General features: G+C 46.7%; 5 protein-coding genes across 14 annotated transcripts in view; 1 reads left to right on the top strand and 4 right to left on the bottom strand.

Moving 5' to 3' along the window:
- Positions 1–6,818: 6,818 nt before the first annotated feature.
- NGB (neuroglobin) lies at positions 6,819–21,129 on the bottom strand. 4 transcript variants are annotated; one of them, XM_030559044.1, is made up of 7 exons: positions 20,822–21,129; positions 19,892–19,986; positions 14,445–14,648; positions 13,472–13,579; positions 11,818–11,929; positions 10,345–10,464; positions 6,819–8,882 (listed from the first exon to the last, which is right to left on the bottom strand). In XM_030559044.1, the coding sequence occupies exons 4-7, from the start codon at positions 13,573–13,575 to the stop codon at positions 8,736–8,738; spliced, it is 483 nt and encodes a 160-aa protein (XP_030414904.1). In that variant the 5' UTR covers positions 13,576–13,579; positions 14,445–14,648; positions 19,892–19,986; positions 20,822–21,129; the 3' UTR covers positions 6,819–8,735. The 4 variants fall into 4 exon arrangements, with proteins under 4 accessions (XP_030414904.1, XP_030414906.1, XP_030414907.1 ...); XM_030559046.1 differs by lacking the exon at positions 19,892–19,986; XM_030559047.1 differs by lacking the exons at positions 14,445–14,648; positions 19,892–19,986; positions 20,822–21,129 and adding an exon at positions 14,013–14,437.
- A 13,986-nt stretch (positions 21,130–35,115) lies between these two features.
- Positions 35,116–77,670, bottom strand: POMT2 (protein O-mannosyltransferase 2). The gene is given in 23 exon segments (XM_030559721.1): positions 35,116–37,702; positions 38,342–38,453; positions 39,461–39,601; positions 42,481–42,586; positions 42,791–42,850; positions 43,133–43,204; positions 46,458–46,534; positions 47,663–47,754; positions 49,097–49,248; positions 50,056–50,134; positions 52,192–52,264; positions 52,818–52,884; positions 56,681–56,790; positions 59,126–59,208; positions 61,531–61,637; positions 65,078–65,237; positions 70,423–70,531; positions 71,431–71,539; positions 72,244–72,348; positions 73,186–73,270; positions 76,002–76,258; positions 76,260–76,395; positions 77,645–77,670. Coding segments are annotated over 23 exon segments (2,424 nt in total). The 3' UTR covers positions 35,116–37,596.
- Positions 77,671–78,282: 612 nt separating this feature from the next.
- Positions 78,283–94,954, top strand: GSTZ1 (glutathione S-transferase zeta 1). 4 transcript variants are annotated; one of them, XM_030559040.1, is made up of 9 exons: positions 78,283–78,388; positions 86,071–86,122; positions 87,136–87,203; positions 88,323–88,403; positions 88,936–89,061; positions 89,918–89,990; positions 90,938–90,990; positions 93,659–93,708; positions 94,525–94,954. In XM_030559040.1, the coding sequence occupies exons 1-9, from the start codon at positions 78,368–78,370 to the stop codon at positions 94,649–94,651; spliced, it is 651 nt and encodes a 216-aa protein (XP_030414900.1). In that variant the 5' UTR covers positions 78,283–78,367; the 3' UTR covers positions 94,652–94,954. The 4 variants fall into 4 exon arrangements, with proteins under 4 accessions (XP_030414900.1, XP_030414902.1, XP_030414903.1 ...); XM_030559042.1 differs by having other exon boundaries at positions 94,360–94,605; XM_030559041.1 differs by lacking the exon at positions 78,283–78,388 and adding an exon at positions 84,980–85,360.
- A 97-nt stretch (positions 94,955–95,051) lies between these two features.
- Positions 95,052–111,082, bottom strand: LOC115649906. 2 transcript variants are annotated; one of them, XM_030559038.1, is made up of 13 exons: positions 110,296–111,082; positions 107,961–108,137; positions 106,477–106,582; positions 104,059–104,181; positions 103,275–103,506; positions 101,918–101,941; positions 100,849–100,971; positions 99,496–99,683; positions 98,345–98,544; positions 97,861–97,952; positions 97,374–97,428; positions 96,745–96,842; positions 95,052–96,563 (listed from the first exon to the last, which is right to left on the bottom strand). In XM_030559038.1, exons 1-13 carry the CDS (start codon positions 110,490–110,492, stop codon positions 96,307–96,309), a joined length of 1,872 nt encoding a protein of 623 aa, XP_030414898.1. In that variant the 5' UTR covers positions 110,493–111,082; the 3' UTR covers positions 95,052–96,306. The 2 variants fall into 2 exon arrangements, with proteins under 2 accessions (XP_030414898.1, XP_030414899.1); XM_030559039.1 differs by lacking the exon at positions 100,849–100,971.
- An 11,271-nt stretch (positions 111,083–122,353) lies between these two features.
- Positions 122,354–127,367, bottom strand: part of TMED8 (transmembrane p24 trafficking protein family member 8) — a 12,773-nt gene continuing 7,759 nt past the window's right edge. For all 3 annotated transcript variants that reach the window (XM_030559033.1, XM_030559034.1, XM_030559035.1), the window contains 3 exons: positions 126,402–126,543; positions 123,883–124,182; positions 122,354–122,957 (listed from right to left, as the gene is read on the bottom strand). In XM_030559033.1, the coding sequence (XP_030414893.1) occupies positions 122,740–122,957; positions 123,883–124,182; positions 126,402–126,543 (660 nt within the window). In that variant the 3' untranslated portion in view covers positions 122,354–122,739. The remainder of the gene's footprint in view (positions 122,958–123,882; positions 124,183–126,401; positions 126,544–127,367) is intronic.

Genomic DNA, 127,367 nt, shown 5'->3' with positions numbered 1-127,367 from the left:
GTGTGTACATGCACCCAATGACTTGTGGCTTACCTTTGCTTCCCCATCAAAAAGTCATTTTTTTCTGCAGGGAAGCAAAAAAAAAAAATTGGCTGGGGACATGAATTCTGTGCGCACACACGCCCGCACACATGCCCGCATGCACGCACAGAATTCCCCCAGGCGTATGTGATCGCCAAGCCTGGTAGCTACATAGCTGAACATTCACTGAGCTGTGCAGCTGCAGGCTGAATTCAGCCCTGCCAGCTACTTGCTCCAAGTTGCTGGGGGCAGGTGGGAGGGAGGCAGGCATGTGAGCTGCCATCTGACCACATTACAGAGTTCCCTCCGTCACTGCAGGCAACAAATAAAACCGTGACTTAAAAACAAAGGGTGAAGGAATTAAAAAAATATGTTGGCTCCCCTGCTGCCCTCAAAGCAGCCATGATGCCACAACCCTCTTGCAAGAACTGGGCTCTGGGCCCATGGGCAGGACAGTTACCACTCCCCATTCCCAGAGCTGGGCTGACGGGATGATGCTGGTGCACAAATGAGGATCCAAGCAAAAGTGAGTGGGCCTGGTTAGTGTGGTTAGAAAGGCAGGAGTGGGGAGGTAAAAGGGGCACAGCTCTGTCCCCAGGGGACAGGACACAGTCAAGAGGGGGAGTGTTTAGTACTCAGCATCTAAGAAATGTTCTCCAGCAAGCGCAAGGTGGCTATGGTAAGCCAGGCAGCCTGTCTGCACCCTTGAGAGTGGTGGGTGGTTGAAAGGAGGGGGGAGATGCTCAGGTCCTCAGGGCCAGGCTCTAGCCTCCCAGCACCACTACTGTGTCACACTAGCCTTCAGTCATGCCCACAGCTGCCAGAGGGAGCTTGCTGATGGGTAGCATGGGACAATGGCAGTGAAAAGTCATAATAGCACTGAGGCCAGGGAAAGCAGCTCCGAAGAATGGGATTTGGGATGGCAAAAAAAATCAGAGATGCTAGTGCGATGGGTGACCCCTCTATTGTCTGTGTGCACATAGCCACATCACAAACCCCTTCTGGGCTCAGTGCCTGGCGCACTGTTGGCATCTCATAGCCCATGATAAAACCCCCATCTCCAGCAGCTATGCAGCCAAACACTCATTTGTCCCTTTGCACATACACCCCCATCCATTCCCCACCTCATACATCACCATGTACACTGTGGTGTCTACACAGCTCCACCCCTGTCACCCCAGCCAGCTACTCCCTGGCCACTACCACCCTCGTCCAGCTGTGCCCCTGTCTAACCTCACCCTGTGCTGTCTCCACCCACTGGTTGGTCTGGCCCAGTTCTGGGGGGAGGTGGATTGTTCCTTATGCTGCCTCTCCTGTTGGAGCCAGTTTGATGCTATCAGCACCTGATCAACTAACCTCAACGCCTCTCTCTCTTTTGCTGTTTCTCTGGTATGGAAGCAAAGTGCCTGTGAGTGGCATGGTGTCCTTGAGGAGCTCTGGCTCCTTGTCTGACTTTCCCTTGGCTGTCACACTATAGGAATGTGCCAGAGTTCTGTACCTTTCTTGTTATTTATTGCTATGACCGTGCCTTGAATAAAATGACTTCGCCCAGTCCTTGCCTGCAGTAAATGGCACCTGTTTACACTGCGCTACGCTCACCTAAGCAGCAGGAAAGGCAGGGAGGTGTGATGTGAAGGACATTGGCTCTAGGGGAGCCCCCATAGGGTTGCTGTTACAATGCATAAACATAGGCCAGCCAGTTTTTAAAGCCAGAGCTTGCATTTGCTCTCCAGCCTCTCACAGCAGTGAGTGCTCTAGGATACTCATTGCAAGAAGACGTAGCTCCTCCTCCTTGGTCTAATTTACTGCCCTTTAATAGAGATGAGGTGCTCAGGAAAACTGCTCCCTTTCCTGGCAGCTTGTCTGGCCCAGCACTGAGTGACGCATTCACTCGTCATGTCAAATAAACTGATCCTGCTCGTGGACTCCCAGCTGCGCTGCAGCCTGAACTGACCCAGCACCTGTTCCCACAGACTCAGGCTGCAAGGGGTTGGAATGTGATTGCCATAGGAAAGACCTCAACTGGATTACTTGGGTCCTTCCTGTAATATACTGAACTTCCCAGAATGTGGGACAGGGCCGGGTAAAGAGCCAATGGGCGTAGAGACTCGTCTTGGCAAGCCACCAGAAGAGGCTGCTCACAGTCAATTGTGCAGATGTTTAAAATGAGACCATGTTGCCATTCAGCTCCATGGGGCTGCTGAGGCTTGTGCTAAGCGCCAGGAGTCCCATGGAACTGAATGCTCCACCCCTCATTTTCAGGGGGGTCAGTGCACACAAGGGGAGTATTACTATCTCCCAACTACCACAGACTAATGACACCAAAAAGAACCATCCCTCAAAGCAAATTGTGCCAATCTGTGACCCTCTCTTCTCTTTTGTTACACAAGGAAGGACAGTGGTGAATTAAATTGTGACATTTAAATTATCAACACGGGGCAACTAGCTCCTAGATGAGTGGAGCAGTTCCCACCTCTCAAAGCTATTGTTCCAAATTATCTGCAGACTCACCTCCACTTTGGGGCCCCTCCAGTCACATTTTTGAAGCTTTCATCACAATCAAAGCAGCTAGAGACCTTTTCTTTTCATGAGAGCTGAGGGTCTGGAGACCAATACAACAGCTTCAGAGAGGTACCAGCGCAGTATATGGACTCATCCCAGCTGGTTCCAAACCCTGGGGTGGAAGTACCCTGCTACGGGCTCCATAGATCCACTGTGCTGCTCCAGCCAGAGGGGAGGAAAGTTCCCCTCTTTGCCTGATCTTCTACCACTATGTCAAACTGGAAGCGCTCTCTGTGCACATCCTTCCCACGTGCTTCAGGAGAGGAGGTCTGGGCATTCTGGGAGAAAGAGGAACCAGGTTGGAGTAAAAACATTTTTAATGAGGGAGCCGATGGGTGAGAGAGGCCATGATGAAAAAGACATGCCTGGGGAGTGGGGTGGGGAAATGGACAGACTAGGGGAGAAGGAGAGACAGAACAAGGCGTATAGAATAGTGCCAAGTCCGACAGCTGGGCACATTCACGTTTCCCTTCAGAGCAGGACTGCAGGGAAGATCTGCTGCTCAATCTGCCACCCATACAGATTCAGCCTGGGTCTGACCTGGAACCCAGTGCAGCCGCAGCTGCAGTTAGCAAAAGGCTGAAGGCAGCAGCCTAACTGGATGCAAAGGAAAACCTTAGGTAATGCAGCCTGCAGTGGGCTCCATGTAAATACTGGGTCATGTAAGCAGGCTTGAGAGCCAACCTCTGCCCTCTGCTGGCTGGAACCAGCCTTGTTCCCATACCCGTGTGGGTACACTTGTGTGTGCTCCCTTCCCCACCCTATGTTGCTTCTCAGCCTGCACCTCCTTCTCTGCCAGAGCCACCTCCTCCACTCACCAGCTGCTCATCTGCCTGCGATCGAGCAGAGGGGAGCAGCAACAGCTGGCAGAGCAGGCACCACAGCATCCCCGCTGGGAGGGCAGTTTTTCCGCAGGGCTGCAGGAGATGAGGGGGCTGCGTGAGTGTCACACCAGGGGCCTGATGTTAGGTGTACAGGCCCCTGGACTACTGCTTTTGAAATGACAGTAGAGGAGTGAAAATTAATCTCCCCTCCCCAAGCACATAGAGGAGCCAAAATAGCCTTTAATACATTTATCTCCCCTCAGGCTCTCCTGGCCAGGCAGCCTTTCCCCTTTAATGGCTCTCCCATTCAGAGACAGCTTGGAGCAGAGTATTGAATGTGGCAGGCAAAAGGTTTTCTTGCTTCTCGCCTTTCCACCCCATCTTATCTAGTAAGAGTCCTTCTGTGCCCCAAAGCACTGAGGGTGCACAAGGCACAGCGCACAGGGGCCTCTGGCTGCTGCTGCAGCACTATTCATGCTAATGTTCATCCAGCGCCGCTGTCCTTGGGACTCCTCACTGCGCTCCGGGCAGTCACACTCACTCACTCATGCCCGTCAAGGGGTTACCCAGTAAGCTGTGTGCTGCTGCAGGCAGCCATCTGCCCTGGCAGGCTCACAGTACTGTTACCATGGAAATCAGAGCTCCTGCTTCTCCTGTCATCCTGATTTTAACAAAAAGCAGGCAGGATAGAGACGAATTACCCTGAGCCTCCAGCAATGGAGACTGGTGAGCAGCCTTGACTAGAGAACCAGGCTATACAGACCGCGGAGGGGAGAAAGCAGGGGTTGGACACGTGGTGATGTGTGTGGGTGTGTGGGTGTGTGTGTGTGTGTGTGTGTGTGTGGAACTCCAGTTCCTTTAGACACAGTGGCTGTGCATCTAGCCCACGAAGTTGTTAGTGCCCCACTCTGCCCATTGCATGGGCATTCTTGGGAGCAAAGCTCGTGGAGGAGGGAGACTGGTGGAGCTCACAACCATTAGGATACAGGCAGATATGCCAAACCCATGGGAAAAAATGCAGACATGGGGCTTAGTTTTGGCTTAATTGGCTTGTTGGATAGTTTTTGGCTTATAGCTTGTTGATTCTTTTTTTTAAATTGGCTCCCGGCAAGCGGGGACAAGCAGGGGCAAGGGGGGAGAGAGTCAGCGGTGCACAGCGGGCCCACTAGTTCCAGACTGCACGCTGGGGGGAATCTAGTCAAATAGAGTGTTGGGGTTCTTCGGGATTGGCTTGTTTTGAAATAGGATTAGCTTGATTTTTGGCTTATTGTGGAAGTCGGAGTGCTTATTTATCACATGAAAGTTGGCAACTGTGGATACAGGTAGAGTGCATGGCCAGCCCTGAAGTGGGTGTAGGGAAAGAGGTCTGGTGCACTAGACAGATCTGGCCTGGGGGCGGGGAAGTTTGGGGGCAAGAGGGTAACTATGGTACAGAAGGTCATTTTAGACGGTGCATATAGGGCAAGGAAAGCCTGGTGGTAGTGCGAGGATCTAATGCAAGTGACTCCATCCCCATGAGAAAGTAGATGTGGCTTTGGGGAAGGTTTTCAGGGATGGCAGATAGGACACGAGTGACAGGTGGGGACAGGTAGAATCAGGAATTGTTTGGGCAGGTGGGGTAGTGGATATTATGAGAATGAAGCTCTTGGGGTTCCCCTGCCAAAAGAAAAACAGATGTAGGAAGGAAAGGTCACCAAGCTGAACTGTTTGCAAACCACAAGTGGGGAGCATGGAAGTTGGTGACAATCCCTGACTGCCTCATCCCTCCCCAGGGATCGTGGGGAGAGGAAATAAGAAATTAACACAGCTTTTGGGGTTGCTGTGGAGTCACTCATTACAAGTTAGTTAACACTGGCTCCCTCTGCTGATTTCACAGCCCAGTCCCGTTCCTCTCCCTCTCCCACCCCCACCCCGTGAACTGTAGGTCCTACTTAAATAACAGCAATTATTTTGTTTAAGTGTTTCATCGCAGAATGGATGATTTCTGGAGGGAGAGAGACAGACCCCAGAGAAATGTCTTTCCCCCTAGTCTCCTCCCACTTAAAGTTTAGCATTAAAGATTTAGTGTAGGTCTTAAGGCCTAGAGCGGGAGCAAGAGACCTCTCTGCACAGTCTTTGTAATCACAACCTCTTGGCTGATAGCTCTCACTTCCCTCTGGCTCTAAGCAGAACAGGCAGCTCAGCAAGGGTCATCCAACACTAACACGATTGTTTAGGGCACTGATTGTTTAGGGCACTGTTATTCTGCACTTCAGAGCACTCAGAGAAACCACTCCACTGATTACAGTCATTTGCGTGTGAAACTCTCTCACAGCTGGGGCTGAAAAATTACATAATGCAGCCTGATGCAAAATGACATGGCCAAGGGAGGCATAGCGCAATAGGGTGTGACTGATGGGCTGGAAAATGCGGCTGTGAGAAAGGGTTAACCCGACAGGAAAGCCATAAAACACCCTCAAGACTGCTAGTGTGTGCTACGGAGATGACCTTTCTCTGGTCTAGGATGCACTCTCCAATCCTAACACTCCTTTAGCCTTTCTTCAAAGTGCATAGAGAGTGGTCAAAGCACGAGGTTAGAAGCCTGCAGGCCTGGGTTTGCTTCAAGACATCCATTCCTCGGTTTCCCCCACAATCAAGTGGGTATAATACCTGTAGAATCTACCTAGATGTCAGGCATGATGCAAGCTCTAGGAAGTGACTTGTAAAGGAAAAAAGAATCTTTTTAGCGTTTATCTTAGGGACAGTATAGAAGGGAGATGGGGAAAACCACAGTATTCCTTAACCCGAAGCAACATAGCTAGCATGAATATTTTGCATAGTAGGTGCTTCCAGCAGGGCTATCCCACTGCTTCAGTTAGCAGTGGTTCTGTTCCCCAGCGCAGACACAGCTGACAGCAACTGGAGAATTAGCGCAATGGCATGATCACAGAAGTGAGAGAAGATGAACAATTGAGAGGGGAAGAGATTACTGGTCTGCTGCTCAGAACATTTTAATCCCATTAGGGGCTATTTAACATTACCGGTTAACGAGCCATTAGTAGAAAGGATGTTTTTGTTAAAGATTCAACAGCCTGCCCCTTCCAATAAGAGACATGCGGAAAAGTTGCCAATAGACATGTGAGGCCACCGAGCAGTCCTTCAGCAAAGCCAGGCAAGGCTAGATTTGACATTTGCACTATCTCCAAGAATCACACAGAAATAAAATAAAACCCTCCCACTCCTCTTTTTCAACCTTTCAGGTCTTTTATGCTGAAATCATAAATAAGCCAAAAAGGCAGAGACTCATTTAAAAAAAAATCCTTTGTAGGTCACCTTGCATCAGTCCCTGGCAGGTGTGATTTAATACTAGCATTGTTGCTATACAACTGCCTATGAAACACAGTCCAGACAGGGCTAGGAGGCATACACAGACAGCTGCTTTATTTCTCTTAGGAATTACACAAAACATGGCAGAGAGCAGGTGAGCTTAAGGAGCTATGAAAGCTGGACAAGGGGTCGTTCATACCCATATACATCTATTCAGCGCATGCAGCTGCCCACCCAGCCACAGCATGCACAAACAAGTCTTTGACCTCATAGGTTTATAGCAGCAGAGAAGGTATTGGATATGTACTGATCACCTTTCAAAATTCCACAGGGGAGCACCTAACTCCCCCTTCCTGGGATATACAGGCACAGCCAGCGCTGTTCTCCTGGATCCAGGCCCAGCTTCCCCTGCCCTAACTAGCCAGGAGTTGCAGGTTAGAGGAAAGCTACCACATCCACCCAGCTTGGCTTCCTTAGAGAGAGAGTAGTAAGAGGGGAGATCTGGTGCCATAGTCACAGTCTGCAGAAGAAGGAAAGAAGAGTGGAGCCCAAAAACCTATAAGGAGAGAAGACAAGGATCCCTTTGGCTAAAAGGAAGCTGCAGCCATCAGAGATGCAGTGAACTCAGTGAGCATTTCATATCCAGGACACCTATACTACCCTCCCTAGAATATGCAACTGAGGATTCTCTAACTGGCCAACTGGCACAGAGCTGCTCCAAAACCACAGACGTGAGCTCTTGTTACAAGGTGCGGGTCACGAGGGCACTGGGTAGCAGTTACATTAACAGAACAGTGAGTCGTAGCTAGTCTGTGCTCGGATGGGAGATCTGCATGGAAAATCCAGGTCCTGTAGGAAGCAGTGCTGGACGTTCAGTAGGATATGCTCTTCCCTCAGGCAGTACCAATGCCCCAAACAGGGTGCGCTGTACTTCTGGAGGAGGAATGTCTCAGATAAGACATAAAACCGAGTTCCTAGCCACGTGGGGCCATTTAAAATCCCATGTGACACTTTTCACAGGAGTCAGGAACTTATTCCCGGGGTTCAGGTCAAATTCTAATTAAAGTAATCACATTCTACCTCCTGAACATTCCTCCCGTATTTTCAATTGGATATTGGATTCTTACTTAATTCCTGTCCTAAAGCGGAGCACGGCATTGTTGTATGCTGTTAATCAGGCATCTTATTCAACCCCAGGAGTGGCTGCATTTCAGTGATGGGTAGGAGTTATCCCGAAGGGCCCAGGAAGCTCTAAATATGTAAATGATAAGTAAATGGGAAGAATTCCAGCTATATTCTCTTTGGCCAAGAATCAGGATGATTTTTGGAAGCTGCTCCCAGGAGAAAGCTGCATCTGTCGCTTTAATTCTAATACAAAAAGTCTGTATTTGTACTTTATGTAATTTACTTTAGGGGGAAGACATTTTGAAAAGCACTGGTAGCTGCTGCATTTCAGCTGGCTTTCAGGTTAAATCAGCCAGCCAAGTCACTCCAAATCCAGCCAGCTAGCAGCTCAGACCTGGTAAGAGCCGCCTGACACTAGGATTAACCCAGTTCCACGTTCAAAAAGCTACACTGCTCAGCCTCTCCCTAGGAAATACACACAGCTGTGGTTAACCTTACATGAGGATGGGCCGGGGATCTATTCTAGGGCAAATGCAGAGGGAAAAAAGAGCAAGAATTAGCCAACCTGCAGTGACTCCAGGAGAATATTTAGGTGGAGAGACAAACTTATTGGAATTTGAGGGAAGGCAGCTTCAGTTTGTGACAAGCTCATTCCATCTCTGCATGCTGAGCCCAGCTCTACCCTGCCCCCTGGAAGAGGATGCAAGGGCTCATTGTAATTAAGGGGGGATCACACTGATCATCGTCAGAGGCAGAGATGTGGGTAATATCAAAGCAAGACAGAGAGGGCTACTGAGATGGCCCTGGAATGGGCGTGGTTGGAAGGGAGAGTCAACGCTCTCCTCGGAGCTGCTGCTGGGTTCAGAACAGGAAAGCCAGAGCCTAAACTTGCTAGGTCTATTCCCCCTCTTTACGTGCATCCCAGCCACGGCTCATGGCTTTCACCACGGCACCATACAGCCTGGTCCAAGCCTCTCGTATGTCCGGGCTGAAGGCAGTACCGAGGCATTTCTCCAGCATGAACAGCAAGGACTCTCCCACTGCCTGCAAACCAAACAGAGGCACCAGGATCAGAGGTCAGATGCCTCAGGACAGCCATGATGTCAGTTTTTCTCTTGCTGAATTTATTCTTCATCTCCTTTGTGAGCCTTCCCTGTTGCACTGCCCAGAACAGGACAACACAGCTTCTCTGGCTCCCACCCACCAGGTGCCCTGTCCCCACTCCTTCTTCCTCCCCATCTCTCTAATCCTCCTACAATTTTCCAGAATGTCTCCAAGCTGCCCGCCCACCTCTTCTTATGGGCTGATTCACTCCCCACCGACTTCCCTTGCTCCACGCTGCTTTGTACCCCTCCCCTCGCGCTCTCAATTGATCTCCCTCATCGCTCCCTTTCTGAAGGGAGCACAATCCAGTGTTGAACGAAGCTTTTCGGCAGAAAGGAGTGGGGGTGAAACTCTAGGCAAGATTATTAATCTACTTTAGCTCCCAGCTGCAGGAAGTCTGCACTCTCCCCTAGGTTAGCACCAGGGGAGGCTGGTGATGACATCTGAAAGTAGGTAGGCAAAACTGAGGCATACTCAGAAGCTATTTACAGCAGTAGGTAAAGATCACAGTGTATCAGACTAAACTGGATAGTCAGAGCCCATCCAACCCTGGGAAGTCTCCACTACATGGCACACCATCCCAAACCCAACCCTCTTTACTGACATGGCAGTCCAGGTGACACCGTATAAATAGCTGATCTGATATGGAACAAACCTCCCTCATCCAGGCTGCTAGAAACAAACCCCAGAGAGAGAGAATTATCCACCAAGTAATGGAAATTCTAGCTCAGTCTGCCATGGGCTATGGCTAGTGGCACAAGACATCACACTTGGAGAGGTAAAGGAACGAAGCCAATGTATCTTCAAGTTAACATGCCTGATGCTTTCCATAATCGCAAGTCATTTATCTAGTGTTTCTGCTCCTGCTCATTGGTAGGATGGGGGGAAGCTGGGGTCTGAAATAAGGGATGGGGTAGCCTCACTACCTGGGAGAGGAAGGGAAGGTGAGAGCTGGGACAACTGATCACATATCTGACAATGTCCTGGGCTGAGGTTCAATAACCCTGTGCCAGGCAAATGCAGCCTGAGATGTAGCTGTATTCTCTTGCAAATGGCACCCTAAGAATCTGCCCATCGAGCTTACGATGCGGGGCAGAAAGAGTGGGGAATACAACTCAAGCTAGTGCAAATCCTCCTAAAGAGTAGGCATGTGGGATTGCTCCCCCTTAGCACGCCAACGGTCACCTTGTAGGTGCTTCAGATTCTGGGTCTGGGTTGGGCTGCCGGTTTTCTTGCCCAGCAACAGAGTTAAATAACCCAGCAACATATGTGCAGAAGTCCTAGAACCCAGCTTCATGGCACAATGAGGAAATCATGCACTGCCATTCATGGTGGATCAGGATGGCACCTTTGCTGGGAGACTGTTGTGGCAGAAGTAGCATGAAGAGAGAAGATGCCTCACCGAGAAAGAATCCACCTTCACACCAACTGCCTGGTGTTTCTTGCCCAAGTTGGTGAGATATTCTTCCAGAGAGGACAAGTTCTCCAGGTGGGTCACAGCAGCATCTATCACTAGCATCACCTGCAGGGAAAATCCAGAGAGGACAGAATTAGCAGAGAACATCTGCTGGGAACAAAATTTCCAAACAGCCTTCTCATCATCAGCCATGGAGCCATTCTTAGCCTGCTGTACAGTGAAGGCCTGTTCTGCTCCATTATACTGAAGAGCTTGGTCAGAACTTCATAGATCCTGATGGAAACCTGTATTCTATTGAAAAACAGTGTTTTCCACAGCTGTCCCCACCTGTGTACATCATCTCCTCCTTCTGGCAAAGGCAAACTCAAGGGCCACATCATTTCACTTTATGAGGCTGTTATCCTACCAGATCTCACAAGCTAAGCAGGCCAGCAGGTGGTATGGCAAGTGGTGTTGGTGATTCAATAGGGGGCCCTCTTCTCTCTGTGACACTGTGATGCTGGAAATGTAGCTTGTTGGATGAGACCTGAAGCTGAGGATGTGATCACAAGTGACCATTATAGCTCCCAAGACCCTTTTGGCAAGCGTTGGTCAAATTCCAGCCTGGATAATTACATTCTGCCTCCCTAATTTTAACTTTCAGTTTCAGTAGAATATGGAATTTTTCTTCATTTCCTGTCACAAACCATCGTGTAGCACTGTAGTGTGTCACTAAATAGCTGCAGCGTTCTACCCCTGAGGTGACTGTATTTCAGCGCTGAATGAAGGGATTCTGCTATGCTGCATTAAACACACCAGGATCCTCCAAGATGATATATAGATATTTTATTTCCCCATCTCTATCCTCCATGTCTGAGGATGAGGTGAATGTGTATAACACTGTCCCGCATGATGGGTCCCATGATAGGTAACTTAAGGGGTTGTGGGCTCTCAGGCTCTGCTGCTGCAGCAAGAGAACCTTCAGGAGGAGATTGCTGGTGACGCCTGCTCTTTAGTTACAGCAGGAACTTTGCCCATGGCCTCTCTCTCTAGCTAGGGTTTTGTATCATGCCATCACTGTGATATCTAAGTGCTTGTACTGTCCCTGTTCTGTGTGTAGGTAACTAGAGAACCTTCAGTCTCCACTGTGGTCAGTCCATCATCTAAGCAGCACAAAATTCTCATGCACATTTCAGAATAAGAACCCAGTCCTTTGATTTTCATTGAATCAATAACTGCAGTGAGAGAGTAAAGACTCATGGCACCCAGCCCTCATTGCTGTACACATGGGGATTTGCCCCTGGCAGAACTTCACTAATGTCTGTATTTCAGGGAGTGAGTTGCCTGACATTTCATGGCAAATGGACGTAAGAGAGACCTAGCCCCCCAGTGCAGAGTTTGCTACTCAGGACTTGTCCCGTTCAGGGAATTTGCTCTATACTGTGCATCACTGACCGCATCGGCCTCTTCATCCCTTACCTTCCTAATGTGATCCAGGAACTCAGGTGATGAGAGGCACTCCTGAGGGCTGGAGAACTGTTTGCAATTGTACTGGAAAAGGGGCAACAGGTCAGGGTCCAGATCAAACAACCTGCAACAGAAAGAGAAACGCTGAGACTTTTCACACTCCTCATAAAGTGACTCCACCTTCACCAAGAGGATGACCCCTCCCTACCAATCCATACATCAGCCTCCACCAGCACCACCCAAAGGGTGACTTGACTTCACCATCAATCATGTGAAAAGCATAGAGTTCTGAAAGGAAGATTAATAATTTGGGACAGTTCAGATCATCTCTGGCTACAAAAAAGCCTATTACTCTAGTCCAAATTCCCATTCCTAACTGGTAGGTTTATGGCTCCCTAGCATTAGCTCCAAGCCATTGCTGGAATTCATCCTTAGCCTGACCCTGTCTTGGCTGAAATACTTATTTGTGCCTGTTTGCCATCTCAACTCTTGCAATTCCCCATTTTATAAATTTCCTGAATCCCAACTCGACCAACTTCAGGAAGGCCCAGAATGCTGCAGCCAGATACTCTAGTGAGCAGGGTCATATAAACCCCTAGCTCACAGACCATCACTGGCTTACTATTTAGGCTCCTTCCACCAACTTATACAGGGATTCTAAGCTGAAAAACTCACACACTGGTGAAATGTGCAAGAGGTCAGGAAGATGCAATGGATTAATGCCATTCCTGGGACACTGTTCTTTGGCAATTCACACAGACATACACACAATGGCCAATTTGCTTTCTCCCTAATCTCCTACGATCAACCTCATCTTTACATTCAGCTGCAACATCCATCCCCCTTTCACAAAACTTTTAAACATCCCCTTAGATAGCTTCTCTCTTCTGTTCTGTTGGGCCCTGTTTTTTTCCCAGATGCAACACTCCATTCTGCACAGGCTGTGAAGAAGCTGGGAGCTCGTCACAAACTTAGATCCACGATTTTAAAGGAATTTTCAGGTATTTTTCTATCTCCCTCCATTCCTCTAGCTGCTAATTTAGGGGCTCATTTACTTGGAAGAGGCAGCGAATTGGATTTTCAGCTGTTCTCTCCCAGCACCTTTTCCTCTGTGCTGGGATTGAACCTGGAATTAGTTGATCCTCTCCCCAGTGGCCAAGTCTCTATCTGTGTCTGAAGACTGCAGTGTCACAAACAATTAGGAAGCCACTTAGATACACTCCATAGAGTTGAGCATATACACTGGGAGCTAGCAGCTCTTTACAACAGAAATATCTTTTCTGCTAACAAATGAGGATTATCATTGCAAAGGCACAAAAAATACACAGTCTTCTACCCCATACACTCTCCTTGTTCTCCTTTTAACAAACTTCTAGATTTAAATGCAAACAAGCTTCTTCATAATCCTGTTCTCTCCAGGGTGCAAATCACAACAAATGGACAGAAGGAGCAATGAGATGAAGCCAGAAAAAATAAATCATTCCCAAGGAGAAGAAAGTGTTTCTGATCAGGGATTGGAAAACTCCCACTGTTTAATTCAGGGATGGTGGCCAGGGAGAGAGATGGGTAAGAAACAGGCTAGCGAGTGCCCCAGGTGCTTACTCCATATCTGGATGAGTTACCCTGCTATAGATGCCTCCTGTTGCTAGAACAGCCTGTTACTCACCTGGTAAACAAGACGATGCCATGCTGCAGGAGGTTGCTACTCACTTTCTGCCAGCTCTCCCGGATCAGCGCCTGTTCTGTGCTGGATAATCTTCCACTCTCCATTTTACTGTAGAAAGAGGGAGGTTAAGAACAGAGCCAGGCAAACCTTACGCTTCTTCTGAAAGTAACTGCACTACTTACTCTGCCCTCTGAGTTACAGGTGGCACTGATCTCCTAGTAATCCAAGTATCTAAGGCTACCAGTGCCTCGAGCAGAGATGCACACACACCATTCACTCCCTAAGGGCCAAGGATGCTCTTCCCTGCAGAGTGCACAAGACTTTGTGATCACATCTCTGGGATTTACAAATAGAGCAAGAACTCTTCTCCTATCTGCCCTGTCACCTGCAACCTGGAAGCAGCACAGATGGGTTTAGAAAGAGCCTCCCTCTGAGCAATTAGATGAAACCTGAGTGCCTTGGGGAAGATCCATATTGTTCCCTGGTGTCTACGAGAATGAAGGACTCGTTGCTTTCTAATTGCCCCCTGCTGTTTGGTTACCATATGTTTCTGTGTGTCTCCCTCTCCCAGTCTTTGTGCTGGGTGATATCTGTGCTCCTGACTCAGTCCCTGTCTCTGCGCCTGTCACACACTATCAGGCACAAGGATCTGGAGCTGTAGCTAGCTCCTTTCCCTTTATCAGCAGCACTTTCCCAGCTGGCTGTCTCGCAGAGCAGCTCCCAGTACCAACACTTTCCCCGATGCTCTTAAAGAGACAGTGTCACCTTTCTTTCCCTCTCTTCCATCAATCTTTTTAAAGCTACACAAATAAATAAATATTGTGCACTTTGTTGTATTTTCCCCACACACAAAGAACAACCATAGACTTTCAGCCTCAGTACATAAGAGATGATTTAACCCATTTTGGTTGAAATTTTCCAATCAGCTCTATTATCCAGATGAAGTAAGAGACACAGAAGGGAAGAAACTTACCCAAGGTCACATAGCAAATCAATGACAGCTCCAAGACTGGAATCCAGCTCTTGCAACACCCAGCTCTGTTCTAACCATTAGACATTGCTGACTCTTTCTGCTAGTTTCAGAGACGCTCTTAAGGTTACAGTAGCCCCTTGCTTCCTGTCACTTTCATTGACATCCAGAACCCTTGGAGGCTCCTGATATATCCATTAGTAGGTGCTTCTCGAGATTTGAAATGTAGAAAGGGAACATAATCACATGTTTAATTTAATGGAAAGAAAGCCAGTTATACAGGGCAAAGCATTTAATAATGGACCATAGACTTTTCAGCTGTGTCAGATGCCTTCAAAGTACTCTTAAGTAAAAGCTCTTCTCTTAAAATGGCCTAGTGACTCAGACGGCAGTGAGGTAAGTGCAGAGAAAGGAAACCATCTGGCAGACCTGGGTTAAGGAGCCCCTCAACAGAAAGACACAGTAGATAGACAGCAGAATAATCATTTCAGGTTGGGTTTTCAAAAGTGCCTGAGTGACATAGGAGCATGTGTCTCATTGAAAATCATTGCAGTCTGCCCTGAAATTACAAACACACAGTTATTAATGAGATTTATCTTGAGAAGACGACATTCCGAAGGCCAGGAACCTTCAGTATGGGCTGCAAGTGTTCATAGCCAATGATGATACATCATTCCTCAAGAGCATTAACGTTTGTTCCTAGAAGGGGGATATGTTAAACAGCACAATATTGCATCCTCACTTCCATCCCACCACTCTTGTCTTCTCACTGTCTCTTCTGAAGGGCCAGTTCTCTGCTGCTGTAACACCTTTGACTTCAGTGGAGTTAGAATTTGGCCCTAAGGTTGTAAGATCTTCTGCGGGTGTCACGATTATCTTTATGTTTCATAAACCTGAGCACATTTTCAGAGCTCAACAATGCCCGCCCTGCCAGCCTGCACTACCCCTGCGCTGCTCCGGGAAGCGGATGCGGATGGGACGTGGGGTACAAGAGACACGGGGGGTGGTGTTGATGTTGCTTCAGGCACCGCCCCCAGCATCTCCCATTGGCCACGGTTCCTCAATCCCAGCCAATGGGAGATGCTGGGGGCGGTGCCTGAAGCAACAGCAGCAGGCACACTCCTGTGCCCCTGCTCCTGCATGTTCCAGCCACTTCCCGGAGCAGCCTGGGGGCAGGGCGGGCAGGCAGGGAGCCTGCCCTGCCCCCGGTGCATGTCTGGCCAGAGCCCGCCCCCCAAACTCCTCCTGCAGTCGAACCTCCTGCCCTGAGCCCCTTGCCGCACCCTGCACCCCGACCCCCTGCCACACCCCTCCTGCACCTCAATCCACCGCCCTGAGCTCCCTGCTGCACCCTTCACCCTAACCCCCTTCCCTGAGCTGCCTGCTGCACCCAACCCCCTGCTGCACCCTGCACCCCAACCCCCTGCCCTGAGCTCATCACACCCCTCCTGCACCCTGATCCCCTGCTGCACCCTTCATCCCTCCTGCATTCCACACCCCAACTCACTGCCCTGAGTCCCTGCCACACCCCACACGCTTCCTGCACCCCCTGGGGGCAGGGAGGGGACGGAGTTGGGGTGGGGATTTCAGGAATGGGGGCAGGGAAGGGGTGGGGCAGGGGCAGAGGCAGGGCTTCATGGAAGGGGTAAGTGGGACCAGGGTCGAAGGTGGCAGAGGGGTGGTGTCAGTAATGTGGCCCTTGGGCCAATATACTAGTCCTCATGTGGCCCTCGCGGTCATTTAAGTTTGAGACCCCTGGCCTAGCTGCTAAGATTTAAGGGTCCCAGTTGGACTCCCAGATCTTTAGCCACTGAGATTTGTGAGGGTAAAACAGATTCCATGCCATCAACGTGCACAGCTCTGCCTGGGCCAAGGGGAACCTTAGTCTTGTCCGGGCAAGGACCTGACAATCTAATCCGACAAACTAATTCAAGCAAACAATGCACTTTGGGGAGCTGAAGGAAGAAGCAGCACTGGTTGGTGCAGAGGGTCTTTTACATTGATACAAACACCACTTGGCGTTAACCAAAAATGGGAAGTTTGATACAAGTGTTGTAGAGAGAGGAGGATGCAAGATGCACTGGGGCAGGGATGAGGTTGCTGACATAAAGATGCACTTTGCAGGCATTCTGATGATAGTAGTGGGTGTGAGGATAGGGCAGAGCAACAAGCATGCGTCAGTCGGAGCCGGTTCATGGGTGCTTGATGAGCCGGTATTTTATGTTGCCAACTTTTTACTGCTGTTATCACAACACTTGTAATATTTGGCATTTTCTCAAAAGTCCCACTGTAGGCAAGTGAATGTGAGAATCCCAGATCTCATCTGGGAGCGAGTGGGAGGAGGAGTAAATATCTAACCCTCATGGTGGCAAAGAAAAGCCTGATAATGTGACCCAAGTGGACTGTAAATGTTCAGAAGGTGAATAAAAAGAACCAAACTTAAAATCATGAAGGAGCTGGAGGAGGGAGGGTTAAAGTCAATTTTATGGACTTTGGGGGCCTGACTCAGGATCTCTGAAAACTTTACTCCTGAGGGAATTCTGCACCAAAAATATAAAAATTCTGCAGGCAAATTTTATTTGTCAAATAAATGTGGAGGTTCTAGCATAGCATTGGGGAGCACAGGTCACTGGCTGCACAGAGGTAGGAGATCATTCTGCAGCTCTCTCCCTATGACATGGACTCAGCAGTGAGGCTGCACCCAACTCTGACACAGTGCAAGGACCAAGCCTGCCTCAGAAACACCCCAGGGCCTTGTCCCTCTATGCCAGATGTGCCATGTGTGGGCAGGCAGGCTCAGCTCAGCAGGATCCAAGTGTGGAGGGGCTTAGTGTGGGGGCATCCAGGTGTGGGTTGAAAGGGTTCTGTGTGGGGCAATCTGGGTGCAGGTTGGGACTCGGCGGAATGGGGTGGCTCGTTGGGATGGTCCAGGTGCAGGGGAAGTGGGGCTCGGCGGGGTGGTTCTGGATGTGTGGGTGTAGGGGGTGAAGCTTGGCAGGAGGGTCTAGGTATGAGGAGGTATGGATGCATGGGGGTTGGGTGGATGGGGGAGCAACTCCCCATAAAATGATCACTCCCACTACAGCTGAGGAGCAATGGGTGAGGAGTTTGCAGAGCTTCCTGCAGCCTGAGGAGAAATCGGGGGGTGAGTCTGTCCGGCCCCCAGGTGCCATGCAGAGGAAAAGGAAGTCCTATCTTCCCCAGCCTAGCTGGGACTAGCAGCTGAACCCAGCACAGGGTAGGAGCCACCAGCTGGGTCTTCCCTAGTCCCACTCCCTGCCCCACAGTGATTTACCTCTCTACCAGCTGCCCTGGGCACCCAAAACATACTGCTGGGAAGGGTCGCATGACTGCTCCTGTGGCTACCCTTTGCTTCGCTGTCAGAATGCCATTTTTCTGAAAGGAAGCAAAGATATCTGCAGGGGACACAAATTCTGTGTATGCGCAGTGGTACAGAACTCCGCCAGGAATAACACTTGTGGTGGACAATACTGAGTACTTTCCCCTGAGGGCTGCTATGTTGTGGGGCAGAATGAGCTCTCATTTTTTAAAAAGAATTAAATTCTCCAGCCCTTATGATTGCCAAGGAAACCTTCAAAATGTGAAATGAATGTAAACCAATGCAGTAATCACTGCCCAAATCTGAAGGGAGCCTGAAGCAACAGATCTGAGAGAGGCATGATATGCTATGTTATTGCAATTGATGTTAACACTGAAGCCTAATGACAACTAGGTATATGTTAACAGTCTTAACTATTCCCTGGTTGATCAAAGCACACAGGAAAGAAGCAGGGCTCCCTATATTATGAAAATCTGCACAATGTACTATGAATGACATTTCATTTTGATGTCATGAGTATATAGAGCTTGCATTGTCGGCAAAGGTTGGGAAAGTATCACTTTTCCCCCACCTCCATCTGACCCCTGCTAACAACAGATAACAGAATTGTAAGCAAGAGCTATGTTGGGAGAATCTTGCAGAGAGCAAGAAGTTGATGTTGCTGTAGAAGGAGAAATGAAGCCAGTGGAGGGATTTGAAACGGGGAAGAGGTAATTAGAGCATCTAACTAAGTAGATTATTTTCTCAGCACTATTTTGGATAGACTGAAAGGTGGGTGGGGGGAGGAGAGAGAGAAAGAGAAGCAAAAGAAAAGGAGGTTACAAGTGTCAATGCAAGAGATGATCAGGTCCTCGATATGATCTGGAGCAGGGAGAATGAAATGGGGCTGGAATTTGGAGATGATGTAGGAGAAAGACAGGAGAGACACGGGAACACTGCTGATAGCTTTGCTGAAGCTTCTTTAAGATCTGGGGCACAATCCCCAGGACCATAGGAAGGGGTCATTTCAGGGAGGCTCCTTTCTGAAGATGTGGCCATTTCCTTCCTGGGCTGATAAACAAATACAGATTCATCAGATGCTCTTTGTGGAAGAAGCATCCTAAGCAATAGAAACAAGGCCCTGATTGTAACAGGAAGCCAGGTGACTTGCCCATAATCTCACCTTAGCCACACAGAGCAGTTTTATGGGCATAACTTGCCCACAAATAAATTGAGGCTGGAAATTAGAAGGAGATTTCGAACTATCAGAGGAGTGAGGTTCTGGAATAACCTCCCAATCAGAGTCGTGGGGGCAAACAGAGTAGTTTTTAGATGGGTCTTGATAAATTTGCGAGCAGGATCGTGAGAAAGTTTGCCTGCAAACGCAGAGGTCTGGACTTGATGACCTAGGAGGCCACTTCTTCCATGTGCACAGACAAAATTAAAAACAGCCAAGTTACTGATATCTCTGAACAAGCCACGGAGCTCAATCAGCACTGTCTCTTACATGTTTGCCAACTGACATGAAGGGCAGGGCTAGGACAGTCCTAGTGGAAAACCACCATGACAGTTGACACTAATTAGCCCCCTCGGTGGAAAGCTCAGCACAGAGACCACTGCCTGAATGGGGTCTGGAGAATTAACTCCCATCCCTCCCCTAGCGGTGGCCCCTCCAGGCCAGGACAGAGGCTCAAAGGGGCAGTTTCCCTTGCCACAGAGGAGCTGGAACTAACGGTGCTGCCGTACCCCCTGAGTTGAAGTGGTTTCCCATCATATACTGGATTTACAGTTTGGTTCAATGGCTCTCAGCACCCCTACTATAGAAATTGTTCCAGTGCCCTGCCACTGCTCATGCTATAGCAGAAACACCAGCCTCCAGCACTGTTACTTTGGCACCTTTAACCAGCACTACTACTTCCAGTTTTAATTCAAAAGCAAACACTTTTTCTTTGGCAACTGCTTATTTCTACCAAGCCCCCAGCTCAGAAAGATATGAATTTTCAGGGGGGTTGGAGGTGGGAGATGGGGAGAGCTTAAGGGTAGAGAACATTTGAAACTCGTAGATGACACATGCTCATGCAATTGCCAGCAGTGAGGTCTCAGGAGGAGTTTCACATGGCACTGGTCTCACCTGCATACAAAGCAGCCTCTCCCTTGCAGCTATTCTACTGTCAGAGGAGTTCCTTGCTACCACAGCACTGGAGGTGCTGTCACCACACGGAGGATCTGCAGGGGAGTTTATAATCAAAAAACAAAAACATATTGCTTGTTCAAATCTTTAGAGAGCCTTCAAGCACGCCAAACCACCAAGGGAACCACCAAAGAGGTCAGGTGCACTCCACAGGCTTCCACGGCCTTTGCGCCTACTGTGATGTCACCCAAACCCCTTGGCTTCATTTCTACTGTCTCAGAGCTCAGTCCTGCTGTAAAATCCTCTCAGGTTTCTGCAATGTATCAACTGGGGTAGGGCAGAGGTTGTGGCAGAGAACAGATCCATCACAGACACCAGTTTATACCGTAATTAGACAAGGGGAATTTCTAGCCAGTCTCACTGACCTCCATCAGGCAGGCAGATGGACACTGTGCTCTGCAGGCCTGTTTTGTGCTTCAGACAAAAGCAATCTAACAGTAATCCATTCCTTTAGACTAATCATCATCTTTTCAGCCCCTTCAACCCAAGCATCTCAAATTGCTTTATAAACACTAACAACCCCTCTTGTGAAGATTCATCTATGTTTACCAGAAGGGGAAACTGAGGCACAAAAGTGACCTGCTCACAGTCACACAGTAAAGACTATGGAAGAACTAGGAATAACTCCAGTAAATCCTGATTTCCAGTCCTGTGCTCAGATCACCAAACCATCCTTTCTCCCCATCAAGGGCCTGGATCTGACTCCACTTTGCCCATTATGCTGTGACACTTAGTTTTCATCTTTGTTGCAGCAATTTTCAAGTAATTTAAACAATTCCCCTCCAGACTATTTCTCGTTTCAAATTCAACATCTGCCAGTCCTCATGAATAATGCAGTTCTGATCACACTTTTCCAGGCTCTCAGCTCACCTTAGTGCCTGACTCCTGGGCTAGGTTCACCCCCTTTCTTCCCCCCGGTCTCTCTGTTATAGCTGAGCACTATGACAGCTGCCCTCCCTTTTCTCCACATCCTCAGGTGGCAAGAGAGCTTATGAAATGTTCCTACGACTCATCCCTGCTCCCCCCTCAGGCACGGCTCAGTAGGCAAGGCCAATCACAAAGCCAGTTGCATAACAAGAAGGCAAAGACGTAGCAGGGAATAATCTTGCACGTGAATGGTAAGGGCAACAGCTGCAGTGTTCTTGGCCTGCCATCGTGCCTGTGGGGAGACACAGGGCAGTGATGATGACATTGAAGAGTTGAGCCACAGCAGGAGATTAAAATCAGAGCAAAAAATAAAAAAAGTGTCCATAGACTCTTTTGCTGCTAAATAGCCAGGGATTCTTCTCACAGAGCTCCGATGAGAAGAGAAGTTTATATAAACAAACAGCTGAGAACAATCCAAGGATGACAGCACATGACCCAGCCAGAGAATCCAAAGGGGAATGTGTGTAAAGCTGTTAGTTTCTTCAGGCACTGGGAAGGCAGCTGTCTGACCAGTTCAGCATTATCTCTAGACTCCAGATACACAAGCCTTAACAACATCATTATTCACCTCATGCCTCAGTTCTATGCTCTATCGCAGTCATAATCAATGATCTCTGCACCTGCTATCAGAGCATGGCCTTTGAGAAAGTAACTACAACCACAGCTTTTTAAGCCTCCCTACCTCGAATCAGAAACAATCCCAACTCCCAGGGATTCCAGCTGCTTCCATCAGGGCTCAATTTGGCACTTAATTTATTTCATCACCCGTTGGCCCAACCCAATTATTTCTCACTCAGAAAAAAGCTTGAGGAGAATTTTCTTTTCTCATGCACTTCCCAAAGGAGCTTCCTCAGTAGTTTCTCTTCTATCTTTTACTCATTTCAGAAGCACTGATACAACTTTTCTTTGAAATGCTCATAGACAGGGCCGGGTCTAGCCATTTCGTCGCCCCAAGCACAGCGGCACGCCGCAGGGGGCGCTCTGCCGCTCACCGGTCCCTCGGCTTCGGTGGACCTCCCGCAGGCGTGCCTGCGATGCTCCACCAGAGCTGTGGGACCAGTGGACCCTCCGCAGGCACATCTGCAGGAGGTCCACCGGAGCCGCCTGTCGCCCTCCCAGCAACCGGCAGAGCGCCCCCCCCCCACGGCATGCCGCCCCAAGCACACACTTGGCGTGCTGGGGCCTGGAGCCGGCCCTGCTCATAGATCATCCTTTTTCTAATCCAAGTTCAGTATCTATCCTCATCCTTTCTTCTTATTGCTGCCAAGGCATCTCCCTCAATCACCCAACGTATTTCAATTGCATTTCAGGAGAATGGCTTTGCTCCACCTATCAAACAGATCTTATGTGACTGATAGCTCTACAGTAGAGGAATGGATGCTATGTCAATATGGCAATCCCTTTGCTTCAGTGCTAGGCTATTTGTTTTCTGAATTCAACCTTGAGTATTACTTCTAGGTACAGGGTTTCCCCTTCACTGTTTGAGTACTTTTTCACTTTGCCTGGTTCAGCCACCTCAGTTCCTGGCTCCAACAAGAACTACATGCTGCTACTTCGTGGGAAGAGACATCCCCAAACTCCAGAAACAAAAGACAGAGTTCAAAACATATTTATGTTCTGCTTTTGGAAAGAAGCAGGACGATGCACTCTTATCATATGAGTATGAAGTACAGTCCATTGGTAACTTAAAAAATGTTAAACAGCATCTGCTAGGGATAAATATTTCTAATTTAGCAGAACCAGATAACTTGCACCTAAGAGTCCTAGAAGAGATGGCTGAGGAGATCTCTGTTCATCCTACATTAATTTGTAATAAATCTTGGCATACTGAAGAAATTCCAGAGGACTGGAAGTGTCAATGTGCTAATATTCAAAAAGAGCAAACAGAATGACCTGGGTAGTTATAGGCTGGTTAGCCTGATATCAGTCCTGCACAAAACAATGGAATAGTTGATATGAGATTTAACTAATAAAGAATTAAAAGGATGAGAACATAATTAATGCCAGACAGCATGGTTTATGGAAAATAGTGTGATAGATATGGCAATTTCCTGAACAAATCTTACTGAATTACTTTAAGTATCTTAGGAATTTATTGTTTTAAAAAAGTATAATTGTGGCATTGTAAATAACTTCTATAAGGGAGAAAAGGACTAAAGTAAATCCTGGGAAGTGTTGCAAACTTCAACAGAGTCTTTTAAAACAAGATTGAACTTTTAGTTGAGTGGATTTTCTAAGAAATATTTGGAAGGAGAGAAATTCAAATTGCCCACCTCCAGACGCATCCTTTTGAAGCTATGCCTCAAGAAGATCAAACACCAAAACTGGATAAAAGAGTAACTCAGATTCATGGCTGTGCTTGTTCTAAGCCAAGGTAACTATGAACTTGTAGCTACAAAAATAAAAAATAAAATAAAATAAAAATAACTGAGGGATTTGAAGGTTTGTTCACCTGCCAGAGCCCTTGTTGGAGTTTGGGTGACCTCTGGTAAGCTTGTTAGCACATGTGTAGGTTCTTTTATTGTTTTGAATATTTACTCTGTAGTGCTTTCATCTTAAGAATAAACGTGCTTGCTTAGAAAGCACTGTGTGGTAACTGAACTGTGGCGATTATGCTGTTTATAGTCCGAAGAGAAAAGCAAAACAGGCCTGCTGAGGCAGTTGGATTTACTGGGGATTTCATAGTGTAGGATATAAACTGGCCATCAACAAGTTTAGCCTTGCAATTAGAAGAAGGTTTCCAACCATCAGAGGAGTGAAATTCTGGAATAGCCTTCCAAGGGCAGCAGCGGGGGCAAAAAAATCTAACTGACTTCAAGACTGAGCTTGATAAATTTATGGAGGGGATGGTATGATGAGACTGCCTACAATCGCATTTAGCCTATCTGCGACTGCTAGCAGCAAATATCGCCAACTGTTGGAGATGGGACATTAGCTGGGGAGGGATCTGAGTTACTACAGAGAATTCTTTCCCAGGTGTCTGTCTGGTGGGTCTTGCCCACATGCTCAGGGTCTAACTGATCATCATACTTGGGGTCAGGAAGGAATTTTCCTCTGGGTCAGATTGGCAGAGACCCTGGGGGTTTTCGCCTTCCTCTGCAGCATGGGACACAGATCACTTGCAGATTTAAACTAGTGTAAATGGTGGATTCTCTGTAACTTGAAGTCTTTAAACCAGGGGTGGGCAAACGTTTTGGCCCGAGGGCCACATCTAGGTAGAAAATTGCATGCAGGGCCATGAATGTAGGGCTGGGGCACAGGGTTGGGGTGCGGGAGGGAGTGTGGGGTGTGGGAGGGGGTGCAGTGTTCAGGAAGGGGCTCAGGGCAAGGGGTTGGGGCACAGGAGGGATGTAGACTGTATGATGGAGCTCAGGGCAGGGGTCTGGAGTACAGGGAGGGGTGTGGGGTGAGGGAGGGCACTCAGGGCAGGGAGTTGGAGTGCAAGAGGGGTGCGGAGTGTACGAGCGAGCTCAGGACAGGGGTCTGGAGTGCAGAGAGGGTGTGGGGTGAGGGAGGGTGCACAGAGCAGGGGGTTGGGGTGCAGAAGGTACAAGGGAGCTCAGGACAGGGGGCTGGGTGGGCAGAAGGGACGCAGCAGGGGACTCAGGGCAGGGGCTTGGGAGTGCGAGGTGCAGGAGGGGTTTGGGGTGCAGGCTCCGGCCTGGCGTCACTTAGCTGGAGTGGCTACGGGGTGGCAGTAGTGTGCAGCGGGGCTAAGACAGGCTCCCTCCATGCCCTGGCCCTGCACCACTCCCGGAAGCGGCTGGCACCACGTCCCTACAGCCCCTAGGGGAAGTGGGGGGGCAGAGGGCTCTGCACACTGCCTTTGCCTGTGGGTACCTCCCCTGAAACTCCCATTGGCCAATGGGAGCTGTGGGAGGGGGGGTGCCTGCAGGCGAGGGCAGCACAGAGCCCTCGGCCCCCCCCCAACCACCCCCCCCCCAGGGACATGGTGCCGGCTGCTTCTGGGAGCAGTGTGGGGCCCGCGGTGCCAAGGAGTGGTAATCCGCAGGCCGGATCCAAAGCCCTGATGGGCCGGATCTGGCCCGCGGGCTGTAGTTTGCCCACCCCTGCTTTAAACCATGATTTGAGAACTTCAGCAATTTAGCCAGAGGTTAAGGGTCTATTAAAGGAGTGGATGGGTGAGGATCTGTGTCATTCAATGTGCAGGAAGTCAAGTCTAGATGGTCCCGTCTGACCTTAAAGTCTATGTCTCCAGAAGCCTAAGAGTGGATGCACTTGATGGACCACAAGGGGGCAATACAGGTTCAGTTGCCCTGAACTGTGATGTATAGGTCTTGTCAAACAAACCCGATTTCATTTTTTTGATATAATCACAAATTTGGTTGATAACGATAACTACGTAGATGTAATAGACTTATACTTTTGTAAGGCTTTTGATTTAGTACGAGGCTATATTCTGATGAAAAAATGACCACTACATAAAATCAAGAAAGTTAAATGGATTAAGAACTGACAGATCTTGTTAAGTAAGTAATTGTCAATGGGTGGGGAGGTTGTAGCGGGGTTCTAGGCTTGATGAAATTCAATATTTTTTATCAATGATCTGTGAGTAAATATAAAATCAGTGCTGATAACTTTGTGGATGACATCAAAATTGATGGAGTGGTAAATAATGAGGACAGGGCAGTCAAATAGTGATCTGAATATCTTGGTAGACTGGGCCCACTGAAACAAAATGTGCTTGAATACAGCCAAATGTAAAGTCACACATCTAGGAATAAAGAATGCAAGCTTTACCTACAGAATGGGGGAATGTATCCTGGAAAGCAGTGACTCTGCAAAGGACTTAGGGATGGTAGCAGACAGACAACTCTTCTTTTGCTGTGGCAAAAAGGGCAATGTGATCCTTGGATGTATAAACAAGGAAGTGGTCAGCAATCCCTTGGAGTTCAAGGATGATTGTCTTCCCACAAAATGGAAGTAGTGTGTGTAGGAGTAGGGAGTTGATTTTATTTTTGTATACAGCTGTAAGAGATTGGAGCCTGCCTCTAGTGCCTTCTTCCGGCTGGACCCTGGCTTGCTCTTGCTGAGCCAGTGTCCTCCCTGGTGGAATTCTGCCTGGAACCTTCCCACAGAGTCCAGGGAAGGTAGTTTCCATCAGGGGCAGTTGTTGTGGTTCTCTTATTAATTTCATTCTCCTCAACAAACAAGATCAAAACTTCCCCAAGTTTGTCTCTAACCCCCATAAATTCCTGGTTTACCTCACAGCCTTTTGATAGTAGGACTTTGATAATGGTCTCTTTTCTGTCCATTTTTGTTTCTGCGAATAGTTCCTCCCAGAGTAGCTCCATCTTCTGGCAGGTAGTGCTGTCTCCATGTCCTGCTCCTCCTCTTATGAGAATCAGCCAATTAAGATGCAGGTCTTCTCCAAGGTGCAGTGGGCAGGGCTAATCAGCCAGCCAGCTGCTGACCTCTGTCAAATGGTATCTTTACCTTCACAATGGCATTGGTGCCACCAATACTGGAATACTGCATACAGTTCTGGTGTCCATATTTTTAAAAGGATGTTGAAAAATTGGAGAGGGTGCAAAAAAGAGCCACACATACACAAAATGATTTGAGGGCTGGACAAAATGCCTTACAGTGAGAAACATCTGTTTAGCTTATCAAAAAGAAGACTGAGAGGTGACTTGATGACCTTTCACGGGGAGGAAATACTAGATACTACAGAGCTCTTTAATCTACCAGGGAAAAGCATAACAGGAACCAAGGGCTAGAAGCTGAAGCCAGCCAAACTGAAAGTGGAAATAAGGCACACATTTTCAATAGTGAGGTTGATTAACCATGGAACAAACTACCCAGGGAAGTGGTGGATTTTCCATCTCTTGTGGTCTTATAATCAAGATGTCGCTCTTGATTATATGCTTTAGCCAAACACAAGTTACTGGGTTCAATACAGGGATAACTGACTGAAATATAATGGCCTGTGCTATACAGGAGATCAAAATTAGATGATCTAATGGTGCCTTCTGCCTTAAAAATGTATGAATCCACCATTTCTATCTCCCTCCTCACCCCCCAAACTGCGGCCATCATCTCTGTCCTCCACTCAAATTTCGTATACCTACTGTCAAAATAGCAGCTGTTTGACTTGTGAAATGTGGGAGGCAAAAAATAGTTGGACAAGCCTGTAAATCTCCCTCTTGCCCCTCCCCATACAGCCAATATCAGCCATCCTCTGAAGGAAATCCTCAAACGTTATTATTCTTAGTATTACTGCAGTCCATTGTGCTAAGTACTGTAGAGATGCCTCCTCTTTCTCTCATTCTCACAACTCTAATTCCCCAAATCTTCCCAACGTCAGCCATTTATCTCATTTGTATCCAGGAAACACATCAGCCACTTCCAATCACTAAAGCCTTTGCTCCTCTCTTAAGCTTTGGAATCCCTTAATAAATCTCTTTCCTAGTCTTCAATATTATATCATATATAAAAATAATACAGTGAACATAAGCCTCACATTCAGTTTAGAAATAAGAATGATTAAAATGTGTGTTGTAAACAAGACACAAGAAGTCATTCTTCCGCTCTACTCTGCGCTGGTTAGGCCTCAACTGGAGTATTGTGTCCAGTTCTGGGCACTGCATTTCAAGAAAGATGTGGAGAAATTGGAGAGGGTCCAGAGAAGAGCAAGAAGAATGATTAAAGGTCTTGAGAACATGTCCTATGAAGGAAGGCTGAAAGAATTGGGTTTATTTAGTTTGGAAAAGAGAAGACTGAGAGGGGACAGGATAGCAGTTTTCAGGTATCTAAAAGGGTGTCATCAGGAGGAGGGAGAAAACTTGTTCACCTTAGCCTCTAATCATAGAACAAGAAGCAATGGGCTTAAACTGCAGCAAGGGAGATTTAGGCTGGACATTAGGAAAAAGTTCCTAACTGTCAGGGTAGTTAACACTGGAATAAATTGCCTAGGGAGGTTGTGGAATCTCCATCTCTGGAGATATTTAAGAGTAGGTTAGATAAATGTCTATCAGGGATGGTCTAGAAAGTATTTGGTCCTGCCATGAGGGCAGGGGACTGGACTCGATGACCTCTCGAGGTCCCTTCCAGTCCTTGAGTCTATGAGTAAAATATTCTTTATCTGGCCCGCCCAATTCCTAAAGCTCAGTCATTTGAATGCACAGTCCAAAAGAAAAATTAGATCAGGCTGGATATTTCTATATGAAACCACTAAGAATTTCCCTTTTCATTACACTCAAACTTTGCCAGACATCAGTATTGCTATAATGATCAGATCAGGCCAATATCGGATCCCTCAGAGAAAGGTGTAAGAACACCGGAGTAGGCAGATGTGGGTAATCCACACCCCATATTTCATCTAGGTATAATCTCTAGTAGTTAGCCATTGGCTTAAACCCTAATAGTCTGACAGTTTGGTGCTCATGAAAATAAGAATTCAACATAGACTGAGGGCTAGAAAAGGCTGTTTGACTTGTACACCTATTTGAACTAGGGGCTAGGCTAGGCAAACTTCTTCCACACAGATCTGCCATTGCACTTCAGACCTGCCAGGTAACACAGAACAGCTACAGCAGGCCCTTCATGTCTGGAAGACCTTTTGTATTCTACTTTTAAACATTTTACATGTTGATCGACCTACATCGATCTATCTGCAGGTGTGTGCGCATGCACTCATGCGTGCGCGTACACACACACACACCACACACACACTTACTTTATATAGGTTAGTTATATATGATAGAGAAGAGGGAAAGGTAAAAAGAAAACTGTTACCTGGCAAAAAGTTCCCCAACTCTTTCTGGCGGTTGGCTACTCATACAACTAACAGTCCCTGATCTAGTAAATTCCAGAGAGACATCCAGTGTTTCCTTCAGCTATACCACTACTGTTTTGTTCTGTCATGTCAGTTGGAAGTCCACTCTACCTGATAACTACTCTTTTTGTAAAATAAGCTCTCCTTCAAGCTCTCCTTCTTTTACACATGTTCCTGCCCCGCTTACCCCACAATTCCTAGTGGTGGTATATTGCACACCCTCAAGTAGGGCCTCAAGTTTGGTTTTAATACAACATTTGATACACTAAAATCACTGAATCAACCAATACCCACTCAATTAAGGAACTGGGTTAACAGAAAAGATGAAACATCCCTCTTCTAGAAGTCACATAATAGATTTACCTTTAGGTGCCATAGAACACTAACATTTTGATACATCTGTCTCTCCCATACCATTTATCATAGAATCATAGACTTTAAGGTCAGAAGGGACCATTATGAGCATCTAGTCTGACCTCCTGCACAATTCAGGCCACAGAATCTCACCCACCCACTCCTGCATCAAACCTGCGTCTGAGCCATTGAAGTCCTCAAATCATGGTTAAAAACTTCAAGGTGCAGAGACAGCAAAGAGTCCTGTGGCACCTTATAGACTAACAGACGTTTTGGAGCATGAGCTTTCGTGGGTGAATACCCACTTCGTCAGATGCATGCATCTGACGAAGTGGGTATTCACCCACGAAAGCTCATGCTCCAAAACGTCTGTTAGTCTATAAGGTGCCACAGGATTCTCTGCTGCTTTTACAGATCCAGACTAACACGGCGACTCCTCTGATATAAGGTGCAGAGAACCTTCCAGCAAGTAACCCGTGTCCCACACTGCAGAGGAAGACAAAAAACCTCCGGGGCCTCTGCCAATCTGCCCTGGAGGAAAATTCCTTCCCAACCCCAAATATGGCGATCAGTTAAATCCTGAGCATGTGGGCGACTCACCAGCCAGCACCCAGGAAAGAATTCTCTGTAGTAACTCATATCCCAGCCCATCTAACATCCCAACACAGACCATTGGGCATATTTACCTGCTAATAATCAAAGATCAATTAATTGCCAAAATTAGGCTATCCCACCATACCATCCCCTCCATAAACTTATCAAAATTAGTCTTGAAGCCAGATGTGTCTTTTGCCCCCACTACTCCCCTTGCAAGGCTGTTCCAGAACTTCACTCCTCGAATGGTTAGAAACCTTCATCTAATTTCAAGTCTAAACTTCCTGATGGCCAGTTTATATCCATTTGTTCTTGTGTCCACATTGGTACTCAGATTAAATAATTCCTCTCCCTCCCTAGTATTTATTCCTCTGATATATTTATAGAGGGCAAGCATATTTCCCCTCAGCCTTCTTTTGGTTAGGCTAAATAAGTCAAGCTTTTTGAGTCTCCTTTCAAATGACAGGTTTTCCATTCCTCTGATCATCCTAGTATCTTGTTACTCCATGCTGTCCTTTTTATTATGAGCTTTCTTCAAATAAGAAGATGCAGCTTGGATACCTCTCTAAATGTGCAGTAACTTGCACTTTATGAAGTTATAGCACAACATTCACGGACATCTGTAATGTACTACTGATATAAGCTTTTAAATCTTTTTACTACTATGACATGTGAGGTAGGCATTATGCTGCTATTCCAGTCTTGGAGGCTCCAGTCCTGATCTACAACATCTTGTGTTACAGTAGTCTAGGAGTTGTAAGATCCACCAGGTCTCAAACTCAGACCCAAAGAACTGCCAGGTAGCAGACACCTCCATGCTGCCACCCAGCAGCATATAACCAGCCTGCACTCCACAATCCATGACCCGCTGTGGACACATCATGGAAAGTCCTGCCTCAAAGGGCCTGACAGGGCAGCAGCCTCATGGCTCTTGATTATTTAAACCCAAGCAACTTTCCAGGAAGCATCTATGCAACAGCATGGATCTCCAGGAACTGCTATGACCATTTCTGCTCTTTGCTTTTGAACTCCTGGCTTTGACCTCGCCTCAATTTGATTCTTACTTACCTCCTCACCCAAACCCTGAAGCTTGACTTGGACTCCAATCATCGGTATCGATCCTGACCTGAACCTTGACTACGAACTCCTTCGCGTCGCTCTGCCTCATGATTTACCCTATTCTGACCCTTTGCTCTGACTGCCCATGTCAAAATCCTGACATTGGCCTGTCCCATTGCATGGCCTGCATTTATAATGAATTTTGTATTGGTTTTTGTAATGTGGACCAATACCCACTAGGAACAAGGTTTAATCATTGGGCATATCTGACTCCCTGCCAGAACAGATCATATGCCTGAGCTTTGCCCAGCCGAGACTCATAGGTAACCAATTAGGAATCTGAAGGCTACACCAAATTGGCATAACAAAGCACATTATACATATTACAACTTGTCTCATCTATTATATGAATGTATGGTCTGTTAGCAAGCATTAGCAAGCAATGCTTCATTTTCATCCAAATGGCTCTTGTTCATTTCCATGGGCACCGTACTTACACATATTCACTACTTAGACTGAGGTGAACAAACGCCTGCTGGGCCTTGTAGTCCTCCTGTATTAAAACTGAGAGTGGCCATACGTTGCATTGCAGAACACTGGGGCACTACTGAAACTGGTCTAGCTTCTATTTTGTGACAGACTCATTTAAACTCCATGCCACAGCTTTACATCTGTGTTGGGGGGTGGGGGGGAGGGGAATAAAATACAGAAGTTAAAAGAACAAGACATCTGAAAGAAGAGAGTTATTTATTACAAAACTAAAGTCCAAATTCTACCACTGATTTTCTGTGAATTCCTTTACAAAATGATTTTTAGTTCAAGGAAGCTCTCTCGCAGCCATTTAATACACTGCGTTTAGTATACCATGCTGCTCTGCAATTGAAGAGAATTAGGAGTCAGCAGTCAAATAATACATGTATAGAGACATACACAAAAACAACCAAAATACATTAATATTAGCAGCATTAGTAAAGTTCATAATGCAGAAGGATAGGGTTACAAAAGAAGCCCATCACCACTTTATCTCCAAACTTCTGTTCAGTTTTGGGTAAATTTTCCAGGACAGAGCCTAGATCACTCCCTTAATATGACAGGATAAACCTGCCTGCATAACTTTTAGGAGTCTACATAAATAAAATAGCAATAGTGGGCTTCAGCACTAATATCCCCCCGTAGCTCCCTCCAAAATAGTATGTGCAACAGTCAGTAGTCCTTGACCCCCAAAACACAGAGTATGATGTGTATTTCAGAAATAAAGTAACACAGGGACAGCCATACGGCTTGGCTTACTGCCATGGAGACAGATCCAGTTTGGTCTTGGTTTCTTGCTTTTCAAGGTTGTTTAAAGGGGCTGGGCATGCTCTGGAGATAGCATCATTATCTCCTATCTTTCCCTCATCAAGGAGAAAGGGCCTTATGATGCTCTAACACTTCTCAGCTCCCTCCCCACCATGACATACACCTGACCAGTAAGGAGGGTTCATTTGCTCTGAAGGGGGAAGTCTCATCCAGATGCCCCAGCTGATGATACAGGGCCACCACGGAAGGATGCTCAGGGTCCAGCAGGGACATAAGCGGAGAAAAGAAGGGGTATTCTAGCGGTGCATAGCACATAGCTCATGTACAGTGCTGGTTATTGCATCCAGAGACCAAGTCACATGGGCATGACCCCTGGAAGGGAAGCTACCAGGTCTGGCAACATTTGAGAGCTATGAATAGAAACATTTTGGAAGAAAACACAGGCACACCTTTCATCTCCACTGAAAGGCGCTGGATGAGACTCCCAGAGGCACAAACAAGAGACAGTTGGCAGGAGTCCCACCCTTTGAACTCTCTCTGCTGATGCTGTTAAAGAAGTCAGTTATTATAGCTTTCTACTACAAGGCCTTTGCCATGAGTGCATTTGACAGGTATTCTGTTCCGTCAGGACATGGCAGCTCAGATCAACTCTGGTCCAGGCTCTTCTGGAAACTGGAGGCACATCCAAAGGGCTCAGTGATTAGTGGACCAGCCTAGAAAGGAGTACAGGACCTTGGGACAGGGGGAGGGCAGAAGGGGATATAAAAAGCTGGATCATATTAATTTGTTCTGAATGTCAGTAAAACAGACCCATTCAATTAAGACTTCAAAAGAAATTCTCTGCAGATCAGACTGATGCTGGCTTTCCTGCTAGCAGGTACATGGATAGGTGTATCACACAGTGATGATGAGCTGCAGACGTGTTTATTTGTGAGTCTTCCATGGCTGCCCCAACAAAGGCACTTTCAGGACCACAGCTCTGTCCCAGAGACACGAGCTCCTAGCTCTCTGGAATGAATTCAGTCATTGCTGCTGGAATGAGCATGCATGCCCCTACAGTGATTGCCAATAGAACCTCCGTTCAGGTGAACGGAATGCCTAAAATAAGCTGGATATGCTGAACTCAAGTCCTTCTTTGTATCCTCCAAAGACTGGAGAAGTGAAAACACAGTTTTACAGTATAAATCTGAGGAAAGGGCAGGAATGGGAATTCTGAAGCCCACAGATGTTTACATTTTGGCTCCACAGACTGAGTTTGATGACATCCCCAACAATAATAGATGACTGCCTAGGAAACCTCATAGGGATCAGCTGCTCCAGACAGCAGCATCTTCTGGCCTGTGAAAGCACCACTAGCTGTTTCCACATGACTGGGGAAGGGGACAAATGAGTTGTCCTCAAGATGAACCAGCACTCAATTCCACAGTCAGGAATGCCAGACTGAACTGAACTAGTGTTTATCAAGCCCTAGAACCCAAGCAGAAAGTCTACAGATGATCTTGTGGAGACCTCTGATCACATAGAGGCAGTGCGGAGCGACAGGTCTCTCCTCAAGAAAGCAAGGGTCAGTATCACTGCACACTGCTTCAAATCTGCACAGCTCTGGAAAGTGTGTCCAAGCTTAAATGCTGCTGCAATGCCAGTAGAGGCAGCACAAATTAATAGATTTGGTAGTGCTCACAAACACAGACACTGTTGTTTTGTTCTCAGTGATGGCCTGGTGAATTTTTCAAGAAACAGATATTTAGGGTCAGATCCTCAGCTGGGGTAAGACAAAGTAGCACTCCTGAAGACAATGGAACAACATCAATTTGCACCAGCTGAGGACCTGGCTCTTAGAATTCAGAGGATGAACTCCCAGGCTGTACCCATTTTAAAAAGCTGTTTATTAATGTCAGAGTGCAGTCCTTTTAACACTAATTCAAGAGAGTGTGATCATAGGCTGTTCATTATTGTGGGACAACTAGATTTTTTTTTGGTGTGTGGACAGTGGGATGCATAGGGGCCAAGAAGTGGGTTAGCTCTTGTGCCAGTCAGAAACTTCCAGTGTGAGGCATCCAAACTCCCAGCACCAAAGACAAGTAGCTTCTTGTTTGTACCGACACTGAAGCTGACCTAGGCACAAAATGCTGGAAGGGGGACTGAGTTAGGTGGTGTTTTCAGGTAGCCAACTCAAGCTCCCCCAAAACCCAAAGCAGGCCTATTAGTGCAACAGAAGAGACAGGAACAATGACCCAGGAGAAGCCCAGCTTTCTCATGTTACCCCTGTGTTATAACCTTATTCCCAGATTCTGGACCTTAGCGTCCAAAATTTGGGGGTTAGCATGAAAACCTCCAAGCTTAGTTACCAGCTTGGACCTGGTACTGCTGCCACCACCCAAAAAATTAGAGTGTTTTGGGGCACTCTGGTCCCCCTGAAAAACCTTCCCTGGGGACCACAAGACCCAAATCCCTTGAGTCTCACAACAAAGGGAAATAATCCTGATTCCCTTCCCCCCCTCCAGGTGCTCCTGGAGAGATACACAGACACAAGCTCTGTGAAACTACGCAGAGTGAGTCCCCCTCTCCGTTCCCAATCCTGGAACAAAAGCACTTTCCTCTTCACCCAGAGGAAATGCAAAATCAGGCTAGCAATCCAACACACAGCTTTCCCCTGATTTCTTCCTCCCACCAATTCCCTGGTGAGTACAGACTTAATTTCCCTGAAGTAAAGAAAAACTCCAACAGGTCTTAAAAGAAAACTTTATATAAAAAAGAAAGAAAAAATACAAATGTTCTCTCTGTATTAAGATGATACAACACAGGGTCAATTGCTTAAAAGAATATTGAATAAACAGCCTTATTCAAAAAGAATACAAATCAAAGCATTTCCAGCACTTATATTCATGCAAATACCAAAGAAAAGAAACCATAGAACTTACTATCTGATCTCTTTGTCCTTACACTTAGAAACAGAAGACTAGAAAATAGAACTACTTCTCCAAAGCTCAGAGGAAACAGGCAGACAGACAAAAGACTCAGAGACACACTTCCCTCCACCCAAGGTTGAAAAAATCCGGTTTCCTGATTGGTTCTCTGGTCAGGTGTTTCAGGTGAAAGAGACATTAACCCTTAGCTATCTGTTTATGACACCCTGAAGTTCTTACTGCTCCATCTCCTCAACAACAGAGGTTGCTAAATCAACATTTTCACTTAGCTAAAAGGTCCTATGATGGCAAAGATGTGTGAACCACCTTTGGGACCATCCTACATAGGTACCTACTGATTTCTTTGTTCTCAATAGCAAGGGACAGGTTTGCTGCCATTCATGTCTATATCACTGCTGGGTCCTCAGTTCCTGAGGGTATCCTGCATCTCAATTCACCCTTTACATGAGGCCCTGGCACTTCCTCCCATTGGCAGTGGGACTTCTGCAGGAAAAATCTACTCTCATGACATCACAGCATTAAGCTGATGTTCTTACTGGCAGCGTAAGATACCCAATAACATTATTAAAAATGAGGCAATGTAATGCCTGCCTGTCATATTGCCACCTGTTTATAATCCGTTGCTGTTTTTCCACATGTCAAACTAAGCAGGATTTGGTGATGTTTTCAACCCTCTCCCTCATTCTTCTTTCCTACATATCTCTGAGCAGCCTTGGCGAAGCCAGAGGGGAGCACTTCCTATCACAGTAAATAGGAAGAGATCATCAAACAGCAGTTAATTACAGTAATGACCCCCCACCATGGACTGTCAGCAAGGGATTAACTCAAAACCTTTAGCATAAAAAACAAAGGCCTATACCACTTGAGCTGGTTGCAGTAGTAGGCTCCTATCTTGTATGTGGACCAGCCTCTAGAGGCGGATATGACATACTGAGCCAGCATGTTATAATAGCAAGCAACTGCCTAACTGAACATTCCTACATTTCCTCTATTAAAGTGACAGCAAGTCTGAACTGAGCCTCAGCCCAGCATACAGCACAGCTATCCAGCCTGGTCTGGGGATGTTAGCACAATCTCCATGCCAACAGCCTTTTGTGTTACAGATAACCCATTGGAATCCATGGAGAGTGGCAAGGGAGTATAGCGGAACTCATCTTTAAAACTCAGACATACTCACCCGTCACTGATACTCACCCAATACATATTCAGGAGCAGGGCTGAGAGGCAAAGCAGAGAATCTGAAATGAAGGGTTTGATCATCTTGACACATATGCAAAATCGCCTCGCAAACCTTGCTCCCTCAAAGGACACACACAGCTGGGACTCAAGGCAGTTTGTTTTGGATGCTACAGGGCAGTAATAGTGAACTGAGTGGAAAGAAAGGACCTTAGGGGAGAGAAGTGGAACAAAAGTGGAACACAGCCTGGGAAGGGACAGGTTCAGCATCAGAGAGCTCTTAACCAGACAAGCAAAGAGTTTTTATTCTGGTTTCTCTCTCTCCCTCCACTTCCCCATTCTCATTTGCCTGGCAGTTTATCATAGTAACAAGAAGTGCAGTTTCCAGTTAGAAGAAAACTGCTTTCAGCAGAGGAATATTAGTGGTTAAATACCCCAGAACTAGCAGCAGGCTTTGCAGATTCCAGTGACGCTGAGCCTTAGCATCCTCACACAACACAGAGTTACTGGCAGTAGAACTGCTGGTATCAAAGGATGAATGACAGCTGTCAGCAAGGGCTCCCTATCTGTCCATCCCCAAAGAGGCTGGCCCTTACATCAAAGAACCCAAGACAAGCAATAAAAGAAACCTGCTGCTCTCACTGTAATTATCTTTGGAGCATCTTAGCATCTTGTGGCAAAACTGCAAGACTGATGAACTGGAACTGTCTGGCTCTGAGCTGTCATGAGGTTTGCCAGGTAGCTACACAATGATTATTATAAGTGGTTACAGGTGGCCTGAACACAAGGGGGTATGCAAGGATAAACAATCTCCACTTCTTCTGTTTGCAAAGGGCCTGGAAGACAGGCAAGGCATGATGGCTTATGGAGGGTTCAAGCCACAGAGACTTTCAGTTCGGCCAGGTACTAGAAACACAGCATCGGATCAGTGAAATGCAAATGGCTAGGACAGGGGGTTCCCAGACATTCTCCAAAATATATATAAAACACCATCAATAAAAGTTATTAAACATGAAAAGATCCTTAATATCTCAGGACATTGTGCTTTCTACAGTCAATTCTTTCCTGCAATCAAGTGATTTTCACATGAACAGAGACAAACAGACAGATGTGTGCAACCTCACCCTCCAACACATATATCCTCCAAATCACACCAGTGTGGCTGCTGGACAGGCCAAAGCAAGGCCAAACTATGACTGTAAAAAATTCTAAGACACATTGCGTGGAGGACCCAGGTCTTCTTTCTGAGCAGTATCTGGCCTCAGAAATAGAATCTACTAGACCTATGGCTGGAGTCTTACTCAGAGGGTCTTTCCTGTGGTCATCCTCTGCCAAGGCTCAGACTGTGCAAACCAGTGAGGAGACAAAGGGCTGCTATGGGGAGCAGATTCCCCGGAGTTCTCCAGAGTAGTGCTTCACAGCCATTTGACTCAAAGTGCCCAAGAATCAGCTTGACCCTTGATAGTTCTTGTGTTTCTTATTCTCTTGTTCCAGGCTGCCTCCTGCCGGCTCTAGAACTCCCATGATTCCAGCCACCTGAGCCCTGCCATTGGGCTGTTGGGATCTGAAGCCATAGGTCCCACCATCCCATAGGACAGAGGATGGAAGAGGTAGAAGCTGTGGAGAGGATCAAAACACCTATCAAGGTCTGATTAACTGCACAGAGCTCAGAACTAGGGCCACAGAAACAGTTGAGTCATGTGGATGACCTATGGGAGCTTTCCATTTGGGCTGCTCTAGATTCCATTTGGGACCCTCTCCCTCCCACTCACAACATTAATACAGCCAGGTACGTGGCCTTATCATGGGTGGGGTGGGATTGGGAAGCCTATAAACATGTTTAATCAATACATTTTTGAAGTACAGCATAGACCGATGGTCTGGCACCATGTGGGGTGGGGATCAGAGTCTGTATCTGGTAAGCTGTGGGGAAGAAGGAAGCCAATCCAGCTGATGGCATTTGTACCCACTGAGCTCCGGGGTTAAACAAAGAGACTCCTCATAATGAAAAGGTTTCTGCAAAGTCATTACCAAGAGATGGACAAAAGCTGTCAAAGCTGAATCTGGTTCATATGAAGGGTTCAGGGCTGAGTTTGTGTTGCTATCCGAAAATTTAGCAGAGGACAAAAAAAAAAGGGGAAAGAAGTTGGGAGAGTGAAAAGTTTAAAAACAACATGTGTCAAGGAGCCAACACTTCCACTGAGACAACAGATGTTGTTTTACATGCAGGAGCAGCTCAGCTTCTGGCTCTCTCACCTGTACACAATGAGCAGCATCAGTGCCAGCATCCCATATGTATACACCCTCTTCCCCATGGAGCAGGACAGGCACCCAGCACAGAACTTCAGTAACGTGTCCCATGTAATTCCTAGGAGAAGAAAATACAATTCATAACTAGAGACACCATGTCAGAAGCCAGGAGAGAGATACAGGCTATATTTGCTACATTCAGTCACAAACAAATGCTGATAAAGCTCTATATGAACAAAGGACCAATTCTGTTTTTAAAGTCTGATCTCTTATCAACCCTTAGCACAAGAAGTGAAGCTTTCGATCAGTAAAGATTTGGTTTTCCCAACATTCCCACTGGAATAAAATACTTTACATTAGTCCTGACAGCTAGAGGTATCAGACCACAAAATTACATAATTCCAATTACTATCTTGCTTCTTCTGTCTCCTCCATTTCAAGTGCAACATGATTTTAGTAGCTGAAGGCTCATGTACTACCAGGGTCCGAGATTAATGCTTTATACCATTTGAGAACAGGGACTTCCAGTTTACAAAGCCTTAAAACTTTATTTCTTAGTGGTCTGAAGACAGTGACTACTAAAAATCATGTTGGAATTTAAATGAATTATTTTAATATATCATTTGTATTACAGTAGTATCTAGAGATCCCAACTGATATCAAGGCCCCACTACAAAGCACTATACAAAAACATAGTAAGAGACAGTCCCTATCCTGAAGAACTCTAAACAGACAAGAAACAGAACAGAAAGGGAACTAACAGAGTCAAGGGGAGGTGAAATGACTCACCCATGTCACATAGCAAGAAAGTGGCAAAGCAGGGAAAAGAAGCCAGGTCTCCTAAATCCCAGTCCAATGCCCTATCCACTAGCGACATAGCCTCTCTGAGGTCAAATCAAGATGGTAATCCAAAATGACACAATTGTATAGGATTCATTGTCTTAAGCAGCTAGGGCTAAAAATACTTTTGAACCAATACACATTTCTAAGCACTAGCCCGGAACCAGAGATCCGAAAGAAAAAAGAAATTGATTTCTTAGTTATGTCACTTTAAAAATACCCCTTCCAACTCTGCTCGCCTCCTATTCCCCTCTGCCTTCAAAGTTTCTGCTTTGCAGTATTTACCTGTCAACATGCTAGAGAAAAGCATGGCAGGAAAGTAATGATGAAAGTAGAGGACTCTGCCCATCATGAAGAAAGGGAGGTAATGGAGGAGCCAGCCCAGCATGATCTTCCCTCCACTATGCAGCAAGACTTCAGAGAGCTCTGAAACACAAACCCACACTTTAGTAGATAAAACTTCACAACCCTAGCTACCCTTTCAAACCTCAACACCAAGGAGGCAGAGTGTGAACACCAGTAAGATTGGTAAGAACAGGCTTAGCAGGTCTACGTTCCAAGTGTTGGGGGGAAGGATAGCTCAGTGGTTTGAGCATTGGGTTTAGCAGTGTGAGTTCAACCCTTGAGGGGGCCATTTAGGGACTTGGGGCAAAAATCTGTCTGATTTAGTTGGGAGCTGGTCCTGCTTTGAACAGGGGGTTGGACTAGATGACCTCCTGAGGTCCCTTCCAACCCTGATATTCTATGATCTAATCAAACCCCACACTCTTCCCCATATTAAACTAGCCTTGGGTGAAACTCAGGGAGCTTATCACTGAAACTGAAAAAAGAAAAAAAGAATGATCTGCTGCTGATAAAGCACTCCCACCTCCGGAACGTCCCTAACAAGAATTATAACCACAACAGTTGAAAGCACAGACATCCTGGCGCTGGAAAGTTTTAGGTACAGAGAGAGACTCAACAAATGGTGTAAGATAAGTTCTGACCCGCAAATTTATGCTGACCACCTGCACAAACAGAAAAGGTCACAAGTAAGTTACAACTTGGACACGAAAGATAAAATGTAAAAAACTTGGACAGGAAGGAGGACACATAGGGGCCAGTGTGTAATTGGTTACAATTTTTTGTTATGTGGGAGTGTGGGATAATGTGCTAGGCTTATTAAATTTGAAGGAGATAGCTAGTTTTACCTATATAACATAAATGAAAATCAACACTCTTTGGGAATCAACTCTGTACTGTAGTACAACAAGAAGCTGCAAGACATCGAATCCTCTGCATGACTGTGACATGCAGAGGCATCGCTAGCAACCCCCAGACGAGTGGATCCTGATTGGTCATCAAGTGAAATTTGTCTATATATTGGGAGTGGTGAATACAATAGATTTACTTAGTATATGTATTCTCTGGGTCTTGCTAACAAATAGATGTTTAGAGCACAGCTGGGTAAGGCTCTTTCGCTGGGAAAAGATCCTCAGACCCGTAGACCTCTTGGCCTCAGGAGTAAAGGCGGGTACTTAAACTGACCAGGTTTCTCCCTGAGCCGCATGGGTAAGAGTAAGTGCCTTATGCCCCGAACCCTTGGAAGGGAAAGGGTGGGAGTGCCTAAATTGACTGGGTGATGCCTTGAGCTTTCAGTAGGGTATAGGCAGGGTGCCCCAGATTGTGCAGGTAACACAAGGTTACCCACAATATCCCACCTGCATTATTCATGCAGAAAATGAATCGCACAGAAATATCTACCAGTAGCATCTTCCTCAATGAATAGATACTGGAAAAGTCATACAAGATGGACCTGCAGAAGACCTGGTCACAGACCAGGCTGGTCTTGCTAACATGGGGTCCTGTAAAGACTAATCCTGCCATGGCACAGGACAATGGACTAGATGAGGCTTAACAGGTCTTTTCAATCTCTGATTTCTAGGATCCTCTCTGGATAGCCATCCCTGATCCTCACTGTCAGCCCATTCCTTGGAAAGGAATGTGGTCTAGTATTTAGAACCAGGGGAACAGGGGCAGGAGACCTGGATCCTATTTCCAGCTCAGTCAGTAACTCACTATAGGTATGTCTACACCGCGATAAAAAAAGTGAAGTACCGAGTCTCTGAGCCCAGGCCAGCTGACTTGGGCTTTCTGAACGTGGGCTGCAAGGCTAAAAACTGCAGTGTAGACATTTGGGCTCAGGCTGGATCTTGGGCTCTAAGACTCTCCTCACTCACAATGTCAGAGCCTGGGCTCCAGGTGGTTTACATTGCAATTTTAGAACCCCTCAGCTGATCTATGCCAGCCATGGCAATGCTACGGGTCCTTTACCACAGTGTAAACCTAACCTCAGTGGCCTTAGCTAAAAATCACGTCACCTTTCTGTACCTTATTTCCTACCCAATTATTTGTAAAATAGGGGAAACGCTGATCTATGTCAGAGGGATATTGTGAGACTGGATTCCTCAGGGTTTGTGAAGTGCTTTGTAACCTGCAGATGGAAGAGGCTAAGGAAGGAGAAAGGGCTGTTAATATCCTCCTTCTAGTACCCTCTCTCTGTCAGCTCCCTAATGGGCACTAGCTAGCATTTCTTCTTTCAATACAGATGTGTAATATTAATACAGCACATATCACACAATCATGAACCAGAGAGAGATCCAATAGACCACCCCTCTTCGAGCAAATGTAGGATTGCTCCCTACAGGATTTTTAATAGAGCATTGTCCAGTCCAGTTTTATATGACTCGAGGAATGGGGCTTCCTGCATTTTTCCTGGAAAGTCTATTCCATAGTTTTATATATCTCAGTGTCAGGATGATTTTCTGGATATTCTGCCTAAATTTACCTGGTTTTTAATTTCATCCCACTCCTCTTAGTTACAACCCCTTGGACTTACATGAACAATTCTTAAAAACAGACTTTAAATCAAGGCTGATGTCTTTCTAAAAATATGCTTTAATTCAATTGAAATTTGTTGGGCTAGGTGAGATAGCCGAGTAAAATCTGTACCATGCCATGCAGGTCAGAAAAAAATTTTCATAAGGGTCCTTTACAGCCTAAAAAAACTGTTAACTCCTCTCCCCTTTCTTGGCATTTACATCCTTCCAGGTATAAGATTTAGCATTTCTATAGCATTATACATTTTAAATACTTGTACTCATTGGTGCCATGTTCCTCTTGAACACATTTTGTTCAATTTCTGAGTGGTCTGATGTTCCATAGCAGAGAGAGAGAATCAGCTTTCCTGCAGCAGGAAACCAGGATGACAAACTGTCACAACAGTGAAGCCTACAAATGCAGTAGGGTAGGAAAGCAGGACTTACCTTTGAATTCAACTGTCAGCTGAGCTCCCCTCTTGATGGCCACAATAGTGCAAGTTGCCATTAGGAGGTACAATCCAATAGTGACCAGATTCAGCCACCAGACTACCTGTGTGGGAAAGACCAAAGGAGGAGATGGAAGTAGCAGAGAGTGCATAAGAAATGATGGAAAGCTAAGTGAAACCACAGATGAGAAGGGGAAGAAAGCAACTAGAGAAGAGAAAGGCAGGGAGCCACTGTCTCTAGGAAAGCCAGGAGAAAACTAAATATGTGCTAAAGGCAGACATCATTGTTTTGCAAATCCCCCACTTACCGGGTTCCCCAGCAAATAAACTCGATAATCTGTTTCGTTGACTCCAGAGAAACGCAGACCCTGGAGGAGGAACAGGGAAAGGGTATTAGAGGAAATTAAAATGGTTTGTGCCTAGTGAGCCCACATCAACCTTCAAACTCACTAAGGCTTCCACAGAAAGTCAGCAGTGAGAAAGGTGAGATAAGTTCCTTCTCATGCCAACAAAAAGGTTATTTCAGCAGCAGCTGAAACATAGTAATGCATTTTAATAAAGAGACGCAGTCCCACAGCTCTACAGTTTGGGTGCCATAACCCTATCAAAAGCACTTGCAATCAGACAGGAAGGTGGATTTGTCAGCATACCTGGTAGTTGATGGGCCAGTGCCAAGGCTTGGATGTGACTTCATTTTCCTTTGGTTTGAGGCCACTATTTCCCTATAGGTGGTTGAGAAGAAAATTACAGTCAATAGGCAGTTGCGCTGCAAGTCCTGCATGGCAGCTCTCTGTCTAGGAAGGGCTTCAGGGGCATAGGAAGAATAACCCTGTTTCTGGTATGTTCAAAGGTGCACATAAGCAAATGCCCTAGGAAGGTTAAGCCCTTTCAGGAGCACCTAGATTTAAACATCAGGCTTTCCTAGTGTTCCTACTGCCTGATTACTTTGCAGTAGATTAGCTCCTGGAAATCCCCACAACTATCTCACTTTATTGTAAGGCCATACCCTGTTCTCTCATTACAGCAGCATGCAGTGATAGCAAAAAATTTCCTGGGGACTGCTTCATGCACCAGTAAGAGAGGGAGAGAGAGAGATGCCAGGCTCACCCGCAAATCACAATCAGAAACCAAGTTTAGGTCCTCATTCCATACACATTGTGTGTATCTGGAAGCCTCTCCCTCTAATTGTACCAATTGTAAACACACTGAAAAATCAACTCCTCTGCTCTAAGGCTGTTAAACAACAGGAAGCAAGCCCACCATCTTCAGAGCACAGGTAAAGTATACTGGTTTGAATCCAAGACCTTCTCACTAAACTCCAGATATAAACCAAGCATTAGGCTGTATATCATCTACAGAGAAAAGAAGTTGGGCAAGGAGCTTCACAGTAACTGCCAGCACTAAACCTGGCCCAAGATTAACATGAAGCAGTGACCTGTGAAGCAGCTGACACCTGATGGTAAATAAAGGATTAGATTCAGAGTCTGCATCCTCTAAAAGTATCCAAGCAACTTTCCATGCCTGATTATTTGTACCAGCAAAATGGCTATTTAATGCTCTAATCTGCATGCACACAGCCAAGCGTACAGAACCTTGGAAATTTAAATCTGGACATAGAGTATGAGAGGCTGTTTTCGAACAATTCTCTTTTCATAGTTTCTATAAAAAAGTACACATAGAAATCTACAGAAAGAGAATAGTACACGGTCAAGCACTCAAAAGTTAGGAAATACCAGAATTAAGGTTGCCTATGTAACCTTAAATTCAGCTCTCTTGTGCATATGCATTACAATAATGTCTTTAATTACATGATCCCATATTTTTTTTCACAGGACTCCTGACCCTGATGCTGGTCACTAGAGGGAGTGGAGTCACACATTTTGCCAGTGGGTTTACAGCTATTGCTGGCGGCAGAGGAATACTGAGACTCAGGAATCCTGGCTTTCATTGCAGGATCTGAGGGGAGTGGAATCTAGTGGTTAAGAACCATTCTGATCTGCTCCTGCCACGGCTAACACTTTCTGCCTCTGGACCCTCCAGTTTGTCCTCATCTCAGTCTTCCCACTGCCTGCTTTGACCCATTCCATTCCCTCTGCTCTGCCTCCCCCTCAGCTCCATGTCTCATAACCTCACCACACAGCTCACAGCTGCTCATTCCAGTTCCTACCACCCCATTGCTGTTCATCCCGGTCCTCCTGCTACTCCTTGAACCCCTGTCTCAGTCTCCCTCCCCACAGGCCTGGATCCTCACCCATCTGCAGATCAGTCAGGTTACTTTCTCCTCCCTGTTGCCTGGGTCAGCTGGGCGCCAGCAGGGAGAACACAGAGCACATGAGAAAGTCTACCTGCTCTCAGTACTGTCATCCAGTGCCACAGCAGCCCCTAGCAACCAGGAGGAGCAACTGCAGGGCAAGTCCTGCTCAGGCCACCTCCCCATGATGTGATTTTCATAGGGACAGTAACAGACATATCCTGGACACCAGGACAACAAACCCCCTAGTAAATTTCAAGTCGCTGCTGAGAGACGATATTTGTTGGAGACAATATTTGCTTCTCGATTAAATGGTTTTAAAGGTGTTTTTTTGGGGGGGCAATATAGGAAAAACAAAAGTATTTTTTTCCCTCAAACCTCTGAGAAATGCCTGAATTATTTTTGCTGAAATTTTTCAGTAAAATTCCATCTAAGGCAGACAGCATGGAAAATTTCAGTTAAAGTTTGCCAACTGAAAAAAGTCTTATAAAAGAAAGTGTCGCTTAACTATAGGCATTTCTCCCTATGCCACTCGATACTTTGTGTACATAGATTTGTGCGTGAAAATATACACACCCACTGAATGTTGGTCATCATCAATGCCTTTCGCTAGATGGAGTGTCCATCAAAGAGCATGATCATGTCACCCTCTAGTAGCTGCATCCTAGGCACCCATATCTTAAAATTACTACACAAATGTGAATGTTTCTCAGGTTACTACCAAGACCAAGTATTCTCTACATTTTTCTGCTCCGGTTCTTTATTGCTGAGAACATGTGTGGAAGAAGCAGGATCTTAGCTATTTAACAGCTCAGCTACTCCTACAGGTTTTCCTTTAGTCTGAAATAAGAGTCCTCATTTCAAGACAAGAAAATTACTTCTATGGAAACAGTTATGTTGATACTTCCTTACATAAAGCATATTATAACTGGTTGCCATGGAAATGATTAGTATTAATAACGTTACTGAGCATTTCTAGAGCCCTTTTCATTTCAAAAGAGCTTTACAAACAACACATTAGCCTCAGAGTCTTTCATAAGGTCAATATTATCCCCATTTTACAGATGGAGAAACTAAGGCACAGAAAGGAGAAGAGACATGGTGATACAAAACAGTCTCAGGTGAGAAGACTACAAGAGCAGTCAAACTCTGAAGAAAAACAAATCTGTTTTTTTGCAAACATCCTCAGTGACAAAGAATGAGGGAAGAGGAAAGCAGAAAACAGAACATGGAAGAGTTTTTGAAACAATGGGTTTTTGTCTTTTTAAATTTTTCCATCAGATGTTCATGTATCCTCAAGTGTTTATACACATACTTTTATGGCCCCCCATCACTGCACTGAGTGCCTCATGAGCATTAATGAGCTTATCTTTACAACCGTCCCATGAGGTAGGGAAGTATAATATCCCTGTCTCACAGAAAAGAACATAAGGCACAGAGAGATTAAGTGACTTGCTCTAGGTCATACAAAGTCCATGGAACAGCCAGAAACTGAACCTAGATCTTCCAAGTACCATTTTAGAACTTCAACCATAAGGCCATCCTTCCTCTCTAAGTATAAATCCTTGTAACCCATGCCAATATATATTCTGTCCTATATTGACTGCTGCTATTCCCTGGACATCACAGTACAGAATGTTTCTTTTTAGCTCAAGAGTTAAAAAACACACACACACACACACACACACACACACACACGACAATCTAAAACAAAGTGACCCTACCCGGATCATAACCATGTGGGACTCCAGGAGAATCTCTGGGAACGAAGGTTTCAGAACATCCAGACTGATATTGGGCACTATGGAGAAGAAAACAGGTGAATTAGAAGCCTATACATGCTACCTTCCTTTAATACATACATACACAATAAACCCTCTCCTTCTGTATCAAATCTGTGAGTAACCGACTTCTGGTACCTCCTTGGTTCTCAATGCATGTCATTCATATTCTAAACACAACTTCTTGCAGTCAAGAAAGTATCCCCAAGTGAATTTCACAACTGATCTACTTTTTGATTTCCCACTGTACTTTCAGAAGCATGAGAAACAGACAAAACTCCCTGAAATAAACAAAAAGTCTCTGTGTTTAAGCAGAAATAAGAGCCTCACTGTTCATAGACTATTCTTTATCCACAGATCAGCCATGAGTGGGAGAATGCAAAATGCATGACAGTGGGAGAAGACTCCAGACCAAATGAACAGCTCAGAATTTCTCTCTCTTGGGTTGAATATAGTACTTCTGAAAGGCTGCAAAATGTTAGTGGGTTTTAATGAGGTCAGAATCAAGCAAGTTGTGTGATAAAAATCAGGGTATTGAGTAACACGTAAACCAAGCAGACAGTGAATAAGGCTGTGACACAGGTCTAACTTTTGGATTGTGCTGGAGGGGCTGTGTGTCACAACTGGCATTCTCGACTCTATTCTTACAATTCTAGCAACCTCATTATTGGAATGTTCCTGGAAAAGAGAATGAGGCAAGTGTGGAATAGGGCAGTGAAGATCCTACACTTTCTAAAAATAATCTAAAAACTTCTATTATACACTTGCATTCAGAATAGCTCCTTCAATTAAAAAGCTGGTATGGGGGGCTTAAAATAAGTCTCATAGTGAAACATCAGTTACAACTTTAACTATCAAGTTGCGACCAGCTCTTCCATAATACTTCACCCTTCTGCAGGTTCTAAGGATCTCAAAGTGGTTTATAAACACCATATCTCACAATCCTACCATCCCCTCATTTTACAATACAGAAATGGAGGCAGAGTGACTGGCCCAAGATGATGCAACAGGTCAGTACCAGAGCTGGGAACAGAACCCAGGGATCCCATACGTCGAGTGCCTTGCTCTGACCTCTTGATAACCTCACTCTCTCTTCTTGAAAACAAACAAGCCAACCTGCATAGTGTCCAAGAGATTTCATCACTTACACTTGGGATTGATGTGATCTTCAACATTCCAAAGGGCATTGGGAGTCTCCTTCACATATGGAGTGCAGGTGACTTCCACCTGTTCCCAGCCCCTGAGTAACAGCAGGAAGGAGAACCATTATTTACAGTTCAATTTTTCATTCAAATTGACATTCCTTGCCCAAGGTCAGCTATCAATTAGCACCAACTGCAGCATCCAACCTAACATTCATTTCTGTGTACCCAGAAGTCCTCCCTTATCACAATATAAACAGAAAATGGACTGGATTTCAGGAGTCTCTAAGGTCACAAGACTGCTGCATATATGAAGAGCAACACTTCCATATTGGGGTTCCTCAAATTAGGTACCAAAATCCATATTTAGGTAAATAAATATGTGGCTTAATTTTCAGAGGAGTTGAATATCTGTAGCTCCCATCAACTTCAAGTCAACTTTTAGATTCTCCCCAGGAGAAGCAGTAACCATTATTTTAAAAGTCAATTCATAGTTAGAGCAACTGCATTATAGAAACAAAGGAATTGCCATAGTGGATCAGACCAACTGTTCATTTAGTCAATTATACTGTCTTCAAAACAACCAGTACTAGATGCTCAGAAAAATATGAGACCCTTAAGTTGGAAAATACAGAACAACCTCCCTATAGGCAGGGTGACCTCAGGCTACTCAATCATTGACCATCAATGAGAGCACTATCAGCGTGCATGGGCTTTTCCAGAGACCTGGAAAAAATAAAAACTTTTCCTCTTCCAGAGCCACTTGTTGCATCTGCTCTCATACTCCAGATCTGTGCTCACACATAGGAGAGAAGGGTGTGGGACACTATTGTGGTCCAGGTCTTCCCATTAAAAAATGAATAGGAACTGATATAACTATAACAGCAAGGGATTGGATAGTTCAGAGGATTGTGAAATGGGACAACCTTTAGGTTACTGGTGGCTCCTACACTTAAATGAGCTAGTGATGTAAGAGTCGCAGTTTCCAAGGGTCTATGCTGCAATCATTCTCAGTACAATGGTCCCTCATGCTGACAATTTATTTTTTGCAAAGGCCAAGGATTGACTGGTTTATAGAACATGAACTCATCACTCAAGCCTAATGCTAGCCCCCCTTGAACAGGGCTGAAGCACACCCCCATGCTGATGTCTGGGATGGACCTCCTGGTAAAGGACTTTATTCTCATGAAATGCCATTTGCTAGCCCCTTCACTGTAGTAGATTTCATAACCCTCATCCAAGATTTCACGCTAATTTTCTACTTTTCAGATGCCCCTTTCAAGAACAGAGAAAAAATATAAACGTGTGTATTCTCCAGTCCAGATTAAAAAGTGCCACTGAACACGGAGATCTGGTGTCAAGTGTGTAAGAAAAGGAACATCATCTGCTAGCATGAGACTTTTGGCAGGAAGAATCACAAGCTAGGCTGAGATTATTTACCATTTTGGCAGCGTCTTCCCAGAGGACCCAAGTATGCATCCTGTGGCCAGATGAGTCAGTCGGATCTGACTCCGTAGGACTTTAATACGTTTCCCAGACTTCCTGCCCACCACCTCAATCCGCCAAAAATCGTTGGCATCTCCTGTTCCATTCTATCATTCAAACACACCACCAAAAAAAACCAAAAGCACATGTCACTGGAGAACAAGACACAGAAAACAGCAGCTTCTGAAACTTTACAGTGTTGACAAAACTGAGAGGATCAGACCCAACTTAACCTCCTGAGTGGTAACAGGGTTTCTCTAGCAGCAACAGAATATTATAGACACCAGCAATGCATGATGTATCCATGCTTACTATTTACCTGCATATTTTCCTCATCAATTCCAAAATTCTTTGCTTCAACTTCATATGTGGCTCTCAAGATATGAAGTTACATTTTAAAGGGATTTTAAACTGGATGGTTTGGCTGGGCAGCATAGGGGGTTTACTGAATAGTCTCTTGCCTCAGGACATTTAAGACTCAAAGCAGATTTCATTTACAAAAGTCAGAGCACTGCTCAGTTTAGACCCTAGAAGCCATTTGTCTATACCGCAAGGCAGTGTACAGAAAATAACAACTGTCAGTGCAGCTTTAAAGTTAGAATTTAAAGAGTCTGGTGCTGACAAAGCTAGGGTTGTGGTGACAGTTTAAAGCTGTTTCTTTGTATGTGCACATTTTGGAAAGATCTTAATTACGTGCTATTCTAATTCCTTAACACCGACATGCATCATATATATTAACCTGTGTAATGAGCTCCAACTTCCATTATAACCTCCCATGTACTTTCATGCATTGTAAGTGTTCTCATGGATAAGAAACTGGCTAAGAGACAAAAAACTAAAAGTAGGAGTAAATCTTTTGTCTTGGGATGAATCTCCCTCAAGCAGAAGATGACTTATTCTTATTATTCACTTACTATTCCGTATCCAGTGACCTGAAAGTGCTTCCTTGTCATGGGGGCCTCATGCTGGTGACTGTGAAGATTTCTAGAAGTCCTGAAATTAATCACAAGTAAAACAGTTTTCAATTTTACATTGAGAATGGTTTATGTGAAGAGCTTTCATTTTGGTCACCAATAAAGATTCATTTATACAGATTCCACAGCACTTTACAGGCATTACAAATTTATTTCTGAACCATATATATACAGGAATCACTTCACAGGCCACATTCAACCACCTCTGGAGAAGTTCAAAAGCATACTGACTATACCACACTACAGTTTAGGACATAGAAATGAATAGTTCAAATGAAACTACTGGGAGGCAGGAATTTAAGAATACAATTACTCAGGGCACTAGGGCTAACATCCCTGTTCTTGCAAAACATGCCATGAGGTCCTTGAGGTCTTGACCACTCTTAATAATTTTATTTTCCATGCAAAAGACTGCACCCTCTAGCAGCACAAAATCCCCTAGCACCATGCTGAACCATTAGGCTAGGACTCAAAAGAAAAAGGATCACTTGCTGCATCATTTGTGCAGCTCCTACATTTTTCTCAGTTCTTCTATCCCAGGCCCAGTCCTCCTCTGCATGTGAGAGTTCACAAGATCCAGTGACGCCAACTCATGATTTTATCATGACTCTCATATATTTGGTATTTTTCGTAAAGCCCCAGCTGCTGGAATCATGTTGTTATTTAAGAATCTCAGCTTTCCCCTACAAAAAGTAAAAGTAAGTTTCCAGCTCTCATGGTTGCAGAGAAAAGTCTGAAAACATGGACCCTCAACAAGGTTCAAAAGCCAAAAGGCCAATAAAAAGCACCCAACATTTATTATTTTTAAAATCTCATGATTTTTTGGGATCTGATTAATGCTTTTTGAATGCTTGGGGAAGGCAATACTGAAGATCACAGAGTAATATAGCACAATTTGCAGGTCAACAGAAGTCCTATATATTTAAATAAATGAATGCTCAGAGAGGGCAAACTCCTCCGTTGTGCAGTGAAAGGAGGGGAAATGCAGATCTAAAACCAGCACACCAGGGTTCTCTGCCATTCATTGAAGAGGGAGGACTCAAGACAAGCCTGCATATCATTTTAAACAGTTTCATGGCTGTAGTCCCAGTGTCTGACTGGAACTTCAGCAGAGACATGCCAGGTACACAAGGCAATAATGAGGATACTTTTTGCCCCATATTCCTGGTATGTTAGGCAAAAGTTAAGGACTTATCTTGCTTGCCAAACTGGAATGGTGGGAAAGGTCTGGTCACAAACAATAGAATTAATGGTCTGAAACTCCTGTATTGCCGTGGAATAGCCCTTAACTTTGCATACCATGGAGCTGGACAGATTTCTCAGGAGCTGCAGATGGTTCTCTCAAAAAGAAAAATACATCATTGTGATGAAGCTGTTTAGAGGTCTCTCATCCCAAGAAAAGACAGTGGCTCAGAGATCCCATTCAAAATACGGGACTGTACAGAGGGAAATGCCACAAATTCCATGCTGGGTATAGATATATGGAGAAAAGTCTACAGCAGAGGCTCTCATCCAGGGGTCCAGGGCCCCCTGGGGGGCTGTGAGCAGGTTTCAGGGGGTCCTCCAAAATAAACCAAAGAGCAAGGCCAGCAGACTCGCTGGGACCCAGGACAGAAACCTGAAGCCCAAGCTCCGCTGTGCGAGGCCGAAGCCCGAGCCCCATAGTGCAGGGCTGATGCTGAAGCCCAAGGAACTTAGCTTTGTGGGACCGCTGTGGCATTGGGCCCCGGGCAACTTCCCTGATTGCTACGCCCTAATGCCGTCCCTGGCTTTTAATCTACTGGATATGCAGAAAAACAGTTGCTATGGCACAGATGGGCCAGGGAGTTTTTATAGCATGTTGGGGGAAGGTGGGGGGGGGGGTCAGAAAGAAAAAGGTTGAGAACCCCTGGTCTACAGCACCAAAGAACTTGAAGGTTTGTGCTAGCCTATTTCTAGTCATTGGCAGGTCAGATCTCACACCACCATCCCCATTTACCAATCCCATGGCAAACACTAATTCTGCTCAACTCCCAGAAAACATGGACTGGGAGATACCACCTCTTATATTTTTCTATTATTTCTTAAACACCTTACTCTTTGTGCTCCAGCCGAATAACATCTCCATGCCTTACAAACTCCACAGAGCAGGAAGGATCTAAATGATCTGCTGGCAGAAAAACAGATAATAGCACTGGGTTTAGAAAAGGATCAATACTCTTAGAGAGACAGTTTCAGAATGCTGATCCCCAGCCAAATAGGGGATGCACTCAGCAAATTCACGTCACTGGACCATAGACTCGGTGCAACCCCTAGAATCAGACCAAGGACCAGTCCCAACTGTTATTCCTGGAACCATATAATGGAAGCTTCCAGATAGCAGATACTGTCCTAAAATAAAAAGATTGGCTGCCCTTGGGTACACCAGAAAGGCTGAGAAAACAACACTCAACAGTCAGTACATATATTCTTTAAATATATACCAAGGATTGTTTTTCTGGGGCAGCCAATCAACTTTAATCTTATTAGGCGCTGCTAGTGCAGGAAGAAAATCCTAGGTACCAAGCATGCTTCACATATAGCTTCTGTGTTCTAAGATGTGGTCTGCATAGACAACCAGTCCCAATGTGAAATATACCTCTACTCCGATATAACACTGTCCTCGGGAGCAAAAAAATCTTACTGCATTACAGGTGAAAAAGCGTTACATCGAACTTCTTTACCTGTGTTGGAATCATGTTTCTTTATAACCCACAGGTTGTTCAAGTCCTTGTGTAAATAGGCAGTGACCTGGAAACATAATAATAAAGCATCTCATTTCACCAATAAGTCAGGGTCTAGCCAAAGTACAAGATCCATCAATCAGCAGGACAAAAATACCAATTGCATCCAGTGCTGATACAATAATTAAATACAGGATAACTTTGTGATGTTGTCCCTAAATTACAAAGTCCTGGCTCTTGGACACTGCTTAACCCAGACACATCCTTTATTTTTTAATGGAGTTATGTATTACTGTCAAACCTTAGCCCCAGATTTGGACCTTAGCGTCCAAAATATGGGGGTTAGCATGAAAACCTCCAAGCTTAGTTACCAGCTTGGACCTGGTACGGCTGCCACCACCCAAAAAATTAGAGTGTTTTGGGGCACTCTGGTCCCCCTGAAAAACCTTCCCTGGGGACCCCAAGACCCAAATCCCTTGAGTCTCACAACAAAGGGAAATAATCCTTTTTCCCTTCCCCCCTCCAGGTGCTCCTGGAGAGATACACAGACACAAGCTCTGTGAATCTAAACAGAGGGAGTCCACCCTCTGTAATTCCAGCCCTGGAAACAAAAGCACTTTCCTCTTCACCCAGAGGAAATGCAAAATCAGGCTAGCAAATCCAACACACACAGATCTCCCCCTGATTTCTTCCTCCCACCAATTCCCTGGTGAGTACAGACTCAATTTCCCTGAAGTTCCCCACTAAAGAAAAACTCCAACAGGTCTTAAAAGAAAGTTTTATATAAAAAAGAAAGAAAAATACATACAAATGGTCTCTTTGTATTAAGGTGACAAATACAGGGTCAATTGCTTAAAAGAATATTGAATAAACAGCCTTATTCAAAAAGAATACAAATCAAAGCACTCCAGCCACTATAGACATGTAAATACAAAAACAACAAAACCATGTTTGGTACTCACAACTTGGAAACAGAAGATTAGAAAACAGAAATCACTTCTCAAAGCTGAGAGAAAAGCAGGCAGACAGACAGACTCAGACACAAAATTCCCTCCACCCAGAGTTGAAAAAAATCCTGTTTCCTGATTGGTCCTCTCGTCAGGTGGTTCAGATACTTCTTTCCAGGTGAAAGAGATGTTAACCCTTAGCTATCTGTTTATGACAATTACCAATGTGTGTCATGTCACTTGTAGCTGCAATATCTCTGTCTGCCTTTCCCCTATTGCTCTGTGAGTGCTGTGCATCCTTGGTAATAACTTCTAAGTCATATCACAGAAGCATAGAAATGTAGGACTGGAAGGGACCTCAAGAAGTCACCAAGCCCAGCAGCCCACCCTGAGGCAGGACCAAGTATACCTAGACCATCCCTGAGAGGTGTCCTTGCCATCCCTGAAAGGTGGCCAACTTGTTCTTTAAAACCTCCAGTGATGGGGATTCTACAACCTCCCTTGGAAGCCTACTCCAGTGCTTAACTACCTTCACAGTCAGAAAGTTTTTCCTAATATCTAACTTAAATTTCCCTTGCTGTAGATGAAGGTAGGACAAGAAGTAATGGACTTAATGACCTATCTATTTGGTTCTCTCTCTTCTCTCAGTTTTAGTTCAGAGGCTCTTTCGACAACAAGATCTTCTGTTTTGCAAACATCAATTTCCTGATATTCCTCAGTTAGTATCAGAAATCCTAGGCCTGACATCTTGATCACTTCCACAGCAACAAACTGCAAATATCACCAAGGGATGGTTAGAATTGCTGAATGGGAATAAGCAGCAGGTGCAGACACCGAGATCCTATTTTTAAAGTAATTGTTCCGAGTGATAGAGAATGGAGGAAAATGAAGCAAATAACTGTCTATCCTCAACATCTTTCGTCTGATGATCCCAATGCACTTTACAGACACTAATGCATGCATTGCAAAGCACGTCTTCTTAGGAAATCTGCTGAGGAAGCAGATATTGCTGGGGTGATGCTTAGAGAAGATGGGAACTTAGCTTTATTTTTGTGCTGCCTCATTCACTAGTATTATATGTTATGAGGCTGCTGATTCTCTCTTTGGTTTATCATCATTTCAATTATTTTTCAGAGGTGTCAACAGAGTTCAGACTGGTGCCTCTTACTACTGTTGGTTTATAAATCTAAAGAAATATAAATCTAATCTAATAAACGAACCCTCACAAACTCCCGTCATTTTCTTCATCATCCTCAAAACAGAGATAAGAAAATTGAGGCCAAAAGGAGGAAGTTACTTTCCAAGATCACAGAGGTGGTCAGTGGCAGAGCGGGGAACAGAAAGCAAAAGTCCTGACTCCCATTCCTCTGCTCTTACTCTTAACAATGCCCCCTTCAAGATCAAGAAGTGGATTTGTTTTAAACGTAAGGAATTTCACTTTTTTCCATGAGGTGGCAGCTGCTCTTTCTTTTTATGTTGTCTTGGCATGCAAGACAACCTCCTTAATTTAATGCATCTTTAGTATTGCAGGACACCCGTCCAGGCATAAGAGTGGTATGAATTCAGGCACCTGTAGTGCTGGGATTTTCAAACAAGGGCAAAGCTCAGCACCCTATCCTCATCCCCTCATGTGGTTCTCAAAGGCCAGCATAGGATATAAGTAATTATGTGGCTTCTATCACTGTCATAAACAGATAGTTAAGGGTTAATGTCTCTTTTACCTGTAAAGGGGTACAAGCAGTGAACCTGGAACACATGACCAGAGGACCAATCAGGAGACGAGATACTTTCAAATCTCGGTGGAGGGAAGCCTTTGTTTGTGTTTTTTGGGTTTTGCTCTGTTCTCTCTGGGTTCTGAGAGGGGCCAGATATGTAAGCAGATATTTTCAAATTTCTGAAACAGCCTCTTCTGTTCAATTTAGTAAGTACCAATTAGGAAAGGCGGTTTAGTCTTTTTATTTGTTTTCTTTATTTGCAAATGTGTATTTGGCTGGAAGGATTTTAACTTGTATTTGTACTGGGGGGCGGACTCTCCCTTGTGTCTATAGCTGAAAGACCCTGTAACATTTCTCCATCTTGATTTTACAGAAACAATTTTTACTTTTTTTCTTTCTTTTATTAAAAGCTTTTCTTTCTAAAAGAGCTGATTGATTTTTGGTTATCTTGTGTAAGACCCAAGGGGAGGGGATCTGTACTCACCAGGGAATTGGTGGGAGAAAGGAGAAAAAGGGGGGAGGAAAAACTTGGATTTTTCTCTGTGTTAGTCACTGTCTCTCTCTCTCTGGAAGAAAGGAAGGGGGGGGTGGAGAAGGTGAATTTCCTCTTTGTTTTAGATTCATGAAGCTTGAATCTGTACTGCCTCTTGGTGAAGGGAAAAGAGGAGGGGGGGAAGGTGACATTCCTCTCTGTTTTAGGATTCAAGGGTTTAAATCACAGTGATCTTCCAGGGTAACCCAGGGAGGGGAAGCCTGGGAGAGGCAACGGTGAGGGGAAAGGGTTTACTTTCCTTGTGTTAAGATCCAGGGGGTCTGGGTCTTGGGGGTCTCCTGGGAAGGGTTTGGGGGCTAGAAAGTGTCTCAAAACACTATATTTTTGGGTGGTGGCAGCCTATCAGATCTAAGCTGGTAATTAAGCTTAGAGGAATTCATGCTGGTACCCCATCTTTTGGATGCTAAGGTTTATACCACCACAATCACTATTATGTCTGAATGCTCAGTGCAGTAGGTCTTTAGGAATGTCACGCCAAATCTCAAAAGGGGAACTGTAAAGAGTTGCACCTCCCCAAGCAGCATGATAAAAACATGACAGCGGGAAAGAGCAGCTGCCTTTATTAGAGGATATAAACCTTCTGGAAGCTCCAAAGTCAGCAGAGCATGCTGGCAGCAGTGAGAGAGAGTGCTAGAGTGACACACTGACCTGCTGCTGACGAGCCCCCACACCCTCTGGGTACAAGTGCCAGTGTGAATGAAGGTACCCCCCTGCCATCCGAAGGTTCTTCATTGTGATCACAGAACCATAGGCCAGGTCTGAAAGGGGAGACAACAGGTCTTAAGGAGCTCTCCTGTCAACTCACAGTCAAGCTATAGTACAGTAACTCAAGATATAGACACTTCTCTTTCTTTTGAGGCAAGCCTATTTTCCTTCTCATGCATAACTGTAGTCAGCCCAGGTGGCATCAAATTCACTTAGTGGCTCTTCACCTCCCTCATAGTCCCTAGAACATAGAAGGGGAGGACAACCGGCGTTAGGACCCAGGAGGCAGGGTCCAGCTGCAAAGGCAGTGAGCTAGAGGGGCACCCTCCCTTAATTGGGGAATTAAGGGCAGGGAGAGGAGCAATGGCACCCTGCCTCTGTTTGTCCCTCTGCCCCTCCAAACTATGCCCATGGGCATCCCCAATCCTGTCCCCATACGATTTGCCTCTCCACCAGCTCTTTCAGGCACTGGAAACGATTCACCTGCACTGCGGGGAAGGGGCATGCCACTGCTCTAGCAGTTTCCCTTTGCTCCCCTGTCATTCTGTGGGGAAGCAAAGAATTTGCGCATGCAGTGACATAGAATTCACCCAGGAGGGAATGTGTCTAAGAGGTGACATGTAAAGTATCACATGTAAACTGGTGAAATGCTGGTCATGAATATCATTGCATGATGCATGTATGGGTTGTGTACAAAGAATTAGGTATATGTGCTGGAAATACACTCTTAAAATGTATTTTGGAGGCAGTGCATAAATCAAGCCTGTCCTAGACAAAGGAATATGGATTCTCCTGTCTGACTGGCTTGATTACAGGAGAGGACAATGAAAGGACATTTACATACCAGGTAAACAAAGCAACCAAGCTAACAAGCAGAGGAAGAAAGAGCTTAGTAAGCACACAGGGACAGAGTATGCACCCCCAGCAAATCTTCCTGAGTGGAAGCATAGACAATGGACTGTGAGTAAGTTTCCATATGTACCAGGCCTTTGTGGCTCCCTGCAGGTGCACCCTTGGCCTACTACACTCCATCCTAGGAAAGGAGCAGTGAAGGTAGGTCTCCCAGGCATGCCTAGAGAGGCTGCATGGAAGCAACCAATCTGAGACCAGCAGGCTCAGATAAAATGAGCTTCAGAGCTTTAGCAGATCAGCTCCAGGCTACGGCCAAAGGGGCAAGAAAGGGTGCTCCCCTTTGTCTAAAGGAGCTCAATTAGCCGTATTTGCTTAAGCTGGGGGAGAGAAGACCTGAGAACTTTAACCCTGAGAGAAGAGGTGAAATTAAAGGGGCCAGGTGGGAAAAGGCCCAGGGAACTAGCAACAATGAACTGAAGTGAGCAGTACATGGCTGCTGTTTATAGGGTCTATGGGTTGTGGGCAGTAGTGGGCAGGCCATGGTTCCCCCTCAGACAAAGTGGTGTAAACCCTGAGAAGAGGACAATGCTTGTTTGGAAGCCCAAGTGAAGGGCTGAAATTTAAGGACCCAGAACTGGGGTTGATGACACTGGTGAGAGCAGATAGACAGTCTTGGTTGGATTTTTGTTATCCTAGAAGGGGTTCATTAGGATTGTGTGACCTGGCCAGAGGGCCAACCTACTGAAGACCAGCCAAGCAAGGTTGACAACCCACATGGGGTGCCAGGAGTGGGAAAAGGACTGCAGTACTGCACCCAGCAGCAGGAAGCACTCAACAGATGAGTGCCCCTGCTACAAGGTAATATAAGGAAACAAAAAGACATTTTAGTTATAAATCACTTACAGAACTAAAAAGGCCAGAGCTCTTGGAATCTATGAAAGTTAGATCCTTCATCCATGTGAGCTGAAGTCTCTGGGAACTGATTATAGGTGAGAAATTGCCTGAGACAAAGACTGTAATCTGTTAAGCTTTAGACACCAGAAAGTCTGTTTTATTTTGTTTTGTTTGTAATTATACCATCTCCTTTTTTTCTTGCTTAGTACTACCTAAATCTCTATTCTAGTTCTATTACAAAGCCATCTCAGTGATGCATAGTAAAGTGAAGTATGACTCACCAGCTAACCCAACAGGCTGGTGTGCACACTGTCTCTTTGGAGGCAGTGAACTTAATTTCTGTGAGTATCAGAGCAAGAGGGACCGGACACTGCAGGGAGATATCTGGGGAACTCACAAACTGGGATTCACTGATTGTTACCTGCAAGGCAAGATTTAGACTGGCAGAGTCTCGAAGCGTTTGCTAGTGACGCAGAAAAGCAGGTGTGGGAGGAGCCGACACTCAGCCTAATCTCTAGCAAAGCTCATTCTTGCCGGTGAATCTGCTGACCGGCTAACAACGTATTTTGGTTTTTTTTAAGACATAGTTGTGTGCCAGGGTTAGTTTGAGGAGTTAACTTCCCCAAGGAACTGGACACTTACGCTCTGGAACAGAGACATTGTGAAGATTGTTCCCAATCAGTCGGGATTGAAAGGCAGAGCTGAAAAAACCATCCCCAGGCCCACTAGGAGAGAGCAAAGAATGTTCAGACTGTGAGACTGTGGAAACAAGTGTGCAGAACTGAAATATGCATTACCAAATCATTTTAAAAGCAAGAAACAGATAAGACAATTAGTCTGTCTCAGAACACTGAGGAAAGAGAACTTCAGCTCTCGTAGGTGTCTACCTCTCACAATAGGCTCTGACTCACCTGGCTAGGACAAATACACTCACAGGTGATTTTCAACAGCTTCAAGGTTTTTCTATGGCCAACATAAATTAACCCTTTTAGTTCTGTATGAAGAACAGTGAGTTTTCTTTGAAAGTGGAACATTCCTCAACTCACTGTCTCACCTTGGGCAAGTCACATTCCCTCTGTATTGCTACTAAAGACTCACTCCTGCTGTGATATTTGTGTGACTGACTTATACCTACATGTCTGAGGAGTAAATAGAAAGAATTCATAGCTCTTACTGATTTTTAAATCGCTATTACCACTATATGCTCAATCACCTCCTTGACAACCTTACTAATCTGTCGCACCCATTCCCAATGCACAGTATCAATCTTTTCTTTGGAGACACCTACCATATTATGAGTAAAGCTGGTCAGAACATTTCTAGTGAAATGAAATTTCACCAAAATAAGCTATGTCATCAAAACCTGTGTGTTTTGTGGAGATGTACCAGGTTCCATACATTTTTTTTTTGTCAGGAAGGCTTTTGGATCCAGAACCTGGATGAGTGGAGGTAGAGAATAGTTTGATTAGAGTACTAGCCTGGGATATGAGAGAACCATGTTTAAGGTCTCTTTTTGAACTTGATTTGGAGTGATCTGGGATGAAAAATCCCCTCTGAATGAGGCAGAGCAAGAACTTGAACCTGGGTCTCCCACATCCCAAGCCAGGACCCTAAACACCAGGCTATAGGGCGGGGGTGACCAAACCATGGCTCGTGAGCTGCATGCAGCTTTTTACAGTTAAAATGCAGCTCGCAAAACTCCCCATCCTCCCTCCCCGCCCCCCCATTCTTTGCCTCCCAGACTCAGGGCAGGAGGAGCTCAGGGCTTTTGCCCAACAGGGAGAAGCGGCTCAGAGATTCAGCAAGAGCAGAGTTGAAGCCACAAGCCCCAACAGGGAGCCCCAAGGCCTCGCATGTGCCTCCCGCGGGGCTGGAACCCCAAGATTCCTCTTCCCACAGGGCTGAAGCCCTGAGCTCTGCAAGCACACCCCATGGGGTTGGAGCTCTGGGAGGTATGTCCCGGCTTTCGAACGTCTGAAGATTGTTGTATGCAGCTCAGCAAGTAAGTTTGGCCACCCCTGCTAGAGCAAGACTGGTTTCTCAAACACACAGAACTTCTGTTTGTGTGAAAACATCTGAAATATTTTGTTTTTATTTCAATGCAGAATGAAAACAAATTTCAAAACATTGAAAGTAGCCACCATGAAACAGAAAAGTAATCTTCCAGTCAGCTCTCATTGTGGGTACTACTGAAACCAAGTGAACAAATAAGAAGAAAACAAAGGCATCTGAGCCCTGTCTCACAATCTGATTAGGGCCAGAATGGAAGGAGGGTGGTTAAAATACTAAACTGGGACTCAGAGGAAGGTTCTAATCCCACTTCTGCCACTGACTTGCTGTGTGACCTTGAGCGAGTCAGTTTCCCCTCGCTTTCCCCTTCTGTATAAAGGGGTTAATTATGCCAAATAATGCAGAGGAAGGGGAGTTGTGAGACTTAATTAACATCTGCAAGACATTTCAAGATACTTAGACAGAAGGGACCAGAGCTACTATTATAGTTTCCACTTAAATAGCTACCAAGTCTCTGTACAAATAAATATATTAAACTGATTTAATTAAATCTACACCTCTACCCTGATATAACGCTGTCCTCGGGAGCCAAAAAAATCTTAACGTGTTATAGGTGAAACTGTGTTATATCGAACTTGCTTTGATCCACCGGAGTGCACAACCCTGCCCCCGCCCCGGAGCGCTACTTTACCGTGTTATATCCAAATTCATGTTATATCGGGGTAGAGGTGTATCTGGATCTACCTACACTGGGCAGGAAACCATGTTTAAGCAGAGTTTCTGAATTCTGTGCCAGCTGAACCAACTACTATTAAAATGATTTGGCTGGCTGGTGTGCACAGAGCCATCCTTGTAAGAACTATGTTTTAGTCTGGGCGGGAATCTAGGCTAAGATGTGGCTTGTAAATGTGTTTCTGATGCTGAAACCTTAAAATTACTAAAGGCAGAACAAATAGTGACTCTCAATTCAAAGGGAAGGGGAGGTGATTTTCTTTTTGGCCTGAGGGAGAAAGTAAGTAGGAAAGCTTGATAAATACCTTTTATTTAACACTGCAAAGTGAACAGCAAACTGAGCTGTGTAGAGCACAAGTGGCAGCAGGATGAGGCAGAATACACGAGCCAGCAAGTGTTTCCCCAGTGTGACCTGCAGACAAAATCCAAATCAAACAGAGCAGCAGCAGAAACTCTCCTGATTGTGACTGCCAGGAGTGCCCCTGTGGTGGGAGACTATTCATACAAACCACCATGGCACACAAGACCAACTAGCTCCTTAGCAAGCTGCAAGATTTCCCCAAAAAGGCTGAGGGAAAGGTAGAAGCCAAGCCACACACTTCCAATGTGCTCCCCAAAAAGTGGCCTCATTTGAAAATGCAGGAAAAAATAGTTTTTATTTTCAGAAATGCTCAGCACCCACTCCTGCAACTGAAGTCGATGGGAGCGGCCCAAGATCAACATCTTTGAAAATCACGCCCATATTGCTTATATAGTTTAATGGGGTAGCACCGAACCTGAAAATAAATTAAGAGTGGGGAGAAGCTTGTGGAGAAGGAACTGTGACTATGTGGTGAAGGGAGAAAATGAAACCATAAGGGAGGACCAATTTATAAGAGTCTTAGGGGAAATCATGAGGTTCTCTCAGATGTGGGTCTAAAAATGGCTTCTTGATTACCCAAATTTGCTAAGAATTTGGATATATAGAGGTTAAGGCTGACAAAATCAGGTTTAATCGGGTGTCTATCTATCTTAGTTTTTTGTGAGAGCTTAATAGCTAAGTGATAAGTAAAGCAACTCCCATCTCCTAACACCAAGGCAAATTATTTTTAAACTAATAGGGAGAACACTGACTATGTTTCGTTGTGGTCCAGATCCTGCACCCACTGAAGTCCATGGCATATTACTCCTGGGGGAACTCTGTGCCACTGTGCAAAGCAGAATTTGTGCATAATTAATGTTCTGTACAGAATTTCATGTTTCCCCTGCAGAACTGGGGCTGCAAAGCTGCTGGCCACTCCTAAGTGCTGCTATACTCTGCAGAGCCCAGCTCACAGGTTAGTGGAGAGCCCAGCGGGGATGAAGGCTCTCTATGCTCTGGCTGCCCGGCTTGATCCTCATCAACCCAGGGACAGAAGAGGGCCTGGGAGACCTAGCTCTGGTAAAGGGTGAGGAATGGCAGGGCCGCACCACGTCCCCTGCTAGGACAGTAAAGAAGCTGGGGGAAATAAAAGCACTGGGGGGACAGGCTGTCTGGAGTGGGAATGTCCTATGGCTGGGCTCTGAGAGAACAGAGGGGGGGTGGGTGTATGGGCTGGGGGGGGTACCCCACGACTGGAGTCTGGGGAGTAGGGAATGCAGGTGTCTGGGCTGCAGGTTCCCCACGGCTGGGGTCTGGTGGGAGGGAAGTGTGGGTGCCCCACGGCTGGACTCTGAGAGGAGCGGGGTGCAGATGTCTGGGCTCCAGGGGGATGCCCACGCAGTCCCCTCCAGCATCCCCCTAGTTGGAACTGGGTTGTCGTAGATGTTTAACTCTCTACTCCTCAGAAAATCTTTTTTTTAGTGTCTGTATTGTTGACATACTTGTTCACAGGTATTTTGAAATAAATTACCCAAACAGTTGAAACACAATATAATCACTCCAGTTATTTTGACAAATAAAATATGCAGAATTTTAAAATATTGTGCGCAGAATTTAATTTTTTGGTGCAGAATTCTCCCAGGAGTAGAAGATGCCATTGTCTCAGTACTTCTGAAAAAAATCCGGCCCAAAGCATCAGTTGAGCACCCAAAAATCAATGCCACTTCTGAAAATGTTGGTTTAAATTACATAACCAAAGCCACAGTGTTAATCAACATCTGAACTGGCATTAAAATTCAGGAATCTAGTCCCCAATCCCAAACTTGGTTTAGCACAAAAAACACTTCTCTTTTCACAAAAATCTCTTTTTGTTACAATAACTATTTTTACTATTTATTTGTATTTGTATTGAGAAAAGAAGAAAAATATGACATCACTAAAGAGCACTGAACAAAACAGTAGTAGGCCAAGATGAGGCACAGGTTCTAGAAATCAATTTTTTCCAAATAAATGACATGTAAACAAACCAAACTAGTTCCATAGGCAATATGGAGAAAAGTTATTCATGCTTTCAGGCTTTTACCTTACTAGTTCTTTTTCAGAGTAACTGACGAAGGGTTGCCAAATAGTTAATTATTCAGCAAGTCTCTCTTTTCTGGAGTTGGTAAATTTCTTTATCTATTCTACCACTCAGGGGTTCTCTTTTGCTGCCAACAGCACAAATGAAATCACTTTGCAGCTGTCTGTGACAGAAACCTTAGAGATGATGGATTTGTTCCATTTCAAATACCATTAACTAACTGTTCTCAAGAAACACTCTCTGAAGCTGGAATGTTGCATCATTGCAGCTCATATTGATTCGCATTAATCAGGGAATACAAACCACAAGGCAGGGAGGAAAAAACAATGTTTATGAAATAAGAAAAGACAAAACCACTAAGTGGAAGAAAAAGAATTTTCAAACTTCAAAACAGGCTGAGACAAAAGAAGAATTTAACTTTTTTTTTTTTTTTTTTTTAAGATGTGCTTGAATAGTGTCTCTCTCTGCAAGATCTTAAATGGGATATCAAAGACATCTCTGACGTAATAAACATCAGATTTCACAGCCCCCAGATACTGTATGCAATATTTTTTAAGCCAGAGCACCCGACCTTTCCCCTTTCAACAACTGCATTGGCAAGTTACCCAGAGCCTAAAAGCTGCTGTGCTGCATTTATGTAAAATGAAGCAGGGTACAGTTGCCTTCATCTTCAACACAACAGCGTATCTTGCAGAGACTGCAAGTCACACAGTATACACTACAAGTAAGCCACTGGATCCCAGTGAAGCTTTATATGCCCTCGCAGTCTGTATCTTTGTATTGTAAATGAAGACAGCATCAACCTGCCCCACTGCATGCATATTAAGTGTAGCAAATTAGGAACATCTAGCACAAGGGTAGTCAATAGGCAGACCGTGGGCCAAATCTGGACCTCCAGACACTTTTAAACAGAACTTGAAATTTTTTTTTAAACACTTATTACCATTATTGTTGTTGTTTTTTCTGGAGTCTGGACCTTGACCATACCTTGGCCAAGAAATCTGGACCTTGACAAATAATTGACTACCCCCGATCTAGCAGGAAGCACTTCTCTTTAGTAGGCCACGCTGTAGAATTCCAGATGATGGCTAACTATGGGATATCATCTGGCCATCCTTGATATGCATTTAATCTAGAATGAAATCTAATGCATGCAACCCAAAAGGCAAGAGGTCTCTCCAATGAACAATGGCGACCCTCTGGGTGCATTATATCCTGCTGACATAGCTTTTTTTTTTTTTTTTTTTTTTTTAAAACGCAGGAGGCGACTGGTTTTTCATTATACCTCTCAATTCCAGTCATCATCTGGCGCATATCTATCAGCTGTCTTCCGCAGACAAACTGATAGTAAGCTGTTTTCATGAATATCAAAAGCAGGGAAGTTAACAAGAGGGAAAAACACTAAATATAAAGAAAAATTCTGGACACTCACCAGTGACAGGCTGAGGTCCCCCAGCAACTCCCAAAGATCATAAACTGTGTTCAGTCCAACCAAGAGGACTACAAAGAGGCCAACAAACTTCACCCCTATCGCTCCAGCAAGGTTGACCCCAGTCAGACTCAGCCAGAACCACCAGGGGGCAGAAAATGGCCTACACAACAGACAGAGCAGGTCACTATTTAATGATGGCTACAAGTGCAAACAGCACCAATTGAAACAAACAGGAAATCATCTGCTCAGAGCAGGCCCTGGGCAACTGCAAAACCTGTTACCACTGCTTCCTGTTCCATTTCTCAGGGGTCTTTCACTGGAAGTGGGGAAATAAAGTTGACATTTTTCATGAATTTTGGAAGGGTGCAAGCGCACCCTTGTTTTGATGTTTGTAAAGGGCCTCTATTGAAACCTAGCCAACCCTATAAGGAGGGCTTCAGGAGGGGAATAGAACCACAGCCTACAAGCTGACCTAATGGGTTTGGTGACAGTCCACATACAGGAGGCCTGGTCGGAGAGGAGTGCTACGACTCTTGCTCCATGACATGGCAAGGATGGAAGAGTCAAAGACCTGTGACAAGGAAGGGGGACAGATATTGGCTATGCTCCTCCTTGTATCTTCAATAGGCCTATATCAGAAAAATACTGGGGTAGAATATCTTCCTATCCACAGCGCAAGTGTTAATGACAGCAAAAGAAACCAGACTAAAACCAAACAGTAGGGAAAAGATGAGTGGAGGATGTCTGCAGGCAGCATTGCGTGACTTTAGATGGGCCACACTAGCCAGGTCTGCTGTAGTCAGTCACACTGAGACGGCACAGTCAATTCTACAGCACATTTCACACAATGGTACAGACCACAAATGGGTAAAGCTTACCGTATATACTCATTCATAAGCCGAATTTTTTTTAGTAAAAAAGGAAGCACCAGAGAAGGAGGTTGGCTTATGAACAAGCCTCTCCCCGTAACAGAGGGAGCAAAAAGAGGCAGCAGAGCCAGAAGGAAGCCCAGAGTATCTCCGCTTCCCTCCAGCCTCCAAAGCATCTGCAGCTCCAGAGCTGGCACGCTGCAGCCATGCTGCCCGGCCCAGCCCACTGGAACATGCTGTGGCCGTGCCGCCTGGTCTGGCCTGCCAGAGCAGCTGCAGCTGTGCTGCCTAGCCTGCCAGAGCAGCTCCAGCCAGGCCAGAGACATCTTCCCCTGGCCCTCCCCAGATAAGGTGGGAAGGGATGGGATGGGGAGAGTGTGGGGTCCTGGCCTCGGGGTGTTGTCATGTGGGGGGTCATCACAGGGGTTACTCCCCTGACCCCCAGCTACTCCCCCCCCAAAAATTTCCCCACCAGTTACTGTCCCAGCCCGTTAGCATAAGCAGCTGGCACACCGGGACACTTTGTTTACTTAGGTTTACCTCCGTGCCTGCGGAGGCTTGAGGTAAACAAACCATCTCAGCCCGCCAGCAGCTTAACCTGATGGCCTGGGAGCCAAAGTTTGCCAACTCCTGAATTATAGAGTTGACTTATGAATGGGTCATAAAAATTTCCATTTTTACTTATCCATCTTGGCCGGGTCAGCTTATAAACGAACCAGCTTATGATCAAGTATATACTTCCGTTATCACATCATCTGATTTTGGTTCCATTGTGGGGAAGATGCCCTATGTTGCTCCACCTTACATAAACTCTTCAGGATCCCAAAATGCTCTGTAAGCAGGATCATGCCTCTTGGATATGCATAGACCAACTAGCCAGGAACACATTACTGCTTCATTCAGAAATCTCATGTAAACACTTCCAAAAATGCTGGGATATCAATCCTTGAAGCCCAAAATTACACTATTTTATAAATATTCATGGGCTCATCACTATGAAAAAGCAGAGCTCCCCTGGCCTGGAAACAAAGAAATTGAGCCTTGGAAACTGGGGCAAGAGGACATACAAAAGTCTTACCATTAAGAGCAAAGCAGGTGGTAAAATCTAACTATCTACTGCTCTGATCACATCATGCCCTCCACTGGCTTCCCTTGTTATCAGAGGAAGTTCAAGTTTCTTGTCTTTACCTTCAAGGCTCCTGCATAGATCCACACCATCTATATCTCTGCGAATGCTTCTGTTCACACTAGCTTTCATACCCCATTCTCTACTCAATCCTCTCCCACGTACTTCGTATGTCTCTCTCAGCCTTAACCCTTTTACACACAACCATGCAAAGAAGTGGATGGTGTCACCAGGAGGGCTTCATCTCCTCGAGCAGGACTGCTAAGAAGAAATTCGGTCCACCTAACAAAAAAGGGGAAGAGTACCTTTGGATACAGACTGGCTAATCTAGTGAGGTGGGCTTTAAACTAGGTTCAACAGGGGCAGGATACAAAAGCCTACGTGTAAGTCCAGAATATGTAGACACAACTGAAGGGTCAGAATCTGGGAGAAACATGGGAAATCAGAGCAGGGACAAAGAAAAGAAAAGAGGGACAATAGAGGGGAAATCTAATGAACATTGTAGATGTCTGTATACTAATCCAAGGCATGGGGAATGAACAGGAAAAACTAGAAATACTAGTGAATAATCAATTACAACATAACTGGCATCACAGAGACTTGGTAGGAAAATTCATATGACTGGAATAATAGTATAGAAGGGTACAGCTTGTTCAGGATAGGCAGAGGGAAAAGAGAGGTGTTGCCTTGTATATAAAAGACGTATACACATGCTCTGAGCTTCAGATAGAAGTGGGAGGCAGACCTGTTGAAATTCTCTGAGTATAGATAAAAGGGGTAAAAAATACAAGAGTGATGTCATTGTAGGGGGTCTACTATAGATCACTTCACCAGGAAGAAGAGGCTGATGAGGCTTGTTTTAAGCAACTAACAAAATCATCCAAAGCTTAGGACTTGGTGATGATGTGAGACTTCAACTATCCAGAAATCTATTGGGAAAATAATACAGCAGGGCACAGATTATCCAACAAGTTCTTGAAATGCACTGGAGACAACTTTTTATTACATAAGGTGGAGAGAGCAAGTAGGAGAGAGACTGCTCTAGATTTGATTCTGACAAACAGAGAGGAAATAGTTGAGCATTTGAAGGTGGAAGGCAGCTTGTGTGAAAGTGATCATGAAATGATAAGAGTTTATGATTCTAAAGAATGGTAGGAGGGAAAACAGCAGAATAAAGACCATGGACTTCAAGAAGGCGGATTTTAGCAAACTCTGAGAATAGTTACATACCATGGGAAGCAAGTCTAAGTGAAAAAAGATATCAGTAGAGTTGGCAGTCTTTTAAAGAGACATTATTAAGGGCACAAGAGCAAACTATCCCAATGTGTAGGAAAGATAGGAAATATGATAAGAGCACCCTGCCTTACCCAGGAGACCTTCAACAACCTAAAACTCAAAAAAGAATCGTACAAAAAGTAGAAACTAGGTCAGATTACAAAGGATGAATATAAAAGAACACCACAAGAATGCAGGGACAAAATTAGAAAGGCCAATGCACAAAATGAGATTAAACTAGCTACGGACATAAATGGCAGCAAGAAAACATTTTTACAAATATTTCAGAAGCAAGAGGAAAATCAAGGACAGAGTAAGCCCTTTACTCAATGAGGAGGGAAAGACTAACAGAAAACACAGCTATGGCTGAAATGCTAAATGCCTTTTTTGTTTCAGTTTTCACCAGTTAGCAGTGATCAGATGACTAACACAGTGAACATCAAAGTAAACAGGGTAGGATCTGAGGCTAATATAGGGGAAAACACAAGTTAAGAATTACTTAGACAAGTTAGATGTCTTCAAGTCCGCAGGGCATGGTGAAATACATCCTAGAATGCTTAAAGAACCGGAGGAAGAGATCTTTTAGCCACTAGCAATTATCTTTGAGAACATGTGAAGGATGGGAGAGACCCCAGAGGACTGGAAAAGGGCAAATATAGTACCTATTTATAAAAAGGGAAATAAGGAAACCCAGGGATTTATAGACCAGTCATCTGAATTTCAGTACTGGAAAAATAAAAGAATAAATAATCAATCAGTTTGTAAGCACTTAGAAGATAAGGCAACAAGTAACAGTCAACATGGATTTGCTGAGAACAAATCCTGTAAAACCAACCTAACATCCTTCTTCGACAGGATAACAAACGTGGATAGGAGACCCAAAACTTGCAATATATTTTGACTTTAGTAAGGCTTCTGATACTGTCTGATTCTGACCTTCTCATAAGCAAACTAGGAAAATATAACCTAGACCAATCTCCTATAAGATGGGTGCACAACTGGTTGGAAAACCATATTCAGAGTAGTTATCAAGTGGGTAACAGTCAAGCTCACAGGGAATATCAAGTGGGGCCCCGCAGAGGTCGGTCCTGGATCTGGTTCTATTCAAAACTTTTATAAATTATTTGGATAATGGCATACAGAGCACATTGATAAAATCTGAGGCTGATACTCAGCTGAGAAGGGTTGCAAGCGCTTTGGAGTAAAGGATTAGAATTCAAAATTGTCTTGACAAATTGGAGAAAATGGTCTGAAACGAATGGGAAGCAATAATTGCACAAATACAAAATGAGAAATGATTGCCTAGGAAGCAGTACTGCAAAAAATATTCTGGGGGTATAGTGGATCACAAACTAAATATCAGTCAACAATGCAAGCCTGTTACAAAAAAAGCAAACATCATTTTGGAATGTATTAGCAGGAGTGTGGTAAGCAAGACACTAGAAGTAATTCTTCCATTCTTTGCAGCACTGAGAAGACCCTCATCGGGGCACCACACTTCAGGAAAGATGAGGACAAATTGGAGAAAGTCCAGAGGAGAGCAATACAAATAATAAAAGATTTAGAAAACATGACCCAGTCTTCAAGTACATAAAAGGATGTCATAAGGAGGATGATAAAGTGTTATCCTTAAACACCAAGGACAGGACAAAAAGTAATGGGCTTAAATCACAGCAAGGGAGATTTAGGTTGGACATTAGGGAAAAGTTCCTAACTGTAAAGGTAGTTAAGCATTGAAACAAATTGCCTAGGGAGGTTATAGATTCTCCATCACTGGAGGTTTATAAGAACTGTTTAGATAAACACCTGTCAGGGATGGTCAATATTACTTAGTCCCGTATCAGTGCAGGGGATTGGACTACATGACCTATCAACTGACCTATCACCCATCCATGACTCTCAGAAAGCTCCCATGTTCACAACAATCTCTTCCCCTTCTCCAAGGAGCCAAATTCCCTCCATCATCTTCTTCCATCCCATCCCCTCTCCCCACCCTCCCACTATCATATTGTCTCCCTGTACATGCATGAAGGCTAATACATCTATGGCATAATAAAAAAATATCACCATCTTACCTAACTGCACAGGAGTTATACTTGACCATACTCAGCACAGCTCCCATAAGAAAGAACATCAGAATGGGGTCAAGCAGGATGTACTGGGACAGAGTAATGCAGCCTGTATCTGGAAAATAAAACACCAACTATACTAAGAGATGTCTCAGTTTCAAAGAAAACCTAGAGCAGCGCCTGTAGCAAGCCAGTTTCCTCATAGCTTAGTCAAGAGACAGCATGGGCAATGTTGGGACTAGAAACAAGTCAACATGTCTCAACTTTTACCATAATATGAAACTTTGAAATGTTATTTTCAAATGGCACAAACAGCAGAGCTCTGAATTGCCATGCAGCAAACACAGATTATGTTCTCAGTTCCTCATTCTTTGAGCAAATGGGAGCTGGGAATGACGAATGAAAGAAAGAATGAACAAACAGCAGCTTTGACTTGGAGATATTAAAAATCCTGTGATGCTTTTTGAGAGTCTGTGTGTTAAATGGCCCATCTCTAACTCAGGTAATTCTATTCTGCCTATCTAAACCCTTCTCTATAATTTCAATTATACACAGAACCTTTATTGACTTACTACCCTGAAGTCTTATTTAGCATTGCTGGGCACTATTAAACAGCTGCTATATCCCATACCAGAGGTGGCTGTGTTTCAGTATTGGGAAAAATTATCTCTAGCTATACAACTTTCATGCAGTTTTTTAAAATTCTTCGATTTAAATGTACTCCAATAGCACAGCAATGAGCACCACAGAAATACCTATAAATTAAATCAGATTATAAAATGCTTTGGGAACCTTATAAATAAAAAGCACTGTATAGATTGCAATTATTCGGCTCTTAGAAGGGAGGCAGTGTCTACCATTTCTCATCAGTGACTTCTTCTTGGCAGGTAATGACTCCAGAGAGAAAAGTCTCTGCACAGTTAATCTGCCCTGAGGTTGGCCTCCATTACTGACCCTCCTTCATCCACATGCCAAACAGATAAGATTTCCCATGAGGATGCTAGAAATGCTTACCAAAAATCAGGATGGAGGCTGCAAGTAATGCTGCAGACAGTGACTTGGAAAGCTCCAGCACTATGAGGTAGGCGAAGGGAACTAGGCAGGAGCCTAGAAATGCACAAAACTGAAGGAAAAGAATGGACACAGAGGGGAATGACAATCTCTTCACAAGATGAATGTGTATACAGATCCCACATGCCCTTCTTCCTTCCATCCTCAAACAGATTCAAACAATGGATGCTCCTGCAAGAAACTACAACGGACTGAGTGGTGCCCAAGTCTGGCTCACTGAGGATACTCAGGCAGAGGCCAAACTAATGAAAACTTAATTTGAAGAATTTCAATTGTTTATGCAGTTCTATGTCTACACATGTAAGTAACAAGGATTTGTTTTTTGTTTCTTTCCAGACCATATAAGTCATTTCCAGAAACATCTTTCAATCAGCTTCATCAAACCACCTTCAGGGACAACTCATCCTCATTTTACCCTGGCCAAAGACAATACATGGGTTCCACCATAACATCCAACAAGTTATTTCAGAGGCCTGCTTGCCATAAAAGACATGGGGCCAGACAAAGAAGAATGTTAGTGTTTGCTCCAGTTTCAAAAATCCCAGTACCAGCCCATCTGCACAGATGAGGTAGAGATGAAAGAATTTAATATATGTCTTAAAAATCCAGCCTCTTCAAAATCTGAAGGGAAGTAACAGTCTATACTGAAGGAGCCAAAGAGAGGACAGGACACACCCATCTTTTCCAGAGGACTGCTCAGCTTTCCTTCACTGATTTGTGAGCAGATGAGTTAAGCACTGTCTGGTGCATTCTTACCCCTCTCATTCCTATGTAGTTATGATGCCCATATCTGTCCCCTGGCTTTTGGAAAGGAAACGTGCCATTGTATCCGCTCAGGTACCCAGCAAGTCCTATCAGCATCTGGGGAGGGAAAGAGGGAAAGGGGAAAACAACTTCAGAATCAGTGGCATCCACTCCAGCTACAGGAAAGATGCTCACGCATCCCACATCCCACCATCAAAAATCTACCCAAAATTTGTAGATCTGCATCTTATCTGGCTATAATCCATCCCAACTATGTGCATTGCTGTCACGGGCACCACTGAGGACTCTCTGAAATGTGTTCTTGCCTTTAATAAAGCATTTGGCTGCAGTGCAATAACAACCCTATTCTCTTATACCAGATACCCATCCAGTTGCAATCCTCCTCAGCCAACATAAAAGTCTCTCTTAATTGGCATTTTATGAACAAGGTGATAGACTTGGATATGAAGATCTGATTGGCTCAGAATCTGCTGTTTTCAAATGTTATTTTGAGAAAAGAAGTATTGTTCACTGGTTTACAGAGCACTTAGTTCACATTCCTGCTAGTAGGAACTGCGAAGCTGCCTGGATCTGTAACTTCCCACAAGGAGACACCTTCATTTCCCCTAGAAGCACTCACACGTTTTACGACCAATCGTTTTCTCCTTTTCAACATCCAGCATTAAGCACACTCTTTACTTTCCCATATTTTTGGGATTTTCCATGGAAGAGAAAAGAGAGGATGGGGCCTCAAGAGGGGGCCACATGTCACAGCCTCTCAGCTTGACAATAAATAGATGACAACGGTAGCAAGGAAGGGGCAACCAGAAAACTCTGGTGCTCATCCTACACTTTGACCAGAAGAATGGAATAGGCTTTGGTTGGACTGTTCCAATGACCAGGGGATTCTACTGCCTCCTAAAATGTACGCAAGACCTGATGAGAGCTGTTCACCTTCCCCAGAGGTGGGTGGACATCAAAGAAGAAGGTCCGGTTAATGTAGTAACTTCCCATCTTCCCAAAATGAGTTTCATCCCAACTAAAAAAAAGAAAAGAGAGATGTACTCAGGAGCTGGAAATAATCAAATGTTCATAGATGTCTATTTTGCTAGTGACTATCTTTTGCCACTTTTATACTGGATAAATGCATAACATGGGATTACATGTTAAATCCATTAGGAGGCTGGAGCTAATGGAAAATGGGTCAGCCTCCTTATTAATCAAGATATCTCTCCATGAACACACCAGTGCTGCAGAACCTACACTGGCTGCCTTCTGGCTGTCAAATTGAGTTTAAAGGTGTCAGTTTTGTCCCTTAAGCCCTAAATGGCCTGGGAGCTGCTTACCTAATATACATCTCTCTCCCTGTACCATAATGAGGGTCAAATTGGAGCCTGCTCAGTATACAATAGAGAAAATTGTTGGCAGGGCGTTCACCAAATGAACCCTTGACATTGAAATCCTAACCCTTCCCCCTTCTGAAATAGTCCAAATCAGCTGTTCTTCCTGGCATACTACAAAAAAAAAATGCATACAAAACCAAGTGACTGGGCAACAAAATGGTAGATGAAATTCAGTGTTAATAAATGCAAAGTAATGCACATTGGAAAACATAATCCCAACTATACACATAAAATGATGGGGTCTAAATTTATCTGTTATCACTCAAGAAGGAGATCTTGGTGTAATTGTGGATAGTTCTCTGAAAAGATCCACTCAATGTGCAGCGACAGTCAAAAAGGCAAACCGAATGTTGGGAATCATTAAGAAAGGGATAAATAAGACAGAAAATACATTTTCTCTATATAAATCCATGGCATGCCCACATCTTTAATACTGCGTGCAGATGTGGTGGCCCCATCTCAAAAAAGATATATTGGAATTGGAAAAGGTTAAAAAAAGAGCAACAAAAATGGTTAGGGGTGTGGAACGGCTTTCATATGAGGAGAGATTAATAAAACTGTGACTTTTAAGCTTGGAAAAGATATGACTAAAGGGCTATATGATAAAAGGTCTATAAAATCATGATAGGTGTAGAGAAAGTAAATAAGGAAGTGTTATTTACTCCTGCACATAACACACGAACTAGGGGTCACCAAATGAAATTAATAGGCAGCAGGTCTCAAACAAACAAAAGGAAGTATTTTTTCACACAATGCATAGTCGATCTGTGGAACTCCTTGCAAGAGGATGTTGTGAAGGTCAAGACAATAACAGGGTTCAGAAAAGAACTAGATAAATTCATGGAGTATAGGTCCATCAGTGGCTATTGCCAGGATGGGTAGAGGTGTCCCTAGCCTCTGCTTGCCAGAAGCTGGGAATGGACAACAAGAAATGGATCACTTGATGACTACCTGATCTGTTCATTCCCTCTGGGGCACCTGGCATTGGCCATTGTTGGAAAAGTGGATATTGGGCTAGATGGACCTTTGGTTTGACCCAGTATGGCTGTTCTTATGTAAAGCCTGTAAGAGCAGGCATTAGGGGAGGGATGAGGTGATTGGGCACAGCGATTTTTAAGGGGAATGTGAAGAATCAGAAATTTTACTTTATAATATACTTGTTGACTGGTTATTAGCATATGCATGAAAATGTGCTGCCTCAGTTTCTCCATCTGTAAAATGGGAATAATGATGAAAAGCACTTTATAAGAGCTAGGTATTATAATTTTAATTTCATAATGACTGTAGCAATGTATTTTTATTAATAGGAAAAGCATCTAGAGCCCAACAGAGTTATTCTTTTATGTCATTGTCATTACATTAAAATAATAAACTAACTAAACAGTTATCACCAGGAACATGGCCTAGCTCCATGTTCATATAGCACTTTGGCCTTGTCTCCACTAGCGCAATTTATCGTGTTATATAACGTTTATTCCCCAATTGAAATGCACTTGGCATCCACACTCACAAGTGCTTCAATCAGTCTCCATAGGGACTAAACAGACTGATGGAGGATGGATCTTTCCAGACAATTGTTCCAGAGACAGTGTGGACAGGAGAGCCTTCAAAAGCAACCTCCCACCACAGGAGGTGGTAGGAGCCTCTTTTCCCAGCAACTCACCACAGCTGTCTCATTCACTGAGCTCACTACAATTTGCTGGCTAAGTCTCCTCTCTGCCACGCCCCCCTTGTCTTGACCCCTTCAGCTATGCCCCACAAGCATCCCCAGGGCCGGATTTCCATTTAGGCACAGAAGGCACATGCGTAGGAGGGCCGGCATTCCAGAGGCACCTAAAAATTAAAATGGGTCAAAAGGTTTGTTTTTTTTTTCAACGGAACACATGTAGGCCGGGGACTGCTGAAGATGCTGTGCCTAGAAGCATGTAAAGTGTAAATCCGGCGCTGAGCATCCCCTACCTGGAAGTGTCCCTGCTGGCCATGACCTCCACGTTATTCACCCCATCCCATCCCATCCCTTGGGGCTCACATACTCAATCAGCGAGGCCATGGGGCATGACTAGCCACCAGCTGCGGGATGCTGACCCGCTACGTGACGACTGTCAGCGGGGCGAGCGGAGAGCTGCGCCCCATCCCCCTGCCCCACTCCCAAGGCCCAGCCAGCCACACAGCCGCGGGCAGGCGCCTGTCGCTGCCCCAACCCCACGGGGCCGCCAGCGCCTCACCAAACCCCCATTCATTCCCCACGCGGGCAAGCGGCTCCTAAACCCGGCACTGGGCCCCTGACCGACCCAGCCATGACTCCGCCTCCCTCCCGCGGCCTGACCGCCAGCCCCACCCCCGTTGCCATAGCGTCGCGCCCCTCACCAGACGTGCGGCGGCTCGCACAGGCGGTAGAAGCGGGAGGCGAAGCTGAGGAGGGTGATGGAGGCCAGCGGGGCCCAGACCCCGACTGGAGCTTCCAGGGGAGCCCAGGCCCGCGGAGGAGGAGAGGGACGGCTCGGCTCGCCGGCGGGCCTGCGAGGTCGGCGCTGCCGGAGCCCCCCGCAGCGCGGCCCCGACTCGGCCTGGCAGCACCCCACCGCCAGCGTCATCTGCGCCCCGGCACGAGGGAGGCGCCGGCAGCCGGGCACCACCGCGCACGGCATCAAGGGAAAGGGAGTCCGCGCCGTAGGGCATGGCGGGAAGCGGAGTCTGGTTCCCTCGCAGGGCATCGTGGGAGTTGTAGTTCTCCGCGCCCGGGGCCAAAGCGTCACCCCGGCTGGTGGCAGGGTGAAGCGAGAGACAGGTCGGAAATGCCACAGAACGGACCCTGCGCAGCGTGAAAGGAAACGGTGGGGACCCGTCACCTCCCTCCGCGCCCAGCCGGCACCCCGCGATTGCCCTGCCCGCCCCCTTTCACTTACAGACCCTTCTAGACACCCCGTGACTGCCCTGCCCGCCCCCCGTTCACAAACACCCCTTGACTGCTCTGCCTGCCACTCCCATTCACTGACAGACCCCCACAGACACCCCAACACTGCCCTCCCCGCCCCCCTTCACTGACAGACCCCCACAGACACCCCAACACTGCTCTGCCTGCCCCCCTTCACTGACAGACACCCTGGGACTGCCACTCCCCATTCACTGACAGAGCCCCCACAGACACCCCAACACTGCTCTGCCTGCCCCCCTTCACTGACAGACACCCTGGGACTGCCACTCCCCATTCACTGACAGAGCCCCCACAGACACCCCAACACTGCTCTGCCTGCCCCCCTTCACTGACAGACACCCTGGGACTGCCACTCCTCATTCACTGACAGAACTCCACAGACACCCCAACACTGCCCTGCCTGCCCCCCTTCACTGACAGACAGGCTGTGACTGCCACTCCCCATTCACTGACAGAACTCCACAGACACCCCAACACTGCCCTGCCTGCCCCCCTTCACTGACAGACACCCTGGGACTGCCACTCCTCATTCACTGACAGAACCCCTCAGACAGCCCAACACTGCCCTGCCCGCTCCCCCATTCACAGACAGAAACCCTGTGACTGCCACTCCTCATTCACTGACAGACCCCCACAGACACTCCAACACTGCCCTGCCTGCCCCCCTTCACTGACAGACAGGCTGTGACTGCCACTCCCCATTCACTGACAGAACCCCACAGACACCCCAACACTGCTCTGCCTGCCCTCCTTCACTGACAGACAGGCTGTGACTGCCACTCCCCATTCACTGACAGAACCCCACAGACACCCCAACACTGCTCTGCCTGCCCTCCTTCACTGACAGACAGGCTGTGACTGCCACTCCCCATTCACTGACAGAACCCCACAGACACCCCAACACTGCTCTGCCTGCCCTACTTCACTGACAGACACCCTGGGACTGCCACTTCCCATTCACTGACAGAACCCCACAGACACTCCATGAATGCCCTGCCCATGACCCTGCAGGCCCATTAACTGACAGACTTCCCCCCCCCCCCAATGATTGCCTGGCCCCACCGCGCATACTCACTGCCCCCATTTGCTGACAGACCACATACACGGTAACTGTGCTGTCTACAAACAGCCACAGCTCATGTGCACATCATGGGCACACCTACTACTTGCCCCCATTCATTGACAGACCCCACACAACACACACATCTTATGTGTGCCCACAGTATGTGCACATTCATTGCCCATCCCCATTCACTGACAGACACACCCAGTGACTGCCCTTCCACTGCTCACACACATATCAGCTGGGCACACACAGCACTTGCAAAGTTTGTCATGCCTATACAATAGTACTTAATCGATCAGATTTACTTTTATTGCTAGCCAGATTCACTTTCTGGTTTTTGAACTGTATGCTACACTCTCAGCGTTGCAATTACTTTGGGGCGGATGTTTACATTCAAATTCTTCATTGAAATTTTAGAAAATAATATTAAAACGTTTCAGTTAATATGAGGATTTTTAAAATGTTTTTCTCCTTACAAAAATCTAAACTTTGGGCATAAAACTATCCAATCGAGATGCTTTAAGACATGGAAAAGCATCTAGAACTACGACTCCCAGAATCCCAGCAAATTTCGAAGCATGCCTGGGGTCTCATCTGAATAAGACTGGCAGCAGTAACAGACCTATAGAAAGCACGTGAGGGAGGATGCGTCAGCCAATGCAATGTTAGCATCTGTGTGACTTCTGTTTATTCAGCGGCGGAAACAGAACAGAGCGGAGCTGAAAGTGCAAGATGAGTACTGCCTTAGTGAAGGTATTTACTGCTACTGGGGACCAGAGACAGAGAGCAGAATTGGGGCTTTTTCTTTTACTCTGGCTGCACAAAGAGAAGTTCCTATTTCTCCTACAGATAATGCAGCTTCAGCTGGAGGATCTTCAGGTTAATTCAGAGGCATCTGAAATGCACACTGTGCATTTTCAGGCAGGGTTGTAGCTACCCTCAACCCCACACGTTTTATAGAAGATGGGCTGAAATTGTGGCCCCTTGATCAGATGTAAGTAATCCCTGGATTCAGTTTAAACTCTGAGTCCTGCAGTATGTCCTAAACAGGCAGAACCCTATGCCTCTGCAGAGCCACACTGACTTCACTTGGACTTTGTCCAGGTAGAACAACTTGCAGGACCGAGACCTAAGTTAGTATCCAGTGCCTCCACGTAAAAGTCTCCAGGAAAGAAATAAACTGCTTAGTATAAGGACAGCTGCAGAACACAGAAGATTTTGTAAGTGATCAGATTGGATTTCAACATTTAACAAGAGGCATCCCACCAGATGGCATGTGTGTTTGTGGGAAGGGCAAGGAATTTGGATCAGAGTTTAAACATCATGTGCAGCAAATGATATAGAACTATCATAAATTACAATATATGGTATATTTGGTATATTTTCCTCTCCCGTGACCTATAGTAGTGAAACTTCTGCACATGTATTGGATGATTAAGAGCTGAGTGATTTATTCTGTTCTTTTGGGTTATGATCTGATGATAAATTATAATCTAACAAAGCACAGGTGGAGAGTTTCAGATGGGTTTCCAACCCTTGGGCATACCTCAGAGGAACACTTTTCCCCTCTCTAATCCTACCTTATCCATTGTTGCCAGGGCTGCTGTACTGAGGCAGGTAATGCACACAGGGCTGTTACAGTGTTGCGGTTGGAATCAACAAATGGTCAGGATACAAAGAGTCTAGTCTGGCTGATACAGCCTGAGACATATAGGTATCAGTGAAAGCCCGGGAAGAAGTGACACTTAGAGGGAAACAGGGTTGCAGGGTGTCATAAACAGATAGTTAAGGGTTAATGCCTCTTTTACCTGTAAAGGGTTAAGAAGTTCACCTAGCCTAGCTGACACCTGACCAGAGGAACCAATGGGGGAACAAGATGTTTCAAAAGGAAGGAGGGAAGTTTCCTTTAGTCAGTTTCAGGGTATGTCTACACTACGGGATTATTCCGATTTTACATAAACCGGTTTTGTAAAACAGATTGTATAAAGTCAAGTGCATGTGGACACACTAAGCGCATTAATTCGGTGGTGAGCGTCCATGTTCCGAGGCTAGCATTGATTTCTGGAGCGATGCACTCTGGGTAGCTATCCCATAGCTATCCCATAGTTCCCGCAGTCTCCCCCGCCCATTGGAATTCAGGGTTAAGATCCCAGTGCATGATGGTGCAAAAACAGTGTCGCAGGTGATTCTGGGTAAATGTTGTCACTCAATCCTTCCTCCGTGAAAGCAACGGCAGACAATCATTTCATGCCCTTTTTCCCTGGATTGCCCTGGCAGATGCCATAGCATGGCAACCATGGAGCCTGTTTTGCCTTTTGTCACTGTCACCGTATGTATACTGGATGCTGCTGACAGAGGTGGTACTGCAGTGCTACACAGCAGCATTCATTTGCCTTTGTAAGGTAGCAGAGATGGTTACCATCCCTATTGCACAGTCTGCCATTTTAAACAGGTGATGAGATGACGGTTATCAATTATTTTGTACTGTTTGCAATTGGAAATTGGCGATGACAGTTATCAATCATTTTGTACCATCTGCTGCTGTCATGGGGGCTCCTGGCTGGCCTCGCTGAGGTCGGCTGGGGGCGCATGGACAAAAATGGGAATGACTCCTCAGGTCATTCCCTTCTTTATGTTTTGTCTAAAAATAGAGTCAGTCCTGCCTAGAATATGGGGCAAGTCTACTAGAGACTCAGAGAGTACAGCCGCTCCAGGTCAGAGCCCCAGAGATCCTGCAGAAATGATGAGCTGCATGCCATTCTAGGGGGTGCCCCTGCAACAGCCCCACCTGTTGCTTCCCTCCTCCCACACCCCTCCTGGGCTACCATGGCAGTGTCCCCCCATTTGTGTGATGAAGTAATAAAGAATGCAGGAATAAGAAACACTGACTTTTTAGTGAGATAAAATGAGGGGGAGGCAGCCTCCAGCTGCTATGATAGTCCAGGGAGTACAGAATCTTTTCTTTAGACACGAAGGGGCGGGGGGTGGGGCGATGGAGCTCATCCTCCAGCTGCTATGATGAGGACGGTTACCCAACATTTTGTACCATCTGCCAGGAATGACAGGGAGTCATCCCCATTTTTACCCAGGCACCCCCGGCCGACCTCACCGAGGCCAGCCAGGAGCTCTCACGGGATGATGACGGTTTTCCACCATTTTGTACCATCTGCCATCAGGAAAGGAAGGGGCGGGGATGCTGCTGTTCAGCGCCGCAGCACCGCATCTACCAGCAGCATGCAATAGACATACAGTGACATTGAAAAATGGCATGAAACGATTTTTTTCCCTTTTCTTTCACGGGGGTGTGTGTGTGTGTAAATTGACGAGATAGACCCTGAACCACCCAGGACAATGTTTTGACCCTTTAGGCATTGGGAGCTCAGCCAAGAATGCAAATGCTTTTCGGAGACTGCAGGGACTGTGGGATAGCTTGAGTCCTCAGTACTCCCTCCCTCCCTCCCTCCATGAGCATCCATTTGATTCTTTGGCTTTCCGTTACGCTTGTCACGCAGCACTGTGCTGAGTCCCTGCTGTGGACTCTGTTTCTCATAGCCTGGAGATTTTTTTCAAATGCTTTGGCATTTCGTCTTCTGTAACGGAGCTCAGATGGAACAGATTTGTCTCCTCATACAGCGATCAGATCCAGTATCTCCCGTATGGTCCATGCTGGAGCTCTTTTTGGATTTGGGACTGCATCACCACCCGTGCTGATCAGAGCTCCACGCTCGGGTAAACAGGAAATGAAATTCAAAAGTTCGCGGGGCTTTTCCTGTCTACTTGGCCAGTGCATCCGAGTTCAGATTGCTTTCCAGAGCTCACTGTGGGATACCGCCTGGAGGCCAATACCGTCAATTTGCGGCCACACTAACCCTAATCCAACATGGCAATACCGATTTCAGCGCTACTCCTCTCGTCGGGGAGAAGTACAGAAACTGGTTTAAAGAGCTCTTTATATCGATATAAAGGGCCTCATTGTGTGGACAGGTGCAGGGTTAAATCGGTTTAATGCTGCTAAATTCGGTTTAAACGCGTAGTGTAGACCAGGCCTCAGTTTCAGCTGGCGTGAAAAAGATCAAGGAAACAACCTCTTATCAGAGTAGTAAGTTTTAGAAGGGGATAAACAGGTTTATGTTTATTTTCTTTGTAACTTGTCTTACCATTAAGGGAATTATCAAATTTGGGTATTCTTGTGTCGGCTTTCTGAGCTAAGAGGCGAAAACATTATCTAGATTTTTGCCCAGGGGAACATCCTCTGTGTTTTGAATCTGTTGTCTGTGAGAGTAGCTGGTATGCTAATCTCTCCCAGAGGGTTTTCTTTTACCTTTCTTTTCTTTAATTAAAAGCTGCCTTTTTAAGAACCTGATTGATTTTTTCCCTGTTTTTTTTTTTTAGATCCAAGGGAATTGGATCTGGACTCACCAGGGATTGGTGGGGTGGGGGGAAGGAAGGGGGAAGGAGTAACTCTTCCTTGTTTTTGAGATCCAAGGGAATTGGATCTGGACTCACCAGGGAATTGGTGGAGGAGTCTCTCAAGGCTACCCAGGGAGGGGAAGGTTTTGAGGGGAAAGGGAGTGATCCAGGTACTTAGAAATTCTGGATGGTGGCAGCGAGACCAGATCTAAGCTGGTAATTAAGCTTAGAAGTGTCCATGCAGGTCCTCACATCTGTACCCTAGAGTTCAGAGTGGGGGTGAGACCTATGACACAGGCACATGGTGCTCCATGTTGAGCCAAGAAGTTCCCACTGAGCCTTAAGAAGTATTGCTGCATAACGGAACCTGTATGCTGTGTGGGCTGTATGCCCCTATTAAAGATGTAAGCTGCTGCAATATGATCCATTTTAAACCATGTAGGATGTAGCCTCCAGCTGTTACCCAGCTATCAATGTGGTCCTCAGCTGGGCAAAGTTTGAGGGGAAGAGTCAGGTTATTAGCCAGTGAAATAAGTTCCAAGGTATAAGTGTCACCAGGAACACACTGTAGTATTTTGTACTGGCTGCTTCTTCCAGCTGATGCTCTCTAAGCACTTTACAGCCATCAGTGCATTAAGTCTCACAGTCCCCTAGTTAAGTAAGAGTTGTCATCCCGTGCCCCATTTCACACATAGAGGTTATGTCCAGGTCATGTGCTACATCACCACAAGCAGAACCAAGCATAGAACGCAAGAGTCCTGACTCCATCAGCTGCTCTGTTCTTTATCCATACTACTCCCGACCTCCTCACTAAAGAATGAGATGTGAATAGAAACAAGAGTCAATGGTTCTTCTCAGTGAAGGAGTCATGAGGAGAGAGTAATATGCTTGAGACTTTTCAGCTTGGAAAAGAGACGAATAAGGGGGGATCTGATAGAGGTCTCTAAAATCATGACTGGTGTGGAGAAAGTAAATAAGAAAGTGTTATTTACTCCTTCTCATAACACAAGAACTAGGGGTCACCAAATGAAATTAATAGGCAGCAGATTTAAAATAAGCAAGAGGAAGTATTTCTTCACACAACTCACAGTCTACCTGTGGAACTCTTTGCCAGAAGATGCTGTGAAGGCCAAAACTATAACAAGGTTCAGAAAAGAACTAGATACATTCATGGAGGATAAGTCCAACAATGGCTATTAGTCAGGATGGACAGGGATGGTGTCCCTAGCCTCTGTTTGCCAGAAGCTGAGGATGGATCACTTGATGATTACCCGTTTTGTTTATTACCTCTGGGTTACCTAGCATTGACTACTGTCGGAAGACAGGATACTGGGCTAGATGGACCTTTGGTTTGACCCAGTATGGCCATTCTAATGTTCTTAGGGTCATGAATCTTCTTTGGAATCTGATTGCACTTCTGCACACCCAGCATGTGACTGGGAGGACTTACTGCCCCGGATCTTCTCTTCACCTCCCCTCTCCCTGTGCAGACCAATTTCTTGGCCTTTTCACATCTCTGAAAGGCAATGTTAACTTGAGCTGGCACTGTCTCAAGTGACAAAGGGTCCTAAGTTGTAAAGTAAATGTGATGCTTTCCCCTCATCCTCAGGGGCCTTGAAGCTAAAGAGTGAGGTCATCAGCATGACACAGTTTACATGCATGGCACTCAGTTAACAAATGATCAGGCAGACTGCAGAAATATAGAGAGAGAACAAGGAGGAAAATGTCTTCCTTGACTGGGAGGTTAGAGCCAGGGAACAGAGAGGCAAAGGGAAGATATTGCCAATTCCAAGTGTTCAAAAATTCTGAGCAAGGTCCTAAAGAAAGATGAACAAAATTAATACATTTTGGATGTTTTTTCTTTACCTTCTGGTTTTTGATTCCTTAGAGTTTGTGGTTTCCAGATTTGATCTGCAACCACGAGGGCTAGAAAGTTACTATTTTTTAAAATGAAAACTGAGATTTTCACATAATCTTATGACTTCAGGAGCTGAGGCTTTGTGAAAATCACCAAAAAGCATGAATCTCACAGGAAAATCCCAAGAGCTGGTAATACTGCAGCATTCCTTCCTTCCCTGCCCTCCTACCAAACATTCCTCTGGTGAACTTTGGCTGGGATAATTTAGTCAAACATTTACATTCTGTAAACAGTTTAAATTAATCTAATATTGAGCTGTGAAAATGATTTAGTGCTTAGATACAGGACTGGGACTCAGGACTCCTGGGTTTTAGTTCTGGTTCTGCCATTGTCACAGGAATCAATGGACAAGTCACTTCCTCTCTCTGGTACAGTATTCCCCTCTGTAAAATGGGGCTATCATGACACTGCATTTTGGGGGGGAGGAAGAAGGGGTGGCATGTGGAGTTAATTTATTAACATTTTCTGACGTGCTTTGGGGTCCTCCAAAGTAGCTAGAGGTTTATTATTTGTTAATAAGAAATACAAACAAGCCTTGTGTACAGAGGAGGAACCTTTGTTGTATGTTACATAGTGTATTCCCAGTTTTACACAAAGACAGTCCCTGCTCGGAAGAGCTGGCATCTTTGTGATAACAGAAACCCTGTTTTTAGAACAGGCTCTCCTTTTATTATCCTACCAAGTTATATTTCTGCACTTGCAGCTTCCAGCAACCCAAAAGTCTCTATATAAATATTTTATCCATCGTGACAAGAGCCAGATATCACAGTGATGGGTTCAATATATCAGCCTAAAGAGAATTATAGGTGTGGCTGATACAGCATATTCACTCACAACAGAACTGAATCCTTCCAGTTCCCGTTGCTGAATCTTCTTGTTAGGCCTGAATGAAGATATAGCACAAAAACAGGTATGCCAACCTGACCAAAGTCAGACTAACAGAGGTTTCTGGGTAATCCTGGAGTGGAAAAATACCGAGAAGCAGCATGTCTCATAAAGAGCTGGGAAAAAGTGAGATAAGAGAGCGGCTGCATTCCTGGCATAGTACCAGCTGTGCTGTGTTAGGAGCAGTTCTTCTGAAGAGCTGATAAGGAGCCAGCCTCCCTGTATTCATTTCCTGGTTCTGTTCTCTGTCTGTTTTTAACTCCCCTACATTCCTAACTGCTGGTGTTGCCTGTCTCCTTTGCGGTCAGACAACGAACCTCGCTGTCTGAGTTCGGGTCCCCGACATTCTGAACACAGGAAGCTATGAAGAATTTGGATTCTGGCACTTTTCTCATTGGCTGTAGGGGCCAAGCCTTCCCCCACCCCAGCTGACTGAAAAGAGAAGGCAGGGCCACGTGGCTTTCACTCTTTGGAGTGAACTGCATACACAGACCATGGATTCCTCTGGAAGGGTGAGATCCAAAGGGTTTAAAGCAGCTGGGAGCAGGGCCAGCGCTTCCATTTAGGCGAAGTAGGCAGTCGCCTAGGGCACCAGGATTTGGGAGGGCGGCACTTTGCGGCTCTCGGCGGCGGGGGGTCCTTCCGCGCTCTGGGTCTCCAGCGGCAATTCTGCGGCGAGTCCTTCACTCGCTCCAGGACCCGCCGCTGAAGTGCCCCGAAGACCGGCAGTGCGGAAGGACCCCCCTGCCACAGAATTGCCACCGCCGACCGGGAGCGCGGAAGAACCCCTGCGTAGGGCGCCAAAAACCCTGGCGCCGTTCCTGGCTGGGAGGTTCCTTGGTTCAATAGTTAAACTAGAGATTCACTTCCCTGCGCTCTCAGCACTCGCTTGGATGAGAAGCTTCTGTTCCACATTGGGAACATGCGTGTCGGTGAATGGCTCAAAGGGCTGGCTCATGCCACTGAGGTTTCAAATGGAGCTTCTCACTGTACACAAAAGGGAATTTTACTTTAAAAATCAATGGCATGATAAAGAAGCCCACATCTGAAAGTGACAAAGAAAGACATTTTGCAGGACCCAAACTCACCTGACTTGTATCCTTGTTGAAATGCATCAAAATTGATCAAATTTTCAAAGGGTCAGAAGGAAAAATGCTTCCCTCTCGCTGAAAAACTGCTAGCATTACCATCATGTAATCTGCTTTCCTCTCTCTCCTCTTAGCCAGTTCTTTATAGTTATTTCCGAAGTTCCTGCTCCTGGAGAGTGAGAATTGGTAAGATCTGGTGTTTAATTCTTCTTTGCTCTGGCACTTTCAACCCCACCACCTTTCTTGAACACTAACTCCTTTCACTAACCAAACTAATCAGTGACCTACTGAGTGAGAGAGAGATCAGCAGACATGCAACTGAAAAAACAGTGACTTTGGGTTTCCGTCACTTCTCTACGGGGAGGAGAGAGCAAACACCAGAATCAATTTGCATTTGGTGGAGGGGAAGGCTAGTAGGGAATCAAGAGAATAACCGTTTCATGTACCCCATTGAAACTGGAGCGGCAATGGGCAGACAAGATACTTACTGGGATTGAAAGAATATTTCATGTTTGTTACAAACTTTTAACCATCTACCCACCTTTGGTAGAATAAGGGGGGATCTCTGTTGTCCTTTCTTCTCAGCCCTGGCCTCTCAATAGTGGGCTCTGGATGGCTCCCCCCCTGCCCTCAGTAGTTCCATTTTTCCCCAGACACTCTCTAGAGCTAGTTAGAGGGACATACTTCCTTCATAAAGCTAATGTAATCCAGATGCCTTCATCTCCCACATTCTTTAGAGCGGCCCCGTGTTCTGTGCTTGCAGTGATACCACCTCGAAGTATGTGATCTTATCCGATCCTGCAAGTTAAGCAGGGTGGGGCTTGCTCGGTATTTGGATGGGGACAAGTTAAAACAAGGTTTTGCCAAAAGTCACCTGGGTGACACAGGGCAATCTCCCTTGTGAGCTACCACTGACCCTACAGCCCAAGGTGCTGTAATGCAGGGCATAATGGGGGTAATTCAATAGGGTGTTAGTACTGATCTCAGTGTCCCAGCAAAGTATTAGGGGGCACTGCATGACAGAGGCACTGTCTTCCACAGGAGATCTAAAACAACCACTCTGAAGGGAAAGAGGTTTCTTGTTTTGTTTTTACACTGTCTTCAATAGAGATTTTAAAACTGTATAAGCCCATTTTCCTTGGAACCTAGCTTTCTGGCTCACTATGCCTCTCTGAATCTACGTGTTGTGTTTCCGCTAGCACTGGCTCTGAAGGGAATTGCCTATGATCAGGAACCAGTGAACCTCCTGAAGGATGGGGGACAGCAGGTAAGAGGGCAACTACAGTCAGCCTCCCCCTAAGCTGGCACACAGGCTAAGCCTAGGCATCACTAGAAATTTGGCAGCCCAGGATTATCAGAGGGTAAAAAAAATGGGATCTATGTTGTCTGTCTCACTCCAGACTTTTTTCCATAGATAACTGTTGCCTCTGACCTCTTCAGCATCCCTAACTCCCTCCCTTCCTAGCGTTGACTTAAGCATAGGCTGAGATCAAGAAAATCTCCTGAAACTCATATATCAGGCCATGTACTTGTCTCTCCATGGGAAGGGGCATTAGCTCTATTGCTTGGGGGATTTAAAACTAGAACTGGACAGCATGCTAGGGAAACTCACCATCCTGACTTAGCCCCCAGGAGGGAGTGTGAGCGAGACAGATTGCATGAGATCTAATAGTTTCCTTCCCTCTCTGATGTCTGTGCCTGACATTATCCAGGAGGCTGCAGGCAGGCCCTCTGCCTTCAGTCGGCATGGGGGAACCAAGCTCATAAGGTGGTGGCAATAAAAGCAGGGTGCTGCTATTTCCAAGTAGAGTCCTGGGTTGTGGATGGGTGGCACCAGAAAATGGAGGCATTTGTCATGGAGATGCCTGAACAACACTGTAGAGACTGACTGAGTGGAGCACAGGTAGCCCTGCAGCACCATTGAGGCAGGAATCTGCATATGACAACATGGCCAGGCCGAGAATGATACTGCAGTTGCACTGCTGGGGGGATCGGGGATGGATCTTGCCTTGTCACTTGGGTCAATGGATAATGTGGGAGTAATGCACCTGGAGTGAACCCTAGGCTCCAACAGGAGTGCCTCCTGGTGCCCAAAGGAGGGTCTAATGTACCAGGACCATTAGGACTGAAGCAGAGGAAAGAGCCAAGGAGAAAACGTAGTGGAGAAACCTCAGGGTTTTAGCAGTATCAGAGACAGCAAGATTGCAAATCCATTTGCGAGCAGGGGAATTGGGAGACAAGGTAGCACTGGCCCACACTCCTACCAAACAATCAGATGTGGAGAGAGAATATACAGAGCTGTGGGACCCTTGAGGTTTTCCCTTTCAGAGAGGATTAGTTGGCTCTTCTTGGGTACAGTATAGTAATCCCAGTGTCTTCTCTCCAGTTTTCTACTGAATTCCAGGCAGTAAATCCAATGCAGCAGGTCCCGGCTCTGAAAATCGATGGCATCATCTTGTCTCAGTCGGTGAGTAGCCCAGCCAGCTCTGCCCATTAATCATTTACTGTGTCCTGCTGCCCACAGGAAGGACTTTGCCCCCACAGAGTGCCTGGTCTCTGGGTTAGAGAGCACAGAAAATGATCCCGGCTGGGAAGTGTATAGCAAGCAGCGCCTGCAGGGAGACTGCCATGGGAAGTTGTCTTCCTCTTCAGCTGAGAGATTACTGTGTATCAGGCACAAAGGCACCTGATATTAGTGATCACAGCTCAACTGCTGTCTCAGAATCCCACCTTTTCCTGGGTAATTTGTCTTTTGGTAGCTTCTGCCAGGGAGAGAGATCACTTGAGAGGTGAGCCAGGAGTGCTCCACCAAGTTTCTTCAGGGAAGTTTTTCCACATCACAAAAGGACACTATTTTGTATGGTGGTAACCTCTGATCAGAAGGGGCCAGACCTCAGACAGGAAATCTGTCTTTAACTCCTGCTTGTTTGCCATGCAATGGGACTGGCTCCCCTCCCTAGCCCTCCAGTATCTCACCCATGTCTCCTTGCTCATTGCAGCTGGCCATAATTCAGTACCTGGAAGAGACCCGGCCTAACCCCAGGCTGCTGCCTCAAGATCTGAAGAAGAGAGCCCAAGCCCGGATGATTTCGGATCACATTGTTTCTGGCATTCAGCCCCTGCAGGTACTGTCCTGTCACAAACAGGCAGATGGGACTTCCAGATTGGGTTTCTAGCTGTCTGTGTCTCTCAAAGATTGTGACAGTATCATTCTGTTGAAACTGCTGATGGGCAACAGAGTGGCAGATCTCACACAGACAGTGGCATAGGATCGAATCCAGGCTCAGCATAGTTAGCAGCATCTACCTATTTTGCTGACTGAAAACAGCAAGGCACTTCCTGCAAAGACCACATGCTCTGACACTGAGAAATGTCCATGGTTCCCCAGGGCTTCTATTCAAGAAGAGCTGAATTTACAAGCAGCGCAGTAGGTTTCAGTTGCAGGGGTTAGCGCCTCTTGGCAGGGGGCAGAGAGGGATGGCTCCAGGCACCAGCGCAGCACTGGCCTGCCAGTCACTGTGATGGCGGCAATCAGGGAGCCTTCGGCAGCATGCCTGCGGAAGGTCCGCTGGTCCCACGGCTTCGGTGGCAATTCAGCGTCGGGTTGCCAAAGGCACAGGACCAGCAGATCACCTGCAGAGACGCCGCTGAATCCGAGTGACCAGTGGACCGCCAGCAGGCATGCCACCGAAGGCTGCCTGACTGCCGTGCTTGGGGCAGCAAAAAACAGAGCCGCCCCTGCAGAGAGAGCCCCAGGCAAAGGAGTGATGTTTCGTAGGAAGGGCAACTCTGAGAAAGAACTGGGATGTGTGGGTCTGTGGTTGAGAGACTGAAACCTCTAGTGACCCAAAGGGCTGAATTTAGGACTGGGGATTAGGGATTGACACCATCTAATCCCAGATGACCCTGTTTTGTGTGTGGCCTGTGGCAAGTTACAGCCTGCTGGATCAAGCTAATTTGGGGACTCTTTGGCCTCCTCAGAACCTGACTTTCCTGAAACAAGTGGGAGAGAAGATGGAATGGGCTCAACACAATATCACATGTGGTTTCAAAGGTACGTCTGCACTGAATTAATCAGTGCGTCTGCGAATAGCACAAAGCACTGGATGAGCAGTCTGGTGGGCGATCTGGTCCAAAGTCCTACTTTCTACTGCACAGGAACAGAACAATGAGCCATCTGTGGTATCATCTGCTGCCATGCTGGAGCAGACCAAGGGCCCATCTGACCCTGAATCTCACATCCAGCAGTGGTTAAATATCTGATGCTCCAGAGGAAGCTCAATGCTGCATCTGGAAACCGGGAGGAGGGGATTCCTTCCTGACCCCTGTAGCAGTCAGCTCACACTCTGACACATGAGGACTGACAACACTTAACCTTTTATCCCAGCTGTCACAGCAGATGCCTTTTACATTCATATAAAGTGTACAGCCCTTTTATTTTAAATAGTACTAAGCTTGTTGCCTCAATATCCATGGCAGAGTGTCCCACGGGTTAATTCTAGTAGGCATAAAATACCATTTTTATTTCCTCTCAATAAGTTGCCTTTAATTTCGCTCTGGGCCTCCTTGTTCCACTGACCTGAGATAGGGCAATAGGAGTGACTGGCCCTCCCTGCTTCACTCAGTTTATATCTCTGTATCCTGAACCTTCCTGTTCTTCTTCTTTCCAGTTCTGCTCTTTAGTCTCTTCGTATAGGGAAGCCCTTCTCCCTGCCACTAACAGCGGAGGCAAGGAGAAGAATAGGAAGCCTATTTTGTCCTTTTGAAACCATCTTGAGTCCAAAATGGCTGAGTCCCAAAGCACCCTCCTTCCTCAGCTCCAGTGAGAGTCTCCTTCCCTATAAGTGCTGCCCTGGGTTGCTTCCTTCTAGCCCAACTCAGGGTACCTTGGTTCACAACACTCAGTCCAAAAGGCTGATGGCAATTTAGCACCACTCCCCTTTAAGCTGCTGAAAGTGAGAGTTGCTGATTCCTGACCCAATGCACTGTCTCTTTCTGCAGCTCTGGAGCAGATCCTGCAGCACACTGCTGGGCGCTATTGCATTGGGGATGAGGTAAGGAGATCAGACAGCACAGCTTGCAGAAGGCATGGATAGCCTAGCATTTATCTGGGACTGGCTTTGGGCATAGAGGCTGTGGAGTCACAGCACAACCACACCCTGTGCTCAAGGTATATGCAGACAGAACATTCTCTGGGCCTCTTCATAGGAAGCAGGGCTGCAAGCATCCGACTCAACCCATTACCTGCTCTCCTTCCCTAGTTCCTCCTCCTTTGGGGAGTAACCATTTCATTGCATTTCACACAGGAGAAAGACAGCTCTCCCTTACCCAGCTCTCTGAGGATGGCAAAAAGCCATGGGCTAGAAGGGACATTTGCTTGGCCCTGTCTGTATGCTACCTCTTTGCAGCACAAACCAGCCTCTTTGGCGGCCATCTTGCTAAAGTCTTAAGGACTAAATCCCCTTGGAGGTAGCCACTCCTGGTCCAAGCAGGCACAGTGGCTGTGGTGATGCCCATTGACACAGGGTGCAGTCTCCAGCCCTGCCACCGCAGCACCTCGTTATCACTTACATTTTAAAGAAAACCAAACAGCCTAACTAGTACAGCTCATTTTGCTACCATTTCCAGCCAGAGCAGAAAGTATGAGACACTTCAGGTGGCTGCCCAGTCCCTGAGCTTAACGTCCTAGTCCTGCAGTTGCTTCACCCCATTAACCCATGGAAGGAAGCTTGGTTTGGTAGCCAAGGCACTGGACTGAGACCTGATAACAGTCTTCAGCTACGTTAAGGGCTGTAATAAAGAAGCTGTTCTTAATGTCCAATGAAGGTAGGACAAGAAGTAATGGGCTTAAACTGCAAGGGAGATTTAGGTTAGATATAACGGGAAAAATTTGAATTATAAGGGTAGTTAAACTCTGGAATAGGCTTCTCCCCTATATAGCACTCTGCCCCCACTCCACTCTACTCCACCCAGGGAGGCTGGGGAATCCGCATCACTGGAGTTTTTTAAGAACAGGCTAGATAACTTGTTAGGGAAGTTAAGTTTACTTGTTCCTGCCTCAGTACAGAGGGCTGGATTTGATGACTCCTCAACTCCCTTCTAGTCCTATATTTCTATGAAGAAATCTGGGTAAATTCATGGCTCTGCCCAGTATCTGCCCTGGGCAAGTCACTACTCTCTCTATGCCTCAGTTTTCCATCTCTAAAATGGAAATAGTAATACTTCCCCCCTGTCCCAGTCCGTCCTATTTAGGTTGTAAGCTCTGTAGTGTAGGAACTATCCGTTACACTGTGTGTGTGTACACATACAGCCAAGCACAATAGGGCCTTGGTCGGTTCCTCTTGAAGCTACTGCAATGCAAATGAGAGGTTCACTTATCACGGATCCAACTCTACGTCCCTAACCATAGGCACCAATTTTCCCTGGTGCCGGTGGGAGCTCGCGCCCCTCCGCCCCTGCCCCCACCCTTACTCCACCCTTTTCCTGCACCTGCCCCGCCCCCATTCCAACCCCTTCCCTAAAGTCTCTGCCCCAACTCCACCCGCTCCCTGCCCCTTCCCCAAATCCCCACCCCACTCCCACCTATTCCCTGGGTGCACCACATGTCCGCTTTTACCCCTGGCTCCCAGAGCTTGCTGTGAAAATCAGCTGTTTCGTGGTGCAAATGCTGGGAGCCAGGGGGGGAAGCAGGCGCGCGGTGTGCCCAGGGGAGGAGGTGGAGGCAGAGCAGAGACAAGCTGGGATGTGGGGGTGAGGCGGGGAGCTGCTGGTGGGTGCTTAGCACCCACCAATTTTTCCCCGTGGGTGTTCCAGCCCGAGAGCACCCAGGGAGTCAGTGCCTATGTCCCCAACTGGTTGTCTGCTCCCTCTTTGGAGGGGCACCTGGATTTGTTTGCTCAGTGGCAGAGTTGCCCTAGGAATCTCATGGTGCTGTGCTGTCCTAATGAATTGGTCCCCATGGTGCATAACCATGCAGTTCTCCTGGGGCCAATGATTAGCAGCTGCAAGTGACTCCAAGGGTTCCGTTCTGCATTGTCTGCATGCCCAGCAACTGAGCCTGCTTGCAGAGAGGGAGACCTTCTGTGCAGCCCCAGAGCTCCCAATTCAACTTTTTCATGCTGCATGGAAGTTGGTAAAAGAATAACTGCCCTCCTTCCAATGTGGAAGAAACAAACAAGCTTAGTTTCAACATGGCAACACCCATCCCACTAGAAACTGGATCGAGAGCCTACAAGCCCCCAAAAGGCATCAGAGAGTAACAGTTTATGGTCACTACTGTTCCAGGCAGCACTGGGGCAGCTGCCCTAGAAGTAAAAAGCTTTGTATCCCATCCCCCTGAGCCAGTCAGGCCCCTCCTCTTTCATTTTGGTAACACCTGGTGCCAGTGGAAAGTAAACACTGAACATAAACATGTACAACCATTTTCATCTGTCAGTGGTTCATCTCTCCTGCACTGGCATGTATTGGGTGGGTGTAGCTATAGCTTGAAATTGAAACAACCACCCACTGCTGTTCCAGGCCCTGTAAGGAGCTGGAGTGGGAGGCAGCCTCCTGCTCTTCATAGGGCCCACTATAGGGTCAGAACTGTACATAACAGGGCGAGTGCTGAGAAGGGCCTTTTGGGGAAAAAATGGGCCTGACAATCTGTAGCACCAGCCAGTGCCCTGGGCAGTAGGGTGGGGTTCTGAATTGCTTTGACCAGTTTTCTTTCCTTCACTGCAGGTTTCCATGGCTGACTTGTGCTTGGTCCCTCAGGTTCACAATGCTGAGAGGTAAATGAAGGCTGGTCAGCCCCATTAGACCCCACTTCTTGCACCAGAGGCCTAGTTGATGGCCAAGCCTGACCTCTCTCCTGCTGATGCTCAAGCAAATTGGGATAGCACTCCCTCCGCCTGCCCCCACATCTCTATCGGGGTATTCTTCTCCTCATGATTTTTTCATTTCCAAAACCCTGTATCTTTTGAGGGCTCACAAAAGTGAGGAGCTGGGATTTCTTCCCTAAGGCCCCCAGAGCAAGACTGGCAGCTGCACCCACATGAGCTTAGACAGGCCTGATTCTGTGTCCCCACCTATGCAGAAAGCATGGGAAACACAGCCTCTTAGGGCTAGTAGAAGCCCTTATTGAAAGGGCCTCTTGCAGCCAGAACTGCAGCATTGCACACTAAAGGAGAAAGAAGATATTTGGATACCATGACTGGCAACCTTATTTAAAAAAAAAAAAAAGTGGCTGTAAGACCAGTGGGGGTATCCACTCTAGGAAAAAAGGTGTGTTTCTCGCCCCATGCTAACCAACACAATGTAACATGCAGGTGGTAAAATCCTAGTGAAGACACGGCTGCTTTCACACATTAGCAGGCCAAGGTAGATCCTAGGGGTGAGCTTAGCTAACACATGATCAGAACACAACTTTTTTCCTGGTGCAGACTAGGCCCCGATCTGCCAGATGATCTGCTTGACTCTTCTGGAGCTGTGTGCTGATCGTGCTGCCCTGGGTCCGTGGAGCAGGGATTCTGTAGAACTCCCCCTTAGTGCTTGCTGCTGGACTGCCTAGCTGGGAGTATCTGGCTGCATCTCTCTTCTCTTTGTAGATTTAAAGTGGACCTGGCTCCATACCCCACGATCACCAGAATCAATAAAGCCCTTCTGGAGCTAGAGGCATTCCAAGTGAGCCACCCGTGCCGGCAGCCAGATACCCCCGCAGAGCTGCGAACCTAAGGTCCTTCCTACAAGCGGGCTCTGCTCCTCTCTAAAGCACAAGGGCAGGGGTGGCAGAGAAATGGATCACACTCTGCCCAGAGAAGGAAAGCCCTACAGGCAGCCATAGCATTGATGTATCCTTGCCAGCTGCATCAGAGGAAGGAGAAAGAGAGCGAGCGCCCATGCCCCTGTACTCTGAAAGAAGCTGTGGGTGGCCCATTGCAGACCTGAGTATGGTAGGGAAAGGTCATGCTTACCCCGATCATGTTTAACTACCTTCAATCTCACCACGTAGCAGATTAAAGGAGAAGCATCAATAGCTATCTTGAGCCCTGCATTTGTGTGGCTTTGGGCCCAGGAATGGGCTTGTGGAAGACCTCTTAGCTTTTTTTATTGTGGAGGGTGAGGGTAATAGACTTTTACAGGAAATGTTCATACCAAGATTGAGTTGTACCTATGGGAAAAGGCCAGCTTGAGGGTGCCTCAGTTTCACCAGCCTGATTGTCCTAGCACCTGCACCACAGTTACAGTAACCCCCATTGCCTTCAGTAAATACCATTTCACATGCTTGTTAAGTGCAAAGAAGACCAGGCCCACTCTCCTCCTGCAAACATAATGAGAGCTAGACCCCAACCCCGGGTCTCTCTGCTCTTGTAGGGAACCACCAACAGTTACGCTACACCATGCCTGCCACGCCGGCAGTGACCGCATGAAGGAGATTAGTTGTCCCAGGCTGCTGGGTGATCTATATGTCTTCCCTTCACCAAGCAGCAATCTGGGAGAACTAGTCTTCCTCGCTGCTGGCATAGCAGCCAGCTCCCCCCTTAGCCAAAGATGACAGCGTTCTCTTCCCCATCCCCAGATGGCATGCCACTTACACCCAGACATCACACAGCATCAGACACTTTTCAGCCACTTGGAGAAAGCCAGTCACTCACTTTCTAGCAATACTGTCCCCCGTCCTTCCAAAGGGGAGATTTCTGGGTGGTGAATTCTCATTCATTCCAAGCCAGAAGAACCCTGTTCCTGGATGGCAGAAAGGAACTGCCAAGTTGCAGCTGAGATCCAGCCAGCTTTGGTGGGTGACTCACATCCTCACCTTACAGCCCTCTCTTCAGAGCCTGCAGCTAGGGTGACCAGACAGCAAGTGTGAAAAATCAGGACAGAGGATGGGGGGTAATAGGAGCCTATGTATGAAAAAGACAAAATAATCAGGACTGTCCCTATAGAATCAGGACATCTGGTCACCCTACCTGCAGCAACCCCCTCTCCTCACCCAGTTAAGAGTGAATATATGAGGTCACCTTCATTTCCGCCCAACAGAAGCTGGGATTTGGGTCAGGGAAGAGAAGTGATATACAGCAAGAGAGGAAAGCAAGAGACTAGTTCTGCCCAAAGCCTTGGGGGAAATTCCTCTAACGGGACACTGCAGATTTAGTTCAGGCTTCCGAGGATAATTAGGTGTCAAAGCATAGGCATCATGCAAGTGTGAGGCTGGGGATTTGTGCCCAGTCCTCAGGCTCCATGTCCATGGGCCCCAGCATAGGCAAGAAGTCACCACAGGTTTCAGGGAGACATTCCAAATGTCGGGCAGATTTCACCTACATGCAGAGACTTGGTTCGCTGCTTTGCTTTGATTCATTTATTGCCACCCACTGTCTACCCATGTGTCTCTATTTACCATGACACAGAACCCCTGCTGTCCTGGGCTTGGTCTCCTCTAGGTCCAGCTGGATCTTGCTTGTGCTATTGTAGAAGGTCCCAGCACAGTCTGAGCCACCAAAAACCAGCACGGTGCACAGGTTGCACTTGCTCTGGCTCTCCTTGTCCACATCTGTCAGGTGGGCAGAGGTGAGGTTGAGCAGCATGTGGCCAGCCCGGGGCACTAAGGAGAGGTGACTGTGTGTCACTGTGCTCCATGCAAAGGTATCTGCAACAGAAAGGAATGATTGCTGCTGGCAAAGCTGTCCTCTGCACCAGGGATGAAAGAGACAGATGGACACCAGGTTGCCAGAAATACCAGCAAGTGCATTGTCACTGCAGCACAACAGCTACCTTCAGCAATTCTTTGTCAGTCAGCAGCTCTGAGGAGGGGATGGGGAGTTACTCACCAAGGTGAAAGGTGAATACATCCTGCAGGGCTCCCTTGGCATTGCAGCCTCCACTGATCAGGATCTTCTGGTCAGACACTGGCATTGCAGCATGGAAGCTAGAATCAGAGCAAAGCATAACAATAACCAGAGCAAAACGTGCAGGGGACTCAACTTCCCTGCCCTTCCTCCCCCAAACATCACCTAAGGGGCCTCTACTTACCTAGGAGAGGAAGCCTGGGATAGTGATTCATGCCACAGATGGGAGTCAGGACTCCCAAGTTCTAGTCCCAGGTCTGCCCCTGAACTGTTGCATGACCCTGGGCAAGTCACTTTCTTCTCTGTGCCTTACATGGTGACTCACCTCTGCAGGTGCTGAGAGGCACCAGAGAACCTCAGTCAAAAGATGCTAATGAAGGGCAGAGGATTTTATGTTTGCAAGTACTTAAGGGCCTCCCTTCCAGAACCAAGCATTCTCCTTATAAGGGTTTCTCCCTTTCTTTGGCTCTGGTGCTGCCCAGGCACTGGGGAGGGTGAGTTGTGCTGGGTGGTAGCCCTGCAAGCATGCAGGAAGCACAGTTCCAGCCATGAAGCGAGATACAGAGGGGTGGGGGAAGAAGAGGCCTCTTGATCCTGCAGCAGGATCTTACCAGCGTGAAGAAGGCTGTCCTGAAAGAAATGGGACTGGCACATACTCCATGTAACCTGAAACACAGGGGAAAAAGCAGGAGACACTTCAAATGCATGGAAATCCTAGCAGCTCTGCCAGCCCCACTGCAAGACACAAACCTCTGTGCTGAACGTGGGGAACATAGGGTTTGCTGCATCAAATCAGAGCAGCAACCAGTTTAATCTGCTACCCAGCTTCTTGCAATCACCAGTGCCTGATGTTTCTTACCCCCTGCCTTGGGCCAAGCCATCTCCTACCCACCCCATCAGGCCTTCCCTACATCCATAGCTTCCCATCCCCTTACTCTGGTCCAGACACCTCAGAGCCAGGCTGTCTCCTTCCCATATCACATAAGGGCCCTCATTCACCCACTGTCCCCCAATCATGTTTCCTAAGACAGGCAGCCCTTGGATTCCCACCCCAGGTCCCCAGTATAGCCTAACAGGATAGTGATGTCCTCTTCTCACCCAGATCCAGGATGTGCACATCATTCAGGTACAAAGAGGTCCTCTGACCCCCAAAGATCACCAGCTTGTTCCTCAGCAGAGTGGCTGAATGGCTGGGGAGAGAGGGAGGTGAGTGAGCAAGGCAGCCTCTGGAACTTCTTGGAATTGAGGGTTCAGTCTCTTTTCACAAAAGCAGGCTTCCAGGAGAGCCATTAACTCAGCTACGCGCCCCTCCCCACCCCCCCAAGCGCCGCCCCGCCGAAACAAACAAACAAAACCCTCCAGCGCTGCCCGGCCGAACCAAAAAAAAAATAAAAAAACCCGAGCGCCACCCCACCCCAAGGTGCCACCCCAAGGTGCCACATCCTTGGTCGGCTGGTGCCTGGAGCCGGCCCTGCTGTGGGGGACAATCATGCTCTGCCCTCCAGGTGTGGAGATTAACTAAATGGGACCTGCTGGTGCTTCCCTCCCTCTATCTTTGAGGGCTGAAATGAAGGTGTCTCACCCGAGCCGAGGTAAGGGCTTCTCTCCCTCCACAATGGGCTGGTACCAAATCTTGTACTCAGGGTTGAAGACGTACAGTGTGTTGCTGCAGGCTCTGGACTCCAGGGATGCCATCTTGGGGAAAGTTCCTCCAAAGATAAAAAGCTCCTTATGGTAGATGGTGGCGCTGTGGTAGGCCAGTGTCGGCACCTTCCCCTTGGCCTGAGGAAGAAAGCGTGAAAATGAAGCACACAGGTTGGCATGGGTCAGCTCCCTGCTGGCCATGGGCATAGTGAGTCCTGGTGCCACTCCACCTGCTCTATGACCAGAACTCTAAGATGCGGGTGGACAATATCTGCTCAGTTTATGTCCCACCTTTCTCTGACCTGAATGAGGCATCACCCCACTGATCCTAATTGGTTCTGAACACAAACAGGAACAGGAGGTCATTCTGGAAACATTTCCACCCCAATCACTGCTAATCCCACCTATGCCATTCTCTCTCAGCCCTCTGGCTTTCCTTGTGCTTTAGTGCTGCCTAGAAAAGGAAGGGAGGAAGGTGCAGGGGATCACCAGCTGGGAAAGTTTCTCTCCAGGAAACAAAGATGGAAGGGGGAAAGCACAAGATGAGGGCCTCTAAACCAAGAAAGCCAGATCATTATCTTGGTGCCCAGACCAGGTTTTCACTAGCTCCCCACAAATGGGGGACCATTTCCCCTGCAATTTGTGTGCTATTCTCCCAAATAGCTTGGCTCAGACAGAGCATCCAGTGTCAATCCATTCTGCCTCCAGCCTCACTCACACTGGATGCACTATCTGGTTTCCAGTGAGCTTCAAGCTTTTTAACCAAGTTTTCCTAGCTGGGTCTAACTTGGCTCGCCCCAGGGGACAAAGCAAGGAGGGGATTAGAACCCAGAACAGCCCACTTCCCCTTTGCCCTCCTGAAGGCTCCCATTGATGACCCTCACCATATCCCTTCCACTGATCATGAAATGGGAACCAACTGACAGTGCCTGACACTGGACTAGAGGCCAAAGAGTGAGCACAAGAGCAAGGACATGGGCATATTGCTCTTGGGTTCCCTGTTGGTCCTTGACAGAAACACACTTCTCCCCCCCTCCTCTCTCTTCCCCCCATGCTTTGTCTCTTTCCTGCAGAAGCTCCGCTACTCACAGCCACGAGAAGCCACTTCCAGGTGGATGTGTCCAGGATGTGGATAGTGCTGTAGGGCTTGCCCTCCTTCATGCCCCCAAAGACATAGATGCGTTTGGTGTCCAGGTCATAGGTGGCAGTGTGACCACGTGAGCAGGGCGGCACAGAACCCAGTGGTGGCAGATCCATGGGGAACCAGAAATCATTGTCTGTCGGAGTAACGCCATACTAGTGAGGGGGCAGAGACCCTCCCTTCACGCCTCACACCTCAAAAGCCCTATCCCCTATCAGCCTTTGGTCAGGACCCTGCTCCCTTCATTCCTCCCACTCCTGACTCAGTGCCAGAGGGAAGGGCTTACAGCAGTTTCTGGGGTTGGTGGTGGAGGGTGTGGGGGCAGCATATAGCTGGGGAATAGCATGGCAGAAAAGATGTGTGTGTGGAAAGCGGCAGAACCCTGGCTTCACCTCACAAACCCCTCAGACACTGCAAAGTGTCCGCAGCCTCTGCTCTTTGAAAGCCACCCATCTCCCCCTCCCTGCTTCCAATGACGCTCCTAGTCCTAACAGCCAACAGCAGGAGCAGCTCACACATGCAGGACTGCAGGTTCAGACTGCAGCCCATGGCACAGACCTCAGCACTGGGTGGCGCCAACGGATGGCCCCCAGTCTCAACAGCATGCAGCCTTCTGCTGAGTGGAGGGACCAAAAGGGGGAAATGGCGCTACCAGAAAGGAGCGGAGAGGAGGAGGAGTCAGCAAAGAACATGTAAAAAGGATAAAACAGAGAACAAGGAGGAAGCTGAGCAAGAGAGAAAAATGGAGAAATAGCTGCCCATAGCAGTGTGAGCTGAGGTGCCACGGGGGCATCCTCCTACATTCTCATCCCAGCGGAAGGAGCCAGTGGCTTCCAGCCTATCCATGCAGAATAATACTGCCTTCCCTGCAGAGGGTTCAGCACAGAATGGCATTTCCATGGGTGGAATGCTTCATCTGCCTGGCTCGGAGCAGACCAAATGCTTCGCCCAGAGATGCCTTCCGTCCCTAGGGACCTCTGCCTTCAGGAGCAGCGCCAGGGTTTTTGGCGCCCTAGGCACAGGACCGGCTCGCTGGTCCCATGGCGCCAGTGGACCTCCCACAGGTGTTCCTGTGGACTGTCCACTGGTCCCGCGGCTCCGGTGGACCTGCCGCAGGCGTGCCTGCGGATGCTCCACCGGAGCCGCGGGATCAGCGGACCCCCCGCAGGCACACCTGCGGGAGGTCCACTTGAGCAGTCTGCTGCCCTCCCAAATCCTGGTGCCCTAGGCGACCGCCTAGGTCGCCTAAATGGAAGCGCCGGCCCTGTCTGCCTTCCCCTGCCCAGCCCCAAACTTCTCACCAATCTCTAGTTTCCAGAGAGAATCCTTGCAAGGCTGTTGATTGGCTCCCTCTCCACCAATCAAAATGGCTGTTTCTGGGTCACTGAGGCACATGGCGTGACACCATCGTGGGCTCGGACAGACTGGAGGAGGAGAGACCAAACCGAACTGTGTCACTGGACCAGATATGGGGGCCTCAGGGTCTCCTTGCTTCCATGGAGAAGGCAAAGTGAAGAGGCAGGGGCCTGGACTCTCATGGGAAGGTGGTAGCCAGAGGCCCTGAACCCCCAAGGACAGATGGTAGGACAAGAAGCACTACATACCTATACCCAAGTGGTCTGGAGGCCAGGGCCCCTTGGGCATGGGGATTTTCTTGTTGGCTTTAGGGAGTAATCATGGGGTTTCCCCTTCCCATTCTCAGTAACACAGGAAGTCAGCAGTGGGGAGTCTGGCTAGCTCCAGGATCATGCTCCCTGCACTTCATGACAAGCAGGTCGGGGGCATTTTGATCCCTTTGAGCATCCATGCAGGAAAGGATCCTCAGCTGTGGACAGGTCCAGTTCTTTTCTCCTACATTTAAGGGTATTGGGAGAGACTGGTGACTAGGGGACTGCCAGCTCCTAGGGCATGTGGGGGGTGAGAGGCCAGGGTTCCCCCCAGCTAGTTCTTTAGGGAAGCTTCTTCCCTTCTTCCATTTCCCTCTCCTTTCCCTTCCAAAGTTCTTCCCTTACCAACAGCCCCCCATACTAACTGGCAGGGAAGCTGGAAAAAGTTTGGTCAAGTATATGCATCATTTTTGCCACCCACCCACCCCCCACCTTAGTGAGCCCCACCAAGTACCCGGTGGGGCTGCTCAGATTTCAGGGAGGCTGCAAGCAGCATTGGAGATAGTTCCTGTCCCTCTCACAATGCCCAGGGTGTATAGTTTGGGGGCAACCCCACGAAGGCAGGCAGAGTACACATAGCCTGCTCACAGTTCCTGAGGCTTAGGAAGTTAAAGGGACAAACATGAATATTCACTCCAAGGCCTATGACATTAAAGGAACAATATCCCCAAGTGGCTCCAGGATCTGAGCACCAGGTTCTCACCTTGAAGCTCCTTCACCTCCAAGTCTGCAGAGAGAAAACACAGACAGATGATGGTCCCCTGAAAGCAGCAGCAGGGAGTCGCCTCCTAGAAGCTACTCAATCCTGTGATGCAGTGCAAATGCCTCTTCTCCCTACCCTGGCACACTGCCATGGAAATGACACTTCTGAACATGGAGATCCATGGGAGTGGATACATGCTAGCACACTGGTTCCAATCCAGCCACATATCGGGGTGACAGGCTGACTCAGAGAGAGTGAAGAGTCACCACCAGCTCATTTCGCCTGTCTGCGCGAACCTCCAGGTTCAGAGACTTAGGTCTCAAAGCATAGGAGAGTAGGTGAGATTAGTGCTGGTGAATGGTGAAAAAGGGAGAGCGCTGGAGAGAGCTGGTATCTGTATCCCCAGAACAGGTACAAGTAAAGCAGGGCCTCCCTCTGCCACTGTGCTTCACCCACTCCCTGGAGGGACCCGTCTAGGGTGAGACAGGAAATCAGGCTCCATGACTCCTCTGCTCAAACTGCCAATAAGGGGAACCATTGTGACAGTGGTTTTGGGATGGGGATACTTGTTTCCCTAGGAATGGGACTAAGACCCACCACCACATTTCATACAATAAATAGCCTTCAAAGGCTTACAGATTTTGGCCCAAGCTGGGGTTGAATTGGAACCAATGCTCTAAAGGACAAAGGTTCCGTTTCCAATTCCCCAGTCTCTGTGAGCCAGCCAACTCCCTGCAGACTGTTACATATAAAGGATGTTCAATGCAAGAACATTTTTAAAAATACTCTCCTAGCACGCTCTGCATTTGACATCAATTAATGACGTGTCCACAAGACCAAGAGATATAGTACTGGTAAGGGAGACTGGCTGGCCCAATGGACAGGGTACAGGACTAAAGATCATGATACCGGCAATCTCAGCTCAGTTGTGTCAGTGACCTACTGTGCAACAATGGGTAATGTTCTCGGTGCCTCAGTTTCTTCAGCTATAAATGGGGATAATTACATTTATCTTCATTTGTAAGTGCTTTGACACCTACAGACGAAGAGCTAGGTGAACTATTACATGGTGCAGAGCAGTGGCATTCAGGAGACCCCGAGTTCCATTTCCGACCAAACAGGCAGAGGTTGCACACTCAAGCCATTTGTTCAAGGACAGAACCGGAGAGAGATTCTCAGGGTTCTGAGAGGGACACAGGGGACCCTCTTGGCTGGGGTTAGGAACACACTGGGCAACTGTCCCTAGAGGCAGCACGCACAGGTCTGGGAGTCAAGCAGGCAAGACCCAGAATAGACACCCTGAAAGCAATCATCCTAATGTCTGCATCTCATGCCAAGTTTATGGAACCAGAGTTACCTTCAGCATCCTGCTCCCCTTCACATGCCCTGGGCTCAAACAAGACTTTCCTAGGCTGCTTTAGCTGGAGAGGACTAGGCTTGCGGATTTTCCTCCTGGCCTCCTTGGGTGCCTTCTGGCCAGTGGGTGACTCTGGGGTAAGGGGCATCAACAACTTTTTTGGTGGTGGAGATGAATCCTTACTTCTGGTCCTTTGTGCTCTGGCAGTTACCTCCAAACTCTGACCTTTAACCTGTCCAACAGAAGTGACAGCAGAATCGGTTGCCTGTGGCTTCTGGGAGAAAAAGTAAGCCTGTTCTATATCTCACTTGGCTCTTTAGATCAGTCTCATCCATGGCTGGAGATGACAAAGGGACAGGTGAGCCAGGACCCCCCCAGTTAGCCCACTACTGTGGTGGAGGCTAATTTTGTGGAGAGAACCAAGCTCATGTAGCCACCAGCTGTTCTTCCTGCTGCATGCCCAGCCAGCAGTCCATCTTCAGATTGCCAAGTGACGAGTGGCAGAGCAAGAACGGGGGCATTATTGGAAGGTGGGAGAGCAGGATAGTGACAAGCTGAAGCATTTACCTGTAGACACCAGGTACATTTGACTCAAGTGAGGAACATTACAATTCATTGATCTTTCTAGCAAGACCAGACCTTAGCTTCACTAACCTGTTCAGCCAGGGCCCTGATAGGCGAGTGTGCCAATGGCTTTACCTGCAAATAGAGCTCACTGGCCTCGAATGGCTACAAGCAAGGGAGAGGTGGGAAGGTACAGCTGAGGTGTCCAATGTACACATACCTCAGTGGTATCGTCCAAGACCTGGATGGGGGACGTGGTATCTTCCGGGAGGACTGGTGACTGGGTGGGCTCTGGTGCCAGAAACGGACGACTGGGGGTGCTGTTGTAGATGCCCTTGAGCAGCTAAGGGACAGACAGGGACCGCAGAGTAGCATAAGAACAACATTCTCAGCCTGCCCCCATGTTTCATACACACCAGCGGCTTAGTCTCCCTCACTCACAGAGTGAGAAAAAAGCTAAATTACGAGAGAGATCAACTGCAGGCCAGGAGCCCGGTTCCAGCTCTTAAAGATTCCTAGGCCAGAAAGGTCCACTATGATCATCTAGTCTGACCTCCTATATAATACAGGCCATAGAACTTCCCCAAAATAATTCCCAGAACAGATCTTTTAGAAAAACATCCAGTCCTTGATTTTAAAATTGCCAGTGATGGAGAATCCAACATGACCCTTGGTAAATTGTTCCAAAGGTTAATTACACTGATAGTCAAAAATTTCTTATTTCTGGTCTGAATTTGCCTAGGTTAAACTTGCAGCCATTGGACTGTATGATACCTTTCTCTGCTAGATTGAAAAGCCCATTATTAAATGTTTGTTCCCCACATAGATACTTATAACTTGTAATCAACTTACCCCCTTAACCTTCTCTTTGTTAAGCTAAATAGATTGAATTCCTTGAGTCTATCACTGTAATGCACATTTTCTAATCCTTTACTCATTCTCGTGGTGGAACCTTCTGCAATGTATCACAATCCTGCTTGAATTGTGGACAGCAGAACTGGACACAGTATTGCAGCAGTGGTTGCACCAGTGCCAAATACAGAGAGAAAATACTTGCTTCTCCTAGCTGAGATTCCCTCATTTATGCAACCCAGGATTGCACTGGTTCTTTTTGACACAGCATCACACTGAGAGCTCATGTTCAGCTGATTATCCACCATGACCCCAAAATCTTTTTCAGAGTCACTGCTTCCCAGGCTAGAGTTTCCCATCTCGTAAGTATGGCCTGTGTTCTTTGTTGCTAGATGTATACATTTCCATTTAGCTGTATTAAAACACAGTGTTTGCTTGCACCCAATTTCCCAAGTGATCCAGATTGCTTTGAAACAGTGACCTGTCCTCTGCATTATTTACCAGTTTCTGTGTCATCTGCAAACTCTATCAGTGATGATTTTATGTTATCAATGACTTGGAAGAAAACAATGTTAAATAGTGTAGGGCAAAGCACCGAGTCCTGTGGGACCCCATTGGAAACAGCTGCTCAACGATGATTCCCAATTTACAATCACGTTTTGAAATCTAGCAGTTAGCCAGTTTTTGGAACTTGGACTGGTGGTGATGAAGGTGTTTCTCACCCCAGAGGTATTTACCATAGTGGATACTCATTCATGTGGAGCTTCTTTGCTTCTCTTTCTTTCCCATGGGGCTAGGCAACTGTCTAGGGGGAACCGTCACAGAGCTATTGCTGGGAATTAAGCAGAGCACCCAGTGCTGTGATAGCTACAAACAATGTAACAGCCAGGTCTGGCTCCAGGCACCAGCTTAGCACTGGGGCGGCCACTCCAGAAAGGGGCGGCACTTCCAGGTATTCAGCAGCAATTAGGCAGAGGGTCCCTCGCTCCTGCTTGGAGCAAAGGACCTCCCGCTGAATTGCAGCAGATCGCGATTGTGGCTTTTTTTTTTTTTTGGGTGCTTGGGGCGGCAAAACCCCTGGAGCCGGCCCTGGTAACAGCCCCAGGGAAGTGAAACAAGGCAGGAATCCTCAGAGTCAGCCAGCAGTGAGACCCTGGAACCGATTCAGGTGCGGGCTCTGAAACATTGCAAATATGAACATGCCAGGTCCCTAGGTCATCATTCCCAACCTTGACAGCAATGCCACAGGCCTCGAAATCTGCAGGACTAAGAGAGTGGAAAGCTACATGGATGCTCAGATGGACAGACAGACAAGGAGTCTGAACTCAGCCCATGGATTGGAGCCTTATTCAGGAGCGCTGCAATCAGGAACTTTCCAGCCTTGTATCAATAATAATACCTAGCTTTATAAAGCTTTTCATCCATAGACCTCCAAGCACTTTACAAAGGAGGGTAATAGCAAGAAGGAGAGGATCCATCTCCGGGGCACTTGATCCAATGTTTTCAACACATGGGCAACCAACTGCCTGGATACCAAGAACTGGGGTCAGAATGAAATTGAAACATCCTTTATCTATTAGTATCCTGTGGCATTTAAAAGTCAAAGGTGCATTGGTAGACCTGTGCATAGAACATAGGTCTGGAACAGCAGGGCTTCAGGTCAGGCCTGAGGTGCATTAGCACATCTGTGGGAGGAGACCAAGCACTGGAATAGCAGGGGGTGTTGCAGGCCATAATCAGCACCCACAATAGGAAGAACAGGATATGTAGGGAACTGCTTTCTTACCTCTCCATTGACAGTCAGGAGAAGTTTAACAGGGTTGCCACAGTCCATTTGTTTCAATGAAGCCATCAGAACATCCACCCTCCAGTCACCTTCCCACACAAGGGACCTGTGCAAGGACCACAGAATCTCAGCTCACAGTGGACACTGCCCAGGGGAGACATCCTGCTCCCTTACCAGTGCTAATGTTCCACAGAATTCAGTGCCCCCAGGCCACAAAGCACTCAGCCCTGGGAGGAAGCTCTCCCCCCCTTCTGTTCCTTCCAGATCCCTTGGCTGCAAGGATTCTTTTTCACCCTAGTAACAATATTGGGGAGAAGGGCTGATCTGGGGGAAATTGCCACACCAATAAGGGGGGTAAAGGTGAGCTGGGGAGCCCTTCCAAATTCTCTCCCACCCATCTTAAGTTCCTAACTTAAGTTCTATAGGATGGTCAGAAAAAACTATGCAGTTGTATTCTACAGGCCTTCTCCACAGGAGTCCACACATTTTTTATGTTCAGTTTGGGACGTTTCCTTGACAATCACCACACTCTCCTGCCCACAATCATTAGGCACTATCTGCCAGAGGGGGCTGATCAGAGCAGACAAAATAATTGATTACAATCTTTGAGAGGGGAAAGATGGCCGAAAAATAAAAACTTGTCAGGTTCTCCCTGCCTACGCATCAGCTCTGCCTGCAAAAATGTTCAACGCTTTTTGTGCTAGCACAGAGCTGGCTGGGTGCTTTCTGCTGGCAGCTGCCATGCTACATCTGTGCTCCCCACTGCTACAACAGTTGCTGTAAGGGGAGCTTCATGCCCGTATCCCCCATGGGTCCTGCACCCTGTCAGACCTGTTCACCCCAAAGCTGGCCACCACAAGGAAGAAGAGGGGACCAAGCAGCTTCTGCACTGCCTGAGTGTGCTGCAGCACATTTTCCCGTTGGGGCCAGCTTGCTAGTGCTCAACCCTAGCCCAGAGTTTTAAGAGTTGGTCCCAGGAACGAGACCTGGAGCCCTATTCCCACTACTCCCCATATAAGTTAGGAGAGACCCACTCCCTCCACGTCCTCTATTCCCTTGTTAGCTGAGGAAGACCTGCCCCTCCACACACCAGAAGAAACATCTGCCAGCAATCAGCTCAGATTGACCTCTAATAACAAAGGGGACCTAGTCGCCAACCATCCACCAGCACCCACCAGAAGGGATCCACTCCCCACACGACAAAGCACCCCTCAGCCGAAGACCATAGGGGCCCATCTCTCACTGCTGTCACAGATGTAAGGAACAATTACAAGAACCTCCTGGAAGGGCTGGGATGGGGTAGCATGGGTTGACAGAGGAGTTGGGGTGGAATGGCTGATAGAATTGGGAGATGATGGGAAAAGATCACTGTTATGTACCCAGTACATATCACTTCTGTCACCCCTGATGTGGAGCATTTTTCAAGGAGCTCCCTGTTAAACCATTGGCAGCATATCAGTGCCTATCCAAGCCCCAACATTTACCTCACATCAGACCCCAATTTGCCAATCCTTTGTGGCTTAACATCTGGATTCACCAGCACCTCCACAGTGATGCTTGTGTTTTGGGAATAACGATTCCAGTCACCCAAGCCAAAGATTACAAGTTGTTTTGGCAACGGCAGAGGCAGCTGAATCTGGTAACACATCCGGCTGGATTTGCTTGAAGAGATAACAAAAAAAAAAAAAATGGTGTAGCAGAAATAGAGGAAGCCCAAATGAAAACAAGGAGAGACCTGGGCAGATGTCCATGTGAGGAGAGACTGAAAGGATTAAGACTATTTAGTTTAGAGAGGAGATGAATAAATGGGGATGTCATTAACCTACAGAAAATAATGAATGGGCTAGAGAGGGCAAATCAGATGCTTCTATTACTCTTTCTCATCATAATATAAGGACAAAGGATATTCAATCAATTTGAAAATGGAGGGGCAGCTGGTGTGCACAGACCACTGTCGATCATGCTGATCGGTATCATTTCACTGGGTCCTTGTACTCCCTTGTCTATATCCAACTGTTGGCTCTTGTCTTAGGCCATATCTACACTACCATTTATGTTGGCAAAACTTATGTTGCTCAATGGTATGAAGTAAGGGTACCATACCACCGTCCAGCCAACGGCCACTGCTCTCTGGTTACCCAGCTCTGACTGTGTGCAGGAAGGGTTTTTTCCCTAAAGCTTCTCTCCCCCCATCCAAAATACATTCCACACACCCCAGTTTGAGAACCTCTGTCCTAAGGCTATGTCTGCATTAGATTCCTTACAGCGGCACAGCTATACCGATGTAGCCGCGCTGCTGCAGGATCTCCCATGTAGCTGCTCTATGCCAACGAGAGAGAGCTCTCCACCCCCACAAGCACCAGAAGCTATGGCGGTGGGAGAAGCTCTCCCACCAACACAGCGTTGTGCACACTAGCGCTTATGCTGGCATAATTTAGGTCACTTGGGGGGTTGAATATTCACACCCCTGAGCGACATATATTTTCCTGTCATAAGTGGTAGTGTAGACATAGCCTTACTGCTCTGTGTTTGTACAGCACCTAGCACAGTGGTGCCCTGGTCCACCACGGCTCCTAGGCACCACGGTAATACAAATAAACAATAATCATAATTTAATTAAATTGAAAGGCAACACATTTCAAACTGATTAAATATGTACAAGCTCCTTAGAGAAGGGACCATGGTTGGTCCCTAATCCTGACTAGGGCCTCTGGACACAGCAGCCACATAAACAAAGGATGGCACTCAGTACCAGATCACTGACATCCCTGTCACCTGCTAGGTGCCCACAATCCAGGGGCCCAGCAACTGCTGTCTTTAATCAGCCACACCAGGGTATTACTGTGCCAGCCGCCCTGGGCTCATTCTGGCACAGCACTGAGAGTGTAGGAAGTCACGGCGGGTGCAACCATTTAAGAGACCTAGGTGGTCGCCTAGGGCACTAGGATTTGGGGGGCAGCATTTTCTTCGGCAGCAACCCCAGCAGCCAGATCTTCAGCTGCCCCAGTCGCCACTGGTATTTAGGCAGAGGGAGCTGGAGCACGGGAGCCTGGGAAGGGCCGCCTGCAGCAAGTAAGGGGGGGGGTAGGCTGCACGCAGGGGAACTCCCTGCCCCAGCTCACCCCTACCCCGCCTCCTCCCAGAGCACACTGTGACTGCTTCACTTCTCCCGGCTCCCAGGCTTGCGGTGCCTAAGCTGATTGGCAGGCAAGCCTGGGAGGCGGAGAAGTGAAGCGGCAATGGTGTGCTTGGGAAGGAGGTGGGGCAGGGGTGCCTCAGGGCAGAGGGTGTGGAGCTGGCGGTGGGTGGGCGTGTCAGGGCAGAGGGGGGATCTGCCGCTGGGGCGGGCACCACAGGTAGGTGGGGGCGCAAGGTGGAAGTTTCGCCTTGGGCATGAAACATCCTTGCACCAGCCCTGTAGGAAGTGCTGCGTAAAAGCCACCTACCGCTTCTAGAGCCAGAGAGGAAGGCCGGGTACTAGCGAGCTGCGTTTAGTTTACTCCCCACTGTTTGGCACAGCTAAGGGCTGGCGGGGCAGGGGCTGTCTGTCCCGCGGGGTTCACACGCCGGGGACTCGGGGCAGCGGCACACCTGCGGGATGGGTGCCAGCAGTGGCGTCGCCCGCAGGCGAAGCGGGGAATTGCCAGAGCTGAGAGCCCTGACCCGTGCGGGCTGAGCGCGCTCGGAGCCCAGGCCGGGATCCCACCGGCTCCGCGCAGGCCGAGCCTCCGGGAAAGCCCCAGGCCCCGTGGAACTCGAGAGAGCCGGTGGCCGGGCCTACAGTGCTCGTCCCCGGGTCCCTGCCGCCGCGGATCTCACCTGCTGAGCTGCCGGGCCGGCTCCTGCAGCGACCAGAGCACGTAGAAGCGGAGGCTGGTGCCTGGAGCCGGAGCCACGCTCCGGGGCACCTCGGCCGGCGCATCCCACTGCCCAAGGCCCCCGGGAGCCCAGCTCCATCGGCGGTGCGGAGACCGCCCGCTGCCTGAGGCCGAGGGGCTGGGACTGGAAAGCAACATGGCCAGGGAGCAGGTAGGGGGAAGCCTCGGGCTTTATACTCAGCTCGGAGAGGAAGAGGAACAGGACAGCCCCATCTGGGGACCCCCTGAGGGCCCCGATCCTGGGGCTGGAAGGAACCGGCGGTACCCCATAACGGGGGGGGAACAAACCCCTTTCCCCAGGCCCCGGTTTTCCTCTTTTCTTGTATTCATTCTTGTAGAGGGGTCTGACCTCAATCCACCCCCCCTCCACAGCTCCCCAGACAACCCCACCCACATCACTGCTTCCGCCATTCCCCAGCCGTGAAGGGGGCACACCAGTTGGTCCTGTCATTAGGCTGGACATCAGCTATTAAACCAAGTTTAGCCCACACCCATGTAAAGTCATCATGGCAGTGGTAGAGGTGGCAGCAAGCAAGTCCAGTCCCGGTTACAGCATAGATTGGCCAGTTCCCCTTGGTAATCAGAGCACTGCAGAAATCAGTGCCATGGTCAGTGCTTTTTTTGGATCTGGAGCTTAGTACACAACAGGATCTAGTTCTGGCAGAGCTTGAGCCCTTTGTCTGTGAACCAGGTTGAAGTGGTAAGAGAAGAGGATTATGTCTGACAGCCAGGGTATGTCTACACTACAGGATTATTCTGATTTTACATAAACCGGTTTTGTAAAACAGATTGTATAAAGTCAAGTGCACACGGCCACACAGAGCACAATAATTCGGTGGTGCGTGTCCATGTACTGAGGCTAGCATCGATTTCTGGAGTGTTGCACTTTTGGGTAGCTATCCCATAGTTCCTGCAGTCTCCCCCACCTATTAGAATTCTGGGTTGAGATCCCAATGCATGATGGTGCAAAAACAGTGTCGCGGGTGATTCTGGGTAAATGTCGTCACTCAATCCTTCCTCTGTGAAAGCAAGGGCAGACAATCATTTTGTGCCTTTTCCCCTGGATTGCCCTGGCAGATGCCATAGCATGGCAACCATGGAGCCCGTTTTGCCTTTTCTCACTGTCACCGTATGTGTACTGGATGCCGCTGACAGAAGCGGTACTGCAGTGCTACACAGCAGCATTCATTTGCCTTTGCAAGGTAGCAGAGACGGTTACCAATCGTTCTGTACCATTGTAAATTGGTGATGAGATGATGGTTATCAGTTGTTCTGTACTGTCTGCTGCTGTCATGGGTGCTCCTGGCTAGCCTTTGCTGAGGTTGGCCAGGGACGCAAAGACAAAAATGGGAATGACTCCCTGAGTCAATCCCTCCTTTATGGTTTATCTAAAAATAGAGTCAGTCCTGCCTAGAATATGGGGCAAGTGTACTAGAGAACTAGTGTATCAGAGAACCAGAGAGCACAGCTGCTCTGTGTCAGATCCTGCAGAAATGATGAGCTACATGCCATTCACGGGGGGTGCCCCTGCAACAACCCCACCTGTTGCTTCCCTCCTCCCCCAACCTTCCTGGGCTACCGTGGCAGTATCCCCCCATTTGTGTGATGAAGTAATAAAGAATGCAGGAATAAGAAACACTGACTTTTTAGTGAGATAAAATGAGGGGGAGGCAGCCTCTAGCTGCTATGATAGTCCAGGCAGGACATTAAATGGTGGGGTGGGGAGAAGAGCCCAGCATCCCACTGCTATGATAGTCCAGGCAGTACAGAATCTTTTCTTTATACATGAAATGGGGGGGCTGATGGAACTCAGCCCCCAGTTGCTATGATGAGTCTGGTTACCAGCTGTTCTGTTATACCATGACCGGGAGTCATTCCTATTTTTCACCTGAGGCCAGCCAGGAGCACTCATGGGTTGATGATGAGGACAGCTATCAGTCCTTTTGTACAGTACCATCTGCCACTGGGGAGAGGAGGACAGAGGATGCTGCTGTTCAGTGCCGCAGCATCGCGTCTACCAGCAGCATGCAGTAGACGTAGGGTGACATATTAAAAAAAAGTCAAGAAATGATTTTTTTCCCTTTTCTTTCACGGCAGGGAGGGGGTATAAATTGACAACATATACCCTGAAACACCCCACACAATGCGTTTTCCTGTCTACCTGGCCAGTGCATCCGAGTTCAGAGCGGTCACAATGGTGCACTGTGGGATACCGCCCAGAGGCCAATACTGTCAATTTGCGGCCACACTAACCCTAATCCGATATGGTAATACCAATTTCAGCCCTACTCCTCTCGTTGGAGAGGAGTACAGAAACCCGTTTAAAGAGCCCTTTATATCGATATAAAGGCCTTGTTGTGTGGACAGGTGCAGTGTTAAATCGGTTTAACACTGATAAATCCGGTTTAAACGCGTAGTGTAGATCAGGCCCCCGTCAAAGGTAGCAGGTTTCCAAGCGTAGACCACAGTTTTATGTGCAATGCACATGGCTCTGGGGTGGGGTGGACAGAAAAACAGAACAACGGAGGACCTTAGCAGTAAAATCAGCAGAAGCCAATAAATTAACAGCCTGAGTTCAGACATATTCAGACTAATGCAAGAGAGAAGGATCCCCGCAGCCCAGGGTTCCAAACCCATCCCTTTCCCAGCAGCAGAGAGGGAGAGAGAATGTGAGAATGACCCTACTTCAGTGGTTAGGACACGCATCTCCTCCTCCAGCTGTTGTAGGTGCAGCAAAGGAACTGCTGAACTCATTCCCATAAGAAACACCTTAGGCACCTAAGCTGTCTGAATCCAGGCAGCTCCATTTGTCAGTTGCTAAATAGAGCTAGTACCTAATTCTGAGAGGGAACAGGTTTAGGACACATGCATTAGGTTGGCATCTCCTATTGGGTAGTTTAGGCAGACTCCCACCTAGTATGCTGGCTTTTGTGGATTGTATTCTTAGGCACCTCTCTCTCCCCATTCATTGTATAGGGAGGACTGGTGCTTTCTGAGATTCAAAGCCTGAATTATTGTTCCTATGATTTTCTAAAAGCTGGTGCTGTGATGCTCAGCATTGCAATGGCTGTGTCCCTTCCTGGTTCCCCCTGTGTGTCCAAGAGTTAGGAAAGTGTGTGTGGTACAATCAGTGTAAGAACCACACAGCTGAGCAATTAACAGAGGTAAGCATGAAACTTACCCTGAGTTAAAGAGTTGTCCATAAGCCAGTTTTCTGCCTCTGCCACTGGAAATTATTCAATAGAGAGTGTAGATAGGTCACTGGGGGCATTCAATGGGTAGTTTGGCCTAGAGCACATGGCCTTTTTTCTCTTCCATGACTGGATCAGCACAACTCTTGAATTAGGTTTCCAGTGTGAATAAATTCAGAATGTGCTTTGTGAAAATATCTTTTACATTTACCACTACCCTGTATGCTCTTACCCATCCATTCACAACAATACTCAAAGCAAAACAGCAGGGTAAAAAATACAAACTGGAGCCACATGCACACTGTGAAAGGAGCCCTAAGATTTGTACTAGTCCCTCCACTCTGAACTCCCTAAAAGCACCCAATGCTGCATAAATGGTGAAGGGTACGTAAGGTCAAAGACAGATAGACAAAATAAAAGCAGAAACACAGCTACACTAGCAGCTGTTCTTTACAAACAGCCTGCTCCTTGGAGATATTTAAATATAGCCTTTAGATTGGCCTAGTGCATCTCCTTACAGCCCCCTATCCAGAGAGGCTGAGAAGAAAAACATGGTTTCTGGGTAATTTAAATAATCTCTCAATTGGAAAAACAAAAAACAAAACATTCTCTCCCTCCAACAATTCTAAAGGTGATGAAATGGAGAATAACTGTCCCTTAGCCCTCCCCTCTCCTGCTAGGGGTTACAGTACAGATACTATGACAAGAGCAGACAGAGCTGCCTCCTAACTTGTGGAAACGGGGGATTGATTAATTCTTAAAAGCCTCTGTACTCCTGCCCTCAGACTCCAGCCCTGCAAGCATGGTCTGCTGCTGCTATTAAAAATCACATTCATTTGAAGGGCAAGAAAATCCCAACAAGACCTTATCATCTGGACAAAAAATAGTTTGGATGAAATATGTAGCCCCTTGCCTTGCTCCACCACCTATATTAGACTTTGTAGATATTTTGATTCCCCAGCATCACATAAACCAGCTTTATTTGCAACTCAGGAACAGAGTGTTGTGCTGGACCAAACATAGGCAAGAGTCTGTCTCCATGTTGCATGGTTTTGGCAAGCCACTTACCAGTCTGTGCGAGATCAGAAGACTGGAGTCATCCTGGAAAGGGAACTATATTGCAATCTCCATTGTATTAAGTGGGGAAACAACTAAATTTAAGCACAAGGGTTCAAAGACTAATTCACCCATATCCTTCAAAGTTGAGGAATTATCCTGCTTGCACCAGATTGTTAGAAGTCACTGTCAAAGGAGGTAAGACACCTGACTACAAGACCTCTCACAGCACCATCTTAAAACAGAATGATAAACTTCTTAAAAAAGCATCTGATCAGGGCTCAATACCAGAGGAGCTCCAAGTATTGGGAGCTTCCCAACAGTAGGGCCCTGCTTATGCCACCTAAGATGAGTAAGGAGAACATCCCTAGTAGTTGCCAGCTGCTGAAGTCCAGCACTGCTGCAAAGTTCACTATGAATATTCCTCTCTGCTTTGCTATTCAAAACCAAGTTCAGCTCAGATTTTTTTGTTGAAAGCCTGAAGTCTTGAGTTTTAGCTTTGAAGCATGCACTCACCTTCACAGAAGACAAAAGAGTCATGGTTGCATAGTGAAAAGTTTATTTAAAGAGTCTGGAATTCAAACAATACATGTCACAAAACAGCCACACCATACTGAATATAAACACACTAACCCAGCTCTAGAAGGAAATGCAAGCACACTAGAAAGAGAGACTTTCTTTGGGCCATAGAGCAAAACATTCAGTGCCACATTTTGGTAAAGTATCCTTTTGGTATTTAGAAACAATCCCTTGAAAAGGGCAAAAAGCAGCAGTTTGGTGCAGAGAACCCAACTCAGTTTGAAACTACAGTACATGAAACATTTCACATAACACAGATGAGGACTGACAAGAAAACCACAGATCAAGAAAATAAACCTTGAAGGTGTGTCCGGCTACAAGACATTCCCCCTGAAAGGCTACTGAGGTGCATGTTGCAATGAGGTGGGGCCTGGCCTTTCCATCTTGTAGACTGCTGTCATGAGGGTACCGAGGCCTCTTGGAGGCTGCCGTAAACCACTGAAAGTTTTCAAAAGTAACTAAAATTCAAAGTGGTCACTTGGTGATGCCTCTATAGCTCCTGGCATGATGGCTGGCATCTAACATCTCAATCTATGAATCTCACTTTTGCCCAAAGGATTGAACCCATCATCCATTCTAGCTACACAAATCAGATTCTTATTCTATATGAATCAGAGTCTTACACTGTCAGAAAGGAGAAGTAGTACACATTTCTTCAGCTGATACTTCCAGAAGTCACAGGTAATTAGGAGACCAGAATACACAGAGTTGTCATACTGGATCAGACCTCACATGGTATCCTGTCTCCAGCTGCAGCCCACACCAGATACTTCAGAGGAAGGTGCAAGAAACTTCATAGTAGGCAAACAATGGGATAGCCTGTCCCTTCAGGAAGTCTCTTCCCAACTCCAGATAGTAACAGATTGATCTGAGCCCTGAAGTGTGTGATCTCTTCTAGAACTTCATTTTAATTTAGTATTTATTGCAATAATCCTGGACATTCTTGTTATTCATAAGTGTCCCATCGCTCTTTGAATCTTGCTAAATTCTTGTCAATGAGGCTAATTCTAAAATTACCATGGTACAATTTCAATGACTGTCCTTATTTGAGCTGCATGCCCTCTTAATATGGATATGCCTAGCAATGCACTGCTCCCGTGGTTCTATCAAGAATGGGAAAGGAGAACAAGTCATCTACAATTTAGATATTTTTGCACCTTTGATCCTTCATCTAGTTCCATAGTACACAGCAGCACATATCAACTCCAACTCTGGATTCACACAGGCCACTAGGGGAGGGCTGAATGGCCACAAGATCTGCTATTTTTGTGTTCTGTTAGCATGGTCACAAGTCTCTCTCATTTTAACTGCCTTGGCATCCACACATCTACAGCTCTCAAGAAAAAACAGCACTTAGGTATTCCACTATGCATGCCCGCTAGTAGCAGACACCTTTTGAAGGCAAAGGCCCTGTGATGCCAGCAGGGCCGGCTCCAGGCCCCAGCGCACCAAGCATGTGCTTGGGGCGGTATGCCACAGGGGGCGCTCTGCTGGTTGCCGGGAGGGCAGCTGGCAGCTCCGGTGGACCTCCCGCAGGCATGCCTGCGGAGGGTCAGCTGGTCCCGCGGCTCCAGTGGAGCATCCGCAGGCACGCCTGCGGGAGGTCCACCGGAGCCACGGGACCGGCGAGTGGCAGAGCGCCCCCCATGGCGTGCTGCTGTGCTTGGGGCAGCGAAATGGCTAGAGCCAGCCTTGGGTGCCAGAGAGCTCAGACTTTCAGTGGTAATCCTTAGCTCCTTGGTGAGGTCTCAGTTAAGACAGTTTTAATCTGCCAGGAACAGAGTGACAGATATTGCAGCCACATGCAATATCTTTGGGAACCATATTGCTTTAAGTTTATGTATAAGTGGGGGCCAGGGATTATATGAAACTTCAGGTGGGAGGGTCATCACAGCTCCTTGAGGAACCAAAAACAGTGGATGTTGATTAAGATGAATCATTTAGGTCAGGGGTAGGCAACCTATGGCATGCATGCCAAAGGCAGCACGCAAGCTGATTTTCAGTGGCATTCACAGTGCCTGGGTCCTGGCCACTGTTCCTGGGGGGGGGGAGCGGGGGGGGCACTCTGCATTTTACTTTAATTTTAAATGAAGCTTCTTAAAACATTAAAAACCGTATTTACTTTACATATAATAGTTTAATTATATATTATAGATTTATAGAAAGAGACCTTCTAAAAACATTAAAATGTATTATTGGCACACAAAACCTTAAATTAGAGTGAATAAATGAAGACTCGGCACACCACTTCTGAAAGGTTGTGACCTCTGACTTAGGTTGTAAACACCTGTAAAGAGATACCACCCCCCAGGAGGCTTGCACACTTATGGGTTCAAACTGGGAGACAAACTGACAAAGGGCTTTTGATATAAAAGAGCTGGGTTTAAACTGACTCAGGCTTCCTTTCTGATCCTGCAAACAGACAAGGTCTTATATCTGAGGGAAGCCCCAATCCTTGTGGAAGGTGGGAAAGACTTTGGCCTATTAGGGCCCCCTAGGACTGATCAGAGTAACCTCTGATAAGCTTTTAGCATGTGTATTGGAATGTATTGTTTTTATAGGTTCTCCTTAATGCTTTTACCTTAATAAGGGTGCTTGCTTAGAAAGAGCTGTGTGGTAACTCATAACTGCTGGAAATACACTGTTCATAGCCCTCAGAGAGAAAGCAACACACAGGCACTAGCTGTTCGGCAGACTGGCTTGCTGGGGATATCACAATATAAAAGACAAGGACATGTGCAGCCTTAAAACGTCCAGTGAAAAGGGAGTGGGACAAGCATCCTTGGCCAGAGACAGGTGACAGCTGGAGACCTGATTGGGCACTCTTGGGGTGGACCAGAGTGGGGTGATACAGGTGCAGTTACCCTGAAACTGTGACAGACTATAAGGGATCACCAGCCCGACTACTAAGTGTGCTATTTGGAAGGTAGATGGAAAAGAGAGGGGGAGGAAACCGTTGCAACTAAGGGTCTGAGGAAAGTGAATAATAAAGTCTATGGCTCTGGTTTTACTCCTTGTTTCAAGGCACCATGTGATAAATTCTTAGGGAGTGGCTTCTGGGGGGAGGAGAGGAGAAAAAGAAAAAAATCCAACTGGGATGCAAGTGTACTAGAATAGAGATCCCTCCCTAAACCCCACCCTGCAAAGATATCTAATGAGCTCCTTCCTGCTCCAGAGCCACCAAGGCACAGCCACTGGACATTTAACATTGCTCCCCCACTTATCTCCTGCCCAGCTCCACAAGTCCAGCCACACTTACTGTTTCTGTACATTTACCCACTGGAGGCTACTGATGCAGCCTCATGGCGTGCACACACAGACACACTTACTTAAAAAGGGATGCAAGTTCACAGGCAGCGAGAAAGAAGGCAAAGTGCTTTGGCCAGGAAGTTCTCTAGTTTCTAGAATAGAGAAGGTCCTAAGAAATTCCTCTTCAACTCCCACAAGAAAAGTTAAAAACAGACATTTAAATTCCCCCTCTCAAGGTCTGAATATCCATTTTCATCCCAGCTCTAACATTTAAAAAAAAGACTTAACATTATACCACAAAATTATTTAACATGCCCCGAATATCAAAGTGTCTGCCCTAGAAGTGGCACACAAAACCCTACAAATACCCTTTGGAAGGGTCCAGATCACAGGCATCCAAGTAGTCTGAAAACTAAGGGCCTACTCCTGCTGCCATTGAAGTCAATGAAATTTTGCCAACGACTTCAGTTTAAACAGGCCCCAAGAGTTTTAATTCTGTGATCTAAATGCAATACACACTACCGAGATTTCTACTGCTCTCAATACTCTTGCAATGGGGAAGGGAAGAGGGAGTTGTGGCAATTTATGATTTCCTTTGACACTGTCAGAATCTGCTAGGGATTTTAAGTCTCCACTGTTGTAAATTTAAGTACAAGAGTTGTTTTTTATGTAGGACCTGCACAAAAAAAGCTATGTTTGTCCATACTCTCCCTTTCTGAATGTGCCATAGAAACTACTAAACAAACTCCCAGGTGTGTATAACATTCATAATACAGGTGAACATACCAAAACCAGTAATTAATTTCACATTCAGTCACAAAAACACAGGGAAGGAAGACACACTTTGCCAACTAGAAAATAATTTTTCTCTGGTGAGGTTTTAGTTTTTTCTAGCCACAAACTATAGGAGAGGAAAAGACACAAAAGCATCGCTCCATGGAAACAAGTTAAGAACTTTCCTCAAAGTGAATATTTTTAGGTAACTAACTGCCTTGCAAAACTAGAATCCATTTCAGAATTCACTTTTCGTCTCAGACTCAGGAGGCACAGCTCCCCATGTCTGCAGTGAAAATGGCTGTCTCCCCAACACTGCTTCAGCCATAGGTACCAGGGCTGGATACAAGCCTAGTAGGTATGTGGGCAGAGATACTAAGGAAGCTGTAGCTTAGCGAGGAGTGAGACAGGGAGAAGAGGTTATTCCTTTGATCTAACTGGGGCTTAAGATGCCATACACTGAATGGAACTAACTGCTGTAAGCCGCTGGTTATACAGCATCCTTTCCTTGCTAACTGGATATGCTTTCTGCTAGAGACTTGATTGAAGTATCTTAACAAGACTAAAGGCTAAGTTACTGACTTTACTAACAATTAGTGATGACTGTAAACCATCCCAAAGATAAGTGGTTCTCAGTCAGTCAGTCACCCATATATTTTCATTCAGTACCCAGGTGACAAGGTCACCAATATGTTCACATAATTTGGAAATGAAAGACCAAAGAAAAAAGTGTGATTTATCTTGGAAGCTGTGAAGCTTTAATTATTGTAGATTAAATATTCTCCACTTTCAGCTGTTGAGTGTTTATGGGAAATACAAGCTACTCTGGTGAAATAACAATAAAGGAAGATGGGTCAAGGCCCTTTTACTCCAGTCAGCAGCAAACATAACTATAGACACAATGAGGTAATAAGACTGGCACATATACCAGCTTGGGACTGCACACCATATATAAAGAGCATTTGTCTTTAATCAAGGAGACACGAAGGGGGCAAATCTGATGAAGTGGACTGAGCCTCAGAAGAAAGATGTCTCTATTTCAGAAGGCCAGGACTGAACACTGAGATTCCCATCTACTGTACAGTCCACCTTACCTACTGATTATTTGGATCAGCTGCCAATTACCTAGAAAGGAAATAGTCTCTTCTTGGCTAAAGGGGAAAAATTTATCTTGGAGACAGTTCTAGAACACTGGCCCTGAGTAGAGCTCTCCAAATGAGAATCAATGACATCAGCTGTCTCTAGAATACCTGGTATATATACACACAGATCAGACGTGTCTTCCTTATTTATTAAGTCCTGTTTCAGACAGCAGCTGGTGGCCTAGACAGTGCATCGCTCATTCCTCTAGTCTTTCAGATGCAGGCAGGACCCTCCAAAATATGTAGCACAGGGCCAAATACATAGCAGTCACTGATGCACTGCACAGTGGGGTGGGGGGTAGGAGGTGGCATGGAGATTTACAGTCAGAAGCAGAATATTTAAGGGGTGGGGCAGGACCCTGCTCCACATCTGGTGTTTAGGAAGTTGAGAGCCAGACTGAGTAAAAAGAAGGGTTTCCTTGCATTAGCTGATCAGGCCCTGGGGGAAAAGTTGTGGAAGGAAGCAACTTGAGAGGGAGGTACCTGCCCTGGCACTTCAAAGAGGGCTTGGGGAGGAAGCAGGCATCCCTGCCCTGGCTGTTAGGGGGTCAGGGAGAGAGGAGCCCCTGCCCAGGCTGCTCAGAAGGGAAGGGAGGGCCTTACCCTTAAAAAAATCCTGCTTCTCTTCCTCCTTGCAGGGCCCCTCCACTGATGCTACTTGGAATTAGGGGGCTACTTTACCTTCCAGCTCCTCCAGGACTGGGCCATTCTGCTCTTCACTCCCCTCTCCCTTCCTGGGAAGAGAAAAGAGCTACGGCTGCTTGCCTCTGTGCCTCTTAAAGGAGGAGTAGCCCTGCTCCTCATCCCTCACCTCTTAGCACAGCAGTAGTGCTCCCTGCCTCCTTCCTCTCCTGAAAAAGAAGAGCACATGTTGGTGCCTGAGCCTATGCTGCCTTGCCCTCCCCACCCACTACTGTTGAAGCAGCAGATTGGCAAGGGCTGCTCAACTGTACATCTTCCTCTGCTCTTACCTCCCTGACCTACTCATTCCTCCTGAGTGCTTAAGTAGGCAGAGGAGATAAAAAGAAGGGCCTGAATTAAGAGGTATGGAATCACCAGGGAATTACTGGGCTTCTTAGGAGGGTGAAGATTTTGACTTTATACATAACACTAATGCCATCTGCAGCGAGGGCTGTATCTGCACAGAAGGGCAATATCTGGAGGGTGTCAGACTGGAACTTCACCAGAATCATCATGCACAAAGCCACTCTTAACTCCAAACAGATGTACCATAGAGCACATTCAGCAGCTACATTGAATGAGAATGTTATTGAATAAAAATCAAATAAATACTCATTTCAAATCTTAAGAAGTTACAAATAAATACCCTTTAAAACCCAACTGTTGACAGATTAATGTGATCCTTGCTTATTCTTGCCAAGAGCTGAGCAGAGGCTGACCACTAATGCCATTACTAACCCCTGAGGTGGGCCAGGGAGCTGCATTCCTCAATAGGTTAGGAGTTAGCAATGACTTCAGGGACTCACTAACTCCAAGCAGGTATATAAGGGAAAGGATGATCCCATATTTTTCAGATTCAAAGTATTTGACCTGGGATCGTTAACAGTTTTACATTAACACAAGAGACTGCAGCTCAGTTTTCCCCACAGGTAAGAGACATTTTTGGTGACAGGAGTTTCACACATCCCCACTGTCAGGATGATGTGTATCCACCTCCCTATCCATACCTACTTTCTCTTTCCTATGGAGATCTTCCTACTGATTACCTCTGCAAGGCTCCAAAATAAAGGTTTCACATGATTGGGTCTGGCACTTGTGACATAACTACACCACCACGAATGGGATCAGAGGATGCAGGCTGCAACTCAGGCAGTTGGAGGGATGAGTCCCCACTCAGATTACTGGAGGCTTGGCTGGTGTGTGAAGCACAGCAGTGCAGCTAGGATGTAGCTGGAGAGTGCCTGTGGTACAGGTGGTTTTGCCTCCTAGCAAAGCATGGTTGGCAGTTACCCCCTGGTGATCCAGAGGTGGCAGGAGAGTTTGAGGATTTTTTTTTTTTTTTTTTTTTTTTAATAAAAGGGTATTTCAGCTTCAGTTCATACAAGTGAAATAGAAAGAAACGCTACCACCTGAATCTACCCTCTGACAATTTACTGGCTGTAATGAAAAGTCCCAGCCTGATGCCTGCACAGAGCAGGCTTCCTGAAATTTAGAGCAAGAGGAGTTGCCTTTGGACGACTGAGCAGCCACAGCTACCGTTTCCTGTGAGTAAGCTAGGAGGGAATGGGGGGAAACCCTGCTCTCCTGTGGATAAGAACAGAGAGTCAGGTGTCACTTGGCCATAGGGCAGTGCCAGTTAGGGAGTGCCAGTCCCAGCTGGCAGCCTGCGTTACTCAGTGTTACCTGCCTGCTGTCTCCACTCCCTCCACTCCTTCAGCTGGTGTAATAGACATGAAAGAAGAGAGTCTTGTTGCGCAGGAGGGAGTAGGAGTTGTCAAATTTGAGCAGGTAGATGCCCTCGCCCGGGTAGTCATGGGTGCCTGCCTGCACATCCCGGTGACTGTCCCTTCGGTACACAGGCATGATCTCCCCATAGCGATTTCGTAGATAGCTTTTAGAGCCCCTCTCCACATCTCCAACTGGGGTGAGTCCTGAGTGGGAGAGAGGAGACAAGCAATCAGACAAACCAACAGAGGGGAAATGATCAATAAGGCATGGTTACATAACAGGGACATGAAATCTAGCTAATGAAGACTGGCTGAGACACCCACCCTGTCCAATGCACAACCCAAAGTCTCTCTACATAGGAGACCTCCTTTGAGAGGGGGCACCCTTTGGGACTGACGCACTGGGGAATAGTTTGAATCCCCCACCTTTCTTCCTTGTCCTCTTCACCCAGCAGATACCTTTAAACAGCAAGGTCTCCTCAAGATGGCCCAATGCCAGAGATAAATTGATTGTGGGTGGAGGAATGCAATGGAGAGTTTCACCTCTGGCCTTGGTGGTCTCTGTCTTCCCTTCTACTTCAAGAGGATTCCTCAGTGGGGCTTAATTTAGTCACCACTGGTCCTGAGATGGGACCTGCATTGGTCTTGAGACTCCCCGCACATTCTAGGTACAGATACTCAAGACATGTGCAGCATGCCCTTTGGGTACAGTCAACAAGAACTACTGATACAGTGAGAAAAACCACTACTCTCCAACCCAGGAATTGCATAAGCATCGCAATCTGTTAGGCTGATGATCAAAGAGTTAAGTCAGAGTCTCATACTGTACTCTGATCCTGTTACAGGTTAGAAACTGAACAAGGGATAGAAAACAGTGGAAACAAGTGATCAATGTTCAATATGCAAGGATATGCTGTGTTATTGGTGGAGCATACCCCTGGGGTGGGGGAGAAAAGCAGCCATTAGGAAGTGTCTTCTCATTGTGGCTTAGCTTTGGGACTCCAGAAAGGTTGCAGTCAACATGTAGTTTGACTACCCAAAGTGGTGAGGATTACAGCACCTGATTTGGAGGTACTTGGGTACCACGGTGATGAACACATTAATTTCTCTTGTAAAGTTTTGCACTGACCTTCAATCTCATCTTCCTCCTCTTCATCTTCCTCATCACTTGATTCACTGACTTGCACAGTAATGGCAGTACTGGTGACAGGAGTCCAGTCAAAATAGACCCCAAAGCCAATGTCATAATCATCTGTAGCAAACTCCCAGCAAACACGCTTCCCATTTGGGTGTGTTGGGACCCGGACTGTCACTACTTCACCCCGTTTCACCACCATCTGAGCATTCTTCTCCTTTCCCATTTTGGCTTTGAATTCCCTTATCTTGCAAGTGGTCCAAGTGGAGGGTGGAGCCAGAGGAGGAGGCTGAGCTGAAAAATAAAAGACAAGCCACTCATCACTGGTCAGAAGGCAACCAGAGAGAGTTCTGCTAACAAGAGGGCTATTCCTGATAAAGCTCTTGAACTCAAATCTTTACCTTCCATCTCCTCTCAAGGCAAGGACAGGTGCCTTCCATTAGCACTGCCCTCGGAACTGGACATACTACTTGCCTGGATTTCCCTTCCAACCATCTCCCCTCCCTCCAGAGCTTGCAAAGCCATTCTCTGGATTAGCTTGTTATCTAGAGGCACAGAGTCAGACTGCCAAAGTTAGGTACAGGCCTAACTAAAAATTCTGTCCCATCAAGTGCACTACACAATACTCCAGCACCTCAGCTCCACCTATGGCTTAATTCTGCTGCTTCCATACAGACACCAAACAGTGGCAGGTAGAGTTACTGGGCAGCACAGCATGATGACATAGCCTAAGAATCCAGATAGAAACCAGCTAGCATCATGCATGCAGAAACCGCCTTCTCAGCTGACCCAAAGCCTACATAATTCAATCCAAAATTCCTAAGAATGGAGGAGCGGAAGGGGCTCACACGGCTTATTCTTCACACCCAGAGGCATAACCTCTCCCATGACTTATGTGGCTTGTCTACAAGCTCTGAGAATCTCCTGCTGATTTAGCTCCACCAGTGGAAGTGCCAGTGTAGAGAAAATACTAGCATTTTCCCCACCACGTACAGACTTGCTCTCAACGGGTTATAAACTATGACACCTCGTTGACACTAAAGGTTCCTTGCTACCACTAATGGGAAATTCTAAGCAAACCTCTGTAGACCACCCTGAAGGAGTAACTCTACATGCATCCAAATGCCAACCATGGAACACAGCACACATTAAATAAGAGCAGAATAGTGAGAGAGGATAAACAGATGAGGCTAGGTCAGGTGGATACTATCTTGGACTTATGATGGCAAGAGACATCTTGAGTCCTGGAAGGGCAGCAGAGAGAAGAGATAACAACAACAGTCCTGACCCTATCACCAGTCCCCTTTCTATTTCAAAAGTTTCCACAAATATCCAAATATCCCTCAAACACCTTGGGTAGTCAGCCATTGCCCAATTTATTTTAAAATCTAAAATCTCTTCTCTTCCAGGCTAAGATCTATTACCAATCTCACAGGTCCTTTGTCTGTAGTAGCCCTTTCTCCTGGTCAGTCTTCATGTATGTGTGGGGGGGGGAGGCAGGAAGAGAGAGAAAGAGTGTGAGTGAATGCAGTATCTGGCCCTAACATGCCCTCCTCCACTCTGTCTGTTCCTAGATTTCTCTATAGCCTATTTGATAGCTCACCCACCAATTCACCTGCCCCAACACACAGCAGGATCCAGTCTGTTCTAGATGCAAACACGTGCTTCCCATTAAATGCTGTACTGAGTAATACTCAGGCATTGACAGGAGAAAGGACTTCACTAAATTTCTTGCTCTCAGCTTCCTACTCACAAATCTTCTCACCCCTGTGTCTGTGAGCTAAGGTTTATAAGGGGAGGAGAGTTTGTTTTTAAACTGCTTTACTTAGGGCTTGTTTTCATAACCAGGGTAAATAGGCCTAAGTTACGTTACTCCAGTTATGTGAATAACATAGTTGGAGTCGACATAGTTTAGGTCAACTTACCACGGTGTCTTCACTGTGCTGCATTGATGGTACCTTACTCTTTTCAGGGAGCTGGAGTACTGGGGTCGATCAGAGAGTTCTGCCATCAATTTAGCAGGCCTTCACTAGACCCGCTAAATCAATCCCTGACACATCCATTGCAGCAGTGTGGATCTCCCCATGGTGAAGACCAGCCCTTGGAACTGTTTCAGCAGGTGCACACTCTAAAGAGACGGGTAGTTGAGGAGGGGGTAGGTGACCCACATGGCAGGTTAGGTACTCAATGACAATTAGAGTCCAGACAATGGAGAAGGTACACAATACTAAGTGATGTGATGTGTCCAGAAGCTACTTAAAGCAGTGGCTTGTCCAGGGCCACACAGCAAATCAATGGCAAATCTGGGAATATCACCCAGAAGTCCTGAATAGGGGTCCCCTACACTCACCACTAGACCACTCCCAGTGATACAGAGCTGATAATGTCTAGTGGACTGCCTCTGCCCACCCTAATGAAAGAGAGCACTAACAGTTCCAATCCTACTGCCACAGGAGATCTGTGTTACGGGCCTCATTCCTACCCAAGGGAACTACTTCCATCACAGTCCTCACCTTTTCTCTGCTCATCAAGGAGATCTGTAGTCTCCAGCTCTGCAGAGAGGACATCCACTGCACCTGTGTGTTCCGACTGTATCATGACTATATCCCCTGGTCCTTGTGGGGCACGGTACTTGGTCATCCGCACTACGGCCTCCTGTGCAGGAAACATAAGAAAGTTCCTCAGTGGCTCTGGGGGCCTCCAGTTGGATTTTAAATGGTTTGTCAGGGATCGACGGAGAAGGAGCCATTTCCATGAACTCACATCAATTTCCCACATCAAATTGGGTTTCTGCTACAAGTATAAAGTATTTACTAATTAATTGGCTGGCTCAAAGGACAGTTTCTGTGCATGGCCTTCTCTTCCTCCAACACTGAAACTCTTGAGTCAAATGCTGCACTGTGCTAGTGCCCTCTGGTCTCCCAAGGAAGCATCATCTGTGGAGATGTTTGCACTGCCTCAGAGTTTGGGGTTTATCATTGCTCTATTTGGTAAAAGATTCCAAATCTACCCAGATGCCCTCTCTAGTGCTGAAGCTGCTCCAGTTCTAGGAACCAGCCTCTTCAGTTTTCCCAGTGCTTAGACTGCAGTCACAATTAAACAGATGCCTGCTATGAACTTGTTAAAACTGTTGCCCAGATTAACACAGTGCTGCCAATACCCACTCCTCACATAGGCAGACAGAGTTTATGGTGCAAGAGTATTATTACACAATCTCTCTCCAAAGTTGTATTTGAAATTACCAGGCATTGTTTGTTCCCTGAAAGAACTATAACATTGCTTCTTCACCACCCCCAAAAAAATCTGCTACAGTAACTCCTCACTTAACATTGTAGTTATGTTCCTGAAAAATGCGACTTTAGGCAAAACAATGTTAAACGAATCCAATTACCCCATAAGAATTAATGTAAAGGGGAGGCGGGTTAGGTTCCAGGGAAAAATTTTTTGCCATACAAAAAGACATTATATACATATACAGT

Source organism: Gopherus evgoodei, chromosome 4, assembly GCF_007399415.2.
Source record: "Gopherus evgoodei ecotype Sinaloan lineage chromosome 4, rGopEvg1_v1.p, whole genome shotgun sequence".
Lineage (NCBI taxonomy): Eukaryota > Metazoa > Chordata > Testudines > Testudinidae > Gopherus > Gopherus evgoodei.
The sequence above is the reverse complement of the archived record's forward strand: the minus strand, read 5'-3'. Positions and strand labels throughout refer to the sequence as shown.

Coding starts and splice junctions, on each gene's coding strand:
- NGB (XM_030559044.1), bottom strand. CDS start 13,575: ATGGAGAGTGGAAGATTATCCAGCACAGAACAGGCGCTGATCCGGGAG. Junction 11,930..13,471: donor GGCATCGTCTTGTTTACCAG/GTGAGTAACAGG, acceptor TTTCTGTTGCAG/GTTGTTTGATCTGGACCCTG. Junction 10,465..11,817: donor TCCTGGATCACATTAGGAAG/GTAAGGGATGAA, acceptor TTTTCCCTGCAG/GTGATGCTAGTGATAGATGC.
- GSTZ1 (XM_030559040.1), top strand. CDS start 78,368: ATGAGTACTGCCTTAGTGAAG. Junction 78,389..86,070: donor TGAGTACTGCCTTAGTGAAG/GTATTTACTGCT, acceptor CTCTCCTCTTAG/CCAGTTCTTTATAGTTATTT. Junction 89,062..89,917: donor CTGGCATTCAGCCCCTGCAG/GTACTGTCCTGT, acceptor TGGCCTCCTCAG/AACCTGACTTTCCTGAAACA.
- LOC115649906 (XM_030559038.1), bottom strand. CDS start 110,492: ATGTTGCTTTCCAGTCCCAGCCCCTCGGCCTCAGGCAGCGGGCGGTCT. Junction 108,138..110,295: donor CCGGCCCGGCAGCTCAGCAG/GTGAGATCCGCG, acceptor TATCTCTTCAAG/CAAATCCAGCCGGATGTGTT. Junction 96,843..97,373: donor GGACAGCCTTCTTCACGCTG/GTAAGATCCTGC, acceptor CTCTGATTCTAG/CTTCCATGCTGCAATGCCAG.